General features: G+C 46.1%; 3 protein-coding genes and 1 non-coding gene across 9 annotated transcripts in view; 3 read left to right on the top strand and 1 right to left on the bottom strand.

Moving 5' to 3' along the window:
* Positions 1-17,365: 17,365 nt before the first annotated feature.
* LOC146180449 (uncharacterized) lies at positions 17,366-34,051 on the top strand. The gene is made up of 6 exons (XM_084576038.1): positions 17,366-17,775; positions 28,774-29,261; positions 29,550-29,842; positions 31,770-31,955; positions 32,086-32,886; positions 33,548-34,051. Exons 1-6 carry the CDS (start codon positions 17,597-17,599, stop codon positions 33,917-33,919), a joined length of 2,319 nt encoding a protein of 772 aa, XP_084432164.1. The 5' UTR covers positions 17,366-17,596; the 3' UTR covers positions 33,920-34,051.
* A 21,998-nt stretch (positions 34,052-56,049) lies between these two features.
* On the top strand, positions 56,050-122,544 carry Dph5 (diphthine methyl ester synthase). Of its 6 annotated transcripts, none has more exons than XM_084576049.1 (8): positions 56,077-56,256; positions 62,555-62,615; positions 75,656-75,719; positions 76,682-76,790; positions 85,796-85,916; positions 100,078-100,117; positions 105,889-106,001; positions 121,814-122,543. In XM_084576049.1, exons 1-8 carry the CDS (start codon positions 56,218-56,220, stop codon positions 122,029-122,031), a joined length of 765 nt encoding a protein of 254 aa, XP_084432175.1. In that variant the 5' UTR covers positions 56,077-56,217; the 3' UTR covers positions 122,032-122,543. The 6 variants fall into 6 exon arrangements, with proteins under 6 accessions (XP_084432179.1, XP_084432175.1, XP_084432174.1 ...); XM_084576048.1 differs by lacking the exon at positions 56,077-56,256 and adding an exon at positions 58,113-58,367; XM_084576053.1 differs by lacking the exons at positions 75,656-75,719; positions 76,682-76,790 and having other exon boundaries at positions 56,050-56,256; positions 121,814-122,544.
* On the bottom strand, positions 90,278-90,351 carry TRNAS-GGA (transfer RNA serine (anticodon GGA)). The gene has a single exon. It is a non-coding gene; the product is annotated as a tRNA-Ser (tRNA).
* A 16,760-nt stretch (positions 122,545-139,304) lies between the features above and the next one.
* LOC146180446 (uncharacterized) overlaps positions 139,305-144,179 on the top strand; it is a 6,842-nt gene continuing 1,967 nt past the window's right edge. Inside the window, exons 1-2 of the mRNA XM_084577755.1 lie at positions 139,305-139,386; positions 142,921-142,996. Coding sequence (XP_084433881.1) covers positions 139,305-139,386; positions 142,921-142,996 — 158 coding nt within the window. The remainder of the gene's footprint in view (positions 139,387-142,920; positions 142,997-144,179) is intronic.

Below are 144,179 nucleotides of genomic sequence, written 5' to 3'. Positions count from 1 at the left end.
TGCAAGACCACAAAGCTGGTGGGGTAAGTACGCCCATTTACGGTTATTCTTGCAGTACATCGTCCCGATGGAGTAATCAGGTTGCCACCTGCGGTGCGAATCAGCGGGCCATCCCAAGCGGTTGTAACTTTCCTGAGATGGGAGGCTAACGGTCCACTGATGACTGAATAGTCAGCTCCGGTGTCTACAAGGGCAGTGACTCTGCGACCGTCGATATCAACTTCAAGGTCACTTGTTCGCGTCCTCGCATTGCACGTGGGCCTTAGTGTCCGATCTCGGCTCCGTCGTTTCTTCAGGTCATGGCCGGGGCATACCGTAGTTACTGCGCTGGGCGGCGTTGTCTGCTTGCAGTATGGTCGTGATGTCGTCGATGACGTCGTGTGGGGTTGCGGTGAAATGGCTGCGTCGTCGTTAGGGGTCGTCGGCGGCGGAGGATGTTCGTCTTTTCGCCGTTGAGCCACCTCACCTCCAAAGGTTGCTCTGTTCAGTTTCCCCTGCGCGGGCTTGGGGACCTTCCGCGCATACTCTCATCATAGGTACGGCCTGGCGACGCAAAGCGGGCCCTGTACGGCGATGGAGATCTGAACCGACGGCTTGGTGGCGCAATCTCACCGCTACGCAGATAGTTTTCAATTTCTTGTGGTCGTTCACCTGGACGTGGTCGTGGAGCGTCTACTGCAAATCCGCGGAGACCGATTCGTCGGTACGGGCAGTGGCGCAGAATGTGGCCGGCCTCACCGCAGTGGAAGCATAATGGCCGGTTGTTTGCAGTCCTCCAGGCGTCGCACTTCCTGGGGTTTGGGGATCGTTGGTAGGCTTGGCGGGCGGGGGGCAAGGGGCGGTTTTCAGGAACAGGACGGTCGCGGCGAGGGCTGGGAAAGTCATCACGTTGGGGCGCAGGGCGACGCAATGCACCAGCGTAGTTCATCGCTGTTGCTTCTTGTGCTGGAACAGTCGCAGCCGTCGCTTCAGGAACGCCCAGCGCCTGCTGAACTTCTTCACGGACGACGTCCGCGAGCGTCGCCACCTGGGGTTGTTGCGATGATGGCTGCATTCGGCGGAGCTCTTCTCGCACGATCTCCCGGATTAGGTCCCGAAGGTTCTCTCCGCTTGCAGATGTGCTGGGGTAGTGGCATGAGTAATTTGGTTGGAGTGGTCGCTCGTAGTGGCGCATCCGGGTATCCAACGTCTTCTCGATGGTCGATGCTTCACTCTCAAATTCTTCCACAGTTTTCGGCGGGTTCCGGACAAGCCCCGCAAAAAGCGACTCTTTAACGCCTCGCATTAAGAATTTCACTCTGTCATCTTCGGTCATGTTAGGGTCGGCGCGGCGAAACAGGCGTTTCATCTCCTCTACGTAGGCCAGGACGGGCTCGTTTGGTAGTTGAATTCTTGATTGGAGGAGGGCCTGAGCTCTTTCTTTTCTGACAGAACTTGTAAAGGCCATCAAGAACTGTGCTTTGAATATCTCCCAATCCTTGAGAGAAGTCTCGTGATTTTCAAACCAAACTCGGGCATGTCCTTGAAGAACAAAGTAGACCTGCCTGAGTTTCGCAGCGTCGTTCCAACCGTTGAATTCTGCCACACGGTCGAAAAGGTCCATCCAGTCACCCGAATCTTCATCACATCGTCCATGGAAGCAGGGAGGCTCACGGGGTTGGACGAAAACAACCGGTGCTGTAGGCTGGGCCATTGTCAGCGTCGATGCCTTCCGAGATCGAATGGGGTCAAGCAGCAGACCGTGTTCGGGTTGTAGGCCTTGAAGTCGGCGGCTGGCTCGGTGACCTGTAGGCTGGTCTTCCAGGGCGACAGGAACACGGCTTGGGTCTTCGCTTGAAGGATCAAAGGCAGCACCTCCACCAGATGTCACGTAGTGGTGACGAGGTCGACGACACAATTGAAGGGTCGATGATTGCACTAAAGAAACTGTTTATTTGGGCTGACTTGCGCCCGCAAAAGAACTAAGCAACTCGGTGGCGGCAATAGAAACAAACGTGCTCGTCGATCGTCGAACAAAGAATGCCCGTCACACTCGGCAACGCTCAATTTAAAGGCTGCACCGAACAATCTAGATAACGTCGCAAACAGCTACCAGCACGGGCTGGAACATTGTGGAAAGACACGCGAGTGGCCGGAACCTTCGAGACAGATCTCGGTGCGTCTTGCGCTACAACAAAACTGATAAAGGTGTGACTCGCGACATCGAGCAGTAACAAACAAAGATTACGGAACTGATAGGCGGTCCAGAATCAGAGTGATAAGCCTGTATGCCGGCGGCTGTTAAAAAAAAACAACAAATACTGTTTTGAAGGTTTCGCGGCAATACCATCATCATCGTCCTGCAGCGCCGGCTCCGGCGCGCGCTTGGGTTTTCTCCATCAGATTAAACGCTGACACGGCATACCTTGCCTTGCTTTCACGACCTTGCCGTCTGGACCTGGCCTTCTTTCACAAGTGGTGGAGGTGAAATTCGATCCCCTTGCTGCCTTGTGCCCTGCCTCTCGCTGGAGCTACGTTCCGGTCGCCGTTTAACAACTACCATCGTCATGTCAACCAAGAGCAGTCCCGACCCGACCGGACCCTCTACCTCGGCTACACCGCCGCCTCCGATGGTGCCCACACGACAACGCGACCCGCCGCTGTTCGCTGGTCGTCGCGACGAAGACGTCGATGACTGGCTTGACACTTATGAACGCTGCAGTGCCTACAACCGGTGGGATGATGCTTTGAAATTTCTGAACGTATCTTTCTACCTTATTGAGGTCGCCAGAAATTGGTTTATTAACCGCGAGCCCCACACCACAAACTGGCCCACCTTCAAGCAGCAGTTCCGACAGTACTTCACTGACCCGGCTGTTCGGACGGAGATCGCAAGGAACAAGCTCGCTACCCGCCGTCAAGGTCCCGATGAGTCCTATGCGTCATACATAGAGGCCGTTCTGGAACTCTGTCGGCGTATCAGTCCCACTATGCCGGAATCTGAACGTGTACACCATGTCTTGAAGGGAATCAATTCAATGGCATATAACACCCTCGTTGCCCAAAATCCATCAAGTGTTGATTCTATTATAACGACCTGCCAACGCCTCGACCAGCTACAGTCCTCCCGATTGCAGCCCGGCTTCACTACTGGCCTGGCCTGTACTGACCTCGATCTACGAGCCATGATTCGAGCGATAATCCGCGAGGAGCTCCAAGCCCTCAGCCCTTTCTGCCGGCACGGGTGCGATCACTCGTCTCCTCCTTTAACGACGCCGGCCTCCGCCACATCATTAAAGAAGAGTTGGCCACTATCAACCACCCTGTCACACCTGATCCTCCTGCACCTCGCCCAGCACCGACTTACGCTCACGTCGCTGCATCCCCTCCTCCTTTTGTTCCCCCACCCCAAGCACCGCCCTACAACCACATCAACGCCATGACGACGGCTCAACCGACGCCACCCTATTACGCCCCTTGGCGCCCCTCTCGCCCAGTGTGCTATTATTGTGGAATTCGAGGACATATATTTCGCTTTTGTCGCCGACGCATTCAGAACGAGCGACGTGGTTATGACGCCTTCGAAAGTGACATACCTGCATATTATCAGCGACGACCAATTCCCAGTCAACCTCGTCGATTCTCTCCACCGCCGGTATCCTCGTCTGAACCAAGTGGGGCTCATGTATCCCGACGCCGGTCCCCTTCCCCATACCGCCGCTCTATTTCGCCACTTCGACCAGCAACAACTGTTCCTGTCCGTAATTCGGAAAACTAAGCGATGCAGTTTCCGGAGGAGAAACTGCACTTTGCGAACTTACAAGAAGTCCTCCTCATCGCCCGTATAATATGATTTCCGTTTTAGCTGAAGGATTACCGGTCGAAGCTTTGATTGACACAGGAGCTGCACTTTCTGTTATTCATGCTGATTTGTGCCACCGTTTGCGGAAAGTAACGACACCATATGATGGACCTGAACTTCGTGGAGCAAATGGCGTCCCTCTGCACCCTTCAGCAAAGTGTACAGTTCGAGTTGTTATAGACGGCGTCCGCCACCATGTGCAGTTTGCTGTGCTTTCACCGTGTGCGCATTTGATGATTTTTGGATGGGATTTTTTGTCAACCACTTCAGCGTTAATTTCTTGTGGCGACCGTGTCATCCATATGACAGACAGTGATTTTTCATCTGACATTTCTGCACGGCATCATTTCCTCATTGCCGCAGCTGATACTGTATTGCCTCCACAGTGCGAAACCCATTACCGTTTTTTCCGAACACATCAGTGACGGGGATGTACTCATCGCACCATCTCATCGTCATCTTGCACGTGGAATCGCCTTCCCATCAAGTCTTGTACGATTCCGCAGCAGCTCAGCAATAGTAGCTGCCACGAACACTTCCCGTGAATCCCTCGTGCTGACTAAAGGAACTTCCCTGCCATGCATAGTGGATGCTCACCCTATATCAATGATGGTGCTCACTGCCCCGCTACCTCAGCAACGCGATTCATCGCAAGTCTCTCTTTCCATGCTGTTGAAGACAATCAATCCGAACCTCATGCCACACCAACGTCAAGAATTGCTGCAAATGCTTCAAGCCCACCAAGCCATTTTTGATGCCACTTCCCCACCACTGGGACGGACTAGTGTTGCACATCACCGCATCCTTACCGAAGGTAACTCAACTGTACGCCGACGACCTTATCGGGTTTCTCCCTCGGAACGAAAAGTAATTGAAGAAATGTCAATGACATGCTCCGTCGCGATATTATTCGTCCATCAACAAGACCATGGTCCTCTCCAGTAGTATTAGTTAAAAAAAAGGACGGATCGGTACGATTTTGTGTTGATTATCGCGCACTCAACAAAATTACCCGCAAAGACGTCTACCCGATGCCGCGTATTGATGACGCCCTTGACTCTCTCCAAGGTGCCGAATATTTCTCGGCCTTGGACCTAGGTTATTGGCAAATACCTATGCATGAGGACGACAAAGAAAAAACCGCTTTCGCAACTCCTGACGGACTTTACGAGTTTAATGTTATGCCCTTCGGCCTTTGTAACGCACCCGCAACATTTGAAAGAATGATCGATACTGTACTTCGTGGCCTCAAATGGAGAACCTGTTTATATTACTTGGATGACATTGTTATCTTTTCGTCAACTTTTACCGACCATCTCACACGCCTGAATGAAGTCCTCACGTGTCTTGCTTCAGCGGGCCTTCAGCTCAATACCAAGAAGTGCCACTTTGCAGAGAAGAAAATTGAAATATTAGGACATCTGGTTAGCCATGACGGCATTCGCCCAGACCCTGAAAAAATAACCGCGGTCTTGAACTTTCCTCGTCCGCAACGGACTACAGATTTGCGCAGTTTCCTCGGCCTGGCGTCCTATTTCCGGCGATTTATAAGACATTTTGCAACTATTGCTGCGCCACTTCATGAACCACTTAAAGCGCGCAGCCCTTTCGTGTGGACTGAACAGTGCTTTTAAAGGTCCACGGAAACGGCCCCCAAGAAACCACTGATAAACGTGTTCAGTGTGTAGAACACATTCTTTTGAGCATTAACGCAAAGTATAACTCCTTAAGCCAGTGATTTATTATTAATTTTAAAAAACAGCGTTTTTTGAAATTCGCGGGCAGAGAGAGTGTCGCTTGGCGGTGTCGCATGGAACTATTTCCTAGTCCCGTGACGTCACGGGTCAGTTGACTGGCAAGGCTTGCTAGAAGCTGCCATTCGCTGCGGTCACTGCAACCATGACGTCACGGACACACTTCCGGTAGCTGCGAAAGTCGTCTGCTCGTGCGCTGCTCGAACTCTGTGCGGGCTGTTACACAGCTCGCCCTTATCGGTTAGGTGGCCATTGCCCATTAAGTGCAACAACCGAAGCGACGCAGGGATTGGCAGAACGAAGCTGCATTTACAAATATCTTATTTATATAACGTGGTTTCAGGAGTATCGGAGTGTCGTCCGCCGAGGCGTCAACAGCACGGTCAAGCACCGCACGATGGCAGCCCCTCCTCGACCGCCGTAAACACCGCCGCTGTGGCCCCTCCTCCCGCATACCGTTCGCGAACGACACGACGGATCGTTAGCACCGATGTCCGAAATAAAGCGTGCTAAAATTTGTTGGTGTCTGGAATACTGGGCCGAATATCAAGTATGAAGCCCTCGTGAGGATCGCTGACCAGCAGCAAATTGCTGGTAAGAGCGATAGCCGTGATAAGTTTCTGCTCAAGCCAGCTGCCGCATTTCGGCTGATCCGATCTGCTCGTACTAGCTCTGCGATTAATGCGTCGGCAGAGTTAATCCTATAATTATTTTACTATGGCAGGATAGGAATCACTATAAGGCAGTTTAATAAGTAAACGATTTACGACAGCGTTGATCATGTTCCAAAGCGTCGGCCGCCGCGGCTTCGAAGCGAAACAATGTAGGCCTAGTGACGACTAGGGACGGTCACGCACGGCGCCGACGTTCGCCGCGCTCGCACGTTCCACCCCAGCGGTAATTGTGTAACGTACCTCAGCCTGCTCGGCGGCATCCCGTGCTGCAAGCGTTGCAAACTCGTGTACTTTCATAGCTAAGGCCGCGTATTTTTTGACGTTCTGCTCAGCAATAAGCCGTTCAAACGATACTGTAGGCAAGACGAGGCTTCAGTACGCAGTCGCTGCGCTGTCGGCCGTAATCGAAGACGTCGGGCGACACTATAATCTATACATCGTGATACAGTGGGCAAATGAATAACTTTGTGAAGCAGACCCGCTCGTACGTTTCGCGCACTCGGGCGCCGACGAGTAGCTTCCGTCAACAGACGCCGTCATAACCTCGGTTAACGACGCAAACCGAGGTCGTCAAGCTCGGTTTGCGGTAACCGCGGTTAGTGGTGCAACCATGGTTTGGTCCGCCGTGTAACATAGGATAACCACGGGTTCGCGGTTACACTAACCGTCGCTGCGCGAACTGGCGAACTCCTCAGGCGTGTGCGAGCGAGGACGGGTTGGCGCGAGTACGCCAGCGAGCGAGCGCGCGGCAACCGGAAGTTCGTCGAAGTGACGTATGTCTGGGCGGAGCTTTGAACTTGCTTGTATTCTTTGTTTTTTTATGGCTCCCTTCGGCGTACGAGTTGAGAGAGAAAATTGGAAGGGTCATTTTTAATCGCCGATATCTCTGGTGTTGCAGAAGCTAGATCGAAAATTTTTGCGGGAGAATGATGTGTGGTTCAATAACTATCAGTGTTATGGCGTTGTTCACCCTTCTTTGTGACCCCTTTCAGGGTACCTTTAACGACCTAAAGCACGCCCTCACATCAGATCCAGTTCTTGGCCACTTCAGCGACAGCGCTACTACCATCCTGCACACTGATGCCAGTGGTCACGGTCTTGGCGCTGTACTTCTGCAGCGCGATGCAACTTCACGTGAGAAAGTGATTGCCTTCGCCAGTCGGACCATGACTTCAGCTGAGAAAAACTACACCATTACCGAGCAGGAATGTCTCGCCGTCGTCTGGGCTGTTCAAAAGTTTCGCCCTTACCTCTATGGTCGGCATTTCACAGTTGTGACCGATCACCATGCTCTTTGCTGGTTATCTTCACTGAAAAATTTGACAGGTAGACTTGGCCGTTGGATTCTACGCCTGCAAGAATACCATTTCGACGTCGTTTATAAATCGGGCCGCCAACACCAAGACGCCGACGCTCTTTCTCGCTGCCCGGTTTCGGAATTAGCCTGCTGTTTTTCTTCACAATGCATTTCCACCTCTGACAACAGCCGATCATCGCTTCCACCGACGCATATCACTGCAGTTTCTTTTGACGACTCTGAGAACAAGCACACTCTCCGCTCACAGCAATTAGCTGATGCCTACTGTCGGCCCATCATCAACCGCCTTATCGGCGCTTCGAGCCCACCCAACGCTAGGCTTCGCCGACAGCTTCGCAATTTCAAGCTTGAAGATGGCATACTACGCCGCTACGTGTATTATCCTGATGGAACTCGCTGGCTCCCAGTCGTACCGCGTGTGCTTCGCCCACGTATACTAGCGGCTTTCCACGATGACGCTACTGCAGGTCACCTTGGTTTTAACAAAGGCTGTGGCTAAAGGTACGTCGGACGGACCCGGTGCGTTTTTCTTCGGGATACGACGGACGGATCCGGGAAATATTTTTCAGAGGTACGGCGGACGGACCCGATCGGTAGGGTTCTTCCGACGGACCCAACGCATTTTTCTCCCATATAGGAGAGAAAACCTGGGCCAGGGGGCGCTGCGCCGCTCTGTGCGTCAGCGCCCTCCATGGAGACCCCGTCAAAACCTCCGCGCAGTGCGGCCACGTCGTCTGCTCCCCGCCGCATAGAAAAGCATGCTGTCGTCTGCTCCGCGCTGCTTTCCAGCACGTTTGCGCGCGCGCGCTCGATTGTTTCTCTCCTCCTCCGGCCGCATTCTGGCCGCCGTCGCGCTCGAACAAAGGGGGCGTGAAAAAAAAAACGAGTGAAAAAGTGACGGCGCGCTTTTTCGCAAAACTCGTGAAAGTGTTTTTCTCTCTTCTCTCTTTCGTGTTGAAACGATGGTTGTCGGTTGTTTTTTTTTTAAGTATCTCGTACCGCTCGCATCTCGCACCTCTGTTTGTAACTGGCGGTGCCGCAGCAGCCATCGCGGAACCAAGTCGGCCTCAAGAAACAGATATATGTCATTAATGCCATCACTCGGCGCTTATAAAGGGAAAACACATACGTCAATCGTTCTATCCTCATACGCGATCCTGCTTCAGGAGGTCAAAACTGCGCATTCGCTAGAGGAGATAACTGAACTAGGGATTGCACAGCGTAGCTGTGGAATTAAGAAGACAAATGTTTACTTGGAGAGATGTCCCCGCCTGCATGAAAAGTCGTCAGGCATTTCCTCGCTCTTCGTCTCGCGGAGAGAGGAAACTGCCGAAAAAATGGCATGTCTCGGCTTCTCGTCAGTGGTTCCAGGTCGTTAAGAAACCTCTCATCGTTAAAGGTAGATAAGTCATTGATTTCGGATGGCAGCGCCACAGCAGCGAACTCCCCCTGACCGCTGTCAGCAGGAACCAAAGGGTAAGGCGGCATGCTTTGTGCCTTTGTAGGGAACGCGTCCTAAACGCGCCGAAGCAGGCACCACGGCGCCGGCAGCATCGCCTAAAACGTCTGTCCCCAAAGAGTTGAATAGGCCCCTTTCAAGTGAGCAGTCACAAATGGAAAGGAATCTCCCCAACCAGCGCCCGGAGCACTCGTCGCTGTGTACACGCGTATCAATTCTCAACGAGAAGGCTGGACCCTTCATTCTCTGAACAACATGGAGGAGACATCAAGAGGTGCCGCCTCAAGTCCTTCAAAATACCTGTCGCTTGCCTCTGCCTTCGAGTAGCGAATTCGCGTTCGTTTATTTTTAATTTTTTTTTGTCTGAGCCTGCCAACAAGCGCTCTTTGAAAACAATGTCCGCGGCGATCAATTAATCATAATTTCTCACTTTCGAAAGCACTGATAAAAAGCGTGCCTCCAGCCACCCTCTATAGGGAACCAAAGCTGGAGTTTGCTCCGCGACGCCAGCGCTCGGTTTCCAGCGGAGCGGAGAGGAACTACAAAACCTACGCGCATCCGCGCCCGCGCTGCGCGCGGCTGTCTGCGGAGTCTGCGCAGCCCGCTCGCTCGGGAGCGCGTGCTACAGGCAGCCGCACGTGCACGCGGAGCAGGAGAAGGAGAGTGAGGACGAGGGGGGATGGTCGTGCGTCTGTGCGCGCAAAGCCGGCGCTCTTTGCCAGTGGTGTTTCTTATTTTTGCTTTTTTACTGTGCCCCGGCTGACATAGAGGCTGGCTGGAGGCACGCTTTTTATCGGTGCTTTCGAAAGTGAAAAATTATGACTAATTGATCGCCGCGGACATTGTTTTCAAAGAGCGCTTCTTGGCAGGCTCAGACAAAAAAACAACAACAACATGAACGCGAATTCGGTACTCGAAGGCAGAGGCAAGCGACAGGTATTTTGAAGGACTTGAGGCGGCACCTCTTGATGTCACTTCCATGTTGCTCAGGGAATGAAGGGTCCAGCCTTCTCGTTGAGAATTGATACACGTGTACACAGCGACGAGTGCTCCGGGCGCTGGTTGGGGAGCTTCCTTTCCATTTGTGACTGCTCACTTGAAAGGGGCCTATTAAACTCTTTGGGGACACACGTTTTAGGCGATGCTGCCGGCGCCGTGGTGCCTGTTTTCAGCGCGCTTAGGACGCGTTCCCTACAAAGGCACAAAGCATGCCGCCTTGTATACCCTTTGGTTCCAGCTGACAGCGGTCAGGGGGAGTTCGCTGCTGTGGCGCTGCCATCCGAAATCAATGACTTATCTACCTTTAACGATGAGAGGTTTCTTAACGACCTGGATCACTGACGAGAAGCCGAGGCACGCCATTTTTTCGGCAGTTTCCTCTCTCCGCGAGACGAAGAACGAGCAAATGCCTGACGACTTTTCATGCAGGCGGGGACATCTCTCCAAGTAAACCTTTGTCTTCTTAATTCCACAGCTACGCTGTGCAATCCCTAGTTCAGTTATCTCTAGCGAATGCGCAGTTTTGAGCTCCCGAAGCAGGATCGCGTATGAGGATAGAACGATTGACGTATGTGTTTTCCCTTTATAAGCGCCGAGTGATGGCATTAATGACATATATCTGTTTCTTGAGGCCGACTTGGTTCCGTGATGGCTGCTGCGGCACTGCCAGTTACAAACAGAGGTGCGAGATACCTAAAAAGAAAACCGACGACCATCGTTTCAACACGAAAGAGAAGAGAGAAAAACACTTTCACGAGTTTTGCGAAAAAGCGGGCCGTCACTTTTTCATTCCAGTTTTTTTTTCTTGCCCCCTTTGTTAGAGCGCGACGGCGGCCACAATGCGGCCGGAGGAGGAGAGAAACAAACGAGCGCGCGCGCGCAAACACGTGCTGGAAAGGGGAGAAAACCTGGGCCAGGGGGCGCTGCGCCGCTCTGTGCGTCAGCGCCCTCCATGAAGACCCCGTCAAAATCTACGCGCAGCCCGGCCGCGTCGTCTGCTAGCCGCCGCATAGAAAAGCATGTTGTCGCCTGCTCCGCGCTGCTTTCTAGCACGTGTTTGCGCGCGCGCGCTCGGTTGTTTCTCTCCTCCTCCGGCCGCATTGTGGCCACCGTCGCGCTCTAACAATGAGGGGGGAAGAAGAAAGAAAGAAAAGAACTAGAAGGAAAATAATGACGGCGCACTTTTTTCGCGAAGCTTGTGTGGAAACGGTAACGGGATGGTTGCGGGCCTTTCTTTTTCCTTTTTTTTTTTGGGGGGGGGGGATATCTCGTACCGTTCGTGTGTCGTACTTTTCTAACTGGCGGTGCTGAAGCAGCCATCGTGGAACCGGGTCAGCCTCAAAAAACAGATATTCGTCATTAATGCGATCACTTTACGTCAATCATCCTATCCTCATACGCGATCCTGCTTCGGGAGCTCAAAACTGCGCGTTCGCTATAGGAGATAACTGAACTAGGAATTGCGCAGCGTAACAGTGGAATTAAGAAGACAAAGATTTCCGTGGAGAGATGTCCCCGTCTGCATGGAAAGTCGTCAGACATTTCCTCACTGTTCGTCTCGTGGAGAGGAAACTGCCGCAAAAATGGCATGCCTCGGCTTCTGGGGAATGACCCAGGTCGTTAAGAAACCCCTCATCGTTAACGGTAGCTAGGTCATTGATTTCGGATGGCAGCGCCGCAGCAGTGAACTTCCCCTGGCCGGTGTCGGCAGGAACCAAAGGGTAAGGCGGCATGCTTTGTGCCTTTGTAGGGAACGCATCCTAAACGCGCCGAAAACAGGCCCCACGTCGCCGGCAGCACTGCCTAAAACGTTTGTCCCCAAAGAGCTGAATAGGCCCCTTTCAAGTGACCTGTCACAAAGGGAAAGGAAGGAGCACTCGAAGGCTGGACTCTTCATTCTGTGAACATGGACAGAGGCATCAAGAGGTGCCGCCTCAAGTCCTTCAAGATACCTGTCGTTTGCCTCCCGCCTTCAAGCAGCAAATTCGCGTTCATTTTTTTTATGTATGTCTGAGCCTGCCAACAAGCGCTCTTCGAAAACAATGTCCGGCGATCAATTAATCATAATTTCTTGCTTTCAAAAGCACCGATAAAAAACATGCCTCCAGCCAGCCTCTATGTCAGCCGGGGCACAGAAAAAAGCAAAATTAAGAAATCCCACTGGCAAAGAGCGCCGGCTTTGCGCGCGAGAACGCGCCACCAACCCCCCTCGTCCTCACTCTCCTTCTCCCGCTCCGCGTGCACGCGCGGCTGAACGTAGCACGCGCTCCCGAGCGAGCGGGCTGCGCAGACTCCGCAGACAGCCACGCGCAGCGCGGGCGCGGATGCGCGTAGGTTTTGTAGTTCCTCTCCGCTCCGCTGGAAACCGAGCGCTGGCGTTGCGGAGCAAACTCCAGCTTTGGTTCCCCGGGCTGCGCGTAGATTTTGACGTGGTCTCCATGGAGGGCGCTGACGCACAGAGCGGCGCAGCGCCCCCTGGCCCAGGTTTTCTCCCCTATGTCAGCCGGGGCACAGAAAAAAGCAAAAATAAGAAACACCACTGCCAAAGAGCGCCGGCTTTGCGCGCACAGACGCACGACCACCCCCCCCCCCCCCTCGTCCTCACTCTCCTTCTCCCGCTCCGCGTGCACGTGCGGCTGCCTGTAGCACGCGCTCCCGAGCGAGCGGGCTGCGCAGACTCCTCAGACAGCCGCGCGCCGCGCGGGCGCGGATGCGCGTAGGTTTTGTAGTTCCTCTCCGCTCCACTGAAAACCGAGCGCTGGCGTCGCGGAGCGAACTCCAGCTTTGGTTGCCTATGGGCCTTGGCATTCGCCGGGAAAGCCGGACTATAGTGCCTAGCCGGACGGATCCGAGATCCCCAGATGTGGTTGTAGCAACAACATGGTAGCCATATGTAACCAAATCGAAGTTGGTATGAGGTGTATGTGTGAGGTGCAAAAAGTATGTACTATAGCGTGTTGCACAATTAGAGGCGCGATGTAGAATGCTTCTCCCAGCTAAACCGCGGCATCCTCGCAGTTCATATTTTGCACAGAAATAACATTTTGTTGCTAGTATTTTTTAATACCAAATTTGTTTGGGGTACTTGCCTGCTTCGATCAAAAGAAGTCAGATGTTCCCATCTTATGCGGCGGCGACGACGCCAAACGAACCGCTGCCCCAGCGATGGTACTGGTGGCGCTACCTCATGCTCCTTACAACAACTTAAACCTTCTGCCAAAACGTTCGCCCCCTCTTTTCCTGCTACAGAGTTGTTGTAAGCAGCATGAGGTGGCGTCTCCAGTATCATCGCTGGGGCAGCGGCTCGTCTGGCGTTCGCGCCGCCGCATAAGATGGGAAGATCTGACTTCTTTTGATTGAATCAAGCAAGTACTCCAAACAAATTTGGTATTAAAAAATACTAGCGACAAAATGCCATTTCTGCGCAAAATTTGAACTGCGAGGATTTCACAGTCTAGCTGGGAGAAGCATTCTACAACGCGCCTCTAATTGTGTAACACGCTGTACATACTGCATGCGTGAAATGTGAAATTACGAAGAATAGTACAGTGGCAAGAATAGTGCCTAGAATGGGTGGTATACTACGTGATGGCATGATGATAGGTTTACGTGAGTTGGACCGCGGCAGGGTGGCAAGCACGACCAGAGCGCAATCGCATGTAATCGCGGTGTTGACGGCCAGCCCGCGGCCCGCACGCCCGCTCATTTGGTCCTCGTTATCATGTGGATTAACGTCTACGACGGTCGTTATGTAGTTATGTAGTTTTGATTCTTCAAAGTTTCGTCACTTCCATCAGTGATGAGATGCGTCACGTAACGCATCGCTTTCTGCTCGCATTGAGGTTTGGTGCTGCAAGTTCTACGTAGTACATATACAAGCGGCGCTGAAAAAGTTGGGTGCCGCCGGCGTGTCTCTAGCCCAAGCATCGCGTCATTCGTGTTTGTTGGAGGTGTAGCATGGTGTAGTTCGTGCTTACCGTGAGATGCTGGGATGTACGGATTACGTCCTACTAGAGTGCTGTGTGAGACTACGAAGAGTGCTGTGATGAGTGCGCCGATGTCCGGACGGACATCAGTGTGTCCGTTTATGATCGGCGATGTTGCACGTGCATGTCAGTGTTTATTAGGTGCAGTGGTAATCTATTTACACGCGCTGTGCAACAATCAGACGAAAGTAAGTAATTGACAATTTGTTAGACTGCACTACAGAGCTCAAAACTCGGAAAATGGGAATGCACATGATGCAGTTTTCGCATGTTGGAGTGGACCGAAAAATAAGTGCCCAGCCCACACCACCGAGATGCGCATTGCCACAGGTGAAATGGTTCAGGTTTCTGTAAAATAGCTGCCTGGCACAGTACCTTCCTAAATGTTCAGGCTTTGTACTATTGTTGAAGGCCACTTTATCATTAATAAAGGAACGAATATGCTTTATGTGTTAATGATAGTGCTTTTTCAACATATATTATGTTCATTTTTTTTCTCGATTTTCCTTATAGTTTCCTTCGTTTTTCATGCTAGACAAACACAAATGGTGCACTTTTAAACTTGTCAGTCCAAAGCTGAACATGAATATCTGCCATGCATGTGACAGCTTTAATGCTAGAAAGGTTGACGTGTATAGGCACCGTGCTGAAACCCAGGGGGCAGCACTCGCGACGAACAGGCAGCGCCACGAGTGATCGCCACAACAGTTTGATAGGGAGACGCGCGGCCGCCTAGGCAGGGCGCGCGCTTGAAAAGGCGGCCTGCGCAACGAAATGGTAGCAGTTTTAGCCAGCTCGAGCGACGTAGCGAAGCACAAACGATGCGAGAGCCACACGACACAAGACGCAGAGACAGAGACGAGCCCTGGCCGCCCGCTGGGCGTTAATTTCTAGGCTGGAAACGCGCGAAACGGAAGACGACAGGAGAAGCGCGCGCAGTTGGAAAAGGCCGAGCAAAAAACGAAGGGGGTGGGAGGGTGGGGGCGTAAAAAACACGGTAAAAATGTAAACAAAATACAAAAAAAAACATTTGTGGCGAACGCCCCTCCTCCCAAGTGTGGTACAGCTTCACAAAGGCCAGCTCGAACGCCCCAAGCTGGGGTGGGTGAGAGAGATAAAAAAAAAAAACAAAAAAAAAAAACTGCGGGGAATCGAGCGGCCGAGAAGGGTGGAACGAGTATGGGAGAAGAATAGGAATGAATGAAGCTGTAGTCGAAGAAGAGAAAAAAGCCTAAAAAAAAAGGGACTAGCCTGAAAACTCGAGAACGCGATTACCGGGGCCTGAAGATGCCGCAGGCACTTATATTACGCAGACGGATTTTGAAGAGCTTAAGCTGTTTTCTGGTGAGACGGTTGCCACTTTTCTCGACGATAAAGGAAAGGATGGCAGATGGCACGCGGTCGCTGATACAGTGACACAGCTATGAGAATGAAAACTGCCTTACAGCACCGCACAACCGATCTACAGTTTCTAATACACATTCATGTCTTTCTCTCTGTCACATGTCAGAATTGTAGCATGCTTAATTTTCTTTTTCGTTGAAAGAACGTCCTGCCTCATCCCAACTTGAATGCTAGTTTTCTTTCGTTTTTTTTTTAACGATCCTTAATGCCTCTTTAACGGTACTTTCAAGTCCTCTGCCACAAAATTAAGTTTTGACAGGGGAAGGTAACAGGTGGCAGCCAGCCGCTCGACAACTTGTTTGGAGCAGGATGGCATGTAATGAATGCAAGATCTGTTCAGAGTGTCCACGAATAAGTAGAAAAAAAAAAGATTTTTTTAGTTATTTTTTGTTATAGTCTCGATTGAGCAGTATCGCATGAGAAACGGCTTATCATTCGAGGTTCAACAACTCAGTAGACATCGAAATGTCATTAACACAACTAAATGAATAAAGCGTATGGAATGGCACCTTCTGAATCACATCTACAGAGGAGGGCGAAGTGGACAGCGAAGGATGGCGAGGAAAAAAAAAATATCAGGCTGGGGGACGGACAAAGGAAGCCGCCCAAGAGGAGAAGGAAAGTAGCGGCATAAGCGTAGAAGGAAAGGGTGTGGAAAGAAGAAAAGGAACGAGCTGAGAGGAGGAAAAAATAATGAAAGCAAGCAAGCAAGCAAAAACAAAGTTGCCAAGGCAAATTCGCGAAACTAATGCGCAAGACATAGTAAGTGCGCCATTTAAACACTCCATTCCTGTTGATTACTCTCTGCATTGTACTGGTGCTTATGCAAGCTTTCGTAGACAGGGAAATATAGACCACCGGACAGCATAAGTAAAAATTATGCAATGAACAACTGCATCCACGAGCGCGGCCCACAGGCGCGCACGGCGGTCCTAGTAGCGCTGGTGCCGATGAGTTGCCCAATTTCTTTAAATATTATTTTTTTTTTTTGCGGGTTGAGAAAGGATGCTAATGCAGGTGAAGGTATAGTCTGTCCTCTTTCGGGAAAAATGCTTCGCGGTAAATCTGGACGCGGCAATACCCGGGCATGATTGCCAGCTCAGTGCTCGTTGGAAGGCAGCGATTCGCCTTAGCGTCGCTTCGCTTCGTAAAGCTTATTCGCTGACGCGAAAACAATTTTATCCGGCCAGTGAAAATGTGTGCAATAGCAGCAATCTAAGGTCTGCAACCTAGCAATTAATTTGTGACCATAGAATGCCGCGAATCGAAAGAACGAACGGCGAATGCGCCCTATGCACAGCAGATCCGCCGCGTCTCCGCTGCACGGCCGGGCTGCGTATTGACAAACCATATCCCGTAGGAGCACTCGAGCAGACGACGCTCTGACGCGCTAGCACGTGACAAAACGTCACTTCCGCGAGTAGCAGCGACGCTGTTTCCCCCTATCGCCTTGCGATGAGACTATTCATGGTTTCAGTTTCGTTTCACGCAGGGCTCGCATTTACGTTTTTTTTCCCGCTGGTGTTTGGTCAAAGGTACTCATGTTTCGGTGTCGTTTTCGCGCAGCGCCCGTATTTTCGCACGGCTGTCGGCTGAAGTTGACGTAAAAATAACGCGAATTGCCGTTGGCTAAAACTCCAGGCGCGCCTTATGACGATACGATACTCCTCATGGTTTCAGTTTCGTTTCGCGCATTCTTTTTCCCCACTGGTGTTTGTCAAAGGTACGCATGTTTCGGTGTCGTTTTCGGGCAGGGCTCGTATTTCCGCACGGCTGTCAGCTGAAGTTCACGTAACAGTCACGCAAATTGCCGTCGGCTGAAAGTTCGGCCGCGCGATCACGTTAACTTCGGTCCAGTGACCACTGCGCGGGCTTTTTGCTGTGGTGTTCTGTAAACGTCGGTAGGTCACTGGTCACGTGTCAACGTAAATTTCAGTTCAGTGGTTACTTGCGCGGCTGTTCTTGTTCTGGAATCGTCGCTCGGCTCGGCTGCACCACGTAGTTTGCACTTCTCCCCATCCGCATAGCTCCGCGCAGTTCGTCCGGTACTTCTGGGTTGTACTGTACGCACGTACACTTGGCTCATCCGTTGCGCGTTGCGCTAACCAGGGTGATTTTGTGCTTGGCGCACTTGTGTGTCAATTGCGGATAACTAGAGACGATGGACGAGCTCCCAGAGCCGCTCGAGCTCGTAAAAGATGAGCTCGCGTCGAAAGGGCACGAATCGGTGTATCGAGCGAACCTGGCAAGCGAGGCAGCCGTCAACGAATGGCTGGAAGCCTACAGCGTCGAAACCAACACGTCTTGGATCGTGCAGAAGGTTCAAAAGGATGGAGAAAGGTACGTACATTGCCGATCAGCCCGTATTGCTCTTAGCAGTATATTTCAATCATTGTGAAATAATTTATACTCGGCTAGTGCTATATGTGGGTTGGATTTTAGTCAATTTAATAAAAAGCGGAGCTACACTTCTCGTTTATACTGGAGTCGAAAGTACACGAGCGCAATATATTAGGCGATAGTTTCCATGCAGACCTATGGAGTTAGCTGGCAAGCGCGAGAGCAGGGACTCTTGAAGTCATCACCTCGAAGCTAAATGACTAATTGTAGAAATGATGACACAAAGTGCTAGTCACATGCCGTCAATCTGATAACTTTCCCTTGTAAACGTTCGTAAAATCAGTTTACAAAAAAAAAAAAAAAAAAAGGCCAAAGAACTTATACTCAGTGAACATCTGCCGCAAATGTTAATATCATTATAGTATACATTATAATGTCCACGTTGAAGAGAGTAGAAAGTGGACATGTACCGAATACCCACATATGCCCACACGTCTCCTGATGAGATATTAAATGATATTCTGTAGATATGTAGCCAATATCTTTTTAGGGGTTGTGAGCTGTGTAGTAAGAGTACAGCACTTTCTGATAAGAACAATCGTACCAACTGCTGAAAAATGCCAAAGAAGATAATTGTTTATCCAAGGTAAAAATTTCCTACTGGTTTCTTGCTGGGATCGTACTAGTTCCAGTAGTACTGGTTTATTAACACATATCGGTAGCGGCTGAGCCTCCCTGCAGAAGGTCGGTTGGGTGCATTGGCTCTGGTGGGCCTGTTGACCTATGAAAATCTTGGTGCAGCAGCTGCCTAGAGCCGCACTATCAAAACGAAGACAAGGGCAAAGGTTTTATAAGTATGAATCATACTTTATTATTTTCCATGTCTACAAAAGTTCTGCAATCTGCATGGACACTTTTGTCTTTCAGTCTGGTACTGCTGCAAGTGTTCCAGCTTCAATCAGATGTTGCAATGAAGTTGGCTGCATAGAAAGATTTTTCAGAAAAACACGCTAGCAATACCACACTACTTTAATTTAAATATCAACAATTTGGAAAGCAGCCATTCAAGAACAATGCATTTGGTGGGAATCCACAAAGGAACAGGTCAAGTGCGATAGAATCATGTGACCTTGAATGAAAATTTTTAGTGCAGGGTGCTTTCACTGGAACACGTGAAAAGGTTTTAGGTGGCTCAAATGTTGCCTGAACTTGTGCACATTGAACCACATACTACCACTATGTTGCATTCATTCAGCAATGAGAACTTTATTCCTAGGAACAGTGTGAGTGCCTCACCTTAAACTGAGGTCTCATAACCGCTGGTATTACCAGTGAAGTTACAGGCATAGATGCTAGCCAGAGATGTGGAAGACTGGCTGGACCTTCGAGCGGGTAGCCTGCCACAACGGCTGGAGCAACGACCGTAAGCTCCATAACATTCATTTTGTACTCAAGGACTTCGCTAGGGCTTGGTTTGAGAACCACGAGAGCACCCTATCCACCTGGCAAACATTTCGACGAAATCTGTTGGCTATATTCCCCAAACCACCGAGAGAAAGCTGAAGCAGTGCTACAAGTAGTGGAAGAACGAAAGCGCCTGCATGTATGTGGAGGACGTGACACGTCTATTCAAGCGTGCTGACCCTTCCATGGCGAAGGAGAAGCTCCACCACCTCATGTGTGGAGTAAACCAATTTATTCGTGGGCCTTCTGCGCAGTCCGCCAAGGACTGAATTCATCACCAAGGCGACTACTATGGAAGTACTCCTGCAACGCACCCACCAGTGCAATCGGGATGGCAGTATGCTTGGGCCTGCACCGAATGTTCGATGCCACCAGGAAGTCATGTGACCGTTTTATGTAAACTGATCAGGTAAATCAGGTCAGACAGGAATTACAAGCCCTCCAGCTGCCTTCTGGCACACCTTGTTACATTGCTGTCTGAAGTCGTCCGGGACGAGGTGCACCTGGTAGCGCAGCAGCAGCAACATGTGTCTGAAGTTCCTTGCCAGCTTGACGACAGCCTTGCCTACGCAACGGTGAACAGCCGCTTGAGACTGAAGCCCATCTGTCGGCCCGCCAGAATCCTGCGACATACGGCTGCTATGATTCTCGATTTCGTCTCCTCTTCGTTACCGTTCTCTAAGCCCGCACCGAGTCACCAGCTATCCTGAGCGGCATTCTGTCAGCATGCCGGGAAGCTAGTTCAGGCAGCCTTCGGAGGTAAGGCCGCCGACGTCGAAAAAACTGAAGATCCTCAGCCACCGATAAACTGATTTCTCACAGGGGCAGGGTAACGACAGCATCCGACACGCTACCTCTGGTATGGGGCAATAGATAGAATTGACATGATCGCATTACTTAATACTGATGCAGACTATGAGTCGCCTTCACCCAGGATCTGAGCAAAGTTTTGAAGCCATGGTTGGGTCCTAGCATTCGCACGGCTGGAGATCACCTCATTACCCCAGCAGGAAGGTGCACAGCCCAAATCAGTATCCACGGTTTCGTTTACGTCAGTGAATTCGTCACCTTGTGTGTGTTTTTCATCCTGGGCCTCGACTTTCTGCATGTCAGCGGTGCTGTCATTGACCTATACGAAGCACGAGTCACATTCTCGATGAAACAGACTCTGGCGCACAGTGACACAGAAGATCCAGGAATCAATGCTCTAAATATAGTCAAAGACGACGTAATGCTACCACCTCGGTCCAGTGTGCTGGTCTTAGTAAGGAACGACTCATTTCGCGACTACAAAGGTATTGCGAAATGCCACCATTCACTGTTGCTCAAGAAGGGAGTAGCTATCACACGCGGTCTTGTCGAGCTGAAGGATGGCCTATGAGTGTTCCTGAAAAACAACTTCACCAATGAGATTCAGCACTTCGCCAAGGTAATGGCTGTCACCTTCCTCCACGATGTGGACGGGTTGCAGAGTTTGTGCCCTGTGGAGACGAATCTTAAAGAGAATGACACACATGCAATGTCCTTCAAAAGGTTAAAATCAATGTTGCTTCAGATGGTTAAAATCAATCTTGGCTTGTCATCTCATCAGAAGAGTCTTCTGTTGCCCTTGCTGGCTGACTTTGAACAACATTGCTTGCTGACGAACTCCAAGGTCGGTCATACGCTTGTAGCCAAGCATTGCATTGTCACCGATGCAGCCACGTCACCAGTTTGCCAGCGTCCATACCGTGTTTCGCCTAAAGAATGTGAAACTATTCAAATTCAAGTCGACAAAATGCTTGCATACGATGCTATACAGCCGTCAAAAAGAGCCCGTGGACGTCATCAGTGGTTCTGGTGAAAAAAGAAAGACAATACTTTGCAGTTCTGCATTGATTACAGGAAACTAAATAACATTACTGAAAAGAATGTATACGCACTCCCCAGGATTGATATGCTTGATCGATTATGCGACGCCAATTTTTTCCCTTCCTTAGATCTCAAAAGTGGATATTGGCAGATAGAAGTGGACGAGCGAGACATAAGAAAATGGCGTTCATGATACCTGATGGTCTGAACGAATTTAAGGTGCTCCCGTCTGGGCTTTGCTCCGCTCCAGCAATGCTCCAACGCATGACAGCCACTGTTTTAACTGCTCTGAAGTGGCAGTCGTGCCTTGTGTACCTGGACAATGTGGTCATTTTCTCTTCGAGCATCTATTAACACTTGGAGCAATTGCAAACTGTCCTTCAAGCTTTTCAATCTGCACAACAAACCATCAAGCCAGAGAAATGTCATTTCGCCTATAAGGAGCTCCGTTTCTTAGAGCATGTTGTCTGCGCACAAGGTGTTCTTCCAGATCCCGACAAGACTGGTGCAGTCTCCAGTTTTCCACGAGCAACTGACAAGAAGGCCTTAAGACACTTTTTGGGTCTCCTCATATTATCGATGCTTTGTTCAAGATTCCTCTCGCATAACTGAGCCATTGACAACCTGGATTCGAGATGACACATCCATTTTATGAGGGAGTGCCCAAGACGAAGCCTTCAAGGAGCTCTGCCGCTGCATTCGATGTCCACCAATACTAGCTCATTCTGACGAGAATTCAGAAACCAATGTCCACACTGAAGCCAGCAACTTTGGTCTTTGGGAAGGCCAGTGCAGAACGAGTCATCACCTACACATGCCGCACACTTTCTCAATCGGAAAAGAACTTATCGACAGAAAAAGAATGTCTTGCTGCCATCTGGCCTTTCAGTAAGTTCTGACCATACATCTACGGATGACCATTTCGCGTAGTCAGCGATCACCACTTGCTATGCTGGCTAGCCAGCATATTAAACCTTTCTAGCCGGTTGGCCAGATGGAGCCTCCGGTTGCAGGTGTATGACGTGACAGTCGTCTGCAAGTCCAGACGGCAGCACCAAGATGCGGACTGTTTATCACGTGCGCCCCTTGAACCGGCTTCGCAAGAGACGACCGAAGACTGCCCTTTTCTTTGTGCCATTAGCGTGTCCCGCATGGCGCAACTTCAACAGACAGACTCCGAGTTGGTGTCGCTCGTTGAGTACCTGGAGGGCTTTAACATTTGTGTACCATGTGCGTTTCGCCGTGGGCTGCAGTCCTTCATTCTGCGGCATGGAGTCCTCTACAAGCACAACTTTGTCAGCAACAAGGAGATGTTTCTGCTTGTTGTACCATCCTAGTTATGCTCTCAAATCTTGAGTGTTTATCATGATGAACCATCCACCGGCCACTTTTGGGGTCAGTCGTACACTGGCAAAGATTCGGCTGAAGTATTACTGGCCCAGATTACTACCATCAGAGCGTAATTACATTAAAACATGCCAACGATGCAAGTCTCCTCCTCTGAAACGAGCTGGCTTTCTGCAGCCCATAGCGCCACCAAAGACCCCTTTCCAGCAAGTTGGCATGGACCTCCTCGGCCCCTTTCCGAAGTCGTTCACTAGAAAATGATGGATTGTGGTCGCGATGCCACGTTCAAGTGGTACTGCTGCTGAAGTCGCCAAATTCTTTGTGCACAACATCGTCCCACGCCACGGCGCTCCTGCAGCTATCATTACCAACCGTGGAACTGCATTTACGGCCCGCTGCCAGGTTACCACTCCGCTGGATGCTATGCGGTACGTTGATCCTGACAGTGAGGCTGAACTTGACCTCAACGTTGCCACTTATGTTCAGCGCGGCATCTAGCCAGGCAACGAATACACCGTCAGTAGCAGATCGATGCAGATGCTACAACGTTGGACACTGTTTCATTACCTATGTGTGGGTCTGGACACCCATTCATCGTTGTGGGTGTGTGAAAAATTACTGCGCCACTATTTTTGCCCTCACTTTGTTGTCCGCCGCCTCAGCGACGAAACATACCAAATTTCATCAACCTCATCAGCCCGCTCATCGCATACCAACCAGCACAGCGACGTTGTGCATGTTGTGCGAATGAAACCTTACAAGTGACCTCCCAACTGACTTTAAGGCTGACTGCGGCTTTTGTGTGATGTGTGACCAGTCATTTAGCTCCCTGTAGGCTCTTTCTCTCTGTTTTGTCCGGCGGTAACACCGCGTCAGGGCAATGCTGCAGGAGGAGGGGGACAGTGACACGTATATTATATGTGTAGAAGAAAGACAAGTAGAGATGAAGGACGGAGAAGTGTAGGCCCGTTCTAGATGCCCTCATTCAGCGGTTGCAGTAGTTCTGTTCTGTGCTGTACTTCTGCGTAACAACTGTTACGATACTGCCTGAGAGCAACCGAAATGACCGATAAAATGTCTTCGCTGCAACGGAACAGACCACATGCAGCATCACTGCAAGCAAGTTTGGCAACAAAATGAAGCAAACACAGTGAGTTAGCTAGTATGTCAAATCAAGAGTGCAGCTGTTTTACCAAAGAAAGTAAGTCTGAATGGCAACTTCACTCTCACTGACACAGGTAACTCTGGTTGTCTTTTGCGTGCCTCGGCAGCAGCAAGGTGTAGCATATAAATTGTACCTGAGGTAACGGGCCTATATGTTTTTGGAAATAGCACTGTGCCTTCAACCAAGAGTATTGGAAGACACAATGAGGACTTGTGTATTAACAGTATTTTGGCAAAGGATGTCCCAATCTTTGTTGCACCAGACGGAGCCCAGTCTGCGGATACACTTGCTGAATTCCTTACATCATGCATGCAAGAGTGGCAGGTTGTCTCTGGCTTTGGCATCAAAATGACTATCCTTTTGCCCACGTAGGCAGCAAGTAGTGCCTGCTAGACTACGGGACAGTCACAGTGTTTTATGAAACAGTCGTCGTATGTTTTTGTTAGTGTGTGTGTGTGTGCGGTTGTTGTTTTTTTCTCTGCTTAACAAGGACGTCAAGAAATGTCAGGATAACTAAGTGTTAGCTACAGAGTGATAGCTATCTATATTTACTTTCCTATGAATGACTTTCTGTCCTCCAATGTTAGAGGGCACAGATTTTGTGCGATGATGCATCAAGAGAACTATCACCATCATTGATAATTTGTGGTGTGTGCGAACTACAGAGCAACTGCTGGAACAAGAATGCATCTGTGTGCGCATGTTGTGCAAACTGAGTACGAAACATGATGTGTTCATGTAATACATCAAAAAAGGTTGGCTGATGTGATGAAGTCTAGGAGCGAACGATGATGCAGTTCCTGCGTCCAAGCGGCATATGACCATGGATTATGGGGGGAGAGGTCAGCTGCCACCAGGTCCCGGATCCGCGTCTGCTTCAACACTCGACATTCGCACAGCAGGTGGTGGACATGGTGGTGGTAGTGTGTTCATGTTTGTTCTGTAATTGCGACCATATTAAACCTTACCTTTCCTTTAATTACCTCATCATGTCATAGTGGCAGTGGCTTAACTCCACCCTAAGTGAGTGAAAGAGAGAACACTTGTGTAGTTCTTTGCAGCCACGCAAGTTTCTTAACGGCTCGTGGTGGTCGAGGAAAAATGCTATGTCACATGCGCAGAGTACATATTTAGCAATCAATTCCCTCCAATCACTTCATTTGAAATTTACTCTTGAACAAACATTTATTAGGCTTCATGCTCTTCTACATTATGAAAAATGTAGTAGGCTCAGCGAGAGATACCGCTGCCACTGGTATGCTGCCATCTTTTTTACGAGGGCGGCCCCTATACTGTGAATACTCAACTCACAACATGCCATCGCCCTGCTGTGCTTCTCACAGTCTCTTAATAAAACATCATCGGATCACATTTTTCGTAAGCAATACCATTACTGACTCACTGAGAGGCAAAACCATGCTCCACTAAATTTGATAATAAAACACCACAGCAGCCCGTTTGAAGCAGGGAAAGCAATTTGGAGCAGAATAGAGCAAATGGAACAGCACTTTCACCCCTAGTGACAACACAACAAAAGACACCGATATCCCCATCATCACAGGGTGCCCTGATGCTGCACAGCAACTGTGAACAAAATGTGCAAGCATTTCTGAATTCTTTTCAAATGTGCTACAAAGATATTCAAAAAATCGTTTTTGCCATACAGCATCAGGCTAGACCATTAAGTGAGAAAAAAAGTCATTAGGATAACCGTAACACTTGTAGCATTAATAGTCGGATATCAGTAATGCGCACTCTGCCTCCCGCGAAACTGTAGGCGAAAGTAACCTTTCTCTGAGCATGAAGAGCTTTTCCCTCGAAAGGCGCCACTGCGATGTAGCTTTTCGAACTATAAGCTCTCTTCGTAAAGGCAAGCAACTTCAGTTTTAAAAGCGAACATCGTTCTCGACTGCAACGGACCGCAGTAGTTCGGACGGATCACATTTTTTATAAGCCATCGGATTTTTGCCTGTTTATATACTATCGGGCTAGCTTTCTAGCTTTAAACGCAACTACCAGCACCTCACGGGATCGCAGTACGGTAGAATAAACCGTGATCATCGGAATGCGGTGGAAAAATTCGAGGCAGTAACACATATAAAGCCAAACACACCTGAGCAGAATAATACAGCGGCGGTCATCACTGCCGATCTGCACTGGTAGCCGTTGTGCCAGCTTGCGTCACGGTTCGTCTTTGCGATTTAAATTAGTTCTCACAGACCTGCTGGACTTCAGACCAACCTTACCACACCATACACAACTAGATGACCACAAAAGGAGCGAGAGACACTTCTTACTTACCCAATAATCACCGGACTCGGCCTTGTAGAGAAGACCGCTTAGTCTGTTCAAATTTACACAGACGCTTCGGAAGTAACGCCCTCAAATCACTCATACTGACAACGACATTTAAATCATGTCAAAAATGCCAAATACTAGCCGTAGATCTACCACGTTCACGAAATACCGTCGCCACCAACCGCCGTCACTCTATAAGCGTTGCGTTCCGTGGTTGCGTTGCTCCTCCTTGCTCGTCTAGACTTCGGAACGGCTACTTTTGGCTCGTAGAGGCTTGAGCCGAGAGACGTCAATGCGCTCGTAGGCAAGGTCAATGTACAACTGGTCGCGCAACTTGGAAGAAAACGCGTGCAGCTGCCTACTGCCAGCGGCATCAACTCGATGATGAGGGCTCCTGCGAACTGTGAGGCAAATTACTAGCGCACAGAAAATAAGATCTGCCAGAACTCCAAAGAACTAGAAAGTAAACATAATATTCGCGCTCAGGAATGAATGCAGTTTTTGTTTCTTGCGTAAGAAAAAACGTGTCACATTTTTAATAATATTTTAACTTGTTTCTAACGGCCTCTCTCGGCCACTTATTATCCGCTGCGTAGTTGCCCAAAGCTCAGACATGGCGGCTTTTTTCATCCGCGGGATGGGTGCGTCATCGGCCCCGGTTCAACGTTCATCGTTGCGCGCTGCGTACAGAGTGGGTTATCTGTAACAAACAGTCAGTATTTTATTATGCTGGTTGTGGTAGAGCTTTACAGCAAGGCGAAGACTGTGTGTGCTCGATGAGAAACTGATTGCCGCTGCATGTGCGCATTTCCGGACGATGGGACAATGCTGCGTCACAGCTCGGCGGTTCGGCTCGGCCTCCCAGGCATGTCGCAAAAGAGGTGGCTTAATTGTTTTACGGATACACGTCTGCATGAGCGGCGTATCGCTGCATGTTTTAATTGAACGGTGAAGGTGAGATTTTATTGCCCCCAAGATGCGTGTCGCATTGCTCAAAGCCTTCCGTTCCGCTCCCTTTGCTGCGTGTTTTGCTTACTGCGTCGTATTACCGCACCAACGTTCGCTGAACGTGCTTTAGCTGTTATTACAGTGATGTTCCTATTGTCAATGGGATCTTTCTCATGAACATGTTAAATGCTTAAGTGGTAAATTTGTAACCTCACATTGACTCCTCTCAGTGGCAAATGAAGCGCGAGTAAAATAATGGAATCATGAACAGGGCGAGATTTATTGGAGAAAAGCTATATCGTAGATATTTTGACTTCTCAGCCGCATTAACTTCTAAATACTAGTAATCCCAATTTGAATTGCTTACCTAAGCTCTTACAGGTTGGCGTTCTAGCGCTAGCGTTAGTTATTCCGTTCGTTTGTTTTTGTTGTTCTTTGACACTGATATGTACTTTGTTAGCAAGATTTTTTACCCTTTTATAATCTCACCGCGTCTCGTTAGGAGACCTACGCTGAGGTCATTTTGTTATCACGAGGATTTCATGAAGACCGTGACGAATGAGCGGTGGTCGCTTTCCTACACTAAAGATTTCATTGTCGTGAATCGTCCATGTAAGTAATCGTGAATTAATAAAGCCTGGCTTTCTATGCAGCACAGCTTCACTCATTTATGCCCTTAGTGAAATGCCTCAAGCCATGTGATTCTATCCATGTGCTTGCCGAAGCCCCAGAATGCGTTTACATGACGCGCGACGAAAGACTAGGCTAACGACCACGGAGGCAGAACGATGCTATGATAAGGTGGTTAAAGATGCCGTAACATTTCAGTTAACGTAAAACTTGACTGTAGAAATCCATGTCAAGTTGGCTGAACAGTTACGGTGTCCATTTTTCTGCCTTATCTGAGCATCGTTCTGCCTCCGTCGTCGTTGGCCTTGTTTTTCGTTTACAAGTAAAAAGACGATCAAATTACCCGCCAAAATCACGTCCCTGTGACGTCACAAGCAACGTCACGTGTTTGTTGTGCCTCACAGTTCGTAGGGGGCGCTGGAAAACTAAAGCCTCGCTCAGAGTCGACACGCAGGCTTCTATGGGAGTTACGCTACCATTTGTTCTTCTACCATGCTCGTAGGCGCTGAAAACCTGCATTTGTTAAATTGTACACCAAAAAGTACGCGACGTAATCTAAACAACAAATAATATTTTATAAACTTCTTACACACTTAGAGCACTTAGAGCGTTGTAGCCGATCGTCAGGAGACACGTCATTGGTCATTGATGTTGTCTGCTACACACTAGCAGACAGCAGATAGAGAAGCCTCGCACCTTACTATGCTGTAGCAAAAATATAATTTATTTCTTCCATGACGCTTCCAATACCTGATCGCGGCAGCTAGCTCACTGTGGCTACCACTTGAAAAAAAAAAAAAAAAAAAAAGAAAACTAGCTTATTGGTGTACGAAATTGGTGTGAAGATTGATATCCAAAATGCAAACCGGCTGCCACCTATAAGCAGCAACGCTCTGGCCAATCTAAACCTTGCGTTTCGTTTGTTAGAGGTTTCCTGCACAAAAGTAGGCTATCCAATGGGACCAGCAAAGCTACTGGTTTATATATATATTTTTTTTTTTTTGTGTGTGTGTGTGTGTGTGTGTGTGTGTGTGTGTGTGTGTGTGTGTGTGTGTGTGTGTGTGTGTGTTTACATGTTTACATATGTTACATATGTGTCACTTATACAATGTTCTGCAACTTTATTGGAACTGTCTTGGAAAATTTTCCTGCCTCGACCGGTGGGAAAATTTTCCGTTTTTGCAGCTTCACCTTCACTGTCGCTCATAAAACCATTATGTTATAGCAATTTAGGTTGAGCACCATGCAGTAACATATATTGTCATTCTTAATTATTTCATTTGTACGGTTTTCAGAATGGTCTTCCACAAGGTTTGGCGCTGCCAACACAGCAAAAGGAACAAAGTATCCGGACGGCGCAACGCTGACTGCATGGCGAGGCTGGACATCAAGATTAAAAAAGTGACCAAAGCCACTAAGAGAAATGATGAATACCTGCGGAGAGACGTGCCCTTGGTTGCAGTCATTAGAATTGATTGCAGACACACACACAGTACGCAGTCAGCAGATGCCCTGCGCCTTCTTCGTGGCACCCGCACTACGCGAGAAACATTCATCCAGTATTTTAGTGACGGGATGAGCGTTGGTGAAGCACGCAGGCTTCATGAAAGCAAGCTGTGTATGGAAGAAAATGGACCGGTGTTGCTGGCCAACGGTGCCATTAACCCTCTTGCAAGAACAGTACAGCACTGGCACAGTGTCTGGAGGTCTGCATGCTTTGGCGGTGGAACCATCGACCCCCTATTGAAACTGGAGGAGAAAGCAGCCCTCTATGCAGCTGAAGGTATGGGAAAACTTGTCACAACACCATGGCTCAGTTTGAGATGCATGTGCATCCAAATAGTGTCTGTTCACTTTGTGAGAAATGCCTGCGTAACTGTAACCTGCCAATTTAGCCAATGCTTGGGGCAAATTTGGTGATTAATATAGAAGCTTGCATTTTGACAGTAACTCGGCATGGTCAATGCAGGTGTCCTTCAGTGTATGAAGACCAGTTCAGAGATTCTTAGGGAATAGAATGCACCCTTAGTCTTCTCTCAGAAAGTAACAGTGTTCTCTCACCAATTTCCAGGCACAGGTGTGACAGTGCGCCGGAGTGACAACAGTACCTGCTGGGCTGCTCTCGTAGTAACCCCCATCATGAAGAGGGCCCAGGCGTTGGACTTTGCAAGAGACATTGTCTTCATTGACTCAACAGCTTCTTGTGACTCTACAAAGTGCAGTGTCACAGTGGTGCTGGTGGCAACAATGGCTGGTGCTGTTCCATTAGCAGTGCTCATTCATAACGACCAGAGCACAGAAGGATACCTGACTGCATTCAAGCTTCTGAGCGACACTCATCCTTTCTGCTTTGGAGGTCAGGGTGTAAGTAAAGCGAACTTGAAACTACAGCATTTTTGTGCATGCATAATCCAATTTTGAAAAAGAAAAGTAACGTTCATGCATGCATTCTACCTCATTATTTACTCGACATAAAATATCCTTGGCCAACAAGAATTGCAAGAGTTTCAAGGCATTTTTTGAGATTCAATTTTAGGCTATGACCTCATCCCTGAAAGCATTCCATAAACGAAATGTAATAGTGATGTTTCCCCACTGTTAAACAAAAAGATAGCACAGCAAGAGCACTGAGCAAAAATGCAATTGCCAGTACTGCATATCGTCAAGCTTGGGTGAACAAAAGAATGGAACAAAGTGTTCAAGTTTAGTAACATGTTTGTGTCATGAAATGGAACAATGTTAGTGCCCCATAAAACTGCCATGGGCACATAAACCATGCTAGTCATACTAAAAATAAACATAATAGTCAGCACCTTGAGTGTCCTTTCCTTGTCCATCGTCTTTTTGTGCTGTTCCTATAAATGAATCCTTACCAACTAGCCTAATTAGCCGTCCTAGCTTAACATACTATGTGACACTTGTCTAAAGCAGGCGTAAAATCTTGCGACGAAATATAAAGAAGACAGAAGCAGCTTTTTTGGTCCATAATATAAAAAGCAGAAGTACTAAATAGTTCAATTCATTAAGCACACTGATGGTGAGGTATTTTTTTTAAATGATAATCCAGCCCTACAGTTGAAGTTACAGATGGGTAAAAAAACGAAATAAGCTTTCACAAAAAGAAAATGAACACAAGAATTTTGAGAAAAATGTGTGCACACAAGAGCCGTTAACAGTAAGATGATCGACCTGACGATCAACTTGGTGTTGTTGTCTAGTTGCATACACAATTAACAAGGAACATAAATTGGAAAGTTCTATTCCACAGTGCCCTGTTACTACTCTGTGAAGTCTAGTCAGGAAGTACGATTTATAATTAGGCCAGCTAAAAAAAAAAATATGAAGTAATACATATTGGAAGTTATTTGATATGAATTCAGCAGACCTTTCTAGATCCAAGGCATATGGTAACTAGCGCTAAAGACAAGGACAGAAGAGAGATGGACACCATGAACACTAGACATCAACTTGGTTTTAATCCAGACAGATGCATTCAATATATATAGGGAAACCATGTACAAAGAATCACAAGCGCATGTGCAACGGCACCTTCTGGTTCGAGAATTGTAATTCTTTGGATGATAAAGATAAGAATGACTTGCTTACGCACGACTGCCGTTCCTCATAAATTAGAAAGGCTTCCAGTATTTCACGCTCCTTCCGGTCTGAACTTGAAAAAAATGACCCATGCCTGATTGTATATTGGAGCACAATTATCCTCACAATGTTTACAATGTGCTACCAAGTGTCCCGAGCCTGACACATGGAACGACAGAATGATACATATTAGAACGATACATCTGATACGTATGTATCGTTCATACATAGATACAATGATACATATCCTAAGGCAGACAGTCAGTGTGCTTATCTAAACAAGAGCATTCTGCACAAGCTGCTTGACAAATCAGAATGAACATGCCTATTCCACCCAAAGTTACTATTAAGTTGAGTCCACAGTATTCGTCTGTCGGTTATTTAATGCTGACAGCACAAACTGCCTTTACTATGTGAGAAAATTTTGTTGGTAAATACAGTTGTCTGAAAGCTGACAGATATCTGCTAGGATTAATGCTATGTGAAGATGTTTAGCAGCAGCTCATCTCAGACATTCTTTTCTTCTAAATAAAAGGCATAACCATTTATGTAAAGTCCGATTTAAAGATGAATGTCTGCTATAATATCAGCAGTACACAAAAACCAAAAGTCCGAGCATGAACTCCAAGGGACACCAATAAAGGCTATCTATTCTTCTTGGCATGACAGGCATATGCTACTGTTTTTCGTGCAGGCACCCAGTGTGTTCATGACCGATAACTCCAGTGCAGAGAAGGCTGCACTGCGGGAAGCATGGCCTTCGGCTAAACAGCTCCTGTGCCATTTTCATGTGGCACAGGCCGAGTGGCGCTGGCTGACAGCTTCTCACAACAATGTTGACAAGACCAATAGACGTCAACTTATGTCAGCATTCCAGGAGGCAAGTTTTATCCAAATGCAGTGTCTTTTTCAAAGTGCGAATTTGCATGAAATTCCAAACAGAGCATAAACAGGCAAATATGTAGGCGCTGCTGCATTTGTCTCTGAACGATTTTGAACTCCAATTTCAGGTCATGTATGCTGATACGGAGGAGAAGCTGGAAGCTGCAAAAGACAGGCTTCGGTCACAACCACACCAGGGCTTCGTTGCGCGGGTGGAGGCTTTTCTCAAAAGAGAAGAGGAGTGGGTGCTACTGTTTCGGACCAATATTATCACACGTGGACACAACACAAACAATTTCTCCGAGGCCACTATCCGTGTTCTCAAAGACATTGTGCTGAACAGGGCAGAAGCTTTTAATGCTGTAGCACTAGTGGATGCAGTGGCTGTGGTGTGGGAGAAGTACTTTGAGAGCCGCATCCTCCGCCATGCCAACAGCCGTGTTGCCAATCATCACCTTTTGTATAAACAATTGCTTTCCAGGATGCCGTCAGGCGCTGCTGATGCCATAAAATCGATTGGCCACAACCTTTATGCTGTGCCCAGTGCTACACGCCAAGGTATAGCGTATGAGGTGTCCGCAGACTTTGGAGTGTGCAGCTGTGCAGCTGGGAAACAAGGCGCCTTTTGCAAGCACCAGGCACTAGTGCATGAGAGTTTCGGAGGACTATTTCCAAATGCTCCCGCGCTGGACACTGATGACAGGTACCAACTGGGCAAGCTGGCCCTGGGTGACAAGTGCCCACCTCGAGAGTTCTTCATGCCTTTCCTTGAAGGACAGGAGCACCCAGAAGAACCCGATGAGGAAATCTGCAACTATGAAAGCCCACAGGCTTCTGAAGCAAGCGGGTTGCATGAAGACCCTCAGCCTTCTACATCAAGACTGTCACCACCTGATGTGAAAGATGCAGATCAGCCCGAACTTGCTCAGGTACATATTTCCCGTAGCGCTTCCTTCCTCACCAAACAAATCTTTTAGCTGGTTACTCTTAGCATACCCATAGGAAGAGAACATATGCACAAGCACAATGCTGACGATTTTCTGCTATACAATTAAAGCCTCAATGATCTGAGCTGCACATTCAAGTCGGCAGCATTCAAATCATATGAGAGACAGTACCGAGCAAGGAACAATGTATTACCTAGTTTTGCCTCTAAGTGTTTGCTGACAAAATATCTGTATCTCAAGCGAGTTTAGCTTCGACAGTCTGTTCTATGACCAGGCCTTCTGTTGCATCAGCATAACAGATATATTAAGAGATATATTAAGCCAGACACTACATATTAAGTAAGAGATATTTGTTGCCAGAGTGAAGTTTAATTTCCAACAAATGAATATCATTCTCTCTATGCCGGTGATCACAACATCATGACAGTAATGCATGCCACAGTCATAGGTGAGCACTCATAGCAATTGCAAAGAAGTGTGCACGCTAATACAAAAAAAAAAAAAAAAAAGCAATAGGCAAATCCTATAGCCTACCCTGCAACTATATGAACCTTCATCACTTGATGGCTATAAAGCTGTGGGCATTCAGGTTTAGATGTGGGCCGAATCTAGCTAACCAGTTCTAAAAACATCTTTTATGCAGGCTAGAGAAGAGGTGTACCAGAGCTTGGAGTCTCAGCTGCGGCGTCTGCATGCCATGAATGTGCACAATCCAGCGTATCTGGAAATCATAAGGAACCTTGGGCATGAGCTGAGCCGTGTGCCCAATGGAAGTGATGCCACAGGGCTCATGATGGCCTTCAAAACAACAGCAGCAGCACGAAGGCGCCGAGGACGTCAAATCCGGGTTCAACCCACAAGCATTGCAAGACGCCGACCGGGTCTGACAAGAGGATCAAAGAGAGTGCCAGCTGGACGCCCGCCAAGCCAACCGGCTTCCAAAAGGCCAAGGAAAAGACACCACTCTCTTCAGAGCAGTGTGCGAGGCAATGTTCCAGGAGCAAAACTGCACTGAAGACATTAGCATCAGATAGTCGCCTGGGCAACTATATTTTGCAGGTTACAGTTTCCAAGCTGCTGTTATTTTGTTGCGATCAAACACTGTGCACTCTTGGATACAGCATAACTTGGGGCCGCTCTCGGGGAGGGGGGGGAGGGGGGGGGATTTTAACTTGCTTCAGTACCGCTCGGCCAGCGCTTGTGAGTGAGAGCCACTCGTATTGGGCGGTGAGGGCTGCTTCGATCAATTCGCTCATGGTGTTGGAGATTCCGAGAACCATGAGCTTATGAGTAGCTGTGGACTTGGGAAGACCCAGGGCCGTCTTGTACGCTTTTCTAAGTGACGCCGCTAGCCGTTCGCTTTCGGCATGAGTGAGACGTGGGTAGAGTGCAGAGTAGGTAATGTGGGAGCAGATGAAAGCTTGAACGAGGCGCAGGAGGTTGGACTCCTGCATGTCATGATGCTTGTTCGAGACTCGCTTAAAGGCCCACTGTCTACCCTCCGGTCGAAAATATTTTCTTCCCCGGTGACTGTGAGACTTCGCCCCTAGAACGCAAGGCCGCAAAATGTTTTTGAAAAGAGTAACTAATAACGCAGTTACAGCCACCGCAATCACCCGATTCTATCATGCCTCTCTCCTTCCGTTCCCTCGCAAAGGTTTTTCACTCTCCTGCCCGAGGTCGTCTAGCCTCCGCAATACAAATTCCCCTTCCTCCTCCGCGTTTGGCGGGAGGTAGGGCGTGGCTCTCCGCGAGCGCGAAAAAAAAAAAAAACGGTCGAGGGAGCGCGCACTGCTGGATTGTCTGGTCGTGGCGAGGGAAAAGCGCGCTGCGAGCGGTAGACACCCATCCTTCTCCCGTCAGTCAGCGAGACGGACCAATGGACATCGTTCCCGGTACGTACGTCATTGCTGTGGCCCGTCGGGCCAGCGCAGGAAACGGGGAAGCTGGCTTCCCAGAGGAGAACATGAGAGAGCTTTGAATTGTATTTTCGATGCTTTGCGGTGCGCGTGTCACTGTAGCATTTTGCACAGACTGTCTCCGGTACCTGATCGAAACACTGGGCTCCTTTGCTTAAAAGGGCCTTCCCTGGACAGTGGCCCTTTAAGGAGGTGCCCGATCTGTACCACCGACTGGTCGATGCGTTGGAGCGCGATGTTGTTGCTGCCATTGACCTGTAGGTGTAAGCCCAAGATCCTGATGTAATCTGTGCGAGGGATTGGGTTGTCTTGCATCTGGAGGTTGATGTCAGGAAGTATCTTTGGAGGGCGTCGTCCCAGAGACAGGATGATGATATACTCTGACTTTGTTGCCGAGCAGGTGAGGCCAACTGTACTGAGATAATCTCCGATCCGTTCGGTGGTGGGCTGGAGAGTCTCTTCAATCTGGCCGTCACTGCCACACGTTATCCAAAGTGTGAGGTCGTCAGCATAAATGCTGTGATGCAGGGGGGGGGGGTGTCGGCAAGTAGCTTGGGCAGGCCTATCAGTGCAACGTTAAAAAGCATCGGCAAAAGAATGGAGTCTTGCAGCGTGCAATGGTTTCTTTGAGAGATGATAGAAAGATCTCCCGGGCTGGCTTTAAGTTGCACTGTGCAGTCGGTGAGGAAGTCTCGGATGTACGCATACATGTGATGTCCGACACCGAGAGCCTGAAGTTGAGGAATCACTGCAAGGAGAACGTTGTCGAATGCGGCAACATTGAGGCCGACAATGACTTTCATGTCTAGTGTGCGTCTCATGACTACCTGATGATGAAGAAGAAGCATTTGGTCCGAGGCCGCTAAATGAGGGCGGAAGCTGAACATTGTGTGTGGTAGAAGATGGTTGTCTTCGAGGTATCACAAGCATATACCAGCGTTTTAAAAGCAAGCTGTGAGGGCCTCACTACCCCAGCAGACATGGAGCAGCACATGATTATGGCACTACAAGAAACGTGTAGCATCTCGGCTCCAAATTCCACAGCACCAGTGGATGTTCTCTATGCAGAGCTATGTGCAGCAAGAAAATACCACAGGAGGAAAGATGTCTTGGATCTCCGGGCTTCTCAACGTGCACAAAAGCATGTGCTTTAGAGAAACTCGATAAACAGCAGTGGTGGTCATTCTGCAGCGAGCTGGATCCCTTGGAAACTAGCATCCAGAATCTGGCATGTCATTTAAACACCACTGTCCTTTCGACAGCAGCAGCCCCCTTTAAACGGTACTCACACGGGTGCTGGAATCCCTCTTTAAGTGAGGGTGACAGTGCTCACGTCATGCCTTCGAGAGGCTGCTGGGCGTTGCAGCTCCAGTGTTTTTGCCGCCGGCCGCCATCTCCAGGCAGTGAAAGATATCAGCCGGCCGGCACCGCCCGACTGCCCGAGAGACCCCAAGAAGAAAAAAATATATATATGTGCGGCAGGGTCCGAGCAGATAAGATCTAACCCACCGGGTCTTCTGCATTCGACCCTTCTTCTGTGGGCCCCTTTCCTTTCAGATGAGCTTTTTTATTTTATTTAGCATGCTTTTTTTGCTCCTGAGCTTGCTGCCTTCATAGTTCCTGTGACTGGCAAAGAAACGTTAGTGGATCAGAAATGGCTGTCTTGTGCACTTCTCAGTTCCTGTCGTTCTGCGTGCGGCTTGAAACAGTCTCCATCGTCCGTCTGAATGCGGGAGCATGGTAGAGTTTTCCTGGCCCGTGACGTCGTTCACCTCCTATCCACATCCACGCTCGCCAGAAGTGTGAATACCACTTTATTTGCATTGGCACTTTTTTACCACCGAAAAGATCTTGAAGTTGTGCGGGATTTCTACTCGACAATAGCTGTGTGCACACCTGTAGTCCTGCAGCATCAATGTGTTCCTCTTATCATCCCACTTATGCTACAAGAACTTAAAGCTACAGTTCCTGCATGTAAACACTCTTCTTCCCCAGGAACCAATAGAATTGCCTACAGCACGCTTCACCACTAGAGGCCAAAAGCAGAATAAGAGCTCTTAGCCTGGTTTAATCATGCTTGAATGAAAAAGGAGCTGCATTGTGGCTTTGCTCAAGACAAGGACAATTTCCCTGTGACATGACATCCTACAGATCTCCAGCTCTCTCAACCTAAAATGGGAAAGCAACGGAACAAACGATATTAATACGCCTTAAAAATGCAGCCTATACTACAACACAATGAGAGGATTTTACAAAGGGAGCTCTGCGTTCCACAGCATTATTGATCTGGTATCGATGATAAAACATGACAAAAGCTGCCATAGGCTGATCACTGCCACCTTCCTCGACGTGTTGCTTCGACAATGCTCAGCGCGATGCAGTCAAACACTCTCAGTGACCGTGGAAGTGAAGGGCACCTGCATCAATAGACTGTAAGTTATTTGAGGAACTAGCAAGTCTACACGGTGACTGATGAAGGTGACACGACAGATCAAGCTGCCACGTGTGGTGTCTCGGGGAGGAGTGCCTAGTTAGATGTTATTTTCATCTAGTGCTCATCGGCCTATTCAAAGTATCTGCATATGGACATCAAGCGTTACATGTGCCCAAGTGCAAGCTAAGATTGTTGCATTTAGTGTCCATTACATTTGTGTACTTGCATCGCCAAGGGCTTGGATTATTTCCAACCAAAACCATCACCTCAGCTTTTACACATTAGTTGATGGCATGGTAACCTGTCAATTTAAAATTCAAATCATTCCATATGTGACACACCACAAATTTTTAGTGCTGTGCTTCGCATGCCTATACAGCTGCTTATAGTGCGATCAATCATGTTTGTGTCTAGTTTGAGCTTTTTCAGAATCGGTGCGCGGCGAACCTGTGTATGCATTTGGACCAGAATGTGAGAGTGAAAGTGTGTAGCTGCGCGGTGTATGTGTGCAATGACAACTAGTGCATGCGGAGAACATGCACTTCATGTGTTATTACGTCGACTATGCGAGACGAGTGCAATGCTTTGAGCGCGTGGTCTCCTCTATAACTCGAACCAATTCACTGCACTACAACATTGTCATCAACCATTTGAATCCTCATTCTCCTTTTATTTCCCCTTTCCCCCTTCTCTAGTGTGGAGCAGCACGCTAGAGTCATATTGCTGCTGGCCGAACTCTCTACCTTTCTTTTCATTGAATTATTTTCATCGCTATCTTGCTTATTCACTGTGCTTTAGGCCTCGTTGCAAACACAAATGTGGCTATTTGCAATTCAAAGTATGTTCTTTGATGGCTGCATGGCTGCCCAGTGTCATTTGTAGAACTGAAGTCACATCTGCCACATTTTCCTGCCAAAAAGTTGAAGGCATTTGCCAGTAAAACAAACTGCTTCTGCATAAATGGCTTACAATGTATTGCTTGCCGTGCATTTACTAAACAGCAAAGGGATTGTTTCACCCAAATTTAGATGCAGTGCATTTCAGTTTTGTTTGGTATAGTGTCCCAAATTGACTTAGGCTCTGCGGAATTCTGTAGTGTAGATCTCCGGCTCATTTTTGACCAATGATTTTTGTTTTTAACATGCACTGACATCACACAGTAAATGGGTGCCTTACATTTTTCTCTATCAAAACATAGTCGCTATGGCTGGGATCGAACTCTGGTTCCTCAAATTTAAATGCCTAAAACTGGTTGTTTCATACTATTTCCTAGACTACTTTCATCAGGGTAGCCTTGTAGTACCAAATTTACTATAGCTGCAAGTCCTTGTAGTATCTAATTTACTATAAACACACTTGTGGCACATGATGATGACATTAACAAGCGTTTCTTGAAATGTTGGATTGCTAGCTGACCAGTGTGCAAACCATAAGGGAGTGATGTCAAAATACTCTGGTTCTCCCCTCTTCAAGTGTTGCTATAATTTGTGAGCTTAATCCTTTAATTTTGTAGCAATGCTTCCTTCTTCAAAAAGATTGGTAGGCATAATGGTGCAAGTACAACATGTCACCTAATTCAGAAGCTTTTGAAGTGGTTGTAAGATAGTTTGGAATTCAAGTTAGCCAAGGTCACTTTGAGATGTATACAAGGAATAAACAGTTGTTGTGAAAGCCAGCACTTATTTATTTGACTCAATATTTAACTGCACCATCCTGCGTAAGCATGTTATGAGGTGCCCACGACTTCAAAAATAAACTCTCTTGGTTCTTCTTGCCATGACACTTGAGCAGAATACCAATCACATACATAAAGAGTTACAAAAAAACAAAACAAAAAAACAAAAAACAAAAACAAATTACATAGCATGCTATGCCACTGCCTCTGCTTAACAGGTGCAGTTAAGGAGCTACTGCGCTCAATGAATGCCTATTCAACACAATGCTCTCAAACAAGCGTGAGTACTTTAAGAGGGTGGAAATTCTGGCTGGTTGGTGCACAATATGTGGCTAAAAACAGCGCTAACACGAGACGAAGCAGACGAAACAGCATCGTGTCCCCTCTGCTTCGTCTCGTGTCAGCGCTGTTTTTAGCCACACAAGCGTGAGTACTTGGTTATCGACTTCACCTAATAGCTCACTACTTTCAGAATCAATAGTTTGACGTCGCCAGATTATGGGCTTCAGAAAAGGGCGGTTGCCGCTATGAACAGGGAGCCGTAATCATGCGTGCGTTCACAAAACGAGAGCATGTTTTCATTTCAAGGATTATTACCGCTAATTTCAGAAAACTGGCTTCGCTGTCCAAGCATGTTGCCATATGAAAACATTTCCGTATTTAAATTCCGGAAACTGAAGAAAAAAAAAATCCTGAATGCAAACAGCTGCTCACAAGGTAGCATAAAATGAGCGACGGCCTTTGAGATGTAATTTAGCATTGGTAGTAGTCTATATATGCCCTTGGGTAGGCCTCCTTAGCGAGGACCCCTTCGAGCAGCGATGCAGCATCACAGCAAATGTTTCACAATTACACCACGTAACCACGTTGTTTTTTTTTCTCTTCCCCCTACCCCCCCCCCCCTTTTTTTTTTTTTTTTTTACCTCCATATTACAGCGGTGCTTATCCAAACACTGCAGTGCTACTAACCAAAGCACTTTCAGCGACTAGTGGCTCCAAGGCGAGCATCCAACGGCGCTGCGCAGCTTTCTTGGAATCGACGCACTTGCACATCCAGCACCAGCACAGCCGGCATCCAGCATGCTTAGGCAGCAAAAGTTCAGCAGTCGTGGCTTCACAAAATCGCTTGCTGTCAGAGTCAAACACTTCGAGATGACGGCGAAAACACTTGTTTCGAACTGCAAGCATCACAGTATCCAGCATCCAAATGGCACGGCTTGGGCGACTGCGTTTATAAAGCCTCAAAACTGGCGTATGCGGCCGCAGCACCCCTTAAAACACAGGCACTACCTCTGGTAGAAGGAAACGCGCTTGGCGTGCTTGTCGCGCTAACCAACGTCGTCCCAACGCGCGCGCGCCGCCATCTTCCTTTAAAAAAAAAAACAATAATAAAAAAAAACAACTTAAAGGAAGTGACGTCGTGTCACGTGCTTGCGCGTCAGAGCGTCGTCTGCTCGAGTGCTCCTACGGGATATGGTTTGTCAATACGCGGCCGGGCTAGCCGGGCGCACGTTTAGGCGTTTAGGCGCACGTCTCCTGTGGCGCCACCAGGCGGCCGACGGGGGCTAATATTGAGGCGGCGCAGAAGGTGTATGTTGCGTCCGCTGTGTTCCTTTCGCGTTCGCGTTTTGACATCCCAGTGAGTGTAATTTACTCATTTTGTGACTTCAATGGTTTCGTGCGATGCTTCGACTACTACGGATGTGGACAAGGATAAAAATAAGCGCAGGGGCGACGAGAAAGACTTCCACAATCGCGAAAGAAACTTAAGCGTACCGCTTGCTGGGAGAACCTGAGGAGAATGATGAGAGAAGTGAATAGTGGCTGTGAGAGAGTAATGTAACTGAAATTCGTTTTGTATAGATCCAATGGCGTACAGACGCCAAGGGGCTAAAATAAGACGATTGCCCGTTGAGCGGAGGAAACGGTATAAACTTCTGACTCGGGAGTCGCACGCTGGTTGGGGCACTCTCCTCAGTACGCTCTCCGCGCTGTAAAATCTGGCATGTACTGATCGAGTGGCATTGTCCTTTTAAAGGACGTAACGTCCAGAAAAGTAACAAAGTCGCGCAGCCGCAGCATCGAATTCCAGCCGCGTTTCATCGGAGGCGAAATAAAAAAAAAAATGCTCGTGGATCTGTGAACCGATTTCTAATGCGGTGTCTATTCGGAACCACAAAGCCAAAATATGTTCAAAACTTCCAAAACAGATTTGAATAGGCATATTTATCTGTAAATTAGTTCCTAAAATGCTGAAAAAGTCGAAGTGGCGGAGTGTGGCGGCCCGTGATACTGTGTACGCGGAGCATGGAACTTTGTTCTATCGTTCCGCGCCAAACATTTCTTGCACCGACTGCTCAAGCTGCTCAATAGTTTTTTGTCCCAGACGATAGACCGTTCCATCATTAGTAGCAAGAGTAAAAAATCCTAACTCTAACGACCTCATTTACGGAAGCTTTGTCGTTGAGTGCCCGCATTTCCCGCCGGCTTTCCCCAAGCTTGAGATACGAAGGTACAAAATGTATGCCAGTTGCTGTTGTTAAGAGCTTTAGTTTTCCAACGATGTAGGAGGCCCCCTGCTCCTCGCCCTCGGCACGCAGGCCTATGGGACGGAGGCCTGGGTCTCCGCGACGAAATGCCAGGTTTCGTTGATGACGCACGCTACAACCGCACAGTGCTTGCAATCGCCACGACATCCGTAGCGGGTACCGCAGCACGTCTCCTGTAACCTCCGCAGCACTGTCGAAAGGTGCACTACGAAGACAAGTGTTCGTCATGGTATTAAACTGTAAATCGAAACCGCGAGGAAATTATTATGCTGCTGTTATCGAACAGCAAGAACAAAAAAAGAAGTAACGGCGATCAATCTCTTCTCAGGTTCTCTCTGCACTTTCAATGTTTGGGTATGAGGTGTGAACGCAATAGGTAAATGAAAAGCTGTTTACAACATTTTTCATTCATTTAATGATTTTTTAATTCATCATCACATATCCGACTGATGCCCTGAGAGAATCAATTTCGTTACAAAAAAAAATCTCCGTCTACTCACGCGAAATTCAAAGTTGTGCGCGCTGGTGTTCCGCGCCGCGAGCGGCGCGCACTTCGCGGTGACGCCGACACCGTTCACGTTCTAAAAAAGAACATTATCGAACAGGCAGTGTCCTTTCGCCAGTATTGGTTTTCAGAAGCAGCTCTGAAGACATTCGATTGCCTTAAAACCGTAGAAAATGAGAGCCGAGATGCTCCCCGCCGTACAACGCAAACGCAACCCGCCTCAGATTATTCGGCGCCGCCGTTGGCGGCGCTGAACGCTGCACTCCACTAGCGCCGCCTGGCCACTGCAGGTTGCCTATAGCACGTATGTACACGCTGCGACATCTTAGCGGCACGTTCGGCTACTTGCCCCAAGGTCGTGATGTTTAATGCCAGTGATGGCAGTCACACTTTGGTGCAGGTGAAATGCAAATGCTTCTGTTTCCTGCAAGATGTCAAAGCAAAGTACAAAGCCCGCGGGCAGTCAAATTAGTCTGGGGCTCTCCACTACGGTATTTTTCATAGCTACATATGTCACTTTAGGATGTGAAACCCTACATGCCACAGGTAGGCTGCATTGTCTTTTAGATTTGGCTGTGGCTAAAGGTACGTCGGACGGACCCGATCGATGGTCTTAAAGGTACGTCCGACGGACCCGGTGCGTTTTTCTTCGGGATACGACGGACGGATCCGGGAAATATTTTTCAGAGGTACGGCGGACGGACCCGATCGGTAGGGTTCTTCCGACGGACCCAACGCATTTTTCTCCGATATGGGCCTTGGGATCCGTCGGGAAAGCCGGACGGATCCGAGATCCCCAGATGTGGTTGTAGCCATAGAGTTAATTGTAGCAACAACCAACGTTTTTAGATCCCTTGAAAACAACATGGTAGCCATATGTAGCCAAATCGTAGTTGGTATGAGGTGTACGTGCGAGGTGCAAGAATTATGTACTACATACTACATGCGTGAAATGTGAAATTACAAAGAATAGTACAGTGGCAAGAATAGTGCCTAGAATGGGTGACATACTACGTGATGGCATGATGATAGGTTTACGTGAGTTGGACCGCGGCAGGGTGGCAAGCACGACCAGAGCGCAAGCGCATGTAATCGCGGTGTTGACGGCCAGCCCGCGGCCCGCACGCCCGCTCATTTGGTCCTCGTTATCATGTGGATTAACGTCTATGACGGTCGTTATGTAGTTATGTAGTTTTGATTCTTCAAAGTTTCGTCACTTCCATCTGTGATGAGATGCGTCACGTAACGCATCGCTTTCTGCTCGCATTGAGGTTTGGTGCTGCAAGTTCTACGAAGCTGGGTGCCGCCGGCGTGTCTCTAGCCCAAGCATCGCGTCATTCGTGTTTGTTGGAGGTGTGGTTTGTGCTTACCGTGAGATGCTGTGATTACGGATTACGTCCTACTAGAGTGCTGTGTGAGACTACGAAGAGTGCTGTGATGAGTGCGCCGATGCCCGGACGGACATCAGTGTGTCCGTTTATGATCGGCGATGTTGCACGTGCATGTCAGTGTTTATTAGGTGCAGTAGTAATTTATTTACACGCGCTGTGCAACAATCAGACGAAAATAAGTCATCGACAATTTGTTAGCCTGTACTACAGAGCTCAAAACTCGGAAAATGGGAATGCACATGATGCAGTTTTCGCATGTTGGAGTGGACCGAAAAATAAGTGCCCAGCCCACACCGCCGGGATGCGCATTACTAAAGGTGAAATGGTTCAGGTTTCTGTAAAATAGCTGCCTGGCACAGCACCTTCCTAAATGTTCAGGCTTTGTACTATTGTTGAAGGCCACTTTCATTAATAAAGGAACGAATATGCTTTATGTGTTAATGACTAGTGCTTTTTCAACATATGTTCATTTTTTTTTTCGTTTTTCCTTAGTTTCCTTTGTTTTTCATGCTAGACAAATACGAATAGTACACTTTTAAACTTGTCAGTCCAAAGCTGAACATGAATATCTGCCATGCATGTGACAGCTTTAATGCTAGAAAGGTTGACGTGTATAGCATGTACGTAGACGCTGCGACATCTTAGTGGCATGTTCGGCTACTTACCCCAAGGTCGTGATGTTTAATGCCAGTGATGGCAGTCGCATTTTGGTGCAGGTGAAATGCAAATGCTTCTGTTTCCTGCAAGATGTCAACGCAAAGTACAAAGCCCGGGCAGTCAAATTAGTCTGGAGCTCTCCACTACGGTATTTTTCACAGCTACATATGTCACTTTAGGATGTGAAACCCTACATGCCACAGGTAGGCTGCATTGTTTTTTAGATTTTGTAACCTCTCATCTATGTTTTGCAACATTTGGCTAATTTTAGTTCTCAAACAATTGTTAAAGATGAAACCGAAGCAGTTCTTGGCATGGTTTCCTGCTTGGATTAATTTGCTAATTGCAGTTCTTTGAAACTTGCATCAATGCTGGACAGTTCAAATAGCAGGCAGTTGAATTACAGAAATGATGTGCATCGTGCATTTCAGTTCTGACAAATGGAAAGTAACGGTCCCTTCCTTGCATGCATAGGTGCCCTTAGACAAATACATACTCGGGTGTGTGATTGTGACGCATATCGAGGGTCAACAGAAGGCCATGTGGAGCCAGTGTGATATATTCTTCATGAAGGCTAAAGTAAAATTGTACAACAGCTGCTGTACCATGCAGAAAAAAATTGATCATTTAGTGTATGATTAACTGACCATGAATACCATCTTACTCAGAGTATGATGTGATATATATCTGGTTCAGCATCCCAAAATAACTACGGCTATGAGGAACACAATAGTTGAGGGCTCCGGTATAATTTCGACCACCTGGGGTTCTGTTACATGCACTGACACCGCACGGTGCATGACGGCCTATTGTTTCGCCTCTATTGAAATGCTCCTGCTGTGGCTGGAACCAAATCTGCATCTTTCGGTTCAGCAGCCAAGCACTCTAACTACTGAGCCAGCACAACGGGGCCAAGTATCAAAATGCATGCCATTACATTTCCTTCTAGCCGGTGGTTTTCTTCACAGAACTAATGTATACAAGGAAAAGTAAATAGCAAGAAAACACTAGTTTTATTGCACATTATATTCACATTTCAGCAAACATTCTCTAGGAAAAAATTTCTCATGTTTGCATGGAAACCATGAACATCTTACAAAAACAAAACAATGCACTTACTCCACTCCAATTATTAATGGGCAAGGTTGCATCTATGCTACTACACTGCACTTATCACAAAACCACAAGCCCCATCTGCTTTGGCCAATCACTTGATGAAATTAACAGAGACAGATGTCGCACGCCACAGACTGGTCGTCTCGCAACATATCTCTGCATATGTTCCATTTCAATTTCATGCCTTTCCACTTAGCTTCAACTGTTGCCAGCATTACTAGTCACCCATCTTTTCTGAAGTTCCTTTTTACGCTGTTGGGATCAGCATTCTTGTTAACGATGGTCTCTGGAATTTTCGATGCTATCTTTTTCACATCTTCCTCATCTGGAAGAACGAAGGAAATGACAAGCTTTGAGCAGAAAAAAAATTAGGGAGACTCCAAATCTCCACCTGTAAGGGTATGGTGTGCCAGCGTTAATGGTTCTTGTCTGCAGATCCCACTGTGGATTCCCATTAATTTACATGCCCTTTGCTACAAACATAATTACTAATTCCTTAATTCATGTCTCTGTTATCTCAGATATACTCATTAGCATACGGTCGTAGGCTGACCTGTTAGGTGATAGACAACCTGGCATAGACCTCTGTAAGCCTCAACCTTTCTTAATTGGAGCTGAAACGTCCCAGAACATATTTCAAATATAACTTTGTAAGCTTGACTTAACAGCTCCTGCCATGTCGTGTGGCCTCGTGACATTTGGCTCGTGGCACTTTTGGCTTGTGCACAGGGGTCATCTGTTAAATACTGGTTAACATGCATGAAAAATACATTTTCACACAAACTGGAGGCAAATGGTCAAGTGGTGCACTGCAGATTTTGAAATGTATACCTATATGCATGCAAGGATCGCATCATATAACATGATCAAGAGTTCTATCAGTACCTGTAGTTACATAGCATTTCAATGCCCATTAAAGGACCACTTCAGACCTCAGACAATGGTTGTTGTTACCACAAGACCTGTTCTAACAGCGTACTGACACCATTCCACTGAGCGATGGACATGTATATGCATACCCTAGATAGCTCATGATTGTGGATCTCATTTATTTCTATGACTTCCAAGGAGTTCCTGTCGTCAGAAACCCTACACTTTATGAAATCGGGACAGTTGTCTTGAAAGGTGATGAAAATAAATAACCAGGTTACCTTGATGCAATGCTAAATTACAGAGGGTGAATATGCTGCATGAAGATACCAAGAAGCTTGTACATAGAAAAGTGAGAGTGAAATGGCAGGATTTTTGAAACATTGAAATAAACTACAAACTATACTTGTCAAACCTGTCATTAAGGAATGGAAATCTTGCAGTAATCAAAAACGCAACATGGAGGCCGTTTTAGGTCATCTTCACAAAACACATACCCACACCTCACACACAGCTTCATACTTATGAAAGAGGACAAACCAATATGCAAGGAGTGTGGAGATGAACTAACAATAAACCATATCTTACACGTGCGCCAGAGTCGACAAAATAAGAGGAAACATTTTGTACAATTTTGCAACAGATCCCTTTCCATCCCAGCATGGTCCTAGGAGAGACGTGCAAATTTCCTGCATTTTTGGTTTCCTAAAATGTTCCTAAACAAGCTACATCCTAAAGAACATTTTAGTCATTACACACAAAATAAATACATTAAACCTTGTTCTTGGTGCATGGCAGCATTAGTCGCTTATGCACCATAAAAATCAACACAATGCTGTAAGGTGTACCTTGGTTAGCTATGTTATATGAGACAAGCTTTCGGTCTGGTGTGGTCCTTAATCACGTGACAGCGCTGTCATGAGGGTCTATGTCCCAGCGATCGGAAAGTGGCCTATTCTAATAATTTTACAAACTGAAGGCGATTCTACAGATTTCTAAAGACTGGAGTGCTCAAATGTTTTATCAACGTCCGCCTGCTTTGACAGCCTGGAGTGAAACTGTTGAAGAGAATACATTTTTGTACATTTAACGCGTTTCTGAAGGCGTTGCTTTCAATTACGGGACCCACAAAAAGCAGCTGAATGTCAAACGCCGCCTAGGTAGGCTTTCTAGCAAGACAGCGGTGTAGCGTGGAAAATGGCGCCGCTGACTTGACAGGCGAACTGTTCAAACTTATAGCTACTGACCACACCTGAAACACTGAATTGCGCATGATCAAGGCAGAATTTCTCTAACACTGAGCACTGGTAGCTATCGATTTCGCGCCCAATATTGTGAAAATCTGTCCTCTCTTCGATCATTGATACGTCCACACGGTTGAACATTTATGCGCCTCGGGGTAGGCCAGCCGTTGGAACATGGATGCGTGGTTGTAGCAACGATCACTTGCATGGCACACTCTGCAAAATTCCAAGATTCAGCTTCTGCAACGAAATGTGCAGCGCACATTTTCTACCGCGTACCTAAGTCCGGCGATGCATGCATATCGATCCCGATCGTTTCAAAGCTGCGCGGCCGTTCAGTCGGATCACGCTAACCTCGAGCATGCGCGGGTTTAAACTACATGTACACAACGACAAGAAAAAGATGCAGGCTAAGCACTTTGGTCTAGTCTTCCCCTAAATACCAAATAACATTGCTGTTCACAGAGAATTCGGATCATTCGCGCTTCCGGCTTTCCGGTTGTGTACTCTTGCGGTGCGGTACAGTAGGTCTTCGCCTCGACGAGTCGATGTGCAGCTCGCCGCAGTAGCAGCGCAGGCCTCTAGTAGATTCGGCATGCCTTGTGCCATGGCTCTGAGGTAGAATTTAAACGAAGAATTTAGCTAGAAACATCCTGTTTCCTCGGTCTGCATGTGAGGAACGAGCATAATGCCATTTCACATACATACTTCGGACTGCCGAATGTTCTGCACGGCGAGGTGTGTGTGTGTTGTGCCGGCGCTAGATCTTCGGAGGTCGATGCAGGACCTAAGACAGCGTAAATGCTAAGAATAGCTCGCTCGCATTACGGGCAGATCGAGGTGATAGTTTAGTGCGAAGCGAAAGCTGCTCGTGAATGTGCGTATCTCGATGCCAGCTGGTGGAGCTGGTGCAGTACGTAGCATCGCCTGCAGCTATGTGCGTGACAGCGATGCTTGCCGTACACAACCCTAAGTGAAGACCGTGATCTATGTTAGAACGGATGCACTCTTCGTAGCACCTCATCGAGAGTCGCGGCTAGCTGATATCATAGAGGATAAGAATCATTCACGCAAAGCAAGCGGAATGTGGCCGCGTTCGACGTGCATATAGCCATGAGCCTGTATATCGACGTCCGCCGTATCTTTACGAGAATCGAATGGATACGTCGGACGTACCTTTAGACACTTCGTTTAGATTTTGTAACCTCTCATCTATGTTTTGCAACATTTGGCTAATTTTAGTTCTCAAACAGTTGTTAAAGATGAAACCAAAGCAGTTCTTGGCATGGTTTCCTGCTTGGATTAATTTGCTAATTGCAGTTCTTTGAAACTTGCATCAATGCTGGACAGTTCAAATAGCAGGCAGTTGAATTACAGAAATGATGTGGATCGTGCATATCAGTTCGGACAAATGATAAGTAACGGTCCCCTCCTTGCATGCATAGGTGCCCTTAGACAAATACATACTCGGGTGTGTGATTGTGACGCATATCAAGGGTCAACAGAAGGCCATGTGGAGCCAGTGTGATATTCTTCATGAAGGCTAAAGTAGAATTGTGCAACAGCTGCTGTACCATGCAGAAAAAAATTGATCGTTTAGTGTATGATTAACTGACCATGAATAGCATCTTACTCAGAGTATGATGTGATATATATCTGGTTTAGCATCCCAAAATAACTATGGCTATGAGGAACACAATAGTTGAGGGCTCCGGTATAATTTCGACCACCTGGGGTTCTTTTACCAAGACCGACTGAAATACAGACCTGCACAGATAGCACTGCTCCAGCGCGCACCTTCTAGTTCATAGCCTTCGCCGCTAGGGAACGAACACTACGGGTAACCTGGCGCTACTGTAAACCTGTTAATAAGAAGGGTCTATTAGTTCTGTCATTTTTCTTCGTCGTTATAGTTTATTTATCTGTCCACGCTGTAATGCGCAAGTACCTGTTCTGCGCATGTGCAGCGAGTAACTGCAGTGCCGTCGCACAAAGCGGAATCGCGGTATGTGTTCTGGTGAGAGAAAAACATTATAAAAATAAACACTCTCCGCTAAAATACAAAAAGGCAAAATTTTAGAAGTATAACTTGGGCAAAGATCTTTTTTTTTTAATTTGGGTACAGTTTGTTTATATTAATTTGTGATTTGATGATGATGAAAATGACAGACGAGCAGGTCAACCGAGCGCCCTCAACGACGAGAAAGGTAACGAAAGTTGGCGCACAAGGTCCCATAGGACCGTGTTTTTTGTGCAGGTCTGTATTTCAGTCGGTCTTGCTTTTACATGCACTGACACCGCACGGTGCATGACGGCCTATTGTTTCGCCTCTATTGAAATGCTCCTGCTCTGGCTGGAACCAAATCTGCATCTTTGGGTTCAGCAGCCAAGCACTAACTACTGAGCCAGCACAATGGGGCCAAGTATCAAAATGCATGCCATTACATTTCCTTCTAGCCTGTGGTTTTCTTCGCAGAACTAATGTATACAAGGAAAAGTAAATAGCAAGAAAACACTAGTTTTATTGCACATTATATTCACATTTCAGCAAACATTCTCTAGGAAAAAAATTCTTATAATGTTTGCATGGAAACCATGAACATCTTACAAAAAAACAATGCACTTACTCCACTCCAATTATTAATGGGCAAGGTTGCATCTATGCTACTACACTGCACTTATCACAAAACCACAAGCCCCATCTGCTTTGGCCAATCACTTGATGAAACTAACGGAGACAGATGTCGCACACCACAGACTGGTCGTCTCGCAACATATCTCTGCATATGTTGCATTTCAATTTCATGCCTTTCCACTTAGCTTCAACTGTTGCCAGCATTACTAGTCACCCATCTTTTCTGAAATTCCTTTTTACGCTGTTGGGATCAGCATGCTTGTTAACGATGGTCTCTGGAATTTTCGATGCTATCATTTTCACATCTTTCTCATCTGGAAGAATGAAGGAAATGACAAGCTTTGAGCAGAAAAAAGATTAGGGAGACTCCTAATCTCCACCTGTAAGGGTATGGTGTGCCAGCGTTAATGGTTCTTGTCTGCAGATCCCACTGTGGATTCCCGTTAATTTGCATGCCCTTTGCTACAAACATTACTAATTCCTTAATTCATGTCTCTGTTATCTCAGATATACTCATTAGCATACGGTCGTAGGCTGCCCTGTTAGGTGATAGACAACCTGGCATAGACCTCTGTAAGCCTCAACCTTTCTTAATTGGAGCTGAAACGTCCCAGAACATAATTCAAATATAACTTTGTAAGCTTGACTTAACACCTCCTGCCATGTCGTGTGGCCTCGTGATATTTGGCTCGTGGCACTTTTGGCTTGTGCACAGGGGTCATCTGTTAAATACTGGTTAACATGCATGAAAAATACATTTTCACACAAACTGGTGGCAAATGGTCAAGTGGTGCACTGCAGATTCTGAAATGTATACCTCATAACATAACAAGGATCGCATCATCACATAACATGATCAAGAGTTCTATCAGTACCTGTAGTTACATAGCATTTCAATGCCCATTAAAGGACCACCTCAGACAATGGTTGTTGTTACCACAAGACCTGTTCTAACAGCGTACTGACACCATTCCACTGAGCGATGGACATGTATATGCATACCCTAGACAGCTCATGATTGTGGATCTCATTTATTTCTATGACTTCCAAGGAATTCCTGTCGTCAGAAACCCTACACTTTATGAAATCGGGACAGTTGTCTTGAAAGGTGATGAAAAGAAATAACCAGGTTACCTTGACGCAATGCTAAATTACAGAGGGTGAATATGCTGCATGAAGATACCAAGAAGCTTGTACAAAGAAATGTGAGTGAAATGGCAGGATTTTTGAAACATTGAAATAAACTACAAACTATACTTGTCAAACCTGTCATTAAGGAATGGAAATCATGCAGTAATCAAAAACACAACATGGAGGCCATTTTAGGTCATCTTCACAAAACACATATCCACACCTCACACACAGCTTCATACTTATGAAAGAGGAAAAACCAATATGCAAGGAGTGTGGAGATGAACTAACAATAAACCATATTTTACACGTGCGCCAGAGTCGAGAAAATAAGAGGAAACATTTTGTACAATTTTGCAACAGATCCCTTTCCATCCCAGCATGATCCTAGGAAATAAATAAGAGAATAAGTGTCCTGTTTAAGTTGTTGCGCATTTATCTTATATACTATGCAGAACCAACTAGCCCGACAACACGCTCTTCTCAACTGTAATCCTAGGAGAGACGTGCAAATTTCCTGCACTTTTGGTTTCTTAAAATGTTCCTAAACAAGCTACATCCTAAAGAACAGTTTAGTCATTACACACAAATAAATACATTAAACCTTGTTCTTGGTGCATGACAGCATTAGTCGCTTATGCACCATAAAAATCAACACAATGCTGTAAGGTATACCTTGGTTAGCTGTGTTATATGAGACAAGCTTTCGGTCTGGTGTGGTCCTTATTCACGTGAAAGCGCTGTCATGAGGGTCTATGTCCCAGCGATCGGAAAGTGACCTATTCCAATAATTTTACAAACTGAAGGCGATTCTACAGATTTCTAAAGACTGGAGTGCTCAACTGTTTAATCAACGTCCGCCTGCTTTGACAGCCTGGAGCGAAACTGTTGAAGAGAATACATTTTTGAACATTTAACACGTTTCTGAAGGCGTTGCTTTCAATTACGGGGCCCACAAAAAGCAGCTGAATGTCAAACGCCGCCTAGGTAGGCTTTCTAGCAAGACAGCGGTGTATCGTGGAAAATCGCTTTGCCGGTCCATCGCTGGCGCCGCTGACTTGACAGGCGAACTGTTCAAACATAGCTACTGACCACACCTGAAACACTGAATTGCGCATGATCAAGGCAGAATTTCTCTAACGCTGAGCACTGGTAGCTATCGATTTCGCGCCCAATAGTGTGAAAATCTGTCCTCTCTTAGATCATTGATACGTCCACGGTTGAACATTTATGCGCCTCGGGGTAGGCCAGCCGTTGGAACATGGATGCGTGGTTGTAGCAACGATCACTTGCATGACACACTCTGAAAAATTCCAAGAGTCAGCTTCTGCAACGAAATGTGCAGCGCACATTTTCTACCGCGTACCTAAGTCCGGCGATGCATGCATATCGATCCCGATCGTTTCAAAGCTGCGCGGCCGTTCAGTCGGGTCATGCTAAATTCGAGCATGCGGGGGTTTAAACTACATGTACGCAAAATTCAACGACAAGAAAAAGATGCAGGTTAAGCACTTTAGTCTAGTCTTCCCCTAAATACCAAAGAACATTGCCGTTCACAGGGAATTCGGATCATTCGCGCTTCCGGCTTTCCGGTTGTGCACTCATGTATTGCGGTGCAGTAGATCTTCGCCTCGACGAGTCGATGTGCAGCTCGCCGCAGTAGCAGCGCAGATCTCTAGTAGATTCGGCATGTCTTCTGCCACGGCTCTGAGGTAGAATTATTTTATGTGATAATGCCACCCTTGCATGCATATAGGTATACATCTCAGAATCTGCTGTGCACCACTTGACTATTTGCTACTAGTTTGTATGAAAATGTATTTTTCGTGCATGTTAATCAGTATAATTAACAGATGGACACTGTGCAGAAGCCAAATGTCACGAGGCCACACGACATGGCAGGAGCTGTTAACTTATAGCTTACAAATATAGCTTACAAAGTTATATTTGAAATATGTTCTGGGACATTTCAGCTCCGATTAAGAAAGGTTACTCCTAGGCTATGGAGGCATATTTGTACAGCTTGGCTAACGTGAGGCTTACAGAAGTCTATGCCAGGTTGTCTATCACATAACAGGGCAGCCTACGACCGTATGCTAATGAGTATGTCTGAGATAACAGGGACATGAATTAAAGAATTAGTAAATAAGTTTGTAGCAAAGGGCATGTAAATTAACAGGAATCCACAGTGGGATCTGCAGACAAGAGCCATTAACGCTGGCGCATCATATCCTTACAGGTGAAGATTATGAACTGTAGAAGGTTATGAGCCTCCCTAATTTTTTGTCTGCTCAAAGCTTGTCATTTTCTTTGTTCTTCCAGGTGAGGAAGATGTGAAAATGATAGCATCGAGAATGCCAGAGACCATCGTTAACAAGGATGCTGATCTGAACATCGTAAAAAAATACTTCACAACGGATGGGCGACTGGTAATGCTGGCAACAGTTGAAGCTAAGTGGAAAGGCATGCAATTGAAATGCAACGAATGCAGATATGTTGCGAGACGACCAGCCTGTGGTGTGCAACATCTGTCTCAGTTTCATCAAGTGATTGGCCAAAGCAGATGGGGCTTGTGGTTTTGTGATAAGTGCACTGTAGTAGCATAGATGCAACCTTGCCAATCAACAATTGGAGTGCAGTAAGTGCATTGTTTTGTTTTTTTAAATGTTCATGGTTTCCATGCAAACATTATGAGAAATTTCTTCCCAGAGAATGTTTGCAGAAATGTGTATATAATGTGCAATAAAACTAGTGTTTTCTTGCTATTTACTTTTTCTTGTATACATGAGTTCTGTGAAGGAAACCACAGGCTAGAAGGAAATGTAATGGCATGCATTTTGTTACTTGGCCCCGTTGTGCTGGCTCAACAGTTAGAGCGCTTGGCTGCTGAACCCATAGATGCAGATTTGGTTCCAGCCACAGCAGGGGCATTTCAATAGAGGCAAAACAATAGGCCGTCATGCACCGTGCAGTGTCAGTGCATGAAAAGAACCCCAGGTGGTCAAAATTATACTGGAGCCCTCAACTATTGTGTTCCTCATAGCCGTGGTTGTTTTGGGATGCTAAACCAGATATTACATATCACATCATACTCTGAGTAAGATGATATTCATGTTCAGTTAATCATACACAAAATGACTGATTTTTTTCTGCATGGTACAGCAGCTGTTGTAGTTTACTTTAGCCTTCATGAAGAATATCACACTGGCTCCACATGGCCTTCTGTCGACCCTTGATATATGTCACAATCACACACCCAATGTATTTGTGTAAGGTGCCTATGCATGCATTTAGGGGATCGTTACTTTCCATTTGTCAGAACTGAAATGCATGATCCACATCCTTTTTGTAATTAAACTGCCTGCTATTTGAACTGTTCAGCATTGATGCAAGTTTCAAAGAACTGCAATTAGCAAATTAATCCAAGCAGGAAACCATGCCAAGAACTGCTTCGGTTTCATCTTTAACAACTGTTTGAGAACTAAAATTAGCCAAATGTTGCAAAACATAAATGAGAGGTTACAAAATGTAAAAAAAAAAAACACATCTTACCTGTGGCATGTATGGTTTCGCATCCTAAAGCGAAATATGTAGCTATGAAGAATACTGTAGTGGAGAGCTCCAGACTAATTTGACTGCCCAGGCTTTGTACTTTGCGTTGACATCTTGCAGGAAACAGTTGCATTTACATTTCGCCTGCACCAAAGTGCGACTGCCATCACTGGCATTAAACATCACGACCTTGGGGCAAGTAGCCGAACGTGCTGCTGAGATGTCGCCACGTGTACGTACATGTACCTTTCCAGCATTAAAGCTGTCGCATGTATGGCAGATATTCATGTTCAGCTTGGACTGAGAAGTTTAAATGTGTACCATTTATGTTTGGCTAGCATGAAAAACAAAGGAAACTAAAGAAAAACGAAAAAAAAAAAAGCCCCCAAAATATATTGAAAAAGCACTAGTCATTAACACATAAAGCATAATCGTTCCTTTATTAATGGTAAAGTGGCCTTCAACAATAGTACTAAGCCTGAACATTTAGGAAGGTGCTTTGCCAGGCAGCTATTTTACAGAAACCTGAACCATTTCACCTGTAGTAATGCGCATCTCGGCGGTGTGGGCTGGGCACTTATTTTGTCGGTCTACTCCAACATACGAAAACTGCGTTATGTGCATTTCAATTTTCCGAGTTTTGAGCTCTGTAAGTGCAGTGTGATAACAAATTGTCGATGACTTATTTTCGTCTGACTGTTGCACAGCGCGTGTAAATAAATTACCACTGCACCTAATAAACACTGACATGCACGTGGAACATCGGCGATCATAAACGGACACACTGATGTCCGTCCGGACATCGGCGCACACATCACAGCACTCTCGTAGGACGTAATCCGTACATCACAGCATCTCACGGTAAGCACAAACCACACCTCCAGTTGTACAACAAACACGAATGACGCGATGTTTGGGCTAGAGAAACGCCGGCGGTACCCAGTTTTGTTACGTGACGCATCTCATCACAGATGGAAGTGAAGAAACTTTGAAGAATCAAAACTACATAACTACATAACGACCGTCGTAGACGTTAATCTACATGATAACGAAGACCAAATGAGCGGGCGTGCGGGCTGGCCGTCAACACCGCGATTACATATGCACTTGCACTCTGATCGTGCTTGCCACCCTGCTATGGTGGCTAATCCCTGCCGCGATCCAACTCACGTAAACCTATCATCATGCCACCACGTAGTCTATCACCCATTCTAGGCACTATTCTTGCCACTGTACTATTCTTTGTAATTTCACATTTTACGCAAGCAGTATGTAGTACATACAAGTACATACATCTTGCACCTCGCACACCTCGTACCAACGCTAATAGAACTAAGATCAGTTGCCAAACTCTCCAGGTTCTCCATGCTGCTGAAGCGGCGCGTCAATTTTAACGCGAGGTAGCGCTGCCGTCGAAACTAGCTCTATCTAGCCCACGACCTACTGTGTATAGGTCGTGATCTAGCGATCTAGCCGCTGCTTGGCCGCTGTCGAAGCACAATCAAACGCTGCGGGCCCGGCCGTTCGGCGTAGCATGTAGCATTCGGGAATGTTAAATTACTTGGTGTCCTAAATGCCGTACTTATCGTTAATTACTCACAGTCACCAATCAAGTCTGAACCGTGTGTGGCGAGCATGCTGCAAAACTTTACTGCAGCAACTCGAGCGATACAGGTGAGCGCCATGGTAGTGAGCGCTGCTCAGGCAACGCTACCGTTTTTTTTTTTTTTTTTTTAAGAAAGTTGTTTTGCTAGTTTCTTCCCCGAAGTGGCATATGAGAAACGTACAATAATGTTAGAGATATGATCATTGCAAGGTTCATCGTCAGTTCGAAGTATGTTTCTGCAGTTAATTACTGCTCAACCGCATGCATGTGCATATGTTTAAAAAAAAAAAAATACCAGCGCTTTTTCAGCAAAGAGCCGCATTGTCTGTGGTGCAGTTTAACGGAATAAGCGAATTTTGCGCATTGCATTCATTTCGTTAATAAGCATGCATGTGACTTTTAGCCGAGCGCCGCGTGCAATCTGTGCCGCGAAAAGAGCGAATTCCTTCTGTTTCTTTCTTCCAGCAAGAGAAGAGAGCAATTACACAGGAGGTTAGACGCCAACAACTCGAGACAATAAAATTTAGTCTTTTTGGGATTCCCAACTGTGGGTTTATCGTTACTGGCCTGCGCCCGCGTCGCACTTGTTTCTTTTTTTTTTTTTGCGACCTTTCACGCAGTGGGCTACAGATAGACACACAAGTAAATGCAATTTTACATTTTATTCACAGCACGTTTTCACACTTTACTGAATGCACAAATTACAGCAGGCGAGACTTCTTCCTTGCATTTTTAACCTGACTACTCACATTGCTCCTCTCGGATATAGGAATCGTGTGTAAAAATGCATCCGCATTACCAAATAAAATTTCACCACTTGCACAGTGAACTGTGCAGGCTACAACCTATTCGGGGTAGCTTCCTGCTCAAAAGCAGGTCAACAATCAACCAGAACAGATTTCCCAAAACTTTTTCTGTCTTTGTTTGTCGCTCGACCCCTGACTTGATGATGCCAGTCACCAGTTCAGTCAGGGAGCTTGAAGGGTGCTTGAGCACTCCAGGGACAAATGAGCGCTTTTCAGTTAGGGAAAACTTTCGGTACACATCCTTCAGCGGGGTTCCATTTGCCCCTATCGATTTTTACTTCCTCGCCATTAATGATATGACTGTACGTCTTCAGTATGTCTTCATCGTAGAAATGAAGATCGCACACACGTGATTTGTCAGAAAGTTTCCTGTCAACACGCGGAATCGCGCGGTCCCATGCCGCACGGAGATCCGCGTCACGCGGAGCCGAGAAAAAACGCCTCGCTGTGTTGTCAGCGTTGTCGCTCTTGTAACCGCTCGCACAGCCCGGCACGCAGCACGTCGGCATGGTTACGTAGCCCCTTCAACTTTGCATGCTAGCACAGGTAGCATAAAAAAACGATCACTGCAGCAGCCGAGTCGGGAACGCACTGTACTCATGCTACCCGCACTGCACGTGTTCAACCCACGTTCGGGCCGACGAGAGCCTGGTAGAACTGCAGCGCCACTCAAAGCAGCCAGCGGTGGCGGCGCCGCGAAACAGCTCTCAGTTTGGCTATATGGATACCAAGTTGTTGCTACAACCACTCTACTATACTCTACAACCACATTTGGGGATCTCGGATCCGTCCGGCTTTCCCGACTTTCCCGATGGATCCCAAGGCCCATATCGGAGAAAAATGCTACTGTAAAAACGTGTTGGGTCCGTCGGACGAACCTAACCGATCGGGTCCGTCCGCCGTACCCATGGTAGAACAACCCCTCCCGGATCCATCCGGCTTTCCCGACGACGTAAAAACCTGGTCCGTCCGCCGTACTTCTGAAAAATATTTCTCGGATCCGTCCGACGTATTCCGAAGAAAAACGCATCGAGTCAGAACCACCTAGACTCCTAGCCTAGGTGGTTCTGACCGACTCCGTCGGAGGTACCTTTAGCCACAGCCAATAAAATAGCCAATCGGCCGAAATCCGAGCAGCGCCTCTGCCGGGTCTCTGCCGGGACCTTTTCACGCACGTGTTTGAATTTGAGTTCTGTTTACAACGTATGCTATGCACGGTTGCATTAAGACGTCGTGAAATGCTTTATCTAATTGGGCTAGGCCTGGGAGACGTCCGGGATATAACGGTAAAAGGTCTGGAAATCGTTAGAAGATGCTCCAAGGTGTACCTCGAATCCTACACGTCGGTGTTGTCGGTCGGCCAGGCACAGCTGGTGAGCCCGACTGAACGTAAATTGTTTATGTGATCGTCACAAGTAACTTCACGATGACGTGTTATGTATGAACCGCTTTCCCAATATGACACAGATCAATGATAGACACCGACGTCTGCGATTTTATTTTGAAAACCAACAACGACGGAAGCCATGCTACGCCTGACTGCGATTTGGCGGTCTCTGGAGAGCTGTCATGCATATAAAGGGAGTGCGTGGCATGTTCCTGGTAGCGCGCATCGATATCCGGCATTCACAGAACATTTATGGGGGTGTTACCTAGCTAGAAGGAATATGAAAAGGAACACGGGAACGCGTGGCCCCCACGTTTTCAAATGCGCTGTCACCGACAGGTGATAAGAATCAATGTTAAAGACGCATCGAAAGTAAGCTTGGTCGGCTGATCTTCCCGGCCATACCCTTGGTGCCACGCATTCTCGTCTTGCGTTGGTGGCAGCGCTTTGAAAAGCGCGGAGGCCACGCGCTCCCGTGTTCCCTTTCATATTTCTTTTAGCTGTACGTAAGCGGTGATGTTTACAAAATTCAGGCATCTATAGCACTCGTAAATGTTGATGGCAGTCATTCTATAGTCTAGCTGCTAGTCATGATCTGCGAATACTTGCCAAATGCACTCCATACCAAACTTATTCTCCTGGTTATTTCCCTTTCATGGTCTGCATCTGCGGTTACTACTTGTCCTAAGTAGACATATTCACCTACTATTTCCAGTGCTTCGCTACCTATTGTGAAGTTCTGTACCTTCCCGAGGCTATTGAAAATTACCTTAGTCTTCTGCATATTGATTTTCAAGCCTACTATTCTGCTATTCCTGTCTAGGTCATCAATCATTCTTTCCAGTTCACTCCCTGAGTCGCAATTAGCAAGGCAATGTTATCAACGAATCTCAGATTACTGAGGTATTCGCCATCAACCCTTATCTCCAACAGCTCCCATTCCAAGTCTCTGAATACTTTCTCTAAGCAAGCTGTGAATAGTACTGGGGAGATCGTGCCTCCTTGCCTAACACCTTTATTTATGGAAATGTTGTTACTTTATTTATGCAGAACTATGGTTGCTGTGCAGCACTATATACATATCTTCCAGTACTTTTACATACGGCTAGTGTACACTTTGATTTCACAATGCCTGCATGACCGCCGAGGTTTCTACTGAGTCAAGCGCTTTTTCGTAATCAATGAATGCTATATATAAGGGCTGGTTATATTCCAAGCGTTTTTCTATCACCGCGCGATGGTATGGATATGATCGATAGTAGAGTGCCCTTTTTGAAAACCTGCTTGATCTTTTGCTTGGTCCTGATTCTATTAGCTATTACCTTAGTAAATACCTTATATTAACAGATAGGAAGCTGATTGGTCTGTGCTTTTTCAAGTTGTTAGCGTCCCTTATATTAACAGATAGGAAGCTGATTGGTCTGTGCTTTTTCAAGTTGTTAGCGTCCCCTTTCTTATGAATTAAGATAATATTAGTGTTCTTCCATGATTCTGTTACCGTTGATAGTACCAGGCATTGCCTAAACATAGTGGCCAGTTTTTCTAGCACGATACCCCCCCTCCCCCGTCCTTCAAAAAATTTGTAGTTACCAGCCATTTTCCCCCTTTTCATTGTTTCTAAAGCTTTCTTAACCTCGTCCTTTGTCGCTGGCAGAATGTCTTGACTGCTTTTCACTACTGCCCATCTCATTATTGTCCTGACTACTTCGACTACTGTATGTATCAGTATAGAACACCTCGGCTGCTTTGACTATCCTGTCCATAATCGAGATGACATTGCCTGCCTTGTCCCTTAGCGCATACATCTGATTTTTGTCTATGCCAAATTTCCTCTTCACAGCTTTAAGGCTGCCCCTGTTCTTTAGAGCATGTTCAATTTTCCCCATATCTCTGAAATTATTGTTCATTGCTTCTGATGGCAGCCATCACAACCCTTACAATGCGCAACCAGATTAGAGCCTCTATCAATCCCTAATGATCTCTCGTGCTCTCGTAACCGAACATTTCGTAACCGAGCCATCCTTTTCTAACACAGACAGGTGTTTTGGATGACCATCCGGCACAGATTAACCGGGAAATCATTGAGGCCAGGCATATGATGCGATTAGATGAAAAATGTGTTAGTGAACCGTCAATCGCTTTAACAGATAATAAGGTTGGGTTTCTTGAAGTGGTATGTGTGCTGGGTAATCATGATTTGGTTTTTGTTTAATGTGTGGTTTAGTGCGGCTTGGCTTGGATAATTATACTGTGTTTTTTTCAATAAACTTAAGTTGCGAGTCAGTGCCCGTCCTGTTTGATTCTTGATCTTCGTCCTAGTCTGTAGCGTTGTTTATTCATCGCCCAAGATGTCTCTTCTATCCTAGTTCTTGTCTCTCCGGTAAACCTTGATAACACCATACATGTCCGTTCTTCAGTATAGTATATGCCTCATTTGGCCTCCTCATCTCACTAAGCCCTATCACGTCCAATTTCATACCCTCTAATTCCTCTAACAGTACTTATAAACTAGCCTTTTAGCTGGGGTTCTAACGTTAAACCATAGTTAAACGTTGCCGGGCTCAGTTTCCAATGGCGGCCTGTCCAGAGCCAGAGATTCTTTGCACCCTTTGCTGCGTTGCAGGTCTGACCACCGCTGTGGTCTGGGGACTGATGGCAGGGGGTTTGTTAGAGTATTCATAGGAGGTTATGGGCAATTACTACACCAGGGCATCCAAATCCTGTTCTGGTGAGGGAGTGCGTTTCCAGAGGTGTTCTCCGGATAGGTCGCACCCTGAACCTGTGTATGCAATTCCATCGGCAAGCATATATATGTATATATATATATATATATATTTTAATGAGAGTTCTACTTAAGTTGAGGACAACCCAGAGGGCTATGGAACGAAAAATGGTAGGGGTAACTTTAAGGTCTAAGTTAAGTGGAGAAATATGGGAGAGGCCTTCGCCCTGCAGTGGGTATAGTCGGGCTTATGATGATGATGATGATGATGAACTTTAAGAGATAGGAAGCGTGCAGAGTGGGTCAGAGAAATAACTCAAGTTACCGGCATTCTAGTGGAAATTAAGAAGAAGAAATGGGCATGGGCAGGACATGTAGTGCAAAGAGAGGATAACCGATGGTCGCTTAGGGTCATCATCATCATCAGCCTGATTATACCCACTGCAGGGCGAAGGCCTCTCCCATATTTCTCCACTTAACCCGGTTCTGTGCTAGCTGCATCCACTTGACCCCTGAGAACTTCTTAATCTCATCCGCCCACCCAACTTTCTGCCGCCCCCTGCTACGCTTTCCTTCCCTTGGAATCCAGTTTGTTACCCTCAGCGACCATCGGTTACCCTCTCTTCGCACTACATGTCCTGCCCATGTCCATTTCTTCTTCTTCTTATATATATATATATATATATATATATATATATATATATATATATATATATATATATACACTTTTTTAGTCCGGTGGGCTACCTTGTGGCTGTCTATCCAAAATGAAGCTGTCTTCATTTTTATAGAACTGCATGGTGTATATATATATATATATATATATGCTTTTTTAGTCCGGTGGGCTACCTTGTGGCTGTCTATCCAAAATGAAGCTGTCTTCATTTTTATAGAACTGCATGGTTAGAAAATTCAAGGCACTGTGATGCCTTTTGTAGTGGTTTTCTGTGATATCGTGCACTGTTTTATAACAATTTATTTCTGCGCTACTCAGCCGCGCAGTGCTGCAGGGCAATGCAATTGCTAGCTGTGGTTGACAGTGGTGATGGAGATTGGATGGTGGTTATTTTGAAATGAATTGCGGTTAGCATGTAGAAGGGATGGGTTAGGAAAATGATGTAAACTAACTATAATGCACAATTCCAGTTCATCCCACATTTTTCTCATATTTTGAAACGCATTCTCGTACTTCTCGAGTTATTGTGTAGTTCCTTCAGTGGCATCCTCCTGGGGCATTTTTCCACCAGTGTATGCAGTCATTCATATGTTGTGTAGTTTAATAGCTTTCATAATTTCTTCCTGAAAAGTGATGATTTGTATGTATCATCACAGATATGCAGTTTTAAACAGCTTCTCATCAGTAGCATAACACCCCTGTGTGAGCTGCCGTTACTGCATGTGGGTGCCTATACTACAATTAATATCACCCTTGGAATTTGCTTTTGTTGCAGGAGGAATTTTATGGGAAGCAGCTCATTCTGGCTGACCGTGAACTTGTGGAGCAGGGCTGCGGTATGTGGAATACTTGAGGTTGTCTTTTGACAACTAAAACGCATTTTTCTTGTTACTGCTTGTTTTTGTTTGTATTATAGTCAGTGTACAAATGATATATATGAGCATTCAGCTGCTCCTGTATTGGATGCACACCAATTAAGCAGGAAAAGAATGTCCAACTTGTGTGCTACATTGTGAAAAGCATTACATAAAGAAATTCACAATTTGCAAATTCATCATCCTGTGAGAATCTCTATATGGTCACTGTGAAGTTTCTGGCTACAGCTCTCAAGCAATGTGTTTTGCACACCGAAAGGGAGTCCTCGTTGATGTGCAAGGTGGCTCGAGAGCCCCCACGAGTAACTTTTGAGTCACCCAGGTTGCTTCACTTCCATTCTGTGGCATCTCCGTGGATTTAGTATTCAGATGAAACAACCTCTGGGTGCGATTGTGCTTTACAAAGCGTAAGGGCAAAACAAGGGTAGGGGCATAGTAAAGAACAGAAACGCATAATAAGCATTCAAAGAAAATTTAGAAACACACTCAAGGAAGTCATGGCATACCTGAGCTTTTTTTCCAGGAAGAGCGATTTGTGGCTAAAAGGGGTTAATACAGTGCACAAGGAAAACGACTTGAACTGAGAGATAATTTTCTGAAAGTATAACTGTTAAATTGTTGAGCTAAGTTTTGTGACACTGTTTGGAATTTGTAAGTACTAGCTTCACTCTTTGGTGATGTGGCCAAGTTAATCGAGTGTTGCTGCACCAAGGATTAAATGAGAGTGAATAGGGGACAGCGTCTGCTTTCTTTAGAGTGATGCGTCTCTTTTGTTGTACCTTCAGGCGCCAAATGTGCAGGGAAAGCTTGAATGCATATGAGGCACAAAAGCCAACATTACTTGCAATTGGAGTTTACAAGGATTAACTGCATCACACTCTTTATCACATTTCTCCTGATTCATGTTCGCTGTGCCATACTTTCATTACAGTGCTCAGGTCATAACTGTCTTTTACAGAGATTTACTTACAGTATCCTGAGTACCAAGATTCATGCATAAAGCAGGTTGTAGAGAAGAGACAGCATGAGCACAACTAGCCCAGTTTAATGTGCTAGTGCATAATTTATTTGCCTCGTGACTCCTTTGCTATTAGGTGTTGGCAGCATAACGTGCCTTAAAATGATTTATTAATTTAGTTTTTTTTCTTTTCTTTCTCCTAACTATCCCTGTGTGCACAGATAACTGTGCTGTCTGTCACTGTTGCTACATTAAAACTTCTTTCTGGGCGCATATTGTACACTAAAAAGTTATAGCGCAAAAAAAGTCAACCACACACGGACAGGGTGACTACACTTGTGTGTCATCACCCTGTCTGTGTATGGTTGTCTTTTTTTGCGCTGTAACTTTTTAGTGCCACTGTTGCTCTTTATGTAAAGGGAACCTTGTCAGGCTGATGAAATGCAGTGTTTTCTCAACCCTCGTCATTATGTGCAGTGAATGAAAAATTTTGCAAAGTTACTACAATGCAATGCTTAAAAGGAAAATACGCCTGTGGTGTAGCAGTTGTTGGCACATTACAAGCACATTGAGGACAGCTTTTGTAAGCTGGAGAATCAAAGCAGCTGATTTTGGAAGTAAACTACATGTGTCAACACATTACTACTTTTATTCGGAATGGTGATCTCCTAAGCCCTTTTCAGTGCATAGGTGACGATAGATTTCTTAAATGCATCTTTTTGCACTGTAAATGTGCCTTTTGATACCAGAGGAGCATCAGCATGGCTAGAGTGTTCTTTGTCGAGATTGAATATTGGATGCCATTCTCCTGGATGTATATGTAAAACTAACAATTGGTAAGGCCACCTAGGCATTGTTTTGAAGAAAGACCGGGTTTTGCTCACTTCTGGTACACAGATCGTCAAGGTTGCATTTTTAATGAATTAAAATGCGCTTATAGTAATAATGGCAATGCAGGGAGTGTTGACTGTTTCAGCTTCTAGGCTTAAGCAGCGCACACTGTTCTCATGTGCACTACTCACCATGGTGGCACACTGCTGAACTCTGGGACACAAGTCCACAGCAGGTTATTTCAAACTAAAGCTGAAATTTGTCACTTGTGCTCATGATATACTTGGGGGAAAAGGACTGTGCCACCCTCAGTTCTGATAAGAAGGAAAGGAGGCCACAAAATAAGAGAACACTCGCTCACACATCAAGAAGCACTATGAGGTATGCAGTGTGTGGCCACATTATTTTGGTCCTCTATGCAAAATGTAATAGAATTCCAATAAGAGTGTTGGGCAGAGAGAGACAATCTTTCTTGTACCATTCACCTCAGAGGGAGTAGTATTCTCACTGCACCTCTCTCCCCTGGCAGTCATTTTGGAACCACTGTCCGGGTGGTGTGCCTCCGGTGAAGCGCATTAAGTTACCCACGTCCTGATTAGTGCGCCTTGCTGCTCACGCCGCTGGAATCTTCTCTATTGTGTGCACGCGCCGTCCTACTCACTGGTTCACAAAAGAGATGTTGCCAATCATTGCGAATTATGGCATGAACTTTGCAGTTCACGAAGACGTGAGAAAGCACTTGTGTCGTGAGGTGCCAAATGGTTCCTCTTGGTTAAGGGGAGACGCACATGAAAAACACCGATTTTCATCCAATGATTGCGTTTTTTGCTTTTGCTTGCTTTATTACCCTTAAACCGTCACCTTTCATGTCCGCTAACCCCAGCCTCGCATTTAGACGAGAAGTGATAAAAGTCTGCAAGGTGATTGAGCTGTTTTTATCATAGCTATCAATTCTTGACCACTTTTGTGGTATTGCAGGCAGGTAGAAAGAGGGGTAACATTAAGAGATAGAAAGCGTGCAGAGTGGGTCAGAGAAATAACTCAAGTTACTGACATTCTAGTAGAAATTAAGAAGAAGAAATGGACATGGGCAGGACATGTAGTGCGAAGAGAGGATAACCGATGGTCGCTGAGGGTAACAAATTGGATTCCAAGGGAAGGAAAGCGTAGCAGGGGGCGGCAGAAAGTTAGGTGGGCGGTTGAGATTAAGTTCGCAGGGGTCAAGTGGATGCAGCTAGCACAGAACCGGGTTAAGTGGAGAAATATGGGAGAGGCCTTCACCCTGCAGTGGGTATAATCAGGCTGATGATGATGATGATGATGATGAGAAAGAGCGTTTTGCATTTTGTGAGTCCTCCATCCAGCACTTTTCAAAAAGAGATTAGAAACAAGTTTTCTTTTTTTTTTCTGTTCCCAAGAGTTGCACCACCACTCTAAAAAATGCTGCCTTCATTGGCTCAAAGCTGCTGTACATGTTTTTGGGTCGCCGCACTGTGGTTCAACCAGGGACACACAGGCTTTGAGCAAGTTTTGGATAAGCTAGGTATCCTACATTCTCGGCAATTGATTTTACTGAGTAATGTGTGTGACATTCTGCGGGTCTCAAGGATGTCCGCTAAAGAAACTGCTGAGACCTAGTCCCATCGTCACATAACGAAGAAAGCTTGCACTGAATACACACTTTGTAGGCAACGCAAAAGGCATACATATGGTGCAGGAGAATTCTGAGGAAACGTGGTACTTTGCAGCTCCTTAAGCTGCATTTTTACAAGTTTGTTTAAAAAAAGCATCATGTTCATTCATTCAATGTTAGCTGAAATTTCAAAACCCTCTTTTTGGTGTTATTTTCAAGCAACCTTATTGCTTGTGCAGGACATTAGTTCACCTGTTAATGTTTTATCGCTATGAAATTCTTTGTGGGCGTTCTTTAGTATTTGCAGAGTACAACTATGCTATTTTTGATTGCAAATAATTGTGCAATTGATTGTTGAGAATCAGATATGAATTTGCAAAAGTATCCTTATTCTACCAATAAAACACAATTAAAGAGTAACATTTTTTTTTAAACCTCCAGAAAATTTATAAATGGAACACTTTACACATTGTGTAGAGTGCATCACAATGAAGGAAATGACATAGTGCTCACTGCTTTGTTATATTTAATCTGACGTCAAAGAGGTGCACAAATACAACCTTACATTTCAAACGAATTACTTGCAAAAATTTGACCAAACTACATTGGCAGGAATTAATTCCTGCCTTTTTACTTCTAGCTGCTGTTAATATTAATAAAAATGTTTCGTTCTGGATCATGTCCCCTTAAAAGCACACAGCTGCAGCATGCTTGAAGTCTCCCTAAGCTGGCTTTGCAAATGCCACTGCTTATTGTAATCTGTTGCTTCTAATGTCATAGCCATAAATGACCATGAAAAGCTTTGGTCGCACACTCTGCAGGTGCAGAGAAAGGGGGCATGCACCCGCAAATTTTGATCATGAACAGCTGCCAACCAGACTACATTTTTATCCTATTTAAAAAATATCACATCATTTATGCACACATACTTATTTGCCAAAATTTTGCATGGAATTGTAACATTTAGTAACTAGGCATCTCTCTATTATCGTTATATGCTGGTGAGTGTTCATGTAGCTGAATGCAATTTGAAAAAATAAATAGTAGCTAAAAGTAAAAATGTTGGCACTTGCTGATAGTGATCTCTGTGCGAATAAATTGCTTTAGGGATGCTTGTGCACTGTGTTAGGATTAAAATATATATGTATAGCAACCGCTTATCTCAATGGCAGATTTTAACCAAAGTGAAGAAATGTTTGTTGACCATAAGTGAGCAGCTGGTAGGCGCATTCCGTGAATGCTCGTTTTTTCCTCCTCAGCCTAGCGCATCGCCTTCAGGGCACTCATTTTGTGTTCAAATAAAGATCATTGTTATTCTGCAGAAAATGTATCAAAACTCAAACTATTTGGTCAGTAAAAATGCATGTCCAAATTGAGCCATCAAACAAAATTCGTCTTTTCATTTATTGCAGTGCATATTTCATTGTTACGATAATAACGCTTTTGTCAACAGTTTGCTCCGTGGAGTGAATGTGATCTTTAAGTTTGCGCTGCCCTAATTCTCTTAAGCGTTAAAGGAAAAAGCACATGACTGCACAAACACATTTGCAGCAGGCCAGCATGTGTAAAATTAACCATGGCGTAATGCTTGCAAAAAGTTTAGTTTTTCTACAATCATAGCTTTGGTACCAGATGGAAGATAGACGGCTCCTATAGCAGGTTTGTCATAGCCTAGAAATATTTTGCACCATACTGATTTTATTCGAAATGGATTAATAATTTCACATTGTTTTATGTACCACCACATCTGATGGCGCGGTCTGTTCTTACACTTTGTAAGTGGGAAAAGAGGGTGGGGGGAGGGGGGGGGGGGGCGCAAATTTTAGAATCTAAAATTCCGAGTTTAGCCAAGCATCTGTTACTGCCGCTATGTCAGGTTCTTGTTCAATCGAAATGTGTTTGCGGTCCGATAGTTTATTCACAAGGCTACGCATGTTAATAATAAGCGAGCTGTTTTATTTTCAGAGTGCTTTTAAGATGTTGTACTTACATGGAATCTCTTACCTACCTGAGCCCCTTGCTCATCACTGATGACATGGATTAGATTTTTAATCCTGACACAGATGCCCTTGTGCCACATGATCAACCCCTCAAGGTGCAGCTGATGCCTAGAAATGCTGGAACAGTGTTCATAGCTGAGCTTCAAGCTCTGTGCTAGGGCATAAGTATGCATTGAAAGGGGTAGGAGGCCAAATTCCTTACTGCTCTCTAATTACTGGCATTAGCTGATTTTGTTTTTTCTTTTTTTGGAGGCCTTGCTGCTCCTCCTACCACCAAACAGTGATCACCACCAGTTTGAATTGACGGATGAGCTGAAATATTTGCTTTTAGTAGGCAGTTTCTGCAGCACTTTTGGTGGGCAGGGCATTTACCTCCCTGTCATGTAGCATCATCATCATCACTAACCCGACTATACCAACTGCAGGGCAAAGCTTAACAAGATAATTTGTTGTGCTGCTTTTATTAACAATGCAGGGCAAAAGACTTTCGCATTATACTCCAATTATAACCCAGTTCTGTGCTAGCTGCCAGGGCATCTACCTCCCTGTCTTGGAGCATCATCATCATTAACCTGACAATACCAACTGCAGGGCGAAGCTTAACAAGATACCTTGTTACGCTGTTTTTATCACCAATGCAGGACAAATGCCTTTCCCATATTACTCCCATATTACCCAGTTCTGTGCTAGATGCCAGGGAATCTACCTCCCTGTCTTGGAGCATCATCATCATCGTTAACCCGACTATACCAACTCCAGGGCAAAGGACTTTCCCATATTACTCCAGTTAACACAGTCTTGCACTAGCTGCCGCGAATTTCTTAGCCTCATCCACCCATCTGACTTTCTGCTGCCCCCTGCTACTCTTTCCTTCCAGTATGTATAGGCAGACATCATGAAGGTGACAGATGTTCCCTTGATGAGTTGTTAGCCCTGAAGGTCACTCAGAGTGATCTTGCTAACAGTTCACCAAAAGGCTGCTCTAAAGAAGCCTTTTTGATGAGTTCGATGCATGTGTTTTGATAGCTTTGCATCCTTTGTTTAAGCACCCTCCACCGCAGTGGTTAGGGTGCTCAGCTGTTAATCCTGACAGCGCGTGTTCAGCATGCTTCATTTGAGGCAACACGCTAGGCACCCATGTGCTGTGCGATTGAAAGAACGTCTTGTTGGGCTAGTTGGTGACAGGCGCGAAAGCACACACGTCCCGTTACCTTTCTTGTGTCTGTCTGTGCTTTCTCGCCTTGAACTTACGATGATGCTGTGCGATGTCAATGCACATTGAAAATCGCCTTGTGAATGAAATTATCCGAAACCTTCAACTGCGGCTTCCCTCATGGCAAATTTATTTATTTATTTATTACAGAGTCCTGCAGTGGCCGAAGGCATTATTGTAGGGGGGGGGGGGGGGGGGGTATAGTGACAAATAACATTTGCTGGAAATGCCGAAAGTACAAGAAAAAGACCAAATATAAAGGAAATATTGCAACACAGGTGATAAGTGTGAAAAACATGCGCCGAAGGGGCACAACTGCGCTACAAGGAATGTTGCTTTGGTGCTTTAGGATGTTGTATCCCTATCTAACTTAGAAAGCAGCGGTGGCATAGAGGTAGAAAATCCGCCTCGCGTGCAAGAGGACCATATTTCAAATCCCGGTGTCGCGCAGTTTCCTACCGGGTAAAAAAAAAAAATCTGCGTCGCAGTGGAATTGCATAAACAAATTTAGGCTGTGACCTGATGCCAGTAAGTACCCCAGGAAATGCACTCCCTCACCAGAACAGGATTTGGCCACCCTGGTGTAGTAATTGCCCACAACCTTTTATGAATACTGGAACAAACCCCCGGCCCCCAGCCCTCAGCGGCTGCGAAGCAAGTGACTATGGCGATGGTCAGACTTGCAACGCAGCAAAGGGTGCTAAGAATCTCTGGCTCCGGACAGGCCGCCTTTGGAAACTGAACCTGGCAACATTTAACGCTAGAACCTTAGCTAGTGAGGCTAGTTTAGCAGTACTGTTAGAGGCATTAGAGGGCACAAAATGGAATGTGATAGGGCTTAGTGAGTTGAGGAGGCCGAATGAGGCATATACAATTCTGAAGGGTGGACATATATTGTGTCATTGAGGTTTACCGGAGAGATGAGAACTAGGGGCAGGGTTGCTTGTCAGTAAGGATATAGCTGGTAATATAGATGAATTTTATAGCAATAATGACAGGGTGACAGACATGGTAATTAAGCTTACTAAACGATATAAACTGAAGGTTGTACAGGCCTACGCGTCTACATGTAGTCGTGATGACCAGGCAGTCAAAACCTTCTACGAGGATGTAGAATTGGCATTTGGGAAAGTACAAATGCAGGTTACCGACTGTACTAATGGGCGACTTCAATGCCAAGGTAGGGAAAAAGTAGGTTGGAGACCAGGCAGTGGGTGACTATGGCATTGGTTGTAGGAGTAGCAGGGGAGTTACTAGTTGAGGCAGAGTATGAAAGCTTCCAATCCAACAGACCAGATCGAATTGGCCGAGATATCAAAGCTAATCAATAAGCGCAAGGTGGCCGATATAAGGAAGTATAACATGGAGAAAATTGAGCATGCTGTAAAGAACGGGGGAAGCCTTAAAGCGGTAAAGAAGAAATTGGGCATAGGCAAAAACCAGATGTATGCGATAAGGGACAAGGCGGGCAACGTCATCACTAATATGGACAAGATAGTCAAAGTAGCCGAGGAGTTCTATACAGATCTCTACAGTAGCCAAAGTAGTCAGGACCGTAATGAGATTGGCGGTAGGGAAAGACAGTCAGACGTTCCACCAGTGACGAAGGACGAGGTCAAGAAAGCACTAGAAACTATGAAAAGGGGGAAATCAGCTGGAGAGGATCAGATAACTACAGATTTGCTGAAGGACGGGGGGGATATCGTGCTAGAAAAACTGGCCACCCTGTATACGCAGTGCCTGGTGTCATCGACGGTACCGGAAGCATGGAAGAATGCAAACATTATCCTCATTCACAAGAAAGGGGACTCTAAGGACCTTAAAAATTACAGACCAATCAGCTTACTGTCTGTTACGTATAAGGTATTTACTAAGGTAATCGCTAATAGAATCAGGACAACCTTAGACTGCAATCAAGCAAAGGATCAAGCAGGGTTTCGGAAACGGTACTCTACTATCGATCATATCCATACCATCAATCAGGTGATAGAAAAATGCTCGGAATATAACCAGCCCTTATACATAGCATTCATTGATTACGAAAAAGCATTTGACTCAGTTGAAACCTCGGCGGTGATGCAGGCATTGCGAAATCAGGGGGTAGGCGAGCCGTACGTGAAAGTGCTGGAAGATATATATAGTGGCTGCACAGCAACCATAGTTCTACATAAAGAAAGCAACAAAATTCCCATAAAGAAAGGTGTTAGGCAAGGAGACACAATCTCCCCAGTACTATTCACAGCTTGTTTAGAGGAAGTATTCAGAGACTTGGAATGGGAGCAGTTAGGGATAAGGGTAGATGGAGAATACCTCAGTAATCTGCGATTTGCTGATGACATTGCCTTGCTAAGCAACTCGGGGGATGAACTGCAAATAATGATTGATGACCTAGACAGAAAAAGTAGAAAGGTAGGCTTGAAAATCAATATGCAGAAGACTAAGGTAATGTTCAACAGTCTCGGGAAGGAACAGCAGTTTACATTAGGTAGCGAAATACTGGAAATAGTAGGCGAATATGTCTACTTAGGACAGATAGTAACCGCAGATCCGGACCATGAAAAGGAAATGTCAAGAAGAATAAGATTGGGATGGAGCGCATTTGGCAAGCACTCGCAGATTATGACTAGCAGCTTACCGGTATCGCTCAAGAGGAAAGTATACAACAGTTGCATCTTGCCTGTACTCACCTATGGGGCTGAAACGTGGAGGCTAACCAAGAGAGTTCTACTTAAGTTGAGGACAACCCAGAGGGCTATGGAACGAAAAATGGTAGGGGTAACATTAAGAGATAGAAAGCGTGCAGAGTGGGTCAGAGAAATAACTCAAGTTACCGACATTCTAGTGGAAATTAAGAAGAAGAAATGGACATGGGCAGGACATGTAGTGCGAAGAGAGTATAACCGATGGTCGCTTAGGGTAACAAACTGGATTCCAAGGGAAGGAAAGCGTAGCAGGGGGAGGCAGAAAGTTAGGTGGGCGGATGAGATTAAGAAGTTCGCAGGGGTCAAGTGGATGCAGCTAGCACAGAACCGGGTTAAGTGGAGAAATATGGGAGATGTCTTCGCCCTGCAGTGGGTATAATCAGGCTGATGATGATGATGACTAGTTGAGTTTGCCGATTGCAATAACTTTAGGATTTTGAATACCTTTTTCAGCAAACAGAAGAACCGGAAATAGACATGGAAAAGCCCTAATGGGGATTCTAAAAATGAAATTGATTTCATACTGTTTTCTAAGCCGGCATTATGCAGGATGTAGAGGTAATTGGGAAGGTGTGATGCAGTGACCACAGAATGGTGAGGTCCCGAATTAGCCTAAATCTGAAGAAGGAACGCAACAGATTAGTAAGAAAGAAGTCCATCAACGAATTAGTGGTGAGGGAGGGGCAGAAGAATTCAGGTTATCGCTACAGAATAGATATTCAGCCTTGGTTTATTCAGCCTTAACCAAGGATGACGGCTTAGTGTAGAAGCAATGAATGATACCTTCAGAGATATCATTACTGAGTGTGCGGTAGAAGTAGGAGATCGGATAGTCAGGTATGATACCGGTAAGTAACTAAGCAGACGAAATATTTCATTAAGAAATGCCAAAGCATGGATGCTTCCAGCCCAACAGACAGGATAGAACTGGCAGAGCTATCAAAGGTAATCAAAAGGCACAAAGTATCCCACATAAGGAAGTATAACATGGAGAAAATAGAGCATGCTCTAAACAATGGGAGCAGCCTTGAAGCGGTGAAAAGGAAATTGAACGTAGGCAAAAATCAGATGTATGCACTAAGGGAAAAGGTGGGTAGTGTCAGGAATATGGACAAGATAATCAAAATAGCTTAGGAGTTTTGTACTGATCTGTACAGTAATTTGACTGAACATAAAGCGCACGGGAAGACGCACACAAGAGAAGAAGACACAGGACACGCGCTAACTCACATCTGGTTTATTGCAGCAATAACAGCAAATATATGCTGAAAAGGGGTCATGCGCAGTACATAAAAATCCCATAAAGACAGAGGAAAAAAATTATAAGGAATATTACAAAACATTATCTAGGAATATCACAAAACCCGATCAAGAAAACTGATCTCTGCCTTCCAGAGCCGCACCGACGTATCGCTGACACACCTATCTCCCTTTTTCCCGATATGGAATGCCTCCAAAAGCTCACGCGCTGTCTTGTCACGGCCTCTGCCCAGAATCTTAACGTCAGCCAGTCGCGGCTCGCACGCAGTGCAGTTCGCGCAATGGGCTGCCAAATTTGACCCTGTACAGTGGCTGCAGTATTCAGGACAACAATGAGATTGGCATTCAGATGGCATTCAAAAGCAGTCAGATGTTCCGCCAGTGACGAAGGGCGAGGTTAAGAAGGCTTTAGAAACTATGAAAAGGGGGAAAGCAGCTGGGGAGGATCATTTAACTACAAATATGTTGAAGGACAGGGTTGATATTGTTCTAGGAAAACTGGCCACTCTGTATACACAGTGCCTGGTGTTATCATCAGTACCGGAATAGTAAAATCAGGTTCGTTGTCTTCTCTAGTTCTTCAGCACCTCTCCGAGGTGCTTGTCGATTTGGCGGACGGTGTGTAGTTCACACCCACATTGAGACGAAGGATGACGGACTTGAGGCAACAAGACGAAACATAACTTTATATAACAATAAGAACGCAAAGTACAGAAAAGTAATTTACCAATGACAGAAAGGCAACCACAGTTTACAAAAGAGACTGAAGGAAAAGTAAGCGCAGCTCCATGAGCTGGTGCATTAACTGCAACATCAATTCATAGCTCTCCTTACAACTTCCTCTAAGCCGGGGCCTGCTGCTACCGCTATCGTAGCTTCGTCGAGGACCAGAACCGCTGATGGCCGCGCGGCGCGCTCTCAAATAACTGGTTCCGAATGTTCAAGATCTGGAGGAGTGGAGACAGCATAGCACTGCCAAAGCTATGCTCTCCTCCTCTGGCTCGCTAGAAAGACCTGGAATTTGCTAGAAGCCATGGTCAGCACGCGCGGCCTTTTCAATGACACGAAGTGAGGAGTACGAGGTTCGCATGTTGGGATGCATGCTTGCATCATCGTGCCCTTTGTTTGGCCCATGTCGATGGGGGCGAGGAGGTGCAGCGTGGTGGCCGGGATTGCGCAATCAGCCGCACCTCAGTCTGGAAGCCGCTCAGTCCTTCCATCTGCACCTCTTTCTCTGGCGTGTGCACTGAAACATTAGAAAATTGACCACCGCGGTCTTACACCCCACCATGCTGGGCCTTTTTGCCCAACTAAGCCGAACACATACAAAAGGCTATGACTTTCCGTTCGCTAGAACGCAATCTACATGCACAGCTTCTGCTCGCAGTCGCTTCATGGCTTGCATGACATTCACAGCAGGTTACAGGTCTTGCACCAGAAAGTCCACATGCATAGTTCTTGCACACGGACAGCACGCAAAACTTTTGTGACAGGTCCCAGTAGCTGAAGTTCTGCGCATGTTGCACTTTATCATGGTCTTATCATCTTGCATCTTAACTTGCACCTTACCTGTACCCACCTATGGGGCTGAAACGTGGAGACTAACGAAAAGGGTTCTACTTAAGTTATGGAACGAAAACTAGTAGGTGTAACGTTAAGAAATAGGAAAGCATGCAGAGTGAGTCAGAAAAATAACTCGAGTTGACCTTCTAGTGGAAATCAAGAAGAAGAAATGGGCATGGGCAGGGCATGTAGTGCGAAGAGATGGTAACTGATGGCTGCTTAGGATAACAAGTTGGATTCCAAGGGAAGGAAAGCGTAGCAGGAGCCGGCAGAAGGTTTGGTGGGCAGATGTGGTTAAGTTCGCAGAGGTCAAGTGGATGAAGCCAGCACACGACTGGGTTAATGGAGGAATATGGGAGAGGCCTTCGCCTTGCAGCGGGTATAGTCCAGCTGATGATTATGACATCTACCTACCAAACAAAGCCAAGTAGGAAAGCCAGAGGCTGGGGCTCAGTCAAGTGTTGTGTAGCATGGCAAATGTTTTCCTTTAAAAGTGAGAAAGGTATATTACAGGCAGACATTGAGGAAGGATAGCATAGCTCTGCTTCCGGAAAGCAGTGCATCATGTTGGCACCCCGTGAGGGCGTCAAACTATGGGGCCTCTTTTGCGCATTTGCAGCCTGAATTGTTTTCCTCTCTGGTGAAGGAATTGGGGCTGCTGTTGCAGTTTAAAACATTCTTTGTGTAGACTATCTTATACAGTGCAAAGGACAAGAATGATGATGAGATGAGTGCTTGTCCTGTTGTCTTTGTTGCCCGGTTCTTTGCACTGTTAAGATGACCCCGCGCCAAGTAGCCCTATTCTCCACCTTTGTGTAGACCATATGTTGTTTGCTTGCAGCTGCTGTGCTGGAGGCTGCCAAGGAAGAAGATGTGGCATTTCTGGTTGTCGGTGACCCACTCGGGTACGAGCTACCTTACTATTCGAGTAAATGGGGTGGGTTTCTGATTGCCACCAACAGAGGGCCCCATCAGCTTAATTGTAATCCTATTTTTACAAGGAGGTTTCTACTATGTTATGGGGAAATTGGGAAAGCCATGCTGTGTATGCATCTTTACGAATGGTTATATAGTTCTATAAGAAAAATGGCAGCCTTGAGTGTGTCATGCACTTGTGTTTTAAACTTGGATATTTTGCTGTCCATGCCAGACATTCTCATGAAAATTTCTAAAAGGGCTGCATGCCTGAGTGAACTGTGAATTGCGGACAAATAATTTGCATTGATATTTTTATGTACCCTTAGATAATGTCATTGGTGCAAAGTGTTAACAGAAGATCTTAGTCTGCGGTAGTTATGTTTTCTTCTTCTAATGCCCGGTCTCTTCTCGCTGTGTTAATTAGCAAACAGAAAGGAACAAAAATACCCAGTGCATTCCATAGGGCTTTTCTTGCCCCCTTCCTTTGCATGAAGGAACCACATTCGGCATGGGGTCAGCCATGGCAGGTTAAGAAGCTGTACAAAAGAAAAAAGAAAACATCTGAGCTGGGCAGAGTGTACTCGTTCTGTAATATTTTCTCTTACTCTGTTTGCTGTATGAGTTGACAAGGAAAACACCGATGCCATTTTAGTCACCTGTATCTCTGGGCAGGCTGTCAAAAGACTTAGATTGAGAAGAGAGATGGCCAACATAAGGAATGGTCTCTGAAGGGTGAGTGCTGGCCTATTATGGGCCGGCAGATAGTCGGGTCAATGACTGAAATTGAGAAACTTGTAAATGCGGCTGGCACTAGGTAAATGGGAGAAATATGGAGGGGCCTTTGTTCTGCAGGATGTGTGTTTGAGACTGTCATGATTAAGCAATCGTATGATGGAAGAAAAAAGAAAAAAAATAATTCATGCAACGCCTGTCTCTCTCTGGCATGCAGTGCCACCACGCATTCAGACCTGATGCTTCGGGCTCACGAAAAGGGTGTGGAGACCCGTGTCATCCACAATGCTTCCATCCTGACTGCAGTCGGCTGCTCTGGGCTGCAGGTGGGTCAGCGTGTACATGTGCACTGGTCTATCCCAAAACATCTCGGAAGGATTTTTTGTAGCCTGGTGCGCCGGCTGGGATTTAAGCTTCAAAACAATATTGGTCTCGGTTATCTGCGGGCAGTTGTTGAGGCAGGTCACACTCTGCACATAGGTATATCTACTGCACCCTCGTTGAAAAAAATGTGAACCAGTTTTTGGAGCAACGTTATGCAATCAAGTTTTGTGTGAAACTGGATAAAAATGGGGTGGAGATGATGAAAATGCTTCAGGAAGCTTATGGGGATGATGCGATGAAACAAAGCCAAACGTTCATGTGGCACAAGAGCTTCTGGGAAGGTCTAGAGTCCATCACTGACCTCTCAGGATGCTCTTGATTCTTATAGCGCTGACGGAACACCACAGGAAGAAAGACACAAAAGGACAGCTTCTGTCCTTTTGTGTCTTTCTTCCTGTGGTGTTTCGTCAGCGCTATAAGAATCAAGATCATGTACCAACTAACCCATCAAAAAGTCCTGCTCAGGATGCCTGTCAACATCACACACGGACGACTCATTGCAAAAACTGCATCAAGTTTTGGACAAGGACCGGTGATGAAGCTTTTGGATGATTGCAGAGGAGTATGGAATACTTATTATATTTTATCAAAGGAGCTTCAAATTATGAAAGTCTGTGAGAGAATGGTGCCAGAAGTCCTGACAAGTGAGATGAAGGAAGAGCGTTTGCTCATGTGCCAGGAATTGCATGAATGCTATAAAACGGACCCAGAATTTTGGACAGAGTGGAGTGATCACAGGGGACGAGATGTTAATTTTTTAGTGTGACCTCGAATCAAAGTGTCAAAGTAGCGAGTGGCACACCACGGAGTCTCCTCGCCCAAAAAATGGAGGGATGAGCAAATCACAAATCGAGGCAGTTCTCATTGTGTTTCTTAGCATGGTGTTTTTTTAGCTTGAAAGGTTTGGTTCACAGTGAATTTGTGTCACAGGGTCAAAAAGTCTACAAGAAGTTTTACTGTGAATGGAGGATTCCATGAGGCGAAAAAGAAATTTGCGACAATTAGACCAAGCCATGTCTCCAAATGTGCTGGACAAAATGGGTGTGGCAATGCAACCCGTATAGCCCTGATCTGGCACCACCGGACTTCTTTTTTTTCTCAAGGATTAAAAGGACTCTGCAGGGGACGCTGAAGGTCATGGTGTTAGAAGTACTTTAGTTGATATGACGGCGCGCCTCTGTTGTGGAGCCGCTATGGAGAACATTGGGACAAACTCATCAGCAAGTCGAGAGAGGACGCTACATTGAGTCAGACCTGCAACATCCAGCCGCCACACTACATCTTCGCGTGCGATTCCCACGTCAGTTGCTAGCCAGCGCTTGTTGCAAGGTGCGGACTTGGTGAAGCATGTTAAAATGGGTTCTTATATTGGCTGTATGGGATAAAAAATGCAAGGTATCAATCAGACCATTAAAAGGCTCCCCGAGCAGCTGTTTTCTTCCACTGCTGGAGGAAGACTCCCGTTCCCCACTGCCGTTCAGATTTCGAACACTGCAGTCACTTGACTCAGCTACGGGATCCAGGAAGAGTGCTTAGGTGGTGAAGCCGGGGCCACCTCCAAGTTGAAATGCAGGGAAAAGGGAAGGCAACTGTAGCTTCTCGCAGCCCTCGCAAACATGTAAAAGTGTCCGAGCAAGGTGCATTTTCTGCTAACGAGAGCACCGCACCCTCGATGAGGCTGGCACCTCTTGGCCCAGAAGGTCGACTGGTGCGCTTGGGGCACAAACAATTCGTGGAGTTATTGGACCCAATGCCACCAGCATCTCGGAACCACAGTCCTTCTAGCACTGTGTTCAGAATGTGACATTTTGCTATGGTTGACATTTGGCTTCGCTATCGTCCTCTTCACGGCATTCATCACACACAAAAAAAGCGATTTTGCCACTGATCGTTGCATGATGGAAAAATCACAGCATGGGGATAAAGTGCTTCATTCCTGCAGGTTGCAAGGGGTGCTCTGAGAAGGTGTTCCTGCTTGCTGCGCCAGAAATGAGGACCGCTTTAAAGCTTTCTGACATGCCATACCACGCAAAGAGCGCTTGCTGCAGCCGAGTGACTACGTCTGCGAGAAGCACTTTGAACCGAGTTTTGTTACCAAAACATGGGAGGCTCATTACAGTGGGCTGGTGCTTATGAACTGCTGCTTTGGCTGAAGACCTTCTGACGATTTTTCCTGGCGGCCTGGAATACCTTTCGAGGAAGACAAAACAAAGAAAAGAACCCATGGGTCGTCAGGTGCACTCCGCTCGCAAACGTCAGTGTATATACTAATGCTGCAGACGACTACCCATTAGGTACACCTATTTCCAATGAAGTCCATCTTTTTATTGAAGAATAATGTGTTGCCAAGAGATGATAACGAGTGTAGGACTGAAACCTTCACATGTCATCAAAGTTGAAAGTGAGAGTAGCGCTCAACCAGGTCATTTTAGAACACAGCTATTACCGAGAAACTGACCAGCACGCAAGCAAAGGTCAGAAGATATTCTAACTTCTATATGATATATCTAACTGCATATCACCCTGCTGCTGTGGGTCAAGCACTGCGACAGAAGTGAAGTTTAATAGTTTGTTATTGAGGCTTAAAAGAGAGGCATGATTATTTGCGTGCCACATACAAAACTATGTGTTCCCTGCATAAAATGTTGATTTCTGCCTTGCGTTAAAGGCATTTTACCTACTTGTTCATCCATATGCTATGGCTGCCCTATATCCTCATTTTTTGGTGAACTGAGGGATGCACAGAAGTACTTTTACAGTATACCGTATTTGCTCGCATAATCCTTGCACCTCCCCCACCATTGGCTGTAAAAAAATTGGACATTTTTTTCCTTGCATAATCATCGCACCACCAAAATGACTATCATGAAAGTAGTAGCAAGCGCCATCATTGAAGCGCTACTGAAACTAGCTGGCCTAGTTGTGTGCACGCACTACCAGGCGGCGATAGCGTGCTTGGGTATATCATCATCATCATAGGTTATGCTCGTTGAGCTATGGTTCCTCCGCTTTGAAAGGTGTCTCCGTGTCTCGCTGTCATTGTGCCTTCAATCCATCTGTGCTACTTGTTTTGTTCCACAGTCTACCGTGTTCTTGGTGCCGCATCGCGATGGGGTGAAAAGTACAGCTGCTTGTAAGCTGAAAGCTATAGAGTACGCGCTAGAACATGGCAACCACGCTACCAGCAGGCACTTCAGCATCAACGAATTCTACATGTGTTACTGGAGGGAGTGGTTGCAGTGTCGACGCGGACTCGGATCAAGACTGATCGAGAGTAGAACTGTATTGTCTGTTGTGAACATTATACTGCGAAACGTGAGGAGTGATGGTTAGGATGTGTGCGGCACATTAAGTGCGTTAGCAATTTGTGTTTTGGGTGATGCAATGTTTTGGTTTATATTTACAATAGCTCGCCTAAGAATCACAATTCACACCTATTTAAATTTGCTCGAAAAATTTCCCCGCATAATTATCGCACTCCCTAACTTCTCATCAATCTTCCGTGAAAAGAAGTGCCAGTAAATAAAGTATCGTTGCCGTGTGTCATATCTTTCTGTCGCTGCTGTAAGTACTTTGTTCAAAAATTCTGTCACTACAGCATGTCACTACCTTCTTTATCACTTATTGAGACGTGCTAGCATTATTGATGACTGCTCCGCTTAATTGGCGTCCGTCAAAATAAATCGTGCATGCCAGACTGTGCCTCTTGCCTAATTTTTTCTGTGCTACAGAATAGCATGTATAGCTTGTTTGCCTTCACACATCTAGCAGCTTAAAATATTGTCAAGGGACAACAATGAGGACAAAGTGCTGTGCTCGCGTGTGGAATGTGTGAAACGCGAGGACGACGTAGTGTGCGTGGTTCGTGCTGGGTGTCGCTAGCCTGAAGTTGTTCGTCTGTGCTGTAGTCAGCTACCCATTTGTAAATATCTGTGAATACATCTACTCTCTGTGTGCGTGTATCTACGCTACATTATTGGTTGGAGGTGCGGGGTAGCCTACAGCAAGCACGGAACTCCGCAGCAGTCTTCAACTTCCTGGCTCTTTAGCCATGCCCAGCGACGGGGCCGCACTATTGGCATTCTCCATCCCGGCTATTATCATTGCCCACCTGTGTGATCCCGTAACCTTCAATGGAGTGGGCGGTGCTGATGTGGAAGACTGGCTCGCTATGTATGAGTGCGTGAGCGCACACAACAGATGGGACCCGACCATGAAGTTGGCTAACGTCATTTTCTACCAGACGGGCACCGCAAGGGTCTGGCTCGATCGAGACCCATGAGGTGGAACTAACCAGTTGGGACCTCTGTAAGCAGAAACTTTCTGACTTGTTTGGTAAGCCAATTGGATGTCACCTGGCCGCGCAGAAGGAGCTTGCATGCCGAAAACAATCGTCCACAGAGTCTTATGTGCCATACATTCAGGACATTTTGGCTCTCTGCATGAAAGCTGACACCGCAGTGTTAGAGAGTGATAAAGTTGGCCATGCATTAAAGGGAATAGCAGACGACTCCTTCAACTTGTTTGTGTACAAGGACTGCTGAACGGTTGACGTGATTCTAAAAGAATGCCGCCGGTTTGAACAAGCGAAAAGCCGCCGTATTTCCTGTCGGTTCACGCGGCTGCCGAACACGGCTGCGACTTTGTTTTACATGGACTCAACCCCACCTTGCCCTCTGCCAACATCCAACAGCCTGACACGACTTGTGCGCCAGGAGCTAGAAGCAGTGTCTCCCCCTGTTTCCCAGCTATCAGTACCGGACAGTGCCCCTACGGTATCCCTTATACACGCTGTTGTCCGGCAAGAATTCGCCAATCTCAGGATCCAACCATTAGCTCCCCAGATGCTCGCCGTGGGGTCCCTGGTACTTGGTTCTGGGCATCCGTACTACTCACGCCGTAGCCGCAACCCAGATGAGTGGAGAACACCTGACAATGGGCCTATCTGCTTTAACTGCTCCCGAGTCGGTCACATCTCTCGACACTGCCGAACTCGTCCTCCATCGACTTACCGCCGCTACCCGGATTACGTCTATTCCCGTCGCTCTTCATCGTCCTCTGAACAACAATTCTCAAGCTCCGACGCTCAGACTCTGCCCATCAATCGCTCGTCATCGCCTTACCGTCGTTGTTCTCCGTCGCCCCAATTTCGCCGTCCGTCATCTTCTGACCCATATGCTCAATGTTGTTCAGAAAACTGATGGCTGCAGCGTCCGGAGGTGATACTGCTCTCACGACCCGACCCGAAAATCCTCCAACTTTCCAGGCCCGACGGAACATGCTTAGCGTTGAAGTGGACGGGATCACTGTTACAGCTCTCATCGACACGGGAGCGAACGTCTCCGTTATGAATGCCCGTCTTTGCCATCGTCTTAGGAAAGTGCTCACTCCTGGCCCCTCAGCTGTTGTCCGTGTCACTGATGGTGGTACTTCTGCTGTCGTTGGAATGTGTACAGCTCGTGTGTCAATTGCCGGGCCGTCATACTTCTGTTCTCTTCACTGTCCCTGAACACTGCCCTCATGACCTAATCCTCGGCCTTGACTTTCTCTCTGAACATTCTGCCCTCATTCATTGTGCCACAAGTGTTGTTCAGCTCGACCTACCTTTTACGGAGGAGCTGCCAGATCCATTTGTGCACCGCCTATGTACTGTCAATTTTCTCTGCCTGGACCCCTAAGCCGTCACCTATGTATCGTTCTTGTCCATCCCACCAGTCTCCATTGGCCAGTACATCGTTACTCCAGCCCTTGATGTACCTCTCACATGGAACGTTGGCCTTGCGCATACAGTGGTCACTATGTTTGCCAATCAAGTGTCCCTTCCGGTCCTCAACTTTGCATTGCACGTTCAGCCGCTTCCCTAAGGCATGTCGTTCGCCACGCTGTGCCCTGCTTCCGAATGCGTTGTAGTATCAGCTGTTACAGGCTGCGTACCCCCCTCGGCGAATCACCACGTGTCAAACGCCCCACCATCTGACGAATACACAAAGATGATTGCTCCTGACCTTTTACCAGCACAAACTCACGACCTCAGATGTCTTTCCTCTTTTTGCGACATCTTTGACTTCAATAACTGCCCTTTGGCTCGGACCTCTGTGGTTATGCCTCGCATAAGCACTGGTGACGCCGCTTCTATTCACATACGTCCGTATAGAGTGTCCAATACAGAACGCAACATCGTTCGGCTGGAGGTGGACAAGATGCTTATTAAAGACATCAAAAGCCCTCGTCGAGCCCATGGGCCTCACCACTCGTGCTCGTTAAAAAGAAGGACGGGAGTTGGCGCTTCTGCATTGGTTACTGGCACCTCAATGGCATCACAAAAAAGGACATACATCCTCTCCCAAGAATCGATGACGCTTTGAATTGCCTTCATGGAGCCAAATTTTTCTCATCCATCGACGTTCGATCCGAGTATTGGCAAACTGCTGTCGATGACAAAGGCCGTGAAAAGACTGCATTTGTCACACCGGACGGATTATACCAGTTTAAAGTCATGCCGTTTGGTCTTGGCAATGCGCCTGCTACCTTCGAGCGAATGATCAACTCTTTGCTTTGAGGCTTTAAATGGACTACATGCCTGTGTTACCTCGACAATGTTGTAGGTTTTTCTCCACACTTTCCGCGCACCTCGAAAGAATGACGAGCATTCTTTCTGTCTTCCCTAGAGCTGGGTTGCAGTTTAACTCGTCGAAATGCCTATTCGGACACCGTCAACTCACAATCCTGCCTGAGGCACCCTTGCGTCATTAAATTCCACCATCATCATCATCAACTCACAATCCTTGGGCATCTTGTCGATGTTTCTGGTGTCCGCCCAGATACTGCTAAACTCCAAGCTGTGAACGACTTCCCTCTACCTCGATCGTCTACGGATGTGCAAAGCATTGTCGGCTTGTGCTCCTATTTCCGACATTTTATCAAAAATTTTACTGCCATCGCCCATCCCCTCACCGACCTCCTTAAGAAAGACATTCCTTTTACCTGGGGTGCTGCTCAAGAAAACTCAATTTCTTCACTGATTCACTTGCTCACTCACCACCTGTATTGGCCCATTTTGACCCGTCAGCTCCAACAGAAGTTCGCACATATGCTAGCGGATATGGTATCGGTGCCGTGCTTGCCCAACGTCACCCAAGTCAAGGCTGTGTCATCGTATATGCCAGCCACCTTCTTTCCACTGCCGAGCGCAATTACTCCATTTCAGAGCACGAGTGCCTATCCCTTGTTTGGGCCGTGTCTAAATTTTGACCCTACCTGTTTGGCCGTCCTTTCTCGGTTGTGACTGACCACCAAGCTCTTTCTTGGCTTTCTTCACTGAAGGCTAGCTTGGTCGTTGGGCATTGCGCCTCCAAGTGTATTCTTACACCGTTGTCTACAAGTCAGGGTGTCTCCATCAAGACGCTGACTGCCTGTCTCGTCACCCTGTGGAACCACCAGATCCTGCAGATATTGACCTCGGCCCTTGCTTGTTCGCTATCTCTGATCTGCTTAACATCGCGGACGAGCAGCGGCAAGACTCTTCCTTGCATCCACTAATCGATTGCCTCAGCGGTGCCACCTCAGACCCTACACTTCAACCCTTAGTTCTTTGCGGTGACATCCTATACTGCCGCAACCTTCGCCCTGATGGAACTCCGCTCCTGCTCGTCGTTCCCCAGCGTCTCTGCTCGTCTGTCCTCAGGGAACTACATGACCGGCCCACCGCGGGTCACCTCAGCGTCTCACGAACGTATGATCGGGCGCGACGCCGCTACTTTTGGCCCGGTCTATATCGTAGTTTTTGGCGTTAGGTTGCCAACTGTGACCTCTGTCAACACAGGAAGCGCCTATCCACATTGCCTGCCGGTCTTCTGCAGCCTATCGACGTACCCCTGGAACCCTTCCATCGTGTAAAGCTAGACCTCCTCGGGCCTTTTTGGACGCCCAGTTCTGGCAACTGCTGGATCACTGTTGCGACTGACTACGCCACCCGATACGCTATCACACGTGCATTACCAACGAGTTGTGCCACCGATGTCGCCGATTTCCTGTTACAAAATGTCAACCTTCACCACGGTGCTCCACGCCAATTGCTGGCGGACCGCTACTTTTTGCCCCAGGTAGTTGACTACATACTCCGGTCCTGTTCCATGCAGCTTAAGCTCACTACAGCGTTCCATCCTCAAACGAACGGGCCTACCGAGAGGCTGAACAGGACTCTCAATGGCATGCTATGTACGTCTCACTCGACCATCGTGATTGGGATATTGCCTTGCCCTTGTTGTGCTCGGCCAAAGCCGCCCAGAAATTCAGCCGGACGTGAAACTTCCCGGCGAACGCCTCCTTCACAGAATCCGGATACTTCTCTGCAAAGCACCAGTGCACTGGAGGCAAGCCGTGCCAAGGGGAGAGAAGCGACCTGTTTGACATGAGCTGAGCATCCAGACAGCTCGGCGCCGTGGCCCTGGCGGTGGACCCCTTCTCGCCCCACAGCATCGACATATTTGAAGCAAGAGTGCAGCAAGCTCTCCCATTGGCTCTGCGAAAGTGCTGCCATCGGATTCGACTATTTGAGCGTCAATGGTTTCCCGGTTTACGGAGACTCAAGTGCTTCCGTTCGAGGCTCCGAGTGTGAGTTCGTCACTAGCGTCCATCGGGGGCAGTTCGCCCCCTGAGAGAGAGGACACAGCGGAATCTCCCCGGGCGTCGCTGCGCTATGTTAGCTTTCGGCTATGGCTATGTTAGCTTTCGGCCCCAGAGCTGAACTCGTTGCGTAAATGCCTGTAAATAGTGTCCCAAGTGCCAATGGAGGCAGGTGTTATTTTCTTTCTATTGTTACAAAGCTTGATTGCGAGCATGTTCGGGAGGATAATAGGGGATATCTGACAGTGCAATGCTTTATTATGCCAGTACATGTTTTGGCAGTGGCTGGGTTTGGTCAGAGCTGTGCACCTGTTTGCTGCAGCTGTACAGCTTTGGTGAGACGGTGTCCATCGTCATGTGGACGGAGACCTGGCGGCCGCACAGCTACTATGACAAGATCGCTGCCAACCGCCAGCGGGGGCTGCACACGCTCTGCCTACTGGGTGAGGGTTAACAGGGAAATCGTGGCGTGATGAGTGACACATGACATGCTCCAAATTAGACACACTACTTTTTGGCCACACAGGCACCCTGTTCATGCAGCATGGCTTTTTATCTTTCACATGTATGCGAATGAGTGTGAGATATAACAGATTGATTAGGCAATGAGTAGCAGAGTGCATTTCTTGAGATATTGTTTGAATGAAGTTTTAGGGTAGACACAAATGTTTGATTAATTACCAAGTTTTGTGGAGCGGGGCTCCGACGACATCTGGCGCTGCATGGTTATACACAAACACAACACACACACAAGAGAATTAAACCAAGACGTTCACACAGATGATGCGCATCATCTGTGTGAACGTCTTGGTTTAATTTTCTTGTGTGTGTGTTGTGTTTGTGTATAACCATGCATCGCTAGAGGTCGTCGGAGTCGTATAGCCAACTAGCTCGCTCGCAAGTACTACTGAGCTGGGCTCAGTTTTTTAAGTTATATGAGTATATCAAGGTTTCATAGGCCCCTTAGGAAATGCCTGGAGAATTTGAAAAATGGGCTGGCTCTGTGAAATTCATTATGGTCACTCCTGAATAGTTGGCTCAAGGTGAAGCAAGGTTTCCTCGCTGGAAGATTTTAGTGCAGCCCCAGATTTAGTGTTACTAATTAGGCCTGCATTAACCAAGCTTTAATTGGTTATCATTATTCCAGATACAATATCTTGACCAAAAAACAACAAGATTCTCGCACTCTGAGAATTTTATTTAGGTATAAAATAAAAAAAAAAAACCTTATGAAAACCTGATAAGCAGTTTCAAAGATACGGCTGGACTAAGCAACCACGCTAGGCAATAAATTGATTCTGAGAAAGCAGCCCTAGAAGGTTGAAAGAACGCCAACTTGTTTTTCAACTAAATTTTCATGGTAGGCTCACAGCATGGACATTTGAAGAACTGCTAAGTTTCATAAGATCTGTGCTGGCTGGTTCTCAAGGTACGTGAGTCACATGTGTCCAGGCCCAGAGAATTTACAGGATTTGTCGGCATTGTGAAATTCATTGTGGTAATTTTTGATAGGTATCACAGGGCAAGACAAGGCCCTTTTTCTAAATTTCCTTGCTTTCTAAGTTCTGCTGTTGCAGAAGCTGGAAGTGTTGATGCAGTTGCGGTGTGGACGGCTTTCACTTCCGTGCACCGAACGCATGCTGCATCATGAGCGACCATGCAGCAATTGATGTGTTGGCATTTCGAGAGATTGTAGAAACAGGGATCTCAAAAATGGTTAAGGAAGAGAATGCACTAGGACTGCCAACAATGAGAACAAAGAGTCGGAGCAGCTGACCCGCGGGGGCAGAAGCCAGTAGCAGTTTCCCAATCCGCCTATTGCGCGAGTTTTCTGCGCACGCGCGAAGTCGTAGCGGCGACCGATGGAAACACATTGAACGGCGTCGACTGCGTTTCTCGGCGCCGCCAGTGCACGGGGGCTGGCGGCACCGGGCGGCACGGTGGCCGTCACAGGCTTGGCAAAGTGATGCCAACCACATCTGCCGCGTACGGTTGCCACTTTCTAAGCGCGCCAAGATGCAAGACGCGGTTTTTCAGGTTTCCTTCACCGAGCCGCGGCCAACAACGACGTGAAGCTACAATTAGGGCCACCAAGCGTCAAGATGTGAATGGCCGACCTTAGCTACCTACTGCATACTCTCGACTGTGCGAAAAACACTTCGTTACAGATATGTATGCATCTAAAGGAAATGTGCATAATGAAAAGTATCTACCGCAGTTTGCACCAAGCCTGTAACCCACCAGTGATAGCCGCAATGAGCATTTGTTCGGCGCATCTGATGGCGATGTATTTTGTCGTTTGTTTTCTTTATGTGCGAAGGGGCCGGGTAGCGCAGATATCACAGGTGGCTGTGTGCGCTAGACCGTAATATTTAGCATGTTTTATCGCGACTACCGCCTGACTAAAAAGAAAAGAAAAATTGGGCGTTTGTTGTGATGCACCGCCGTTCGCGAGCCGAGTGGTTGAGCTGGTCATGAGGCTCGTGAACGGCAGTGCATTAAAACGCCGTATTTTTTTTCTTGTTAGGTAGTCACGATAAAACATGCTAAATATTATGGCCTAGCGCACAGAGCCGCCCGTGATATCTAAGCTACCTAGCTCTTTCGCACACAAAGAAAAGAAAGGACAAAATACATCGCCTTCAGGCCCCGGCGCAGCTAAACCAATCACGCACCGAAAAAATCCTCATTGCAGCTATCCCTGGTGCGCTACAGCCTGGGTGAAAACTCCAGTAGGTGCTTTTCATCATGCATATTTCATTTAGATGCATACATACCTGTAGTATCTGTGTTTTTGCCGCTCGGAGCATATGACGCACTTGACACTCTTGCACAACGCACAGTATTTTTTTTTTAAATTAACGGCTCGCCTTCGTGCACGCCAAAGCATCCGGATTTTGCTCCTTTGGTGTACGCAATCAGATGCACTTCGTTAGGGAGCTTGATAATCGTCGTCTACGTCCAACCGTTTGCAACGGCAAGGAAACCGCCCGGCACAATAAATGAGTCTCCTGGAGGGTTCATGCTCGTTCACTTGCAGAGTGGATCGCTCTGGACGTAGAACAGGGTTGGTTCCTGACCAAGATGCGCATCCGATATGTAGGAGATTCACATTTGTCACCAAGTTGTTGATTCCGCAGAAATCGCGGCGGAGGCAGAAATGAACGTTGGAGATCCTTTCACACGCAGAATGACCATTCTCTGCGCACCGAGAACCTTTTCACCACTGCGACCACATCCGTTCTGACTCCTGAGGCCAGAAACCGGCTACAGCTCTGAATCATCCATTGCCAGAAAAATGCAGCGCGTTTCCTGCAGGTGTGCATTCCGGCCGGGACAATGCCCTTTTCACGGGGTGTGTATATGTGCCTCTCTGCCGATCTTCGTGGATGAAATCCTATAGCTGCACGGTTGTAGATGACACGAGGAGGAAGCGACGCCCATTGCACCATGCCGGCGCCGCGGTGACCGCATTGTGCTCGGTAACTCAAGACACCCCGCGCATATGCGCCGCTCAAAGTCACAGGAGACGATTCCACCTAGCTCTGCAGCATTAACAAACCCCTGGCTGCTTTGCCCTTTGAGATTCCTCTCTCTCTGCCCCCACGCTCTCCTGTCTGCCGAAAACCTGCATGCTGAGAGCGTCTCATTCTGTCACGTCGAACACGGCCCGCGCTACACGCTCTTACAATACGAAGATAGTATATGCGTACGTGCGTTATGAGTGGATTGTGAAAACGCTCTACCTTCCCCCATACTGCGTGAACATGATATGCTGCAATCACTGTCACTACTTTCCGCTCCGAGGCCAAAAAAGGGGGGAAGCTTTCGCTTTCTACCAGCGTTGGCGTGGCCATTTCGTATGGTGCGCTTTCGCGTCGTCTGCTACACTGCCGCTCAATGTGTTTCCCGCCCGCTCCCGCATGATGGCGCCACATCCTCGCGCAAAAGGCGGATTCCCCACCTTCTCGAGGAGCATGTACATTTGCAGCCTTGAGTTTCAGACCCGGGAAACTTGAAAGCATCTCTCCCAGTCAGAAGTGACTGCTGAAGTGGTCAAAAGAAAGCACAAGAATTCACAACAACATTTTCTGTGCCTGCTTGATATATAATTAATGTTCAGTATTTCTATGATGAATTAAACATAAATAATTATAGAGGGATAGGTAATAACAACTGGATATACTCTTCCGAAAATCTGCTTTTTCATTATTTTTCCGTTTTAAAAGGCTGCATACCCCCGAGGAATTTATCCACTGTGCTGCTTTTATATCATGATTGTTTGGAAGGCAAAAAAATCTAGTGTGTGGATGTTGAGGGCAGATTTCGCATGTGATAACAGTTTTTGGCTTACACTAGCTGGCATTCTTCCATGATCTCCAAGAAGCAGTGCGGAGTACACAGTACAGCCTAGAGCAAAGGAGGGAGGTTCAGTCTGTGTTGTGTGCTTCACCAAGGTCATGGTCGCAGTTTGCTTAGTCATATTACAATGAAAAAACGCGTTTTTGGCCAAGTTTCCACGTAACTTCAGCGCGAAAAAAAATGAAGACAAGCACAAAGGAAGGAAAACACATGACACGGCAATCGTTGCACTCACAACTGTTTTTGTTTTGCCAACGCATGGGAAATATAAAGATTCCACCACGGATGCGCGCAGGGAAGAAAGGAAGGAACCGTCAACATAGAACATTTTCACACCGTAATAAGGGAGTAATTACTCATTGCATCCACCCGAACGCAGCCATACGGCTACAAAGGAAAGCTATACAGCTTTCTCAGAAACTTCGTAGTTAAAGAAAAATTCGTCCTGATCCGGGAATCGAACCCGGCACCACCGCCTTTCCGGGGCAGTCGCTCTACCGACTGAGCTAACCAGGACGGTCAGCAGATCAGATGTAGGGCGAGAGCGAATTGATCTATAACTCGAAGTGGGAAAGGTGTTGGTCAAATATTTAGGGGAATCCCCCAAGGTGGAGTAGATTCCCCCAAGGTGGAGTAGAAATCTACTCCACCTTGGGAGATTCCCCTAAATATTTGACCAACACAATTTTCACACCGTGTGACACATCTTATCAAGTGGCAGAGAAAGGTCGTATTCTGTTTTGTACAAGTGAATTGAAGTATTGCTTACGCAATAATCACCCCTTTTCTTTATATGGTAAGCTTCCAGTAGTTCATGGACTCGCTTCTGAAAACAGCTGTTTCGTCTTTGTGGAAGGTGGTCACATACTTTGAAGAGAACAGGCTCTCACTTCTCCAGACCGCCAAAAATGGAGGGTTTGTGGTTTTACCGGGAGGCCTTTTCGGCAAAGAAGCCCTTCAAGCTGTGCAAAAAAACTTTACCCCAAAGAAAAGCCATTCCACAATAGCAAAAAAGAAAGTAGCCAACTTTTGTAAAGCCGTTGGAAACGAGAAGCTCTCCAAAGGCAATGCTTTAAAGGTGATTTTAGTGCCAAGACGCATAAACCAGATGTGCCATTTCTAACTGTTGTTAGGGAAAACGGAACATGGCAGATCCTTGTTAGTCAGTTTCTGCAGAGGTCTTTGGGAGTTCTCATTGTTAGTGACCCCTTTTTTATGCAGAATTCTAGAGAAACTTGATATTCTGAAACCCAACCACAAAGTTGGCTTCACATTCTCTGTGGATGTGGAAGACTTGTTCTATTCGATACCCCACCAGGAGTTCGTGTCTCTGAAACAGTGCATTGACAAGAGTGACGTCGTCCCTTTCCAGAATTCAGCTGGTATGTCTTTTGACAATTTTCTAACATGTTTAGAATTTTTAACTTTTATTGCTTCAGCACTACTTACAAACAAAAGGGATATGTATTGGGTCCTGTGTTGCACCCATTTTCAGTTATATTTTTCTGGCCAGTAGACCAAATTTTAGCATCTGTTTCTAAACCTATGTTCGTGATTTTGTTATTTTGTTAGACAAGCAAACCCCTTTACACTACTGTGCTATTGTTGACAGAATTTTATACGCTTCTGAACAGCATGGAAAGCGAATAATGATAATTGGTTCATAGGAAAGGAAAGGTGCAGTATCTGTCACACTTGTTTCTGCGGACACCTGAACCATGCCCTAAGGGAAAGGAGGAAGGTGGGAGTGAAAGTAGAAAGAGAGAAAAAGGAGCCGTAGGGGAGGGCTACTGAGTAATTTTGACCACCTGTGGATCTTTAACGTGCATTGACATCGCACAGCACATGGACGCGTCTTCATTTGCCTCCATCGAAATGCATTCGCCGCGGTTGGCTGCGTTTTGATGGAGGCGAAACGAATAGGCATCAGTGTGCTGTGCAGTGTCAGCGCATGTGAAGTACCAGATGACAAGCTTCAGTTTTTAGATATTCGTATCAAGTTTGGTGGGACCATGTGTGTTGGGGCTACGCCTCATGTGTGCAAAAACGACTTTTACCTCATGATTCCGCACACTCTAAAATAATGAAAAAAAGGATGGTGAACTTGTGCCTCGAATCTGCACTAGATAAATCGTGCTAACATGAAATGCATACGAGCTTTCATGGCCAATTGGCAACAATTTTGGACTCGGGTTACCCTCAGGCGATCGGGAGAGCTGTTGCCAAGACCCTCCTGAAAAAGGTAAAGAAGAGTACTACGACCACGAAGACGAGGAAAGTTGAGTGCACCTTGTGTCCAAAAGTCGCTCCCTACATGCACAGTCTCGCGTAACTTGAAGAAAGTTGCGAACAGTATCAGGTACTGCTCGTTTTTACGGCTCCGGTAAAGCTTGGCCAACTATGCCCTCATATTTCTGGCAAGGACTCCACCAAGTTGGATGCAGGAAAAAGCGTGCCAAGCCCCATGTGCAGTGCCAGTCAGGAGTGGTATATGAAATTCCGCTGTCGTGCGAAAAAGCCTATGTCGGCCAATCTGGCAGATGTGTGAACGATCGGTTGAGGGAGCATGCAAGAAATTTAGAGAACGATGAAGATGTGAGCTTGGTTAAAAATTGCAGGTCTTGCTAGGAATGTTCACCGCATTTTGATGGTTCAAGGATTCTTGGTAAAAGCAAAGATCAAACTGCATGTGAACTACTGGAAGCTTACCATATAAATACGATATTGTGTTAGTGCTGCATCGATTCACTTGTACAAATCAGAATATGACATTTTGTCTGCCATTCGATAAGATGTGTCACACGGTGTGAAAGTGTTCTATGTTGACGGTGACATGTGTGTTCTCCTTTCTTCTTTCCTGTGCGTGCATCCACGGCGGAATCTTTATATTTCCCATGTGTTGCTGAAATAAAATCAGTTGTGAGTGCAGCAATTGTCCGTGTCGTGTGTGTTTTAGAGCGCAGCTCTTTGGCGCCCGTTCCTGTGTTTCGCGTTGCCATCGTGCCTCATAACCAGCTCTGCCCCCCTCTCAGCCCTCCAGATCAGCTCCCCTCTTTCTCCATGGCAGCAACCGCACGTGTTTTCCAATTGCTGCGTTCGCTCCTGCCTTCTTCTGACCATGATGATTTTAGGGTTGATTCCCAATCTTGCGTTGAATTCTATGTCTTGGACTATATCATCATCGGAGATGCTTTGGGGGACATTGTAATCAGTCCTTCATTCGGGGATTGCTATGTACACCCTGACTTCCTTTTTGGTGCCTGATTCCATGATGATAGATGGAATTCCTTGATATTTCGATGCTCTCTCCCATCTTTCCGTGTCAACAAGCAGGGCTTGCTGAGCATCATTAGGGAGAAAATGTTCTTTCTCGCGTCTTCATATCAGACATGATTGAAAAAATGCACAGAGACTAAAGACTTAAAGAACTGAAAGACATGTCCAGTTCTTTAAGTGTTTAGTCGTCGTCTTTTTTAGTGCAGTGCATTTTTTCAATAATGTCCAATTACCAACTCGCCCAACATTCTACTTATTTTGTATGAGATTCCGGCCTCTTTGCAGATGTAGTAGAGTAGCTTAGCTGTGCTGAACTTGTTTGGGGGGCTTAGGCCTCTCTGCGGGCGTAGTGTTATTCTCATGCCGTTTTCCGGTCTGCATGCATATTGTTTTCCTACTGACTTCTTCACTATTTTCTTTCCAGCAGCGGGCTTGTGGTGGTGCGTTCGCTCCTGTTTGGGAGCAGTGTCTGCTTCCATTCTTTGCACTTTTTGATGTACCGGTTCGACTTTTCCACCTATTTTAACCTTATACCAGCTTTCTATTATGTAGTCCTCTTCTGCAGACCTATTACAGCCCTCCGTGTCCATCTCCGCCTCTCCGCTGCCTCATTTTGCCCTTCTAGGGGTATGGCTGCCATTCCTTAGCCTGAGGGGTCGCCGGGCTGGCTAAGCCTACGGGTAGGCCTAGAGAGTTCTCGGTGGCATATAAACATCGAATGATTGTACCCACCTTTAAAATATCGGTATCTTCTTAATTCCTGGATGCTTCTGCTGGCATTCCTGTCAGAAATTCTTGGTTGTAGTTGAGGGATTCGTCGATGAGTTCGGATTTTCACAAATCCCATGCAGAGCACGTCATCTTGCTGCGATGCATAGCTGCATTCCTCTCCCTTAGGAGTTTGGCTCAAATAATTAAAATGAGATTCGTTGTCTGTGTTCATGTTAAAGGTCCACAGAAGCAGTCACCAAGAAGGGTAAACAACGCCATAACACTGATAGATATTGAACCACCCATCATTCTCCCGCAAAAATTTTCGGTTTAACTTCTGCAACACCAGAAATATCGGTGATTAAAAATGACCCTTCCAATTTTCCCTCTCAACTCGTACGCCAAAGGGAGTCAAAAAAAAAGAAAAAGAATACAAGCAAGTTCAAAGCTCCGCCCAGAAATACGTCACTGCGACGAATTTCCAGTTGCCGCACGCTCGCTCGCTGGCGTACTCGGGTCAACCCGTCCTCGCTCGCACACGCCTGAGGAGTTTGCCAGTTCACGCAGTGTAACCGCGGTTATGCGAAACCGTGGTTAGCCCATGTTACACGGCGGACCAAACCATGGTTGCACCACTAACCGCGGTTATTGCGAAGGACGAAGGACGAGGTCAAGAAAGCATTGGAAACTATGAAAAGGGAGAAATCAGCTGGAGAGGATCAGATAACTACAGATTTGCTGAAGGACGGGGGGGATATCGTGCTAGAAAAACTGGCCACCCTGTATATGCAGTGCCTGGTGTCATCGACGGTACCGGAACCATGGAGGAATGCAAACATTAATTATCCTCATTCATAAGAAAGGAGACTCTAAAGACCTTAAAAATTACAGACCAATCAGCTTACTGTCTGTTACGTATAAGGTATGTACTAAGGTAATCGCTAATAGAATCAGGACAACCTTAGACTTCAATCAAGCAAAGGATCAAGCAGGGTTTTGGAAACGGTACTCTACTATCGATCACATCCATACTATCAATCATGTGATAGAAAAATGTTCTCAATATAACCAGCCCTTATACATAGCATTCATTGATTACGAAAAAGCATTTGACTCAGTTGAAACCTCGGCGGTGATGCAGGCATTGTGAAATCAGGGGGTAGACGAGCCGTACGTCAAAGTGCTGGAAGATATATATATAGTGACTGTACAGCAACCATAGTTCTGCATAAAGAAAGTAACAAAATTCCCATAAAGAAAGGTGTTAGGCAAGGAGACAATCTCCCCAGTACTATTCACAGCTTGCTTAGAGGAAGTATTCAGAGACTTGGAATGGGAGCACTTAGGGATAAGAATAGATGGAGAATATTCAGTAATCGGCGATTTGCTGATGACATTGCCTTGCTAAGCAACTCGGGGGATGAACCGCAAATAATGATTGATGACCTAGACAGGAAAAGTAGAAAGGTGGGCTTCGAAATCAATATGCAGAAGACTAAGGTAATGCTCAACAGCCTCGAGAAGGAACAGCAGTTTACATTAGGTAGCGAAGTACTGGAAGTAGGAGGCGAATATGTCTACTTAGGACAGGTAGTAACCGCAGATCCGGACCATGAAAAGGAAATAACAAGAAGAATAAGATTAGGATGGAGCGCATTTGGCAAGCACTCGCAGATTATGACTAGCAGCTCACCGGTATCGCTAAAGAGGAAAGTATATAACAGTTGCATCTTACCTGTACTCACCTATGGGGCTGAAACGTGGAGGCTAACCAAGAGAGTTCTACTTAAGTTGAGGACAACCCAGAGGGCTATGGAACGAAAAATGGTAGGGGTAACATTAAGAGATAGGAAGCGTGCAGAGTGGGTCAGAGAAATAACTCAAGTTACCGACATTCTAGTGGAAATTAAGAAGAAGAAATGGACATGGGCAGGACATGTAGTGCGATGAGAGGATAACCGATGGTCGCTTAGGGTAACAAACTGGATTCCAAGGGAAGGAAAGCATAGCAGGGGGCGGCAGAAAGTTAGGTGGGCGGACGAGATTAAGAAGTTCGCAGGGGTCAAGTGGATGCAGCTAGCACAGAACCGGGTTAAGTGGAGAAATATGGGAGAGGCCTTCGCCTTGCAGTGGGTATAGTCAGGCTGCTGCTGCTGCTGCTGCTGCTGATGATGATGATGATGAGCTTGGCGACCTCGGTTTGTGTCGTTAGCCGAGGTTATGGCGGCGTCTGTTGACGGAGGCTACTCGTCGGCACCCGAGTGCGTGAAACGTACGAGTGGGTCTGCTTCACAAAGTTAATTATTTGCCCACTGTATCACATTTAAAGACCGATGTATAGAATATGCGGTGTCTACTGTGCCTCCCGACATCTTCATTACGGCCGACAGCGCAGCGACTGCGTACTGAAGCTTGTCCTGCCTGCAGTATCGTTTGAACGGCTTGTTGCTGAGCAGAATGTCAAAAAATGCGCGGCCTTAGCTGTATTGAAAGTACACGAGCTTGCAACGCTTGCAGCACGGGATGCCGCGAGCAGGCTGAGGTGTGTTACACTTTACCGCAGGGTTGGGGCGCGCGAGCGCGGTGAACGACGGCACCGTGCGTGACCTCGCTAGGCATAAATTGTTTCGCTTCGAAGCTGTGGCGGTCGGCGCTTTGGAACTGATCAACGTTGTCGTAAATCGTCTACTTATGAAACTGCCTTATTGTGTATTCTATCCTGCTATAGTAAAAGAATCATAGGATTAACTCTGGCGACGCATTAATCGCAGAGCTAGTGCGAGCAGATTGGATGAGCCAAAATGCACCAGCGGCAGCTGGCTTAAGCAGAAACTTTCTTGTATCACGGCTATCGCTCTTACCAGCAATTTGCTGCTGGTCAGCGATCCTCACGAGGGCTTCATACTTGATATTCGGCTGAGTATTCCGGATGCCAACTAATTTTAGCACGCTTTATTTCGGACATTGGCGCTAACGATCCGCAGTGTCGTTCGCGTACAGTATGCGGGAGGAGGGGCCACAGCGGCGATGTTTACGGCGGTCGAGGAAGTTCTGCCATCGTGCGGTGCTTGACCGCCTGAGGAACTTGCGCAGCGCACGAGCAGACGACTTTCACAGCTACCGGAAGTGTGTCCGTGATGTCATGGCTGCAGTGACCGCAGCAAATGGCAGCTTATAGCAAGCCTTGCCAGTCAACTCACCCGTGACGTCACGGTTTAAGGAAATAGTTCTATGCGACACCGCCAAGCAACAACCTCTCTGCCTGCGAATTTCAAAAAACGCTGTATTTAAAATTTAATAATAAATTGCTGGTTTTGTTTCATGGCGTTATACTATGTGTTAATGCTCAAAAAGATTCGTTCTGCACACTGAACACGTTTATCAGTGGCTTCTTGGTGACCGTTTCTGTGGACCTTTAAGTTGACTGTTTACATTTGATAATGGTTAGTTGATTCAACAGTCGTTTAACCTCTGCATTCTATCAGGGCAGTATCAGCATGGAGGAAGGGAACTCAGCCAGATTGAAAAAGGGTGATTTTTGTTCCAAGCATTCTTGTGCTCCTACAGTTGTTCTGGCTGCAGAGAGTGGGGCTCTTTCATTGCACTTCAATGGTGGTTGAATGGCACTAAATGAATTCTACGAAAAATGTTCATTTGCATTTGGTTCTACCAGTCTCAAAACTTAAGGTCCTAAACTTCTGCTGCACATATTTGACCACAGGACTGCATGCCTGGCAACAACAGACTCGATAACAGGATTAAAAATTGCCACATTAATCAATTCGGTGCATTTAAGGAATGGTCCAGGATTCACCACCTTTACGCCTCAGGACCTCATGGGCTCACAGCAATAATCTATTGAGATTGAAAATAATGTCAAGGAATTTCAATTCAAACAAAATATGTAGAACAGTGAAAACTGCCAGAAAAGAAGTCAACAGGGCCTAAAAGCTGCTAAAAATCCTGCCTCCTGTAATACATGTTTGCCCTCTAAACAGTTTGAAAATCCGCTAATTTAATGACAAAATCAATGCTTGACAACGCTGTATGGTAGACTTCCTTCAGGACGAATTTTAAGAAACCAGATAACTTCTTCGTCCTATTACGAGTTTGTCTTGACAGAATTTCAGTTTGTTAGTTATGTTGAAATATAAGTGACATGAAAGCAATTATTAAAATCAACTTCCAGAGAAAAGGATAGCATTATTTATGAAGGCAGCTGTAGGCTGATGATACAAAAGCAACTCATGCTTGAAAATGGCATTGGTGCAGCTTTCTTTTTCTCCTTGTCTTTTTTTTTTCAGTGTATCCTGCACTTTTCTTCCTGCAGCACAGCTGTGATACCAGGCAGGCACAGCACGTGCACTTTTCGCTGCAGGCAATGCACACAGTGTCAATGCAGTGCAATAGTGTGCGTTGTAATGGCAAATATGCACCTGTGGAAAGCGTCAGGCGGCCAAGATGTGCCCATGTGAGAGTGCAGACATGATGTGCAAGTAAGCACTATTGCAATAGTGCACAGGGTGAGCTTGCATAGGCAAGAAGAAATGAAGACATAGCAAGAACAGGAGCACTCATGCCAGAGTAGCTGTGATTAGTAGCAAATGTGAAAGTTTGTCCTAACCCAACTACTACACACAAAAATTAAGGGGGGGACAGAGCTCTTGGAACCTTTTTCTTTATTTTCGTCTGTATTTAAGGTGATTTTAAACATGCAACCACTTTTCTGGTAAGCCTTGCCACGGGGGCTCAGTGGTTACGGCACTTGGCTGCTGAACTCAAGGAGGCGGGATAGAATCCAAGTTGCTTTTCCGTGAAGGCGAATGTGTTGTGTGCAATTTGAGTGCAAATTAAAGAACCCCAGGTGGTCGAAATTTCCGGAGCTCTCTTACAGCGTCCCTCATAGCCTGGGTCACTTTGGGACGTTAAACTCGACAAACCAAACCAAACTTTTCTGATATGCCAATCAATTAGTTTTCAAGATATTACATATTTTTACTCTTTTGTTCGCAACACCAATGAAAAAGGAAATACTGATCAGAAAACTGTTATTAACGCGCAGTTAAATAACACAGGGAATAAAATGTAGGAAGTAGTTTTTTGAATTAGGAAATATTTTGTATTTTACACCTTGTTGTATTTCAATTTTGGGGAGAACTATTAACTTGATAAGCAGCTTAAATGAAACGGCCTCCAAAGATTAGGAAGTACAGATTGCGAAATCAGTTCCCAATGTTGTGTACTTCAACCACATAGCTTCAACCACATAGCAGCCTGATGTAATAAAATTTATTCCTTTATTTGCTCTAGAGGCAAAATTATCCTTCTTGTAAACAGGCAAATAGTCAAAAATTTGTGTTTTCAGGAATCAAGGAAGACTGACAGAGGTGAGATTTACTCAGCTCGGTTGCACTTTGTAAAGGGGAGTAAGTCATGCATGGGTTGATTCATAGTTGCGGCCACGGCCTTCTCGTAACCTTACAATATGTAGGAGATTTGCAGAATTTCATTTTCAAAATATCCATTTTTTTTTTGCCACGATTTTCGGGCCCTCAAGAGCCCTGTCCTTCTTAAGCAGATTCTTTTTTTTTACATTTAGTTTCACAGAAGGCCAACCAAATAGTTTCACATTGTTTATCTTCTTTGAGAAGTTGCCTTAAACAACTTAATCTTAGTGAGTCGGCTGTATTTACTTGTTTTCTCTCTTTTTTCTTGTGTAATCATCGATAAGCAGTTCATACAAACATGCATTGATGAAAATAAATATTAATTGAAAGTATGTGCCTAACTGCTTTGCTTCCTTGTTTGCTAGCATTTGTAGGCCTTGTTGTAGAGCATTAGTTAATGCTCTCTAACGAGAGCATTAACTAATGGAAAACCAATTGATATGTGTGCCAGCATTCACTCAAATGGCAAGAGTGGCACTTTGGGATGGCCATCCTTTGTGTTTGGTGCTGAAGTACTTTTAATTAACCCCACCACGTGCAATTATCCGCTCATATTTGCTTGGGGCATTATGAGGTGGTAGAAATTTCTTGAATTATTTTTGATTACCTGAGTAGATGCTGAAAGGAGTTTTTACCACAACCAGTAGATGTGTACGCAGAATCACATCACGGCGGCAGAGTGAAGGCGCATGTCACTTGTGCATGCTTTTGTTGTAGCTTCTTGTCCTTGACATTTGGGCACTCTGCTTGGTGATGTGCACACTTGGGCAGCATGAGGGGACCTGTGTTTTTTGTGCTCTCTTTGCAGATATCAAGGTCAAAGAGAAATCCATTGAGAACCTTATCAAGTGAGTTCGCATAAAATCGCCCCATCCCTGTCGACGCATATCATCCTGTTTCTTAGCTGTGTACTCGAAGGGCCCCTTGAGCTATGCTCTCCTTCCGTGGAGACAGGTGCATTCACCAGTCTTTTTCAGGGTTGCACCCCTTTTCAGGTGGACAAGCAAAGCCCAAGGTGCCCCATCTTGTTAGCTTGGCTGGACTTGTTGCTGGAATTGGTGCATGGCATATTAGGGGCACAATCATGCACTCACAATTTCTTTTGAAAGGTGTGAGAAAATCCTTCCTGTGTGCTGTAAGCGGGTAGTGTGGGTCAGTTGCAGAACAAACTGGGCATCAGCTTACCCTCTGGTATGTGTCTGGTGGCGCCCACCTCTGCAACATAATTTCAAGCATGGTGAAAGGCAACATCTGTGCACCTTGGTGAATGACAGGTGGCCAGGATTAACATGGTGGCTATTGGAGCATTGTAATCACCCACAGAGGTCATTTTACGAGCTACAAAAAGCAGAAAGATGACCACCTATTTCACAGGCACCGCAGTGCATACCTGATTTTCGAGACAATACTATATGCAAAACAGTGCCCATTGATTTCGGCAAGTATGACTGGTTCTTAGATTCCTTGCTGACAGATACTCTCAGCATGGTAAGACTGATAATGGTTACTAATAATGGCCCCAGCTTAGCTGTTAGGGTACCTTCTATTCTGACACCCCGCTTTAACCCAGCTGTATGAACGTGCCTAGGAATAGCGTACCTGACCCGGCATTGGAAGGCTGATTCTCATTCCACCTCAGATGAGTGGCAGCTCATGACATGTGGTCTTGTTAAGTTGCACGAACTATCCAAGAATCAGTGCTCACAACATTGACGTCCTATTTTCTGAATATCACGCTAAAACACCACAGCTCTCTGAAATTGCACCTTTTCATGTTAATAGGGCTAGCCTGCTTTATGTGGTGCGAGGTGTGAAATATTAAATTTATTTCTTCTTACACAAAATTTTATAATAGGGCCAGTCTGCACCTTGCTGCAAACACTCCCTACAGGGAAGTCAGGTTGATTACATGGGCCACTGTTTGAGTGCTTACGGATGGCGACACCACTACTAAATGCTTTTTTTAACCTCTAATTCTGTACTGCACCAATTTTCCTGATTTTATTACTAGCCGGCATTGTGAATTTGTCTACAACCTGAAAGTTTTGAAATTTACTTTATCAACCACAATCTGTAAACATCTGAATATTGGCCAAATCAGAATGCCATTTAGCCCGAAATTTGTTTTTCCTTTATCATCTCAGCTCAAAGTGCAGTGTAAAGAGGAATGTTGGAAAAAAAGAAGCTCAATTGGCATAGTAACTATGTGTGATTGATTATAAACCACTGCAAAGCTGGGCTTGATTGGAAGGTGGTTGTGGCCTCACGAATACCGTGATGGTGATTACCCTTTTTAGAGCATGTCAGCGTGATGCCAATTACCAAAATACAGCCCCTGTTTTGAACTGTTTGTTTCAGCATTCATTCAAAACTTGGGTGTTGTACATTTAGTTTTTCTGGCATGCCAAAACTGAGAAACACTGTGCATGAAATGGAGAAGATGGCATGCATGTTCGAAGCAGGTATTTTCTTAGGTCAAGCACCCCTGTTTAACCTGCTTGTTCAGCTTCAGCAACGTGTAGTGTGGATGGCAGACATTGATGGGGACAAATTTACTGTAATGCCACCTCCTGGCATGAGGCTAACATAGCACTGGGTGGCCCATGCAGGTGTGTCCATGCCTGCAGGCATTTCATAATGGCGCTGGAATGTAAACATTTTCTATGTATTGTCTGCACCCTCTGAAATTTTCCTGCGACTTGTACAAGGAACAACCTTAAGCACATAATAGTGTTGGTATTTGATGAGTGTATGTTCACTGACTTGGTGGGTTCCATTTACAGGGTGTAACCATGTTCCCCCAGACTTGATGAGTGCTGTTGCACACAAATGTTTGAAGCTAGCAGCCCATCAATGCACCAAAGGGAGAAATCTGCATACTTATTTGTGGTGTGATAATCTCCACTAGCTTTGACAGCAATTGGAAATCAGAATAGAGTGGGCCTAATTTGCATGCTTCAAACTCGTGTCACCACGAGTGCATTTTACAGGCGTTTAATGCCTATCCTTGGTGGAGTCGATATACTCTGTATGTGAGAATAACATTCTAGTGTTTATCACACTTCCAAGTTTTCAACTCTGCTACATCAAAGTAATATGCTTTAGACTTTGGTCCACTTGATTCCCTTAGATAGCAGAACAGGAATGAGCATTTTACGCATGCCACTTTGTTACATAAAAGAGAGAGCTGCTGAAGCTGAGTTCCTGGATCATGTGGACCAGAAGCTACAGTTTTAAAATTGTACATATCTGCACACACCTATTTTTACGTCAGTGGGGCTGCGTTGTGAATGGAATTTGCCAGAAGCTTGATATTTGTTGAGGCTCTTTATGAAAAGAGGGGGGGGGGGGGGGGGGGGGGGGGCATGGGTGTAAAGAAAGCTATGAGCCTCCGAAGCAGCCCAAGAATGCATGCGTCTTTTTAAGCTTCGCCTTTTTAAGTTTAATGGTGGGGTTTGACAAAGTTGGAAATTCCTAGTTTAAACACAGTTTAACAGAAGCATAGACACCTTGAGAAACAGCATGAATATGGCATAAGAGTGTGTTTCTTGTCCCTTCTTCATGCGGTTTCTCAAGATGAAAGGAGCAGAAAGACAACCATCCATCTGAAGCTACAGACTACTTTCATCATCATCATCAGCCTGATTATACCCACTGCAGGGCGAAGGCCTCTCCCATATCTCTCCACTTAACCCGGTTCTGTGCTAGCTGCATCCACTTGACCCCTGCGAACTTCTTAATCTCATCCGCCCACCTAACTTTCTGCCGCCCCCTGCTACGCTTTCCTTCCCTTGGAATCCAGTTTGTTACCCTCAGCGACCATCGGTTATCCTCTCTTCGCACTACATGTCCTGCCCATGTCCATTTCTTCTTCTTAATTTCCACTAGAATGTCGTTAACTTGAGTTATTTCTCTGACCCACTCTGCACGCTTTCTATCTCTTAATGTTACCCCTACCATTTTTCGTTCCATAGCCCTCTGGGTTGTCCTCAACTTAAGTAGAACTCTCTTGGTTAGCCTCCACGTTTCAGCCCCATAGGTGAGTACAGGCAAGATGCAACTGTTGTATACTTTCCTCTTGAGCGATACCGGTAAGCTGCTAGTCATAATCTGCGAGTGCTTGCCAAATGCGCTCCATCCCAATCTTATTCTTCTTGTTATTTCCTTTTCATGGTCCGGATCTGCGGTTACTACCTGTCCTAAGTAGATATATTCGCCTACTACTTCCAGTATTTCGCTACCTAATGTAAACTCCTGTTCCTTCCCGAGGCTGTTGAACATTACCTTAGTCTTCTGCATATTGATTTTCAAGCCTACCTTTCTACTTTTCCTGTCTAGGTCATCAATCATTATTTGCAGTTCATCTCCCGAGTTGCTTAGCAAGGCGATGTCATCAGCAAATCGCAGATTACTGAGGTATTCTCCATCTAGCCTTATCCCTAACTGCTCCCATTCCAAGTCTCTGAATACTTCCTCTAAACAAGCTGTGAATAGTACTGGGGAGATTGTGTCTCCTTGCCTAACACCTCTCTTTATGGGAATTTTGTTACTTTCTTTATGCAGAACTATGGTTGCTGTGCAGCCACTATATATATCTTCCAGCACTTTCACGTACGGCTCGTCTACCCCCTGATTTCGCAATGCCTGCATCACCGCCGAGGTTTCAACTGAGTCAAATGCTTTTTCGTAATCAATGAATGCTATGTATAAGGGCTGGTTATATTCCGCACATTTTTCTATCACCTGATTGATGGTATGGATATGATCGATAGTAGAGTACCGTTTCCGAAACCCTGCTTGATCCTTTGCTTGATTGCAGTCTAAGGTTGTCCTGATTCTATTAGCGATTACCTTAGTAAATACCTTATACGTAACAGACAGTAAGCTGATTGGTCTGTAATTTTTAAGGTCCTTAGAGTCGCCTTTCTTGTGAATGAGGATAATGTTTGCATTCTTCCATGCTTCCGGTACCGTCGATGACACCAGGCACTGCGTATACAGGGTGGCCAGTTTTTCTAGCACGATATCCCCCCCGTCCTTCAGCAAATCTGTAGTTATCTGATCCTCTCCAGCTGATTTCCCCCTTTTCATAGTTTCTAGTGCTTTCTTGACCTCGTCCTTCGTCACTGGTGGAACGTCTGACTGTTTTTCCCTGACGCCAATCTCATTACGGTCCTGACTACTTTGGCTACTGTAGAGATCTGTATAGAACTCCTCGGCTACTTTGACTATCTTGTCCATATTAGTGATGACTTTGCCCGCCTTGTCCCTTATCGCATACATCTGGTTTTTGCCTATGCCCAATTTCTTCTTTACCGCTTTAAGGCTTCCCCCGTTCTTTACAGCATGCTCAATTTTCTCCATGTTATACTTCCTTATATCGGCCACCTTGCGCTTATTGATTAGCTTTGATATCTCGGCCAATTCGATCTTGTCTGTTGGATTGGAAGCTTTCCTACTCTGCCGTTTCTTAATCAAATCTTTCGTCTCCTTAGACAGCTTACCGGTATCCTCTCTAACTATCCTACCGCCTACTTCTACCGCGCACTCAGTAATGATATCTCTGAAATTATTGTTCCTTGCCTCTAGAGTAATGTCGCCATCCTCAGTTAGAGCTGAATACCTATTCTGTAGCGAGATCCTGAACTCTTCTGCCCTCCCCCTCACCGCTAATTCGTTGATGGGTTTCTTTCTTACTAATCTATTGCGTTCCTTCTTCAGATTTAGGCTAATTCGGGACCTCACCATCCTGTGGTCACTACATCGAACTTTCCCGATTACCTCTACATCCTGCACAATGGCGGGGGTTGAACACATTATGAAGTCGATTTCATTTTTAGTATCTCCGTTAGGACTTTTCCATGTCCATTTTCGGTTCTTCCGTTTGCTGAAGAAGGTATTCATGATTCGTAAGTTATTGCGCTCTGCAAACTCAACTAGTAACTCCCCCCTGCTATTCCTAGAACCAATGCCATAGTCACCTACTGCCTTGCCTCCTGCCTGTTTTTTCCCTACCTTGGCATTGAAGTCGCCCATTAGTACAGTATACTGCGTCTCTGCTTTTCGCATTGCCGATTCTACATCTTCATAGAAGCTTTCAACTGCCTGGTCATCATAACTACATGTAGGTGCATAGGCCTGTACAACCTTCAGTTTATACCGCTTATTAAGCCTAATTACGATGCCTGCAACCCTCTCATTAATACTATAGAATTCATCTATATTACCCGCTATATACTTATTGACAAGGAAACCTACTCCTAGTTGTCGCCTCTCTGGTAAACCTCGATCAGACTACTTTACTGGCTTTTATATTAGAGACACATGACAATCGGAGCTTTCAATAGGTAAAAAGGATTGAAGACTCAACTACCTCCATCCAAGCAGTGATGTCAATACCGATTTTAATCTTTGAGGCCAGGCTATACAGCCATACACTTCGTGACAAGCATCACAGAGTCCTTTCTGAGCCAAATGTCACAAGTTTGAGTTAAGTGGCGGAATAATTTTCATTGCAATTTTCTTTGCAAAAACCACTTCTTTTGCTGCAAGAGAAGCATTACTGTTGCTGAAAACTATAAAGAAAATAGGATGATCAGGATGAGGACTCACTGTGCAGAGGCCGGGAAATCTATGAGCCTCCGCGCTTCATGACAGCAGCAGAGGCAGCCTCGCAACTCATCGAGATCCTCGAGCTCAAGAGAGCTGAGGGCGTCCCAGTGTCTGAGATGGGTGAGTTCTTTGGTATTTTACTATCGCTGCTGGGTTGACTCCATGCTCAGTGGATTTGTAGTCATTTAATTGATCTTTAAGCACTGGCCTTACATAGCTACTAAGGTGGCTGGAGTAGTTACTATCCCACCTTCACAAATCACTTGGAGATCTCACTATCCAGATGTCGGTGATGAAGTAACTGGGGTTGGTGGTCGTGACACACCATACTGGTGACATGATGAATCTAAGGAGCAACCAGCAAAGGTGCTGTGGCATGGATGCCCACACAGTTGTACTCTCACTAAATCAACACAGCTGCATCTGGAACATTTTTTCCAGTGATGCTGACATGTTCATTGCCAAGGCTATTGAGCAACCTCTCTGCAAAAAGGCCTTTGTAGACTGTGACTCAACTGCAAACACTTTTACACTGCATTCTTCACCAGGGTGACTTAATGAGCATATTTGTAAAACAGCGCAAACAACGTATGACAAGAGCAAGAAAGACACGGGACGAGCACTGACTTTCACCTAAGGTTTTAATGCCAAGGCCTGGTGCTTGTAAAGAAAAAACACAAAGTACATCCTATGTCACACTAAAATCGATAAAACAAGAGCCAGAGAAGCACTTGACGCTCAGAGGCCACCAAGAAAAGCTATCTCTTTGTCATTGAGAGTGACAGATGGTTTGCTGACACACTTTCGCTCTTGACTGATATGGAAGGCTTCCATTGATCCCGTGTAGTTTGATCACAGTGCGCGTAAAGAACATTTGTGCCACGCCATATGGCTCTGCAAATTTTCTTCTTTTTCAATACTTCACACTCTATGCAGTGGCTTACCAGGTATGAAAGTTCCTTTTTGTTACTAGATTGTTTTTGTGCTCCAGCAACCTTTTATTTAAGCAACTTCCCGTCTCTGTCCGATGTACCGGGCTCCACAGGAGAGCGGAATTTGGTAAACAACCCCTTTGCGACAAGTGACGAACTTGTCCCTGCACGCGGTGCCACACTCTTTTCTTTTTTGATGTGAACTAAATATGTAGCTATATTAGCTTCCATCAAACTAAAGCAGATATGTCCGACAATCCAAAAGGAGAGGGAACGATCTGAAAAAGGCTTGGGAGGAACAAGTTCGTCTCTTCCATCCCATCATCGTAAAACCCAAAGCGATTTGAAAGCTTCACTGCCCGCGCTGACCAACAGTTGCCCAGCTGCCACCGTCTCGCCTCCCCCGCAGCCGCGCAACTGCGAGTGGCCTAACCTTGCTTTTATTGCGATAGCAATACTGCGCCAGGTTTCGACTCATCATGTCGTCCTGGGAAGGGCCATGTTTGACCTTGAACAGTTGCGAAGAAAACAAACGCTCGGTCACCGGCAGCTAATGCTTTCGCTCCACGTTTGGCTCAGCAGCATTGAACCCTTCTCATTTATATGTGGGCTGGTAGCTTATGCTCTCGTGCCATACTCTTAAAGGATGAGCTTAAGTGCCCCCAATAATGTAGCACCTTACACTGATAGGGCGTGATAGGGGAATAATGTAGCAGGCAAAAGAAGCTTTTGCCAATGCTATCGCAATTCAACTAGTGTTAACCACAGTCGAACAACAGATAATTTTTTTCCTTGTGGTTGTCCAGCTCGTGAGTGCTTTAACATGACATACACCATTTAGTATTTGCGGTGTGAGTCCAAAACTCCCGCGGGATATTACGACTGTTTAGATATAGCATTAGTATTAAACGGCGTTTGCGCGGCATAAAATGCAAGCTGAGCTAGCAATACCGAAAATATTATCTTTTCACACCAGTTGCAGCTTTATTTGTTTACAAATTACAGCAGCACTGCAATTCACAAGCACGGAGGATGCTACATTAGGTACTTGTCCTGCCTGCGCCGGGTACCCACAAATGATGCCGACAGCTGCCGGCTGCCTTCAGCCAGACATCAACATTTTGCACTCAATATCCACGCGTTTTGTGATTAATAATTGGCTCACAAAGGAAAGGCGCAGTATCTGTCGCACTTGCTCTGTGGACATCTGAAGGGCGCGTAAGGGAAGGGAGGAAGGTGGGAGTGAAAGCGGGAAGAGAGAAGGGGGGGGGGGGGGGCGTAGTGGAGGGCTCCGGAGTAATTTCGACCACCTGGGGATCTTTAACGTGCACCGACATTGCACAGCACATGGATGCCTCTTCGTTTTGCTTTCGTCGAAATGCAGCCGGCGGCGGTCGGGACCGAACCCGCGTACTCTTACCGCAGTTGTCGATTTCGGGTATGTATTGTTTGAACTACTCTCGATGGCCACATGTAACTGCTAGAGCTTGCGAATGCGCTCTCCGTAATCACTGAAATCGCAGACCTGAACCTTGCGGATACGCACTAGGCGTACCCGTCGTGGAACGGCTCGACAGGCCAGCACCGACTGACATTTTTGGCCAAGCTCGTTCCTGATGAGTTTTAAAGTGTGAACATATGAATTATGACTGTTTGTTTCCTTTTTCTAACACGGTTCAGCTACAGATAAGTGCAGCTGTTCAGGCCATTGACTCACTGGGTGTCAAGTTCATGCTGCGTCTCTGATCTGACCAAAACTGATCAACCAACTGTCCACTGAGCGGTTCTATCAGCATCGTGGGGCTGAAAACCTCGAACTACGACGATTGGCGACCTCCGCTATTTATTTTCTTGTGACATCACACGTGCATTCCAAAATGGCGGTTGCTCTTGGTGGGAGGAGTTCCTAGATTACTGTTTGTATCCCATTTTTTGTAATATATGCCGCTCGCTAGGCACTAAAACTTTGCAAGTAGAACCACAGACTTGTATATTCATCATCATCATTAGCCAGACTATACCCAATGCAAGGCAAAAGCCTCTCCAATAATCTTCCAATTAACCCTGTCCTGTGCCATCTGCATCCGCTTGACCCCTGCAAACTTCTTAACCTCATCCGCCCACCTAACTTTCTGCCACCCCCTGCTATGCTTTCCTTCCCTTGGAATCCAATTTGTTACCCTAAGCAACCATCGGTTATCTTCTCTTTGCATTACATGCCCTGCCCATGCCCAATTGTTGTTTGATTCCAATAGAAATTTATTAACTTGAGTTATTTCTCTGACGCACTCTGCACGCTTCCTGTCTCTTAACTTTACACTTACCATTTTCCATTCAGTAGCAATCTGCGTTGTCCTCAACTTAAGTAGAACCCTCTTGGTTAGCCTCCATGTTTCATTTCATTTATTTCATTTATTTGTCCCTTAAAGGCCCGAAGGCATTACATAAGGGGGGGCGTACATACAGGTTGGAGGGTAGTAGCAGAGAACACAAAAGAAAGAAAAGGGGGGAAAAATACACGGGGTACCAAAAAAGTGTAAAATAATATACAAACTAAAAGCAAGAAATAAACATACAAAAAGAAAACAAGGAGCAGTTGGCACTTCGGTGTCGCAGTATGAATATGTTTATGAGAAGTGATTAGCCAGTTTCTCGCGGAAAAGGCGGCGATCGGAGCATGTAATTACGTTGTCGGGAAGGCCATTCCAGAGCACTATGGCGTCGGGAAAAAATGAAGTGCTCATTGCGGAGGTGCGGGTTTTAATGCGTGCGATTGGGTTACTGTGGTTTAGGCGGGGTGACGTACGTGGGGGTGGCTGCAGCAACAAATGTCTTGGTGAGCGAGAAAAGAAAGAGTGAAAGAGGCATAGCCGGGAAATAACACGGCGAGTTGCTAGTGTTTGAAGGCCGAGGGATCGTTTTAGTAATGTTACGCTGGTATTTCTTGAGTACTGCGATGTAATAAAACGGGCGGCGCGATTTTGAATGACTTCAAGGTCCGAGATGAGATACGATTGTGATGGATGCCAGACAGATGACGCGTACTCCAATTTAGGACGTACGAATGTTATGTATGCCAAATTTTTTACTTCAGGTGATGCAGATTTTAGATTGCGCCGGAGAAAACCAAGTGTGCGTGTTGCTTTGGAACAGATGGTCTGAATGTGTGTTGTCCATGACAGCGATGATGTGATGTGTACTCCTAGGTATTTATAAGATGATGTTCTCATGACGGCGACCGATTTTATGTTGTAAGTGCTATCAATAACAGTGTTTTTGCGGGAGAATGATATGTATTGGCATTTATTTAGATTAAGAGGCATGTGCCATTTGTCACACCACGCTGAGATAGTGGTTAGATCCTGTTGAAGAGCGGCAATGGCGCTAGCGCCGTGGATGGGGCTGTAAATTACGCAGTCATCTGCGAATAAACGTAGCTTTGATTTTATGTTGATTGGTAGGTCATTGATGTAGATGAGGAATAAAAGAGGTGATAAGCCTGCACCTTGAGGTACGCCGGATGTTACGTCGGAAAAAGCTGAGCGACAGTTATTAACACAGGTGAACTGCTTACGTCCTTTAAGGAACTGCTCTAGCCAGGAGAGCAAGGTTTGTGGAATGCCGAGCGATGACAGCTTAAAAAGAAGAAGATTACGGGAAACACGATCAAATGCTTTTGAAAAGTCGAGAAAGATAGCGTCGATCTGGAAAAGGTTATCTAAGTATTGTAGAATGTCGTGGGTGAATTCGGCGAGCTGGGTCTCACATGACAGCTGCTTCCGGAAGCCGTGTTGATTCGGATAGAAAAAGTTCATTGATTCTAGGTGGGTCATAAGATTGGAAAAAATAATGTGGTCAAGTAGTTTAGACGGTATACTAGTGAGGGAAATGGGACAATAGTTGTTAGGGCACGTGCGGTCATCCGCTTTAAATATGGGTGTAATTTGAGCTTTTTTCCAATCGTCAGGGACAACCCCGGTATCTAAGGATTGCGTAAAAATTAGATGCAGTACCTGGCTAGACAATGAAATGGTATTTTTTAGTAGCTTGCTGTTAATTTGATCGCAGCCGGCAGATGTAGATATTTTCAGTGAGGCAATAAGCTTTGATACACCATCAGGGTTAATTTCGATTTTAGGCATTTCTGAGAGTGAGATTTCTGGAATGTGTTCATTAGCAGTAACGTTAGTTTCAGACCCATAGGTGAGTACAAGTAAGATGCAACTGTTGTATACTTTCCGTTTGAGCGATACCGGTAAGCTGCTAGTCATAACCTACAAGAACTTGCCAAATGCGCGCCATCTGAATCTTATTCTCCTTATTTCCCTTTCACGATCCGAATCTGCGGTTGCTACCTGTCCTAAGTAGACACATTCGCGTATCACGTCCAGTGCTTCGCTACCTATTGTAAACAGCTGTTCTTTCCCGAGGCTGCTGAACATTACTTTAGCCTTCTGCATATTTGTTTTGAAGCCTACCTTTCTGCTTTTCCTGTTTAGGTCATCCATCATTTTTTGATGATTGATGTTATTCAAAGAAGTATAAAACTGCAGTACTTCGAATTGCCCTGTCATTGCCTCTTTAAAGGAATTGAACCCACTGCCCTTGTGTTGCAAGCCAGACGTGCTACTGACCAGACCACACAAGGCACGCTTACGTGGTTTGAAAACGGGCATATCACAGGGTCTAAAGTGGTATCATGCCAATGAGTTTGTGTGCAATTAGGGAGGACCATTGGCTGCTATCGTGTCATGTTCATAAGGCAAAGCTCCCCCTAATTTTTATTCAATTTTGCTTTCAAGACAAGGAAAATTTTGGGCATCTAAAAGCTCTTCTTTGCATGGGAAATCCTTGAAACAATGTTTTCGACCTAGGTCCACGTGATTGGTTTGGTTTAATAGCATTAGACAGCATTTAATGATTGAAAGGGCTACCACATTCACAAGCTTCTGGGCACATTGGGTACGGCACTACAGTTGACTTTCCGCTTCCCTCTTATCTGGGCAACACAGCCTTATCAGTTATCTGTTGAACAAGATGAGCTGCCCACTTTATGCAGATGTCCTAAAGAGCTAAATCCACCACACAAAAAAATTATTTTCTTGCAGTGTTTTTTGCGCACCGTAATCAACCACAAGCTGAGATTTGAGGATTGTTTGGCCCCTCTTTTCTTCTTTAGTTTTCCATGCTTCTCTTGCCTGTAAGTAGCCTCATGGACTGTTGAGAGCATTTAGATTGGCATTTCACTTTGACATTGTGTTAGTGTTGAAAAGAGATGCACGGAAAAAACACTTTTTTTTCCTGACAAACTATTTGCAAAACAAGTGGACAAGCAGTGTCATCTGATATATAAGCTACAGGTTAAGCAAGAAAACCTTTTTTAGCAGTGCAATCTTTGTTTATTTGTTTGAAGGAAATATTCTTCTAGCAGCCATTGATCTGCCGGTTTCAGAAGAGATTGAATTGAGCTTTCTTCGAATGCGGGAAAAAGGAAAAATAGCTGTGAGGCTATTTCTTTGCTTCATACATAGCTCATACATAGTTTCATGCTTTGTTTCATACATAGCAGTGAACGCAGCCAAGGCTGCGGTACTTGTTCGCGCTCCTGGTCTGCATGGTAATGTGCGTCACATATAAAAATAATAATGAATTGAAAATCAAAGTGATTGTTGATTGATGCTGTATTAGAATGGTACAAGTGTTTTATTTTGCAAATAGATTGCTTTTTCTTTAATGTCCTCAACCATGAACCAAACACATCACCAATCAGTGTTACGAGGCTACTCCAAATAATCGACGCTGCATTGAAATCTGTCATCCTACAAATAATGATTCATCATGTGCAACATGCAAGAAAAGTCACCGAATGCCGAAAAACAGGAGCTTTCATCACGTCCGTCGCCAACACACTGCACTGTCTTTGTCCTTTGAAAAAACAAAAAAAGCACTGCATTTTTCAAGGGGACGAGGCGGACAGTGTCATTACGAATATGAACAGGATAACCAAGTAGCTGAGGTGTTCTATACTGATCTATATAGAAGCCGAAGTAGTCAGGACAATAACGAGATAGGCAGTTGGTAAAAGCAGTCAGACATTCCGCCAGTGACAAAGAACGAGCTTAAGAGAGCTTTAGAAACGATGAAAAGGGGGAAAGCGGCTGGGGAGGATCAGGTAACTACAGATTTTGAAGGACGAGGGGATATCGTGCTCGAAAAACTGGCCACCCTGTATAAGCAACGCCTTGTGTCATCGACGGTACTGGTACCATGGAAGAACGCAAATATTATCTTAATTCATAAGAAAGGGGACGCTAAGGACTTCAAAAATTACAGGCCAATAAGCTTACTATCTATTACATATATGGCGTTTACTAAGGTAATCGCTAACAAAATCAGGACAACCTTAGACTTCAGTCAAGCAAAAGATAAGCAGATAAGATGATCATATCCATACCATCAACCAGGGGATAGAAAAGGGCTCTGAATATAATCAGCTCTTATACGTAGCATTCATTGACTACAAAAAGCATTTGACTCAGTAGAAACCTCGGAAGGCGTACAGGCATTGCAAAATCAGGGTTTAGATGAGCCATCTGTGAAAGTACTGGAAGATATCTATAGTAGGCACACTGCAACCATAGTTCTACATAAAAAAAAGTTAACAAAATCCCTATAAAGGAAGGTGTTAGGCAAGGAGACACAATCTCCCCAATACTATTCACAGCTTTCTTCGAAGTATTCAGAGACTCGGATTGGGACTAGTTAGGGATAAGGGTAGATGGAGAATACCTCAGTAATCTGCGATTTGCTGATGACATTGCCTTGCTAAGTAACTCGGGATGAACTGCAAAGAAGGATTGATGGCCTAGACAGGAATAGCAGAAAGGTAGGCTTGAAAATCGATATGCAGAAGACTAAGGTAATGTTCAACAGCCTTGGGAAGGAACAGCAGTTCACAGTAGGTACTATCGAAGCACTGGCAGTGGTAGGCTAATATGTCTACTTAAGGCAGGCTGTAACCGCAGATCCAGACAATGAAAGGGAAATAACAAGGACAATAAGATTGGGATGGAGTGCATTTGGCAAGTATTCACAGATCATGACCAGTATTGCTGAAGAGGAAAGTATGCAACAGTTGCTTCTTACCTGTACTCACCTATGGGGCTAAAACGTGGAGGTTAACAAAAAGGGTACTACGTATGTTGAGGACAACGCAGAGGACTATGCGTTTGGCATGTTGAGGGCTATGAGAGGGCTATGAACGAAAAATGGTAGCTGTGTTAAAAGATAGGAAGTGTGCAGAGTGGGTCAGAGAAATAACTCGAGTTAATGACATTCTAGTGGAAATCAAGAACAAGAAAAGTGCATAGGGAGGGCATGTAGTGCTTAGAGAGGAGAACCGATGGTTGCTTAGGATAACAAATTGGATTCCAAGGGAAGGGAGGCCTAGCAGGGGGCGGCAGAAAGATAGGTGGGCGAATGAGGTTGAGAAGTTCGCAGTGGTTAAGTGGGTGCACCCAGCTCAAGACCAGGTTAAGTTGGTTGGTTGGTTTCGGGGGTTTAACGTCCCAAAGCAACTCAGGCTATGAGAGACACCGTAGTGGAGGACTCCGGAAATTTCGACCACCTGGGGTTCTTTAACGTGCGCCGACATCGCACAGCACACGGACGCCTTGCTTGTCGCCTCCACCAAAAAGCTGCCGCCGAGGCCGGTTAAGTGGAGGGGTATTAGAGAGGCCTTCGCCCTGCAGTGGGTATAGTCTGCCTGATTTATGATGGTAATGTTTCTCGAAGTAGTCATTTCAGTTTGATGAAAAATGGGCCATTATTTACATAGCTCGCATTCTGACTTTGTACCTACTGATTCCTTAAGGAAAAAAGTTGCACGAGCCCTGCAGAGTCTGCAGTGGAGAAATGCAAAAACCTGAGCGTTGCTACTGCACAGTACATCACGCGCCCCTAGTTGAACACAACTAGCATTTCGTTGAACACGTTCAAGTTCACCGGCATTCTACAATTGGTTTATAGGACAGGAAAGGTGCAGTATTTGTCTCTTGGCACATCTCGCCGACACATATGCACATCTTGCCGCTGGCACATCTCGCCGACACGAGATTTTCACCATGAGCCTAGAAAGGCTTTTGCCTTATAAAAGGGGAAGGGGGGGGGGAGACAAATGTTAAAAGGAAAAAAAAAAAAGCACCTACACTGAAGGTGAAATGTCTGCACCTCATAAAATGAGAAAAAAGGTCTGCACTTAGTACTTCGTACCACTGAGCCACAACACGAGGTGGAGTGATACATTTTGTTCCGGACTATTTCTGTACCTAGGCTTCATTAACTGTTATGAAATGGAGTATAGTGAAGCTTAGGTAACATTGTAAAGTGCAGAGCATACGGCAAACCAGTCGCTATTTGCACTGCTGCTCGCTTCTATGCCTGTTCTTTCCTTCTCCAACTCCTGTGAGCTTTTGTTAGTTCCTTCCATCCTTCCCACTTACCCTCTTCACTGCCCTTGTCTTTGGCCATAAAGCCTTTGTAAAGCTGATTTTTCCTATGAGCGAGAGTCACTAAACTGCATGAAATAGCTGGAAGGAAAAGTAAAAAGTCCGCTCGCACCTTCGTACCTGATGTGAAGCTCACTACTTGTCCCACCATCCCATTGATTCTCCCGAATTCCCTGACCATGCTGCCATATTGGGCTTCTTTCACATCGCGCCACAGAGGGTCGTGATGCTTCCCTGTGATCCATTTTCAACCGGATGTGCTTAGAAGAGCGCTACTGTTATTTTTGATAAGCCAGGTTTTTCAAGTGAACGCCTTGCCTTCTAATTTGGGCTCACCAAGAGGATGGCATCTCATTATGAAGCATTTCATTTTCCTATTCCTATCAAAGTGTACTCATGCAAATCATTGATTTCTCTTGAAAGTAAGAAATCAAGAAGAAGAAATGAGCATGGGCAGGACATGTAGCGTGAAGAAAGGATAACCGATGGTCGCTTACGGCAACAAACTGGATTCCAAGGGAAGGAAAGCGTAGCAGGGGGCGGCAGAAAATTAGGTGGGCGGATGAGAATAAGTTTGACGGAGATTTCTGATTCAACGAGATTATCGCCGCCATATGTTTTACACTTCGCCAGTCTAGTCAAACTGTTTACATCTCACGATCGTGAACTCCGCCTCGTCAAGCGGACTGTCCGACGCGCTGCTGCCATCGTCACGAAAACAATCCGACTACCGCTTCGTTACTGGAGTTGGCGCGAGTCCAAGCTTTTCCGGTTTCGAGCTTATCTTTCTGCCCATCTGCGGCCTGCGATATTAGTGTCGCGGCGGCTGTGACCGCTAGCAGTAGCAGTCTCCCGTGCTGGGGAACACGCCAGGCCTACTTCAGGCTCATACGCTCGATCGTTCGGTGCATGACTTTCGTCGGCCTGAGCGCACACAGCGGGGGCAGGGCATCACTTCAGATGATTAGTCAACAATTTCTTTTTCTCTTTTTTTCCAAAATCTTGCCGTGAATGCACTTTGCGGTTCGGAACCAAGCGTGACTGGCATCAGGTTTCCTCAGTCTCCCCGTGGCTCGGGCGCGCCGAGCAGACGCCGCCAGCCAGCTCCACCAATGCGGTGACGCCCTGTCGTCACGTGCACTCGAAAGCCAATGGGATTGCTAATGCCACGTTTTCTTTTTTTTTTTTTTGCTATTTTTGATGCGACCAATGGGCGAATGAAAACAGCAGAGGCAGCATTTCGAAGGCGAAAGGCGGCTCTTTTGAATGAGACCAAGATGGCTCCGGTGCCGCGCACGAAATGGGAGCTACGCCTCGCGAAAAATGGTCGTTTCGGTGGCCGTTTTCGGCCCAAATTTGGGCAAGATCGATTGTATAAATTGGCACTGTAACCAAAACACTGATCCTAGATATGAGAAACTTAGCAGATTGGTAGTTAAAGAGCTACAGATTTCGAAAATCACATTTTCTAAAAAGTGATTTTTTTCGCGAAATTTTGGTCGGAAAGACCCGTGTCCCCCCTTAATTTAAGGAATACGGGAGAGGCCTTCGCCCTGCAGTGGGTATAGTCATGCTAAGGATGATGATGATGAAGTCTGGTAGAGTTCCACAGATTCCTTCACACGCTTTCATTCCTCTCCACTCAAGCTTGTGTATCAGGCGTTGTGGCTCTGGCAGTGTGCTAATATCATTCTGTGGGATACCTGCACAAAGGTAAGGTAGAAAATTGGGCGAGTTGTAATTAGACATGATTGAAAAAATGCACTGCGCTAAAAAAGACAACTAAACACTTTCATGGCTCATATACGCCGTGTACAGAAAGTGTACCTTATTTTCTGATGTATAAGCCGCAGTTCTTTTTTCGAAAATTTCGTCAGTGCGTCTTATCCACAGGTGCAACTTATGAATGGAAGAAATTCAGGCTGCTGTGAGCAGGCCTGGTCCGTGGTCGTAAAAGTGTCTGTGTGCCGCACGACGTCAGCGTATGTTAAAGAGACCCTGGAGGTCTAAATTAATCTGGAGCCCATAACTATGACATCACTCAGCCCCTATGTCACTTCGAGAATCCGACAGTTTACAATTTTTACATGGCAAAATATTGGGTGGGAGGAAAATTATACGCCACAACTGCGCTCTGTCATCTGACATGCGAAGTAACTGCATTTCTAAAGGACTCAAAAGTAACATCAAATTGTCTTGCAGAAACGAAGTGCGGCTCATACATTTTTATAAACAATTCAATTCTGAAGGTGGAAAATGCGTCGTTCGGTTAAAAATGATAGCTTGCCTGTAACTGTAACAAGTTTTACTTTTCGAGCTGCTTTCATTCATGTCATTTCTGTCCCCACAGCATCTTTATTTCCGCCCGAAACACTGCTATGCCATTTCTTTATTTCCATGCATGCATGCTTCACATCTGTCATGTCCATGTCATGACCATGGCGTCGTCTGCAAGGAGAAAACGTTATGACGCATGCAGTTTAATTTACCGAGGAGCATGGGTATCGGGCTGCAGGAAGGCAGTTTGCGGTTAGCGAAAAAATCATCTCTGACTGGCACAAACTATGCTCTGGACAATAAAGTCAACCATGAAGGGCAGGCAATTGCCTAGTTGGTTTTGCATATTTCCCCTCGTTGCTTCGGCCCTTCTTCCTCCTCCTTTCCTTCTATGTTTTGCTTAACACCATGTGTAAATGCATATATCTGTACGTATCAAAATGAAACATTTGTGAAAAGTACTGCTGAGACTTTGGATGCTACATACACCTGTGTGAGCACTTCGTATCAGGGGATATGGACATTTGCGGCGGCCGCCGCAAGCACGTATATTCGTCGCACTTTTGCACAATGTGATCCTCAGATGGTTTAGTCTGTAGGGTTATTGTCCCAAGCGACCGAGGCTATGAGGGACACTAGTTTTCTACTGAGTGAGCCTTATGTACCGATGCGACTTATCTGCTTTTTTTCTTGCAAAAATTGCTATTTTAGAGGGGGGTGCGGCTTATACACCAGAAAATACGGTAATCAGAAACTGTGACCAGAAAACGTCCTTTGGATAATTCTAAGCCGAGCGCACAAAGCACTGTCCGATAGCAGGCTTGTAATTTTCCTTGTCTAGCCTGCCGTCTCCATGGCAGTGTAAGGGGGTGAGCTAGTGGCTCTGTCCCTGGATGCGGTAGCTAGCAGATGCATGTGTGAACGCCTCTGTCTCCAAGCACTAAATGAGCTCATGCCACAGAGAGCAAACATCAGAAATGCCGAGTGGTACTCTAGGGACTCCGACAACGAGGAGGGAAAACTAGCCCCAAAGGCTTAAAGGGGTCATGCCATGGTGATCCAATATATTGCAGTTTTGTAGTCTGGCAGATAATGCTGGACCTTATTATTTTAATTCCGAAAGTTGAGCGCCCTAGATGCATTCTTTATTTTCAAGGAAGTGACTGAAGTTGAGACCACGAAGCTCCTCCCACCGAGAGGGTTGAGACGATTGGTGACATCACAGACGAGCTCTGCGTCATCTGCTGTTGTGCCAGCGCCGACAAGCTGTCGATACACTACTGTGTTTGCGTTTGCTCAAAGACCAGCATGACACCGAATGAGTGTACTCAGCATGTTTCTGAAAACAGAACGCGGACTGTAGTGTAGCGCGATTTAGTTCTTGCCCACATATCCACCTTCAGCGCGACCGCCGCCGTCATCCATGGCAGCACTGCCCCCACAGCTGTAAACACCGCCGTGCCAGTCGTGCCCTTCGAGCCTTCCGCAAGCGTCCGCGCCAGCGATACGGCAGATCCTTTGTGCCTGTGTGAGAAAAGCATGCTAAAATTTGTTTTTCTTGTAATAATTTTAGGCCCCGAAAAAGGGGATCTAAAAAGTAAATGCTTTTTGAGAAATGTTGACCCATACGATGGTAGTTTTTGCTTACAGCTGCCAGCTTCCGCCGGTGCGGTGCCCATGTTCTTGAACACGAGCTCCGCTGCGAAGGCATCGCCGAAAATAATTTCCTTCACTGCAAAATAATAGGGTTTAGAGAGCTTTTTGTGATCGAGTGGCCCTTTTACTGAAACACCTCGCTGATCTATTACAAAGTGTGGTTTTGGTGCTAAGTGATGTAGGCCTAGTGACGATTAGGGAGAGGCAAACGGCCAGGCGCCGTACGTCGTACGGCCAGAACCATTGTTGTAAGCTTGCTGTATCCTGTGCTGTAAGCCTCATGAGCTTATTGTCTACTTTCATGATGGGACTGAGGCTAGAGTTGAGCCTGACAACAAGCAGCATTGGTGGGACAACAGATGGGACAGGGTATTAGGTTCAGTTCAGTTCAGGCGTTCAGTCGTGTCCGACTCTTCGTGACCCTATGGACCATGTCACGCCACGCTTTCCGGTCTCTCACTATCTTCTTAACATCACATAGCTTCATATGCAATGCCTCGAGAATGCCATCTAACCATCGCGTTCGCTGCCTACCCCTTCTCCGGCGACCCTCAACCTTTCCCAACATCAAATATTTCTCCAGCGACTCCTCTCTTCTCATCAGATGGCCAAAGTAGCTGAGCTTTAACTTTAGAATTTGACCTTCCAGTGAGCAGTCAGGGTTTATGGTCGACAATATCGACTGATTTGATCTTCTGGCAATCCAAGGAACTCTTAAGAGTCTTCGCCAGCACCACAATTCACACGCGTCAATTCTTCGGCGGTCAGCCTTTTTCACAGTCCAACTCTCGCATCCATACATCACAACTGGAAAGACCATAGCACGGGTTATACGGATCTTGGTTGGCAGACTAATGTCTCTGCTCTTTACTAGGCGGTCAAGGCTAACCATTGCTCTTTTTCCCAGAAGCAGGCGTCTCCTAATTTCATGGCTGCATTCTCCTTCCGAGGTAATCTTGGCGCCCAAGAACAGAAAATCTGTCACAGCTTCCACTTCTTGTCCATTGATGCTCCAGGACTTGATAGGGCAAGACGCCATGATCTTCGTCTTTTTAATGTTCAGTTTAAGCCCAAACTTCTCACTCTCTTCTTGTACGGGGTATTAGGTGCCTCGATGTATTGCGCCGCACCTTATACACTACATGCTGTCGGGTTGTACTTGAATATTGTACAAAAGTGCCGTCAGACAGCACTCTATGTGCATTTTATGTACTGCTTTTGAGACATGTTTCAGTGCACAGCCTGTACGTTTTTCGGACAGGCCTGCTCATGTGGCTTTCGTACTCAGGCGCCGACGTGCTCCTGAATCCCGCCCATAGGCGTCGCTATTGCCTACATTAAAAGCGCTAACGACTAGAGATTGAAAAGCAGTTTGCAGTAACTGCGGTTGGTGGCATGACTGCTGTTTGGTCCGCCACATATGCTTCGCACAACTATAGTGCCGCTCGTGCACATAACATGCAGCAGATGGGGTGGCATCGTTTTATGTCGTCACCGGCTACGCCGGTGGCTATATCCGTAAGCTGTTTACGAAGAAATGAAAATACTAGTTTTGAAAATATCTGCAGCTCCGATGGAGCTGAAACTTTGAGGTTTAGTTGCTTGGCACATCAAGAGTAAGATGCAAGAAACAGTTTATATTCCAAAATTGGTGTCATGACCCCTGTCCTGAGTGCCTCCTAGCAGGATGCGAGTCTTGGTCGCTGACCATGTCCAAAGGTGAACTGTCCACTGTTGTCCACTGAGTAGGAGACGACATTGTTGCCACTTTTGTGTGTATGTGAAAATGCTACTGTTTTGCATTGTGTCTGCTTCACTATAGCTGGTGCCAAATGGATGATTTATAAATCCTGCAGCTGCCAGGATGATACATTTTTCATTTGCACCAACAGTGGCATTTTCCTGGTCAAATATATCAGTGCGTTCTTAGCATGCTTGTCTGTGGTAGTTATCGTCATCATCTGCATGGATCATGGTCAAAAGGGTAGCAAAGATAAAACCCATATTCATTTTTGAATGAAAGGGATGCCAAATGCCCCAAGAGCTGCATTCAGTTTGAATTGATGCATATTTGGAGCATGCTGAAAAGGAGAATGTCTTCGCAGGTTCTTTGTTGTCACTTCCAAGAATCTAGAATTTTGCCTAGACAAATGTTGGGGGTCATAATAATGGTAGCATCTTGGTGACGCAAATCTCATGAGGTTGCAAAGAACTTTGTATCATTAGCAATTTCGTATCGTTATCGGAAACAAACAAAATCACATTTACACAGATCTATTTATGCCTGAGGGGATTTATTTATGGCCTACAGCATGATTAGTGATCGCAACAATGTGCAAGCCATGTGTAGTGCTCAGGGTTACTGTCATGCATTCATTTCGTCTGTGGTGGCGCGCTTGGAACATCTGGAGTTCACATCCAGGGAGGTGTACAAACTCTTATCCCGAATTTCGTATCAGCTGAGTATGTATTACCGGGATTCTACTGGTATTAGTCTACACAACACTTTTGGGTGGGTCTTGCTTGCTTTACCATATGTGCTATGCTTTCCCCATTGCAGCGTACAGGGATGACAGTCCCTGCATTGGATTGGCTCGAGTAGGCATGGAAACACAGTGCATCAAGTGCTGTTCATTGAAGGAGATGTCAACCTGTGACCTGGGAAGTCCCCTGCACAGCCTGGTCATACCAGGAAAGCTACATCCCATGGAAATTGAGATGCTGAGATTGTTTGCAACTAACCGAACTTGGTTCGATGATGTCTGCAAAGCACCATGAAAGTTGAGAGAATGTGTCGTGTTTTCTTTGAGCAGATTGAGGGGAATTCTTAGCCTTCAGATGGCATGTAAATAGGACTTTTGCATAATTTATTTCTTTTTACCGATGCCTGTGTTTAATTTACAAATTATTGTTCAGGCTAAATGTGTGTTCACTGCCTTATTTAAATTTGTTTTGAGCATTTGGCGTCAACAAGTGCCTCAGAGGGCATGTGAACTTAATTAAAAGCATCCAGACATTTTCTTTAACCAGTAACAGCTGCATTAACAATTAAGTTTACCTGAAGTATTTAATTAGAAAATAGATTAATTAATAAGGCAAAGGAGTTGTAATTGTGGCACCTGTTTTGCATGGCACCACTGAATCAGACAAACTTTTCTCTTTTCGTATTGTGCCTTTTCAAATCGCTTAATTTATATGATGACCCATTCTGTGTGATCTGGGCTGCTTCTAGACAAGTACCGTGTCTAGAAAAGTTACCCCCCCCCCCCCCCCCCCCAATTGCATGTCAAAAAATAAAGAAGACGCTTTCTGCAACGAAAATTTATTGCCTATCTGGACAACTCGTTGCCACTTCCGATCACATATTACAGTGATATATGCTGCAAGTTGCCTCCAGCTCTGGAAAGAGTGTCCCGACTGTGGTCTGCGGGAGCCCCTTTGCTTGGTATCAGGGACGAAAATTTTGCCTCGCTGCCACCGCCACATAACCTGTTTAGAAGCTTCCAATTTGCGACGCACTGTGGAGCTGTATGTTTCTTCATCATAAATGATGGCCTCCTTCTTGAACGCTGCAGTGAATGAGTGCCAAATGCTTTTCAGGCGTGGAGAGCTCGTCATGAAGCATGCAGCTAGCCATCAAGCCAAACGTGCCAACTCCAAACGAATGACTGGTACCAGCTTTTTCATCAACCATCGGCATTGCCCAGAAGCACGCCATGTCATGTGACATGACACGCCCGACGTGCAAAAAGCGAGTGTCTCCATGATTGGAATAGCGGCCGTTGCACTGTAAAAGTAAAAAAAAAAGAGAAATATTTCCTAAGCCCCACGCACAATAATTGAATTCTGCTTAGAACCTTAGAGCAAACAAACATACCTAACGTCCCTGATACATCATTTGCCTTGCTCTTAATGGCAGTGCCATGGTTTGGTTTCTATTGTAAGTCGACCCCACCACTTTGAATTTTCAAATTCAAAAGGAGAGGTCGACTTACAATCATGTATATACAGTATGTGGCCAGTTCTTATATGCAGTATGTGGCCAAAGATCTGCAGTAGGTGATTTCACGAGAGGTTGAACCGCTTGAATATTTCAGATTTTTAATTTTCTCGATTGCGCAATGTGTGCAAAATTATAAGTTGACCGTTCAAATTGGGAAACCTTCTTGCAAAAAAGTTTGACGCCGAATATAGGTGAACACTTGCTGTGGCCATAGCTTGCCAGTAAGTTCTTCAGAGAAGCGAGTCATTCGTACAGGAGGCTCACTTGCAAGAAGTCACAATCATCTGTGGCCCACTGTGGCACTTGGCTCAGAGAAAACGTCAAACTTCTGTCCTGCTGCGATGTTGTTTTCCAATTCTGCATAGAGGATCATTTGCCGCTTGAAATGCTTCCTGGCATTGACCTTCCTGCACAGTCTGGAAAGGCATTGGGTGCCGTGAAAACTACATCTACACCTGCCTTTTTTCCTATTTTCTTCAGGTTATGAGAAATTGAGTGCATATACGGAACAACGGCGACCTTTCTATTTCGCTGCTGTACTTCAGCTGAAGCATCAGTGTTTGTGCGCTTACTGTTTCTTAGCATATTTTCAGCTACAGAAGTGAGTACTTCTTGTGGGTAACATGAGCACGTCAATCTGCACACCTGGACTAAAAAGCTTTCCTCTAGCTTATGCTTACGTGATTTTGTTAATGCTTTGTTAAAAGTAGACTGTACAATATCTCTTTTAACCAACTTTGAGTGTGCGGAGCCGTATGCCAGGATAGGTTTTTTGCCCCTTGGCTCAAAAGCCCAGCACTTGAGGGCCGGTGTGAAAAAAGTCTTCTAGGAATCTAATGGAACTGTCATCAGATATCTGATGCATTAGTTACAGAGGAGCCAAAGTCATCTGAAAGACACTGAACACATTAATTACTTCAAGTGGAAAAGCTTCACTGTTGCAGTCTAAAAGAACTAGAAAATCGTGTACGAACCGGAAAACATTTAGAATGCATATATGCTCAAAGTTGTCCCACAAAATTCAGTCGTCCATATCAAGGTAAGGTCGCTGAGGACTGGAGCAATGCAAGATCCTATGTAGATCCCATTCTTTTGAACGAACCGAGATTTGTTCCACTCTGCAATTGTCAATCTGAGGTACACTGAGAGCAGCTCCAAAAAACTGTCAACAGATGTTTTACACTCATTTTGTCATCGATGCGAAGCAGGTACAGCTTGTAAAAATATTGCACCGTCTTTTTGCCAGGTCCATATGCGTTTTTAACGTAAAGAACATTTCTAGAAAGGAATTTTTGTTACTCTCTCTTGCTCGAGACAGCTTTACTAGGTTTAACCATTTGCGTAATCTTTTAGCCGTGCTTCTTATTTTGGGCACATCAACATCAGGATATTTTACAAAGGCAGACTGGACGGTAGGATCGCGAACCCTCCCCTTCTTCTTTATCAGCAGTTAGCAAAAAGAACTTTTTTCTTTGAAATATGAAATAGTTGAACGGAATCTTGTTCACTTCAGCGCAGCTTTGCGTCACAATGTCCAATTCATCTGCAATGCATCGTTCCGCCAGGACACTTGCCTGACCATGGTCAGGTGCAGTTCTCCTAAGCTCCACAGCCAACTTTAGTCCATGGCTGAGAAATCGATGGACATCCTTGATGCCGCCAATGAGGTGGACGGGATTTCGGATTCTTCTTAGCCGGCGCGAGCGCACGTAGACATGGGGGATCTGCTGCCAAAAGAATTCGGTGGTACGGGCAGATTGGCAGGAAAAGTGCTGTTTTCTCGTCGAGGATTGCGGAGGCGAAGATGACAGCACGAGCAGCCGGAGGTGTTCCCTCTGAAGACAAGTTAGATATTGGCATTCGAATCGTAGGATCTTGCTCACCTGGATAGCATGACCAGTCGTGGGCCAGATGCCACCAAACAACATCAGCAGCTCCGGAGGCAGTATTTTATGGCGAACACAGAAACCAAGAAGTCTTGCCCTACAAGATGCTGTTGCGGTGAGGGGTACCACATGGGTGGGGTTGGCAGCTATTGTCCAATTGCCCCAGTGGTAAAAGCAGATGGAACCTTGATAATCCTGGGGACTTCAAGATCACAGTCAACCCCGATTCGACCAGTACCTGCTCCCAAAAATGTAAGACATTTTTGCCTCTCTCAAGGATGGCTACTGGTTTTCAAAGTTGGATCTATGGGAAGCCTACTGCCACATATGACTGGATGAGCAAGCAAAGTAAATTGCTGTGCCTACAAAGGCCTATTTGCTTACAATAGGCTGCCATATTCTAAAGGAAGATTGAAGAACTGCTGAAATATGTGCCTGGCACTCAAGTCTTAGATGATGAACTGATTGTAGAGGCAAAGAATAGCGATGGGAAGACGGTGAATGAGGTGCTGGAGACATTTCAAGGAAATGGTATCTGCTTGCGGAAAGACAAGTGTGTATTCGGAGCACAAGAAGTGACCTACCTGGGACACAAAATTGATCGTCATGGCTTGCATCCAGCAGAAAAGAAAATGGACACCATAATGAGAGCAGCAGTGCGTAAAAATGTCCAAGAACTCGGATCCTTCCTGGGTTTGATCACCTATTACCGCAGCTTTCTGCGTAACATGTCAAGTCTCCTGGCATCTCTGTACCGCCTGCTACAGAAAGACAGCAAATAGAAGTGGGTATCTCAAGAGAGCATTTGAAGCTTTCAAAATCTCACTGATGAATTCTTATTTGCTCGTGCACTATGACCCGACGAAGAAATTAGTGCTAGAATGTGATTCCTCACCAGAGGGCATTGGTGCAGACCTGAGGTGTAGGTTGACAGTTGACAGCCGTGTAGTGCGGACGCGTGTTCCATCGCTCCTCCGATTGCACATGGCTACCGGAAACGGACGGACTGGCGACAGCGGGAGCTTCCGAAGCGTCAAATAGATGAGTTCTTTCTTTTATTAACTTTATTTCTTTTTCAGCTAGTTAGGTTAGGTGCAGCCTAAAGAATAGATTTTAGCTCTTGGTCCTAGCGGCCTGGTTTTTCGTGCCGGCAGCTAGGTTTTCTTGGCGTTCAGTGTTTAGCTATCTTGTTTAGATAAATATTTTTCTTTCTAGGCTATTGGCATTCGCAGATTTGGTTTTTAACGCTTTGCTAGTCATTTCTTTTGTCTTCTTTTGGCAATTTGTATATTCTAAGAATTCGTAACAGTTATAGTTCAGTCGATGAGCGCTTAAGATGTGCAATCAAAAGAAGGTAAAGTGTACTCAGTGTGAGGCGCAGGTTAATCTCAAAGAAACGCGTTTTGATTCTGTAGGTGGAGCGGAAGGCAGCGACTTTTTGTGTCGATGTTGCGTACTGAATGCACGTCTAGATAGATTTGGTCAAGAAAGGGGCAGTTTAGTGTCTCGTGTGGAGGATTTAGAAAATGAAGTATGTTTGCTAAGGACGGAAAATCAGAAACTGCTTGGACAGCTTACTCAGATTGAAAAGAAAGGGGCCGACTTTGTCCTTGGAACCAACAAGGACGAACATTCCAATGCGGGCCACGTGGCTGTGGCCAGCACTGGCATGGAAGGCATAAGCAAAGTAGGTCAGGCGGATCCGAACCGTCAGAGTTATTTAGAAGCAGCTAAGACGCCGGAAAAAAAAGGAAGAAGTAAGGAAGAATGAAAATCCCAGAGATAAGGACACAGATAACTGAAAGCAGGAGCCAACAGTTAGGAGAGGGAGAGAGAAGGCCCAGGTGCTTATCGCCGGAGATTCTAACATGAACAGGTGCAAGCGAGATATCTTGGAACGTGTAAGGGGTGATAAGAGAGTGTTGGTTGGAGCCTTCCCAGGGAGAACAATGAGGGCTGTACTAAAAGAGAGTAAAAATAGGTGGTTGAAGGATTCCGCAGAGCGCAGTATGGTAATAGTAGCCGCGGGTCTAAACGATGTCCTAAATGGTGACGCTGCAGGAGTGGTGGAAAGTTTAGCTAAGGGAGTTGACGAGATCAGGGAGATAGCACAGCAGACGCAGATAGTTGTATGCACAGTACCAGAGGTGCTAGGATTGAACGGAAAGATGGAAAAGGACGTGGTGACAGTTAATCAGGACATAAGAAAGTTAAGCCTGGAGAAGCGTTTCGAAGTGGTTGAGGTAAACAGGGAGGTACATAAAGCAGGTTTTGGTAGGGCTTTTCAGCGAGATGGCATTCATTTTAACAGAAGGGTCGGAGCAGAGATCGGCTGGCGCTTGGCAGGCAGGGCTGTAGCTTTCCTTGGGGGTCCGCGAGGACTCCGTGCACAGAGGTAGTTAGAAGTGAAGCAGAAGAAAGTGTAATAATGGAGGCTGAGCCCCCAAAAATGGCAAAAAGTAGGTCGAGAAAGAAAAGTACAAAAAATAAATTTAACACTAGGATCAGCTACATAAACATGCAAGGAGGTAGAAAAAGAGCGAAATGGCTAGAGATAGACCAGCAGTTGAAGGATGACAAAATAGGTGTGTACGCTCTTTGCGAGACTCATGTCAGGGATCTAGAAGATCCGCCGTTTGTAGAAGGCTACGTCTGGGAAAGGTGCAACAGAACGAGAACGGAAAGAAAGGGTGGAGGGGTAGGTATGTTGATACACCAGGGAACAAATTGGCAAAGAATTAAATCATCTTGTAAAGAACATATCTGGGTTTCAGGAACCATTGCCGGCATAAGGACATGGCTAGGGGTAGTTTATTTAGGAACAGGACATCAATGCAGGCAAGAAAACAGGGATCTTGTTGAATGTCTCAGTGACGATATAAGCCAGTTTGGAAACGGGGCCAATATTATTCTGCTGGGGGACATGAACGGCCACATCGACGATCTGGATGGATACACGGATTGTAACGGGAAGCTAATGCTAGATTTCTGTGAGCGACACGATCTAGTTATAGTAAATAGAGAAACAAAATGTGAAGGCCAAATCATGTGGGAATTCCGCAACAGGCAGACGACCATTGACTATTGTCTAATGTCGCAGGAAATTTATAGCAAGGTCACAAAAATGGAAATAGACGAAGAAGGGGAGTGTAGTCTGGGAAGTGATCATAAACGTATTAGTCTGCAGATGGGGCCCTTGATGAAAAGAGAAATGAAACTTAGACAAAACGTAAACGCAAAATTAAACGACGATCAAATAGCGCAGATAGTTGCAGACATAGAGGAAGCAATAGAGAAAAGCCCCATGGAAGACTGGGATTATGAACAGGTAGAACTACTCATAAGGAGTAAAATTCAGGAGGTTAAAGTAGCAAACCGCTGGAATGGAAAGAGGAAGCCACGGAGCTGGTGGAATAAGGAAATCAGGGAAGCTATTGAACGACGGGCTGCTTCAAGGGAACACCGAATGGCAAAGAAAGCACAGGCTTCTCAGGAGGAAATCGACCAAAAATGGGAATCATATCGACAAAAGAAACTTCGAGTGCAGGCCCTCGTGCAAAGTAAAATAAGACAGTCCACCGATCGCTGGATGGCTGATATGCACGATGCCTCTAGAGGCGGAGCAAGAAAATTCTGGAACTATATAAGCTGGCTAGGGAAGAAGAATCAAAGAAAGCAGGATCGGATTCAAGATAACGAGGGAAATTGTTTAAAGGGAGATAACGCAGTGAACTCCATTACATCACTTATAGCCGAGTCATTTAAGAGCGACGATAGGGTAATCTCCGCAAATCAGGAAGCAACACAAGGTAGTAGAATACAAAGCAGCTTAGAACTGACCAATCTAAACTGAAAAAGGCAGAAAAAAATATTCCTAAAAACACATCTACAGGAATAGATGGAATTCCGATCAAGCTGATTAATGAACTCGGTCCAAAAAGTAAGGAAACGTTGTTAAAAGCTTTGGAAACAGTCATAGCGAATAAGCAAATTCCGGACAGCTGGTGGCAGAGTAAAATGAATTTGATTTATAAAGGGAAAGGAGAAAGGATGCGCATAAAATCCTACAGGCCGATTACCATAACATCTGTAATGTACAGGTTAGCCATGCAGGCGGTGAAATTAAAGGTGCAAGCATGGGTTGAAAGTAACAAGATACTCGGAGAACTTCAGAACGGCTTTAGAAATGGTAGGCGCTTAGATGATTGCCTGTTTGTGCTTACCCAATGCATCGAAATATCGAGTGGAAAATAGACCTTTGTATTTGGCCTTCCTGGACATAAACGGGGCGTACGACAACGTAAGCAGGGAACTCCTGTGGAACATATTAAAAGAAGAAGGTATCGGTTATGAGAAGGCTGTCCTCTATCACCGGTGCTGTTCATGCTTTATATGATAAACCTGGAACAGAGGATACAAGACAGTAACCTAGGTTTTAACCTGTCATACAGATTAGGTGGAAAGGCGGTAGAGCAGCGCCTCCCCGGTTTGATGTATGCAGACGATATTGTGCTGCTAGCTGAGAGTCTGGAAGAATTGCAAACTCTAGTTAAGTATTGCGGAGACGAAGGGGACGCTCTAGGCTTCAGTTTCAGCGCAGTTAAGTCGGGTCTGATGATTTTCAACGGCTCAACTGATCAGGGTCTTAAAATTCAAGGCCTTGAAATACCTAGAGTAGCAGAATATAAATATTTGGGGGTATGGGTAAACGAAGGATTGGCATACATTGGAAAGCATGAGCAATCACTTAAGGCCAAAGGGCGAAGGAATGCCGGGATAATGAAGCATAAGGCATTGTGGGGATATAATAGGTATGAGGTATTGAGGGGTATTTGGAAAGGAATTATGGTGCCTGGACTTACTTTCGGAAATGCGGTTTTGTGGCTAAAATCAGATGTACAGTCGACATTAGAAATAAATCAGAGATCCGTTGGACGATTAGCACTAGGTGCCCACGGCAAAACCACAAATGAGGCCGTACAGGGAGATATGGGCTGGGCATCTTTCGAAGAACGGGAAGCTCAGAGTAAAATATTGTATGAGGAACGCCTGAGGAAATTGGACAGTAACAGATGAGCAGTTAAAGTATTTAAATACCTGTACTTAAAAAGCGTTGACTCACAATGGAGGAAAAGAACTAGGAAACTAACTAGTAAGTATGCTAATCACAAGGACGGAGAAATAAAGAGCATTAAGCAACATGTGAAAAACACAGAAGGTAAAAATTGGATAAATTCGATGGAAAAGAAACAGAGTGTGGAATTATACCGAAAGTGGAAAATGCAGGTCAGGAAGGAAGATTTCTTTGATAACTCAAGAGGCAGTGCCCTACTTTTTGAAGCTAGATCAGGGTGCCTTAGAACACGCAGCTACAAAAAGAAATTTAACAATGGAGATGACGCATGTGCTGTATGTGGAAATTCCAGTGAAACAATTGCCCATATTATACTCGAATGTAATGGTATCCACCCGGAAGTTGGTGCAGGCGCAATCACTGTTCCTGAAGCTCTGGGGTTTAGAGATAACAGTGGCCGGGTGAATAAACCGGCGGTGGAAACTAGCAAAAAACGACTGGAAGATTGGTGGCTTAAAAGCAGAGAAGTGACATAATGTTAGTAATGTAGGAACAAAAATTTAATAAACACCATCTTTACTAACGATGTGACCTAGGAACCGCAGTTCTTCGTAGGCGAAGTCACACTTCTCTGCTTTTAGCGTTAGTCCCGATGACTTGATGGCTTCCAGCACTGTCTGTAGTCGTTTTAGGTGGTCTTCAAAGCTTGACGAGAAGACAACGTCCAAATATACCAAACAAATTTGCTACTTCAAGTCTGCCAGAACTGTGTCCATTACTCGTTGAAACGTGGCTGGTGCGGAGCAGAGGCCAAATGGCATCACTTTGAACTCAGAAAGGCCGTCCGGTGTGATGAATACAGTCTTCTCGCGATCTCTTTCGTCGACCTCAACTTGCCAATATCCACTATTCAGGTCCATCGATGAGAAGTAACTTGCATTGCAGAGCCGGTCGAGAGTGTCGTCGATGCGGGGAAGCGGGTAGACATCCTTCTTAGTTATCCTATTCAATCGGCGGTAATCAACGCAGAAGCGAAGTGTGCCGTCTTTCTTCTTCACCAAAATGACTGGTGCCGCCCAGGGGCTCTTCGATGGCTGGATCACGTCATCACGCAGCATTTCCTCCACTTGATCGCGTATGGCCTGGCGTTCTCGTAGATACAGGATAGGGGCTTTCAAGTCGGGCGTGTTCGTCCGTTATAATGTGGTGCTTGGCCAGTGGTGTTTGTCTTACCTTCGATGATGACGAGAAGCACTCCCTGTAGCTTCGAAGAAGACCGAGAATCTGGTCTTTCCTGCTGTGGGTCAATGCCGGGTTGATGGCAAATGTGGGCTGACGGAATTGGTCCGGTGCGTCTTGCAGGGGTTGGTCGTGGAGGGCGAATACATCTTTGAGGTCCGCTAATTCGTCGAGAAAAGCGATCGTCGTGCCCTTATTGAGATGCCGGTATTCTTCGGTGAAGTTTGTTACCAACACCTGAGCTTGACCTCTCCGAAATTTCACGATGCCTCTTGCGATGCCGACACCTCGTTCCAAGAGCAATTGGATATTTCCTTCGATAATGCCTTCAGCGGTTTCGATGTTTGCGCTACCTACGCAGACTGCGACGCTTGATCGGGGCGGCACGGCCAATTCTCCATCGAGGACGTTTAGAGCGATGCGTTGCGTCGAAGTCGTCGTAGCAGGTATGGCTTTGTCTGCAGAGAGCTTGATAAGCTTGTATCGCAGGTTGATGATAGCCTTATGTTCATTTAGGAAGTCCATGCCTAAAATCACGTCGCGGGAGCACTGCTGCAGGACCACAAAGCTGGTGGGGTAAGTAGTTACGCCCATTTACGGTTATTCTTGCAGTACATCGTCCGGATGGAGTAATCAGGTTGCCGCCTGCGGTGCGAAACAGAGGACCATCCTAAGCGGTCGTAACTTTCCTGAGCTGGGAGGCTAACGGTCCACTGATGACTGAATAGTCAGCTCCGGTGTCTGCTAGGGCAGGGACTCTGTGACCGTCGACATCAACTTCAAGGTCACTTGTTCGCGTCCGTCGTTTCTTCAGGTCATGGCCGGGGCATACCGTTGTTACTTCGTTGGGCTGCGGTGTCAGCTTGCACTCTGGTCGTGTTGTCGTCGATGACGTCGTGTGGAGCGGCGGTGAAATGTCTGCGTCGTCGTTAATGGTCGACGGCGGCGGAGGATGTTCGTTATCTCGCCGTTGAGCAACCTCACCTCCAAAGGTTGCTGCCTTTAGTTTCCCTTACGGGGGCTAGGAGACCGTCCTTGCCCGTAATCGCGGCCCAGCGACGCAAATCTGGCATTGTACAGTCGAGCGCGATTTGAAGGTTATCGCGCGAGCGTCGACCGGGAACATGAACAGCGCCATGGCCCAGAATTCTCTGCCGAGGCGAGAGAGGTATCAGGCCAGCTTCCCTCACTCTTTTTGCTGTTCCTTTAACAGCCGTCACTTCCTGATGGGACATCACTTTCTTTTTTTTTTTTCTTTTGGTTCTGCGAACAGGCAGTGATCGTTTTGCGCACGACGTATTCTTCGGTACTATCTGAAATTGGACACTTTATCGCAACAAATGGAAAGCTTAAAATAGAGAGAAAGGGCGGTGCGTTTGTCGCGGGGGTGATGGTTGTTGTATGGAACAGCGAACGAGGGAGAGAAGAGTGCGAAATCATGATTTTTCCTGTTCCAAACCCAGCCAACAAGTGCCTGGAGTGCAAGGCTGGTCGACGCTCACGCGATAACCTTCAAATCGCGCTCGACTGTACGGCGATGGGGAGAGTGACAGACGCCTTGGCGACGAGTGCTCTCTGCTGGGCAGGAAGTCGTTGATTTCCTGTGGTCGCTCGCCAGGACGGGGTCATGGGGCGTTGACAGCGAAACCACGGAGGCTGATCCGCCTGTATGGGCAGGGACGGAGGATGTGTCCTGCCTCACCACAATGGAAGCAGAGCGGTCGGTTGTTAGATGTCCTCCAGGCGTCGCATTTCCAGGGGCTTGGAGATCGTTGGTAGACTTGGCGGGTAGGGGCAAAAGGGCGGCTTTCGGGGGCTTGGGAGGTCGCGTCGGGGTGCAGAATGACGTAATGCAGTAGCATAGTTCATCGCTGCTGATTCATGCACTGGAGTCGTTTGAGGAACGCACAGTGCCTACTGGACTTCTTGACGTACGACTTCCGCGAGCGTCGCCACCTGGGGTTGTGATGATGGCAGCAATCGGCGGAGCTCCTCTCGCATGATCTCCCGGATGAGGTCCCGAAGATTCTCTCCGCTTGCAGATGCGCTGGGGTAGTGGCTTGAGTACTCCGGTTGAAGTGGTCGCTCGTAGTGGCGCATCCGGGTGTTCAACGTCTTCTCGATGGTAGACGCTTCGGTTTCGAATTCCGCCACGGTTTTTGGCGGATTTCCGACAAGACCTGCAAAAAGCGATTCTTTAACGCCTCACATTAAAATTTGACTCTCTCACCTTCGGTCAAGTTAGGGTCGGCCCGGCAGAAGAGGCGCTTCATCTCCTCAACGTACGCCAGGACAGGTTCGTTAGGGAGTTGAAGTCTTGACTGAAGGAGGTCTTGGGCTCTTTCCTTTCGGACGACGCTTGAAAAGGCAGTCGAAAACGCTTCCTTGAAAATCTCCCTATCCTTCATAGCTGCCTCATGATTTTCGAACCAAACTCTGGTATGTCCTTGAAGGACAAAGTAGACTTGCCGGAGTTTCGCGGCGTCGTTCCAGCCGTTGAATTCTGCCACACAGTTGAAAAGGTCCATCCAGTCTTCCGCATCTTCACTGGGTAATCCTTGAAAAAGGGGGGCCCCCTGGGCTGCACGAAGACGACTGGTGCTGTTGACTGGGCCATTTTCAAAGTTGACGCCTTCCGGAGTCGAACGGAGTCAGGCAGCAGACCGTGTTCGGGTTTTAGGCCTTGGAGTCGGCGGCTGGCTCGGTGACCTGTAGGCTGGTCTTCCAAGGCAACGGGAACAAGGCTGAGGTCTTCGCTTGAACGATCAAGGGCAGCACCTCCACCAGATGTCACGTGGTGGTGACCAGGGTTGATGACACAAATGAAGAGTCGGTTATTGCACTAAAGAAACTCTTTATGGGGCTGACTTGCGCCTGTAAAAGAACTAAGCAACTCAGCGGCGGCGATAGCAACAAACGTGCTCGTCGAAGAATGCCTGTCGCACTCGTCAACGCTCAATTTAAAGGCTGCTCACAACAATCTAGATAACGTCGCAAACTGCTATCAGCACCAGCTGGAACATTGTAGAAAGACACACGAGTGGTCGGAATCTTCGAGCCATCTCGGTGCATCTTGAGCTACAACGAAACTGATAAAGGTGCGACTGGCGACATCGAGCATTAACAAAGAATACCGAACTAATACGCGATCCAGAATCAGAGTGATAAGGCCGTATGCCGGCGGCTGTTAAAATACTACAAATACAGTTTTGAAGGTTTCGTGGCAGTATGAACCGTCACAGGAACACTACTGATACTACTGTGGATCAACACAAAAACATCATCACCACTTTTATTTGTCTCTCCAGTAAACAATATGATTAGGTGGAAATACTTCATGGTCGCTGGTTGTATCTTCAAGCCAAGATTCGGTTCCGAAAACAATGTTTGGTTTTTGACATTTCCAAAAGTGACTGCATTTCCAATACTTTGTTGTTTAGGCTGCGACAACTGATAACAATGCACACTAATATTTTCACCGGCCGGTCTCGGTCTATACTCGGTGGCATTCTGTCGTTGCTATCTGGGACTTCTTTTACAGTGTCCTTTACTGTCGTCCCATTTTGAGTTTATTAATCCTCAGTGTGAACGGACCCCCCTTTTCGCGGGCATACTGGAAAAGCCTTTTCCTTTCAAGTCTAATTTTGCTCGAATAGTCTTAACTAATAGCATAACAGGTGTCCTTTAGTTTTCCAGCAGCTGCAAGTACATGCTGCTTTTCTTTTGAACGATACGAACTTTGCTATCAATGGCCGGTCCTTTGACGGCGTAAACCGCCCGATTCTTTGGGCATAATCGATACTCCTAGAATCAAGGTTTACTTCCAATTTCTCGGAGCAGAAGGATATAGTCCTATCATCTGTTGCTGCCCATGTTTCTTTTAGAAGTACGGAATACCAAGAATACTAAGTTATTTCTGTGTGATCTGTCATCTAAGTCATGAAAGTCCTGTAGCATCACGCACTTTGAGGGAAATATTTCAACTTGAACAGCTATCCTTTTAACTTCTTTTAGTGGTTTATGGATAACACGGTTTGTTTCACATTCGTGACCATGTTAACCAGTTCTGTTAGCTTCTGTTGAATTTTGAATATTTGTGGTATTGGACATAGTGACATGCAATATTAGTTTTTCTTGAGTTTTTGTCGGAGATCCAGGGTTCTGCTCAAATTTCCAGCGCATATCTCCATTTTTTTCACAAAATTAAATTTCGAGAAGCACTTGGTGTTCAGGTGAAACACAAAACAGGAAATACAGTTGAATCCCGCCACAACGAATACCGCCACAACGAAATTTCCGCGACAACGAATAATTTTTTATTCCCCGCGAGTATCCTATAAGAATTAATGGCCTAAATTTCTCTGCACAACGAACCATTTTTGCAGAGCGTTTCCGCTTCAACGAAATTTTCGCGTTCAAAATCGAAACCGAAACTAGTTTTATTGGCGAGAAGTCCAAGTCAAATCCAAAGCCACATTAAGCATGAAATCACGTGATTGCAGTTCCGCCATTTTGGCTTTGTGTCGTGGTCGCGTTGTTCACTCGCTGCCTTTCTCTTCGACAACGACGAGTTTTCATCCGCAGGACACGATGGCAACGCAAGTGAAAAAACGCAAAACTCTTTCCCTTGAGCAAAAAGCTCAAATAATCGCCCAAGCAGAAAGCGGAAGGAAGAAAGCGGCAATTGCTGAAGACTTCGGAATTCCTGCAAGTTCGCTGTCAACGATTCTAGGCAATAAGGACAGCGTGAGAATGGCACTTGCTTCAGGCACATCCTCGAAGCACAAAAAGGTGACGCGGCCCCTCCATGAAGAGTTGGACAAAGCAGTGCATGCGTGGTTTGTGGAAGCACGAGCCAGCAACGTCCCCCTGTCCGGAAGCATCGTCCAGCAGAAAGCCTTGAACTATGCATGCCTACTTGGCATCGATGATTTTAAAGCCAGCATTGGCTGGCTAAACCGTTTCAAGGCCCGCCATAACATCGTTGGAAAAGTGTTGTGCGGCGAGTCAATGTCAGCAGACGTGGACGGAGCAGCTGCTTGGAAGGCGAGTATAACATGGCCGGAATTTTAAGCAACTTCGCGCCTGCAGACATTTACAACGCCGACGAGACCGGGCTATTCTACGAGATGTTGCCGGCTAGGACGCTCGACTTCAAGGGGCAGCGCTGTCACGGCGGCAAACACAGCAAAAAACGCATCACAGTGCTGCTTTGCACAAACATGGATGGCTCGGACAAGCGTCCGCCGTTAGTCATAGGCAAAAGTGCCAAGCCGCGCTGTTTTAAGGGAACTCGTAGCCTACCTGTGCAGTACAAGGCGAACAACAAGTCATGGATGACCCGCGCTATTTTCACCGAGTGGATGATGGCATTCGACCGCGACATGAAGCGGCAGGGCCGTAAAGTTTGCTTGCTTTTGGACAATTGTTCAGCGCATCACTCCGACGAAGTCAAGCTCACTAACACGGAGCTGAGGTTTTTCCCTCCCAATTGCACGTCTGTCTTACAGCCTCTCGACCAGGGCGTGATTCTTAGCCTGAAGCGCGCTTACCGCGGGAGGTTAATTCAGCGGCTGCTTTTTAACACTGAAACCGGCCGAGACACGAAGGTGGACTTGTACGTGGCACTGCAGATTATGTCTGCTGCCTGGAGCACACTGGGGCGCTCAGTAATTGTGAACTGTTTCAGGCACGCCGGATTTGCCGAAGGTCGACCCGTACACTCTGCTGGCCTAACACCAGGCGTTACAGACGACGACGAAGAGGCGTCACCGGCTCCGGGGATCGCGGCCGCCTGGAAAACGCTGGGAGAAATAGGAACCGTGCCGCCTAATCTCGAGCTCGACGAATACATCGGCGCTGACGCTTGTGTTGTTGTTCACGAAGATGTGAGTGATGAGCAGATCATAAAAGCTGCCCGGAATGATAAGGACTCTTCCGATGAAGAAGACGACGACGTACAGGAAGCGCCGGCTGCGGCAACCGCCGTACAGGTGATGGACGCTTTTGATGTCATCAGGAATTTCGTTGCTGTCCGAGACGACGATGTTGCAATGGGTTTGCTGACCGAGTGCGAAAATCGCGTGACGGCGTTGCTCGCCGTGAAGCGTAAGCAAACCAAGCTTACAGATTTTTGGCATTAAACGCCTTTGCTGCTGCTTGGGCAATTCTTTCTGCGTTTCACGTCAAATTTTTGCGATAACGAAGTTCCGCGAGAACGAATTTTTTTTCGTGCACCGTGAATTTCGTTATAGCGGGATTCAACTGTAGTAACCAGCAAAAAGGTGGGTGGGTGAGTGCTTTCGTCAGTGCAGAATTCGAATTTATCACGAAGAATGCCATACGGCACATTCGTACAGCACCCTTTTACCCCAAATCTAATGGGCTAGTCAAAAGAGTGGTGAGGGCAGACGAAGAGGGTCTAAAAAGGCTCTCAAGTGGAACACACTCAATTAAACCGATGGCTGCACGATCACAGATGCACGCCATCCGGAAGTAGGGACAGATCCCCGGCGGCAATGCTCCTGAGCTATCAGCCCAAAGGACGCCTGGATTTGCTTCGGACGACCACAAGAATCAATTCATTGGAAGGCACATACCAACAAAAGGGAAATGGCTCCATGGACAGACCGTCCTTTTACGAAATTTTGGCTTAGGTCAATGTTAGATGAAGGGGACTGTTCAACAGGTTTTAGGAAACAGGATACTGAAGATCTCCACGGCCGAAGGTTCTGTCACCGGACACTTCGACCAGATTCGTTGTTACGATAAGTGTAGCCCCATTGAGGAGGTTACATGGTGGGATACACATGAACCACAGTCAAGCTCAGCACCAACCCCTGCAATGGAAGCTCAGTCTGGACAGCCCACTCGCACCTGGAAACCGCCAAACCGACTGAACTTGTGATGTGCACAGTAGTGGCATGACTCTCAACTAAGTGTGGGGGAGTGTTGACCACCATTAGAAACGCGTCTGGCAATTGTAGTGGGCTCCCGGGGGGAGAACGAAGCTAACATGGTATTGTAATAAATGTTTTCATTGCTGCTAGAGTGTACTAGAAGTTTGCTGCTCATGTGAATCATACAGAGTGCATTCGATTTTCCAGTTTGACTACTTGCTTACATGTCTCGGCTTTCACTCTGACAGGAAGTAGCATGAGGGTCGCATGACCTTGCAAGCTCCCTCCATCGTTTCTTTGTAGCCACTCTTAGCAGATGATGCCAACCATCATACCAGTCACCAAGACCAAGTTCTTTCGCAGTGACGCCGCGCACACGTTTATCTTTTGGTGTATGTGTAATGCCAAACTCCTTCAATACATTTACTGGTCATGAAGCTTTGCCGTCACTCTATGGGAGAGCTTTGTGTGCTGCCAGCGGCGAGCGCAGTGTGGCGCTGCGCGTAGTATTGGGGCGTTCACGGACCACGTGGAGGCAGACTTCTGGGGACTTCTAAGGAATTTGCCAACGTCCGAAGCTAAGTGCACTTTTATATTTATTATTTAGTATTGAAAACGTGTTAGTCTGCATGAGTTAAGGCATTAATTTAAAATCGTAGGACTAGGGAAAGCGGAGGTAACCGGTTTTTCCTAGGTAGTTCGGCGGGTTGCCTCTAGGTTGCGAAGTTCAGCAAAGTATGGGGGCGAGCAGCCAGTGAAATGTGACGAGTGCAAGCGCTGGTGCTACATGGACGAGACTAGTTTCTCGTGCAAGCTATATGAGGTTTAAGGAAACCATTCAGAGGCTGTAAGGTGAATGGGCCGTTAGGATTCAGGAGCTTGGGAGGGACCTGAAGGTTGACAGGGACAAAAGGATTGCGCTGGAGGCACAGGCAGTAGAGGTGGCTAGGATGGAAGGGGCAAAGGCAGACCAGCTAGAGGAGATAGTGCTTCAGCTCGAGAAAGAGCAGAAAAAGCGAGCCGAGGTGGAAGGTCAGGTAGAGGCGTTCATGATGTGGGCAGCTATAGTGACCCAGGATCGGAGAAAAGTAATGTGGGGGACGAGGCCAGCGTGAAGTCCCATACATGTGAAGTAAATGGGAAGGAGGCGGACAAGGAAAATCGCCCAGGGACTGTGGAGTCACAGGAGGCGGCTCCACAACAACACAATGGAAATTAACAGGGATGTGTACGAGACCGGCTTCCACCTGTTTGTACGAGATGGCATCTATTACGTGAACAAAAAATGCTACGTTTATTGTTCGCAAACTGATCGTGTGTGCGAAATCGAGTCCACTTTGACAGCATCCACAGGTGCCCATGATGCAGCAGCCTCTTCCAACTCGCCTGTTGTTGGCCCTTAGGGGTCAGTGGCCGTTGATGCAGAGTGTACACGTAACCTCAGATTCCTTTTCACAAATATAAGAAGCCTTTTAAATAGATGCCCTATCGTCCCTGATGGACACGTCTGCTGTCGACGTGATTATTTTAACAGAAACTTGGTTGCAAGCAGAATTGATAATCCTGAACTGTTTGATTGTGAGCGGCACTACACTGCTTACAGAAAAGACCGTCCCGAGCGCTCGGGTGGCGGAATTCTGATGGTGGTTGTGGATGATTTATTTTCTTATGACGTCTTCATACCATCGGAGCTTGAATTTCTTTGCACGTGTATCAAGAAAAACCATAAAGAGACTGTTTTTTTTTGTGTGTGTTACCGGCCACCGCAATCATCAAGTAGTTTTTGGGATGACGTTTATGACAGCATTAACAAAATCATTGTGAGGTTTCCAAAAGCGGCAATTTTTTTTAGGCGACTTTAATTTTCCTGCCACTCATAGATGAAAGCCGGCCCTACGGTTATTTCCCCTTCATCAGAATCACTAGCTTTCATCGACTTATGCTTAACGTTCAACTTTCCGCAACTTGTAAAAGAGCCAACTCGCGTTACAGCATCAACTGCCAACATTTTAGACCTTTTTTAACAACCTGCCCCGATTCTGCTTCATCTCTCACACTTCTACCAGGACTAAGTGATGATTCAGTTATCATTTTCTCTATACCATCTCGCTCACCTCACCTCACCTCACCATCATAAAATAATTCGGGATTACAAAAAAGGAAATTACTCTGCAATTAACAATGAACTAGAACAATTTGCTGACGTGTTTTTCTCCGGATTTTGGAAACGTTCACTGCACGATAATTGGTCTCTTTTAAAGGTAAAATAAAAGCCCTTAGTGAGAAGTACATCCCTCTTTGCAGAATAATGTGCACTAAACGTTCACCATGGTTCAACATTTCCTTGAAACGATTCCTAAAAAAAAAAAAAAAAAACGCATCTTTCGTCGCTGCACCGTATCGAACTCTAGTGAAAGATGGAATGCTTATCGTGCTGTATCATCGCAGTATAAGAATGCTTTATCTAGTGTAAAACGCAACTTCTTTCAAGATACTTTGCCTAGATTACTGATTACTGAGAAAGAAAACTATTTTACTGAGAAATGCTGTAAGCATTTTTTAGTACAAAGGTTTTCAGTACAGAAGGGGGGAAGCCTTAAAGCGGTAAAAAGAAATTCGGCATAGGCAAAAACCAGATGTATGCGATAAGGGACAAGGCGGGCAACGTCATCACGAATATGGACAAGATAGCCAAAGTAGCCGAGGAGTTCTATACAGATCTCTACAGCAGCCAAAACAGTCAGGACCGTAATGAGATTGGCGATAGGGAAAAACAGTCAGACGTTCCACCAGTGACGAAGGACGAGGTCAAGAAAGCATTAGAAACTATGCAAATAGGCAAATCAGCTATAGAGGATCAGATAACTACAGATTTGCTAAAGGACGGGGGGGGGGGGGGGGATATCATGCTAGAAAAACTGGCCACCCTGTATACACAGTGCTTGGTGTCATCGACGGTACCAGAACCATGGAAGAATGCAAACATTATCCTCATTCATAAGAAAGGGGATTCTAAGGACCTTAAAAATTACAGACCAATCAGCTTACTGTCTGTTACAAATAAGGTATTTACTAAGGTAATCGCTAATAGAATCAGGACAACCTTAGACTGCAATCAAGCAAACGATCAAGCAGGTTTACGGAAACGGTACACTACTATCGACCATATCCATACCATCAACCAGGTGATAGAAAAATGCTCGGAATATAACCAGCCCTTATACATAGCATTCATTGATTACGAAAAAGCATTTGACTCAGTTGAAACTTCAGCGGTAATCCAGGCATTGCGAAATCAGGGGGTAGACGAGCTGTACGTGAAAGTGCTGGAAGATATATACAGTGGCAGCACAGCAACCATAGTTCTGCATAAATAAAGTAACAAAATTCCCATAAATAAAGCTGTTAGGCAAGGAGCACGATCTCCCCAGTACTATTCACAGCTTGCTTAGAGGAAGTATTCAGAGACTTGGAATGGGAGCAGTTAAGGATAAGGGTAGATGGAGAATACCTCAGTAATCTGCGATTTGCTGATGACATTGCCTTGCTAAGTAACTTGGGGGATGAACTGCAAATAATGATTGATGGCCTAGGCAGAAAAGTAGAAAGGTAGGCTTAAAAATCAATATGCAGAAGACTAAGGTAATGGTCAACAGCCTTGGGAAGGAACAGCAGTTTACGTTAGGTAGCGAAGCACTGGAAGTAGTAGGCGAATATGTCTACTTAGGTAGTAACCGCAGATCCGGGCCATGAAAAGGAAATAACAAGAATAAGATTGGGATGGAGTGAATTTGGCAAGCACTTGCAGATTATGACTAGCAGCTTACCGGTATCGCTCAAGAGGAAAGTATACAACAGTTGCATCTTACCTGTACTCACCTATGGGGCTGAAACGTGGAGGCTAACCAAGAGAGTTCTACTTAAGTTGAGGACAACTCAGAGGGCAATGGAACGAAAACTGGTAGGGCTAACATTAAGAGATAGGAAGTGTGCAGAGTGGGTCAGAGAAATAACTAAAGTTACTGACATTCTAGTGGAAATTAAGAAGAAGAAATGGACATGGGCAGGAGATGTAGTGCGAAGAGAGGATAACCGATGGTCACTTAGGGTAACAAACTGGATTCCAAGGGAAGGAAAGCGTAGCAGGGGACGGCAGAAAATTAGGTGGGCGGGTGAGATCAAGAAGTTCGCAGGGGTGAAGTGGATGCAGCTAGCACAGAACCGGGTTAATTGGAGAAATATGGGAGAGGCCTTTGCCCTGCAGTGGGTATAGTCAGGCTGATGACGACGATGATGATGATGATGATGATGACTGAAAATACCCGAGGTGGTCTCGATCCATCGATGCAATGTGGCACGTTATTTAATAATACGTTTTCTTCATGTTTCATGAGAGCTACGCTGGTTAACTTTCCTAACGTATCTTCCTCACGCTTGCCATTGATGGATGCTATCACCATTGAGTGGGAGGGCATTTCTAAACTTATTGATAATGCTAAAGTATTGACGGTGTCAGCAAAACATTATTGAAAAACACCGTCACTTATTCTTCACTTACGTTGTCAGAACTTTTTACTCAATCTTTGCAGTCCGGGGCACTCCCTGACGACTGGAAGGTTGGCAAGGTGGTTCCGGTACACAAGTCTGGTGATTTCACTGCCCCTAAATTACAGACCAATATCGATAATATCTATACCATGCAAATTGCTTGAACATGTTATTTATTCTGCCCTTGTAAAACATCTTGAGTCCAATTCTTTTTTTACAGCCAATCAACATGGTATTCGACGTAATCATTCCTGTGAAACACTATAGCTTTTGCTAATGATCTTTTTGCAGCTTTGGATCATTCATCGGTCGTTGATTGCATTTTCGCTAAGGCCTTTGACACCGTGTCTCATCCTCTTCTACTCCTAAAACTTAGTAAACTTAACATGGATAATGACGTACGTGTTACACTGGATTGAATGTTTTTTGGAGGGCCGCACACAATACGTGACAGCTAATGACCATAACTCCAATCTTTCATCGGTAACATCGGGCGTTCCTCAAGGATCTGTACTAGGACCTCTTCTCTTTCTAATCTATGCTAAAGATTTCTATTTCCGCGTTGAGCTCCAAGGGCTGCTAAGAGATAACCCTCGTAAATTTTGGCGCTCTGTTCTACCCTCAAACACTTCCTCCACCTCATTTGTTATTAATGAAGAAATTGTGACTGACCCTGTTCAAATATCTGATGCATTTAATGCCTACTTTTATTCCGTCTTTGCACGTGATAATAACATGATTCCACCTTTCAGTCTTCCTAATCATGATCATTCTATCTCAGATATCATGGTTAGCACTCCGGGGATTTTAAATCTTATCTTGTGCCTTGACACAAAAAAATGCGCTGGACCGGACTGTATCCCAAACACCTTCCTAGCACGTTATTCCCTCTGGTCATCTCGATATCTCTCAATTATATTTCAAAAATCTCTTTCCACTGGCATTGTCCCTTCCTCATGGAAACTCGCCAATGTACTCCCTCTCTATAAATCCGGCAACAAACAACTGCTTTCTAACTATAGGCCGATCTCTTTAACTGCACATTCATGTAAGATCCTAGAGCACATTATTTATAAACACATTATGGAATTTCTTGAAGCAAATAATGTTCTGTCCAGAGCTCAACACGGGTTTCGTAAGGGGTTTAGTACAGTGACTCAGTTAACCGAATTTGCACATGACATTCTTCTCAGCATAGACGCCGGTAACCAAATCGATGCTATATTCATCGATTTCTCAAAAGCTTTCGACACGGTCCCTCACTCTAAATTGTTATG

This window comes from Amblyomma maculatum, chromosome 8, assembly GCF_055883805.1.
Source record: "Amblyomma maculatum isolate TAMU_Amacu chromosome 8, ASM5588380v1, whole genome shotgun sequence".
Classification (NCBI taxonomy): Eukaryota; Metazoa; Arthropoda; class Arachnida; order Ixodida; family Ixodidae; genus Amblyomma; species Amblyomma maculatum.
Note: the sequence above shows the minus strand (reverse complement) of the source record. Positions and strands in the feature narration are given on the sequence as shown.

What these genes read in the sequence shown, in the direction of transcription:
- LOC146180449 (XM_084576038.1), top strand. Translation starts at nt 17,597, where the DNA reads ATGGACGAGCTCCCAGAGCCGCTCGAGCTCGTAAAAGATGAGCTCGCG. An exon ending in GTTCAAAAGGATGGAGAAAG is followed by an intron (nt 17,776 to 28,773) that starts GTACGTACATTG and finishes TACGGTTTTCAG; the next exon opens with AATGGTCTTCCACAAGGTTT. An exon ending in TCTGCTTTGGAGGTCAGGGT is followed by an intron (nt 29,843 to 31,769) that starts GTAAGTAAAGCG and finishes TTTTTCGTGCAG; the next exon opens with GCACCCAGTGTGTTCATGAC.
- Dph5 (XM_084576048.1), top strand. Translation starts at nt 58,200, where the DNA reads ATGCTATGCACGGTTGCATTAAGACGTCGTGAAATGCTTTATCTAATT. An exon ending in GCACACGCTCTGCCTACTGG is followed by an intron (nt 85,917 to 100,077) that starts GTGAGGGTTAAC and finishes CTCTCTTTGCAG; the next exon opens with ATATCAAGGTCAAAGAGAAA. An exon ending in CGTCCCAGTGTCTGAGATGG is followed by an intron (nt 106,002 to 121,813) that starts GTGAGTTCTTTG and finishes TCCCCATTGCAG; the next exon opens with CGTACAGGGATGACAGTCCC.